A 121,896-nucleotide genomic window follows, 5' to 3' on the forward strand; every position below is an offset into this window, starting at 1 on the left:
TTAGGGACCTATCACTTTGTGTAACAAACTCCAAAATTTAAAGATTTTGACACAATGGGATTTTATTTCTCACTCATGGATAGTCCATATAGGGTGTTCTTGGCTATCAGGTGACTTCATTCTGTGGCAATTCAGGGACCTCAGCCTCTTGAAATCTTAAGACTCCACCATACCCTATAGGTTCAGACAGAAAAAGGGTAGAGGGAGCATGAAGAAGGTACCTCTCATCTCCACAGGTAGGCCTAGAAGTGCCCACATCACATAAGCTCACCCTCCATTGGTGAGGACCACTCCCAAGGCCCCAGTTCAGTGCAAGGGGACCTGGGAAATGGCCAGCCACTTCCCAGTGATGACTCAACGCTGTGGAACAGGTGCACCCATCTTGGTGGACAGCTAGCTGGCCCTGCCTCACGTCATGTAAGATACTGTTGGCTCCTATCTCAGATGTCTGCTTTCACCCTCTGTACGTCCCCTTCACAGCACCTTGTCATCCCAACTAACCACACCTCTGATGTAGCCAAGAGGGAGCAGAGTAGGGACCCTTTTGTCTACAATGGGTTGTCGAGCCAGCACGTCCACCTAATTCCTTCTGCCCTTTGCCATTAAACAAATGGCAAAACCAAGAAAGGAGGAAGGATCTACTCAGATCACCCACCAAGTCAGGAGCAGTACAGGACTCTGAGCTGCCTGCCCTTGGCTGCCAGCAGTGGGGCCCATCCACCCACCTTCCATGGAAGCAGCCCAGGGAATTAGTGCTGATGCCAACGCCCCACTCTAGAGTTCCTGACACCTCTTCTTGGATCTAGGCCCTTTCAAAAGGAGCATTTCAAAGAAGAGCCATCAACACTTACAGAGGGTGGGTCTTAATCCATAGAGGATCATTAGCTTCACCCAAGTGATGGGATGTCCATCAGCACCTCCCATTCTTCCACCAATTACCTATCTGCTAATTATCTGGGATTAAGAATTGACATGGAGCGACATGGTCATTAACCACATATTTGCACAGCTTATTCATGTTAGTAGGGCTGCTCAGTCTCACCCCAGTCTAATTGGACACGCCCACAATGCTGCACAACACATTTACATCTGCTTGGCTGTCAGCAGCCAATAAAGGACTGCAGGATGTGTTTACTTCCAAAAGGACTTGGCTCTTGGCAAAAGCTTTTTTGCTGGCGCGCTGGGTGTCTTGACTTTCTGGCAGTACGGACTGTGGCTTAACTCAGAACACACATTCAATCATTTGTCAGACATTCGTTAACGCAAACATTGTGGCAGGCAAGGCACTGGCTCTGGGAAATTTTACAAAGGTGAAGGAGACGCTGTTCTTACCACCTCGGAAGTTTGCCATCAGTCAAGGAAATACATGCAAACAGAGAGAGATAAGGCCCTGAGAGAGGGAAAAGCAGCATGCCATGAGACTGCAACCCCAGGAGAGATGTGTTTGGTATGAGAAATCAGGGGAGGCTTCACAGAGGAGGTGGCATTTTCGGCATTGAGAGAGACAGAGTGAGGAACCCCAGGCTAAAGGAACTGCAAAAGCAGGGGCACAGAGACGTGCGAGGAGAATGGGGAGTGACCTAGTGTGGGTGAAACACATGCCAGAGGCAGGAAGGAGACTGCCTGGTAGACGGGGTCATAACACGGAGAGCACTGAATGTTCTGTTAGAGTTTCCTCTGTTATAAGGAACATGGAAGGAATTTTTGTGTGTGTAGGTGTGGAGGGTGTCAGGAAATGTTTTATTGAAATAGAGCATACACACAGAAATGTGCAAACATTTTCACAAACTGACCACACTTATGTAAACAGCACCCTGCTAAAGAAACAAAGCATTATTAAAACTCCAGAGATTCCCCCTTGGGCCCATTTAAGGAACGACCCAATCCCAAGAGAAAGAACTACCCTGACCTCAGCACCATAAATTAGTTTTTCCTATTTTCTTGCATTTGGCTTCTTTCACTCAGCACAGTGTTTTCAAGACTCATCCATGTTACTACCCATAAAAGTAGTTTGTTCTTTATCATTGCTAATAGCTCATTGTATGAAGGTATCATGGTTATGAATGAGCATTGTGTAATTTCCTGTTTGAGGCTATAAACCTTCTTGTGTGTGACTTTTGGTATTTTTATGTATGTCGTTCTGTTTTGATACATATCTAGGAGTGGAACTGCTAGGTCGTAGGCTATGCATATAACAACTTGAACAGACAATGCTAGTTTTCTAAAGTTGTTTTGGCCATTGTTGTGTGCCAGCAGGAATGCATGGGAGTTCTGGTTGCTTCCTACCTTCGCCAACCCTTACTACTGTCAGTCTTTTTATGCTCTATGCTTGTCTATTTGGAGAGGAGGGACACAATCCCTCATGGATTGAAGGATGGTCACTCTGACAGCAGCATAGAGAGTGTTCTGCTTAGAAAAGAGGGAGCTGGCACAGAGGCACCAGTCACAAGGCCATGCAGCAAAGCCTGGGAGAAGGATAATGAAATCAATGGCAATAGAACTAGAATTCAGAAGGCTGATAAAAAGACGTGCTGTTAGGTGAAGCATGTAAAAGGTGGATGCGAGAAAAAGTGGGCTGGAGGGGGACATGGGGGAAGGTTCCTGCATGGGGTGGCTAGTGGGTGAGGGGTGTCAGATTTGGAGGCAGGAGAAAACATCTTCCTTTGGGATACATGGAGTTTGAGATGGAGGATGAAGAGATGGAGACGTCCAATAAACTGTGGTTACATGGGTCTGTGACTGAGGGGTGAGGTCGAGGCTGGAGACACGGAGTTAGGATTTGTCATCACAGAGGCAAGGGTTGAAGCTAGGGGTGTGGTTGAGATTTCCGGGGGGGGGGGGGAGTTGTACGAAATGAAAGAGAGGAGAGCTGAAGACCAGCCGCCCACCTTGAGGGGATGAGCGGAGGAAGAGCAGCAACAGACAACATCGCTTCCCTCTGAATGCTGGCAGGGGCTGTGAAGCGTGAGTCAGGCCCTTGGAGCCCCAGCAGCAGCCTGGAGTCCATCTCACCAGCTACAGTTTTCTCCTGAATGAACTTACATCATTAACCTCAAAGCTTCATTGCGAAACCTGAATCAGGTTGCGTACCTCTGGCGGCGTCCTAGGGACAATGAGCACCAGAGATTCATAGCATCCTGGAGCTGGGAGTCCTCCTCCCCACTTCCACATCTCTGCCAGCCTGGTATCCAACACCCCAGGCAGGGATCTCAAACTTCCCACGGCAGCCCATCCCACTGCTGAGCAAGTGAGGATACAAGAAAAGCTTCTTCACAGAGGCGGTCTCATGATGTTGGAAGGAAGAGAAAAACTCCAATGGTAATGACCTTGGGTAGAGTGAGATGCAAGGACCCTGCCTTCCGGGAAATCTGTTTCTACTAATGCAGCCATGAGCGTCTTCCTGTTGGGGTGATGGTGCTTGACTCCCCACAGGAAGCCGAAGTGATTTCACTACCGCTCGCACACTGGCTGGGGATGTGCTCATCCGCTGCAGGCATCCTCTGGCTTCATCAAGCAATGAGTACTGCGCTGGAATGAGGCCAGGCTCCCAGGACTGAAGCAGTGCATGCTACAGCACAGACCCACCAGGCTGGACATGTGGAAAGAACGAGTGGCGGCTGGCCGAGGGCGAGCCCAGTGCAAGCAAGGTGGGCACAATGCCATTCAGAGCAACAACTTTTTTCTAAATATTTACCTGCACTCACCCTGTGCAGGTCTCTGGAGAAGATGACAGATATGATTAAGGAATAGCTCCCCTGCTTGGGGAGATCAGTGAAAGAAATGGGCATGCAAGAAGGGAAGGTGGCCAAAACTTTTATTCTTTTGGTTTTGGTTTTGTTTTCAGAAATTTCCCGGAGTTCCCGTCGTGGCGCAGTGGTTAACGGATCCGACTAGGAACCATGAGGATGCAGGTTCGATCCCTGGCCTTGCTCAGTGGGTTAACGATCCGGCGTTGCCGTGAGCTGTGGTGTAGGTTGCAGACGCAGCTCGGATCCCGCGTTGCTGTGGCTCTGGTGTAGGCCAGAGGATACAGCTCCGATTTGACCCCTAGCCTGGGAACCTCCATGTGCCTCGGGAGCTGCCCAAGAAATAGCAAAAAGACAAAAAAGAAAAAAAAAAACCAAACAAATAAATACATCAATTAATTAATTTTTAAAAAACTGTTAACAAAATTAATTTAAAAAAAAAAAGAAATTTCGGAAACACCCACCTAAGCAGCCTCTGAATGCTCTTAAGTATGGAGACTTGGTTTCTGAAAAAACATCAGAGGAAAACTATCCTTGAGCCTCAATAGAAAGGGTATTAATGGCCAATATTAACAACTGACATAGCACGAAACTCCAAAGTATTAATCCTTGGATACACGTTCACCAACTAAGAAGACATACATCACTTTCTCTGGATTACAAGCTATCCATTAGACCTCAGACTGAAGGCAGGAATTTTCCAAAAGCTGGAAGACTTTGTTTTGCTTTTTGCTTTTTAGGGCCGCACCCACAGCATATGGAGGTTCCCAGGCTAGGGGTCGATCTGGAGCTACAGCCGCTGGCCTACACCACAGCCATAGCAACATCAGATCAGAGCTGCATCTGCAACCTAAACCACAGCTCATGGCAACGCTGGATCCTTAACCCATTGAGCAAGGCCTTGGATTGAACCTGTAACCTCACGGTTCCTAGTCAGATTCATTTCTGCTGTGCCATGATGGGAACTCCTCCAAAAGCTGGAAGACTTTGAAAGTGGATAGCTTGTCCAAGATGACAGGACAAGATTTCTGGTTCTACAGAATCCTTTTCCATTCTCTTTGCTTTAACACTCAGGTTGCCTATTATTGTACAAACACCCTCTGTTTTCTCAATATGATTCCCATTATCTCCATCCAGTTACTTTTGATCCCCTATAGTCATCAGAATCACATGATCCACAGGTATGGAATCCCACCAAGCATAGCATATGACCAGTAAATGAGGTACGGGAATGAGCCCATGGTCCTGAGATGTACTACTTGATATCAGATATTGCAGCTGAAGGTGGCTGGCTTCCTAGAATGCTGAAATGTCCTTCTAAAGCTGAGGCACCATGTGAGGCAACACCCTGAAGAACAGAATGTCATTTTTCAGGATGCAGGGCATTTATTAAATCAGAGGTCCTATAGGTATGTATGCCCCAGCAAGGACAGACGGCCCGGAGGAACCAAGAAGTGGAAGCAGCAGTGGCCCCACTAACCATCAGTCCCAATGACCTACTGCAAGGCTCAGTGATTCCCATCCATGAACCACAGGGCTCTGCAGGGTCACACTTGCTCAATCCCTTATGGATCTACCAGCATAGAAATATACATTATGGTTCATCAGTTAGACTTCTGGACTGGAACTTACTTGTTTTATTAGAAAACTTGGTTGATTTTTTCATCTTCTTGATTGTGGTGGTTTCACTGGTACATGTATATGTCAAAACATCAAATTGTACATTTTAAACAACTGTACCACAATAAAGCTGGAAAAAAAGATGTGAATAGTTGTACGAAATGCATGATCTCAAAAGAAAAAATTACTACAAGTTCAAGAGAGATTTTGGTAAAAATATACAAAGTAGATGAGATAAATCAAGAAATCCTCACAGAAGATGTAACCATAGGCATGACTCAAAATTAATATAATACATTTTTATATATAACTCCAACTGCTCTCTTTTAAAGTTGGAATAGCTTAAAGAGAAGGCCTCTCCTCCATTCAAATCATAAAGGGTTTGAGTGTGCAGGATGGGGCTGTAGAAGAGAGGAATCAATCTTTGTAATTAGGGAGGAGCATCTGATGTTGGGAAATGGGGAGGCACCTGGGAGAGAGGAGCATGGCCCAGCAGGGTGGCACACTGCATGGGTAGAGGAAGGACAATTGAAAGTCCTTAGGGGCACAGCAACACAAAAGGGACTTTGGGAGAAAAGGAATTAATCAGAGAGAATTTTTAAGGTGTTTACCATCTGTTTGGCTGTTGTATCAGAGGCTGGGAAAAAATCCAATCATGGACTATGCATTGGATTAAGAGTTCAGGAGTTCCCTTTTGTGGCTCAGTGGAAACGAATCTGACCGGTATCCGTGAGGACGCAGGCTCGATCCCTGGCCTTGCTCAGTGGGTTAAGGATGCAGCATTGCCATGAGCTGTGGTGTGAGTCGCAGACATGGCTCGGATCTGGCATTGCTGTGGCTGTGGTGTAGGCTGGAGGCTCCAGCTCTGATTCAACCCCTCGCCTGGGAACCTCCATATGCTGTGAGTGTGGCCCTAAAAAGACCAAAAAAAAAAAAAAAAGAGTTCAGAAAACCTGAAGAGTAGAATCCTCAACACTGGTTCATCAGTCACCCTCCATCCAAGTGTCTTGAACAAGCCTATTCTCTGTATTAGTGCTGATGTGGATACTAATGACGAGCTTCTGAAGCTTCTAATCTGATGATGGAGCCCCAATGCTGTCCTCATGGAGCAGAACCTTACCTTCTGGAGCAAATCCTGAGATTCTGTCCCCTTCCTCAGGAGAGGTCTACCAAGTGAAGAAAATCAACTGGGGACCCCACACAAAAGACCCTTCCCTGAGGTTTTTGAGAAAATAAAAGATATTTTATCCACTGTATAAAGGAATACAAGTAATGCAGAGCTCTGCTGACACAATGTAGAAAGATTTATCCATGAATAATGATCTAAAGAGGGGAGAATAGGAATTGAGTTCACGCCTCTCATTTCCTTCTTGTGTTTCAGCATCAATGCAGAGGGAGGAAGAGGAGCAAAGAGGGAGCATTTGGTAGGTAACATTCTCTTCTTTCCATGAGATCTCGGTCCACATCTGTAGTCCCTAAGGATGTCAGCTGCTAGGGCTTATCCCTCTTAGAGAACAAAGCTCTCAGTGGGGAGAGTCATAGAAAGGCGTCAGAACCAAGAACACTTGTCCAGTTCCCTGCTAGGTCCACCCCTAGGAATGAAAGAATGGTAAAGCTGGCCGGTGGGTCTTGCCCACCAGGTGGCAGTGTGGGGCACAGTGAAACAGATCTGGAGGCAGAACTTTTGGATCCCTATTTGGGACAAATTGTTTAACTTACCTAAGGCTCAGATCCCTCCATGGGACACATCTGACCTTCATCCTTCACAGCGTGGTTATGAGGATCAGATGGGATAAAGCACAAAACACTACTCCACACTTGAGCCTGTCTGTTGTTGTCAATAACTGACCTTGTGTACGAATGCCTAGATCTTTCGGAGTTGAGTCTCCTCCAGAGGACAGCTTTGCTCAGCCTCCTAAAAGATCCCTTTGCTCCTCCCTTCACCACATGTGACCGAGTCTCCCAGTTTCCCAGCCTGGAGAGCTTACCGGAAAAGAACCCACGTGACATGGGATCTGCTTGCTCTTTGGAAAAGCAGGTATTGAGGAATCTCTTCTTCTTTCCTGTTCCCCCTCTTCCTTGAATGGCCTTTGTGACTTCAGGGCCTCAGTGCAGCTGAAGTTGACATGGCAGGGTAATCCTATAGAGAAGGGAATGTGAAAGGGACCTCCTCCTTGAGGAATAAAAGAAGCACTTTGAAGTCAGTAACACGGGGAATGTGACTCCTGCCAGGTCTGCTGGGCAGGCCCTTTCTGCTCCTGGCTGCAGCCTGTCCGTCCAGTCTTCTGCAGTCATCTGGGTAAGCTTTTTTTTTTTTTTTGTCTTTTTGCCTTTTCTTGGGCCACTCCTGCAGCATATGGAGGTTCCCAGGCTAGGGACTGAATCAGAGCTGTAGCCGCTGGCCTACACCACAGCCACAGCAATGTGGGATCTGAGCTGCATCTGTGACCTACAGCACAGCTCACAGCAACACCGGATCCTTAACCCATTGAGCAAGGCCAGGGACCGAACCTGCAACCTCATGGTTTCCAGTTGGAACCCACTGAGCCACAACGGGAACTCCTGTGTAAGCTTCTTGATGCGAGCAGACGTGGGCGAGACCCCTGCTGGGAGGTCATGATAGAGGAACTGCAGAAACTGATCTTCCAATGTCTGAGGTGAAGGAAGCTGCTTCGGCCTCCATGTCCCTTTGCCTTCCACAGTTCCTCTGCCTGAGCCCTCCCCTCCCTCAGAGGCCTGGCTCTGGGGGTCTCTTCAAGCAGGTGTGCTGAGGTGATAGTTCTCTTCCTCAGCCCTGTTCTGCAGGAGCTCCTGGAGATGCAAGTCACAAGGAGAGTGCATTTCCGAATCATTCGAGAGGAAAGGAGGGACACTCACCAAGCAAGTGAGGTGGACAATCAGTGAAACTTCCTGGGACTGTTCAGAGTCACAGGACAGCACAGGCTCCTAAACCTGCTGGAGCATCACAGACAAACCAGAGCAGCTGCAGAGTCCTTGGCAGTTCCCAGTTTCAATTTCTTTAATAGATATAAAGCCTCCTCAAGTTCTTTATTTCTTCTTTAGTGAGTTTGGATAATTTGTTTATTCATATTTTCTATTCGTTTCATCTAAGTTGCAAAAATTTATTGGCACAAGGTTGTTCATAATATTCCTTTTAAATATCAGTATAATCTATAAAGGTGTCACCTCTCATTCCTGATACTGTTGGCTGGTGGTTTCTTTTTTTCTACTCAGCCTTGCCAGAAGTTTATCAAGTTGATCTGAAATAAACAGCTTTTGGTTTTATTCTATTTTTTATGTTCCACTGATTTCCGCTTTGAATTTAATTGGCTCTTTTTTGCTGCAATTTATTGGAATTTTAGCACACAGCAGAAATAAATGCATGGGTTCGCTTCATGTTTATCCAGAAATCAGAGATGTGATTTGAGGGAGAGAGGTGGTGAACTCTGTTTTAGTTCCACTTTCTGACTCTTCTATTTGAATTGATGGAACAGCTATTTGTAGATTCTCCTAGGCTGGAAACCTTGGAGTTATTAGTGTTTAAGAATGTTGGTTCTGCAGTTTGACAGATTTATATCCTAAGTCTTCCCTCTTCTTAATCATGAAACCCCAAAGAGCAACTTAATGTCCCTAAATCTCAGCCTGCTCATCTGTACAAAGGAAGTAATGATATTATCTTTTCTCATAATGAGATAATCCACGTGGAAACTCCACTCCATGCCTAACCTGAAGAGCTTGATAAATGTTAGCTATTATTTATTTATTACTTTTTCATTTCATCACAAAAATCCATCCTGTCCTAAAGAACCCTTTATCATTTAAGGATTTTGTCATATTACCCCCTCCTGTTAAATAAACTTCAGTCTTTCCAGCTCCTCTCAAGAGTGTGGTAGCTGGAGTTCCTGCCATGGCTCAGTGGTTAACGAACCCCACTAGTATCCATAAGGACACAGGTTCAATTCCTGGCCTTGCTCAGTGGGTTAAGGATTTGGCATTGCTGTGAGCTGTGACCACGGCTCAGATCCTGCATTGCTGTGGCTGTGGCGTAGGCTGGCGGCTACAGCTGCGATTGGACCCCTGGCCTGGAAACCTCCATATGCCACAGGTGCGGCCCTAAAAAGACAAAAAAAAAAAAAAGAGTGTGGTAGCTAAATGTATATAAGATAGCTTTTGTTTTAGAGGAAATCATCCCAAAATTATTCACTTCAAATAAAGAACTTTTTTTTTTTCCTCCTCACGATTCTTTGTGTTGGCTGGGTCATCCAGGCCAATTCATATAGAGCTGGATGATGCAGAATGGTTTCACTGGTGACTGGCTCAAAGTCAGCTAAGACTCAGCCACGTATCTCTAATTGTCTAGCAGGCTAACCTAGGCTACTTTTTGTGGGAAAAGGATTCCCAAGAGGAAGCAAGCTCTGATCACCAAGCTTCTCCCACCTTAGGACCCAGCAGGTATTTTGCGCATGGCTACACTAAGAATCTTTTTATGTCACTTGTTTCCCCCTTGCCTTGTCGTTTCCAAGCACTTCTTATTTATGCTGTCCTCCCATGTGAATGTAACCTTTTATCTTGGCAAAGAACTAAGGAAGAAAAATCTCCCTCTCCGGATATGAGGGGATCCCTGCCTTGAAGTCCCTGAGGTCCCTGGATAACCTGCCTAGCCCCTCTGGGACTCGGTCCTGCCTCGGCTCTGCCAGTTCTCTCATACTTCTACTCGTCCCCATTCCAGGTAGAGCCTGAGCCTCCACATCTGTTGCAACCCTACTCCACATCAACACAGGCCCAGCTCTGCCACCTGCCACCAGGGCAGCCCACCTTTCCTCCTAGTCTGCCCTACCTCCACCTAAGCACAGCCCCCTGATCTGTGGGAACAGCTGATCCCCAGCTCTGAGCCTCTCTGCTCCTGCTGACTGAGCTCAGAACTCCCATTCTGACAGCAGGTATGGGCCAGACCTGGGGACCCAGGGAGAGCAATCCCCACCAGTCCCCTGCCCTGTGAGCTCACTAAATCCAAGGAGACGGAGAACCAGTGGGTGGAGCTGATGAGTGACTAGATCCTGCAAGTAGCGACCCATCCCTTCGTTCAGAATGGACGAACTGCACAGGTTGGGCAAGTACTGGGCTAAGGCGCTCTCAGCAGCTCAGCCCTCTGCCAGCAGCGCCATTCGCATGGGTGCCTGTCTTCTGCCTGGAGGCTTAACTCCTTATCCAAACCCTGTCTTTTGAAGGACAGAAAACGTCAGTGCATCCTCGAGGATGAGCTGCCCAGGCCCAGCCAGTTGACCTGCCCCAAAATGGCTTAGCTCCACAGCTGATGTGTGACCTGGGTGGCTTCTGATTTTGTGATCCACACGTGAGGCTCCAGGAAAAAGTAAAAACATCTCTAACTATACCCATAAGATTTTTTTGGGGGGGTGGGGTGGGAAAGAAGGACAAAGATACACAGTTTTGTATTTAGATACATAAATCTAACTTAAGTTAGGCTAGTGCACTCTCCTTAGGTTCCACATACAAATGTAATGTGTGCTCCTGACTAGAAATACTCCCTCACCTGCCAGGCCATCACACTGCTAGCATACTTGTATTTATCCTTCTAGATGTTTTCTACACGATTTGTATAACTTTATTTTACACAGATGAATAAAACATTATAATACATACTTTACTATTTAGTTTATATTGACAAGTTTTTACACATGGCTACATGACATCTTTTTAAAATGTAGAGTTTATGACTTAGAAGCATGTGATCATCCCGAAACCTATTTTATAAATAACCTTTCTGGAACTTAAAACATCTTTTCAGAGAAATAATGTTCTAAATCAGGGTCCATAAACAGCTTTTTCTTTTTTTTTTTTTTTTTTTTGGCTACACCTGCGGCATGCAGAAGTTCACCAGCCAGGGATCGAACCCATGCCACAGCAGTAACAACACCGGTTCCCTGGTTCCCTAATCCGCTGAGCCACCAGGGAATGCCCATAAATGTCTATAAATGGCCAGATAGTAAATATTTTCAGCTTTGCAGGCCATAGTCTCTGTCAGCAGTTCTGCTTTGGGGGTTTTGCTTTGTTTATAATCTTTTAAAAATGTCAAGACCAACCTTAGCTCTTAGGTTGTATAAAAACAGGCTGTGGGCCAAACTTGGCCTTCAGACTATAGTCTGCTAAGCCCTGTTCTAAATAGCGGTTAGGCTCCCAGTTTAGCTCCCAGAAGCAAAATCCACCCATAATGTTGCTAAGACACCAAATGAGTCAATAAATTTTAAGCAGCTTTGTAAACCATAATATCTATACCACTATGAAGAATTATTAGACTTTGGTGTTTAGCACGTGGACAATTTTTTAAAATAAAATTTATTAACACTGAATAAAAGTTTTATAGATCTTAAATTGAATGAAGAGTTAGTAAAGAATCTGAATAGAATTCTCCAGGGGATTTTTTTTTTTTTTTTTAAGGGCAACACCTACCGCACATGGAAGTTCTCAGGCTAGAGTCTGAATTGGAGTCGTAGCCACCTGCCTACTCCACAGCCACAGCAATGCCAGATCTGAACTGCCTCCGTGATCTGGATGTAGCTCGAAGTAATACCAGATCCTTAACCCACTGAGTGGGCCAGGAATTGAACTCTCATCCTCATGGATACTAGTTGGCCACAACCCTAACTCCAACCCTACCTTTTTTTGTAAAAGCGCAACATAAATATACAATGACTCAAATTTGATTGGTTTGTGCAGTATGGATTCACAGGGCAAGTGGCCCCCTCTGTCAGAACACAGAGTGTATCCCTAAGTTGTTGCCCTACTGTGAGCAATGAAAAGGCTTTTTCTTGTGTTTGATCACAGTCATGTTCCTGGACCTAAACCTTCAGTCCTCTGTGAGGTGCATCTCCTGGAACACACAAAGGCAGAGAAGGGGCAGACAGCAGAATACTGAGGATGCTGGGGAGTCATGCAGTGGCTACCTAGATGAGGAACCTTATTGTCAATAATGACCAAAAATCCCTATTATATTTCACTGAGCTTTAATCCTTAATCCTTATAGCTTGCCTCTTCTCTGTCACAGAGGTAGAACTTCCGTTAAAAATTTCACACCATGATTACAATTCTACTTTTTTTTTTCTTTTTTTTTTTTTTTTTGCTTTCTGTCTCTTTAGGGCCAAACTCACGGCATATGGAGGTTCCCAGGCTAGAGGTCCAATTGGAGCTGTAGCTGCCAGACTATGCCAGGACCAAAGCAACGCGGGATCTGAGCTGTGACTACAACCTACACCACAGCTCACGGCAACATCGGATCCTTAAGCTACTGAAAAAGGCCAGCGATCAAACCTGCATCCTCACGGATGCCACTCAGGTTTGTTAACCGTCATGACAGGAACTCCCAATTCTACTTTCTTATAAAAGAAAGGGAGACTACTGTGAAATACCTGGGCTGAAATCAGGAAAGAAGGTGGGAGAGAAAGGGTGCTAAAAAGGATCATGCATAAGAAAGGGATTGAGCAAGGACCTGCAATGAAGGTGGCTCCTGGTATGTGTGCAACCTCAGGAGGAAAAGCCAGGTAGGCAGGTGGCATCGTGTCACTGGGTCCTTAAGGTGGGAGAGGGAGCACTTGGTGATAATTCCCTTAGCAAAATATCCTGTAACTTGCTAAAACAAGTCCTTTAAAAAAAAATTTCTGTCATGATAATAATAATAAAACAAGGCCATGCATACATGAGATTTTAGGGACCCTGGATTCTCCTGAGTCTGCATGTCTAGCCAGGTAAGCCAGAGCACAGTGGCAGAGAAATGGTGTTGATGCTGACAGGCATAATTTTAAAATGACCTACATTTACAGACCATGGAAGAGTTTAAAAATACTTCCCAGTGGCTCAGCTAGTTAAGGATCCAGCATTGTCACTGCTGTGGCTCTGGATACTTCTGTGGTGCAGGTTTGATCCCTGGCCTGGGAACTTCCACATGCCATAGGTGTGGCCAAAAAGAAGAGGAAAAAGAAAATACTTCCCAAGTAGCATCCTGGTAACAGTTCTGTGAGGTCAGGGAAGTAGAGACAGAAGCAGTGACTCCCTCAGGGTCACACAGCTAGCACAGTGCAGAGCAGAGAGCGGCACGTTTTCTGAGGCCAGCCTCAGTGCTCTCCACACCTCCCACACTGCTTCTGAGGAGGTTCCAGGCAGAACCAGCGGGAATGGGCAGTTCTGCCCTGATTCCTCTCCCTGCTCTCCATTTAGTGACTGGGTTCCCATGAACATCGCTCTAAGTGAAGCAGCCGGAGCTTCTGAAGCATATGGAGCTGCCCACCCTCAAACAAAGCAGCTTGGTTTGCTCAGCATCTGCACCTGCAGATGGGGGAGGCAAGCTGGGGAGGGAACCAACTCTGAAGCCAGGCCGCAAGCACTGAAACCCTCGCTGCTTGGCTGACCAGCTGTGTGAGCTTGAGCATGTGACTTAACCTCTGATCAATGCAGAGAAAGCATTAGCCCAGTGCCAAGGACAAGCTGAAAGTTCAGGGACTACTACACATTTTCATTATTACTGAGTCCTCATCTGCCTCCTTTGGGACCATATCATAAAAATCTAACCAACAAAGTTGACAAACACGACTCATGGATTTCGTTAATGAGTCTACCTGCTTGTGCACAGCCTCCACGTGCTGGAATAACTCACCCATTACGCCAAGTTACAATTTAAAAACTGAATAAATGGCACCCATCCTTCTAATCTCTTCCTGTATGTGACTGACAAGTATCAGCATTTCCTGCGGAAGTTACTGTTCTGGAAAGCTGGGGCAGGTGGGCTGAAAGCCAAAATTACCTAAACAGCTTGAACTCCTGGAGTTTATCGCCAAGCTGGTGAAAGCTATCAAGGGCTCCCCCTATAGGCACCAAAAAGCAAAAGCTAAACTCTAAGATGGATGTCATTTGCATCTCTCTTGGGTTTCCAAGATGAACGAGAATAGATTTACTTTAAATGATTTCTCTTTCTGAGGGATGGAAGTTTTGTGACCCAGAGATCCAAATTTCCTCACAAGAGGACACTGAAAATACTTGTCCAGAGACAAAAGCTCAGACAAGGACTCAAGGATTGGGGGTAGGATGAGGCTCAAGAACATATTATATGAGAAAACATGGGCACCTGATCAGCTTTACCTGTGGCTGCACTAGAGGGTGGAATTATCAGTGAACAGATATGATCTCACATAAAGGAAAAGCACTTTAATAATGAGCTCCCTGGGCAGGGGTGAAGGGTCGTCGCTGCTGGGTTTAAGGAGGCGGAGAAGGCCAAACACTGGGAACATGGAAGAGACTAGTGAGCTGACAGAGAACTAAGCTGAATTATATTTGGGATTTTAGTTCTAAAACCCTGAGAATGTATATTAAAACCCCAAACCATGGAACAGTCCCCTTGCTAGAAGGCTGGTTGGTACTGTCCTCAGAGTTATTTTTTCCATATTAAATATCAAAATTTGTACTTCAAGACCTGAGTCAAGGTAAACTTAGGAGAAAAGAACTCAAAATTGGAGCAAAGGGTAGACTGTACCAATGTCAACTTCCTAGTTTTAACACGATACCATAGTTATGTAAGATATTATTACGGGAATGAGCTAGGTAAAGGATACACGGGCCCTCAGCACTATTTTTGCAGCTTCCTGTGAATCTATAATTATCTCAAAATAAAAAGCTTTTAAAAATCAAATTAAAGATACTTCCCCAAGAGGTTCGAACTAACTGCAAAGACAACCCAGTTTGTTTCAGCCATGCAGTGTCATCAGCCACTAAAGACTGTGCAAGTATCCACAGGCAGCTGGGTTCATTTCAAAACCATGATCAATCAGCTATTAAGATTTACAGCTGTGATTAGGAAAGCCTCTGTCATGTTGACAGGTGTCTGATTTGGTTACGCTGATCATAAATCTCCAGCTGTCTGCACTCACATTGTTAAAATCACCTATAGGCAATACATTCTTGCAGCTGCTTCCCATGTGGTACTCACAGGAACCATGTACAGACTTAATTACTCCACTTATCTAACTGTAATACAACAATGTGCTTGTGTCTTCTTTCTCCACAACTAGGACTTGCAACAAGAAGTGCATCCTTTTCATCTCATTCTATCACCAAAATCTAACTCTCAATCATGAAATAAACTAGTAATTAAGTTACTTTCTTGGATTTCTCAAAGTGACTTTCTTTCCTGATACAAAGACATCCAAAGAAATCTTTGAGTCTCTGTTTTGGAATCAAGATTAAATATATACACATACATGTCTGTATGTGTGTGAGTCTGAAACACTGGGGTTTGATCTTGAAAGATCTTTATAATAGCTTGGTTTTGATTTGTTAGTTTCTTAAGATATTATAACTCAGTCTGATTTAGAATATAGAGGTCAGGCTTTTTCAAACAAAAGAAACGATATGAATTGTTGAACACATCCACACACCACCCCCCCAGCTTCTGCCCAGTTTTATCAAGTGCTAAGAACAATTGGCTTCTTTCAGAAAACAAGGAGACAGCATTACCTTTGGATTCTTCAATATTAATAGATCAAAAGCAATCAGTCATACGGTGATTTCTCCAAATTTTTTCTTAGTTTTTATTAAAATACGTTTTTCAAATAAATATTCTGAACAACCCAAATCAATCAAAGCAATGGGATCACAAAGTGCTGCTTCTTTCTACAAGGAAGATAAATCACTGGAGTTCCCACTGTGGTGCAACGGGATCAGCGGCCTCTTGGGAGTTGTGGGATGCAGGTTCGATCCCCAGCCTGGCACAGTAGGTTAAGGATCTGGTGTTGCCACAGCTGCGGTTTGGGTCAAGACTGTGGCTCAGATCTGATCCCTGGCCCAGGAATTCCATATGCCGTGGGGTGGCCAAAAAACAAAACCAAACCAAACAAAAAAGAAGGTACATCATTAACTTGTACAGAAAATCCAACAGCCACACTCGAAGTCAATTTAGCTGTTTTTCTGGTTTGTTTTTGTTTTTGTTTGCTTTTTAGGACCACACCCAGGCAAGGGGTCGAATTGGAGCTATAGCTGCCAGCCTATGCCACAGCCACAGCCACACAGGATCCAAGCCACGTCTGCAACCTACACCACAGCTCATGGCAATGCTGGATCCTCAACCCACTGAGCGAGGCCAGGGATCAAACCCCAACCTCATGGTTCCTAGTCAGATTCGTTTCCGCTGCACCACGATGGGAACTTCAATTCAGCCATTTTAAAGACGTGACGGAGGCTACTCACGATCCCAGAGACACCAAGGACTCTGCAGCGTCACTCATCTGAACAGGTTCAGAAGCTGGCTTGATCTTTAGTACCTCTGCAAAACCATCACCAAACCAGCAGGTGACGTGTGCTATGTCTACTGTGAAGTAGAAAAGGCGATCCTGGCAGAGCTTCCGCCGATACACAGACCGAGGGTCGGCTGAAAGCACTGCCTCAATGGCACGCTTCACTTCTTCTGCTGATTGAAAATATTTAAATGAAGCCTGGCCAACACCTGCAATGAGAAGAACACAACTTAATGCTCAAAATCATGCAGGTCAAATTTCAGTACAGTGAATTTCAACGTGGGGATGGGCTGGTTCCTTGAATATCGCTTGGAAATCTACTCAGTCGTTAACAAAGAATGCCACCTGCAGGTGGTACTGACATTAGATTAAACTTATGCACTGCCCCCCCCATTCTCATCTGATGAGCAAAAAAAAAAAAAAACCAAACCAAAACAAAACATGGTGATATCTGTCCTTAGTCCCCTAACTAGGAAAGCTGAGCTTTCACTTTCTGGTAACCTAAATGTCCCTTTCCCATGCTCAACATAGACTTTAATTCCTTGTCATTTTCTTCTCAGAATGGGGACATAATCAGGGAAAGGCATGACAGTCCCAGCATTATCAGAAGCCACATGTACAAGAGTGCAGGCAAAGGCAGAGGAGGGTGCCTGTCACACACCCACAGCTAAAGGTAACGCTACCTTCCACAAGAGGCATGAGAGCCCTTGTGAAAACAGTGAAGCAGATACACTGAGAAAGTTCAACGCCACCACTAGGGAAGAGGGCACCCTACTCCACCTGGTGCAGAGTTCAGTAAACAGATATTTATCCTGTCAAGTGGGAAAACTACCTATGTTTATATCATTGTGGACGTATTTTAATTTTTAAAAATAGAGTATGTACAAACACTTAAATAGAAGACTGTGACCCAATTTTTAATAACTACCATATAACATACATCCAAATGAAGGCCAGGCCCTTCCAGGAAGGCATGTGCTTAAAACAGTGTTGTCCCTGTTCAAAGTATCATCTGCAGGAGTTCTCGCTGTGGTTCAGTGGGTTAAGAACCCAACTAGTATCCATGAGGATGCAGGTTTGACCCCTGCCCTCGCTCAGTGGGTTAAGGATCCGGCGTTGCCATAGGCTGCAGATACGGCTCAAAACTGGCGAAACTGGGGCTGTGGCGTATGGCAGCGGCTAAAGCTCCGATTCAGCTCCTAGCCTGGGAACCTCCATGTGCTGCAGATGAGGCCCTAAAATAAATAAATACATAAATAAATAAATAAATAAATAAAATCAAAATACTATCTGCAGTGGTAGTGGATCTTTGTCCTTCTGGAAAGTAAACGCAATTTTTAGAAAACAGCCAAAAATCACTCTGGGCTATATCCAATAAATAAGTTGATAAGCACAGCCATAAAATACAATTTTTGGTCAAAAACCAAGGACCAGCTATAAACTGCTAAGATTCCTTTAGCGCACGGTCCATAAAATGACTCTAAGGCCTCTCGGAAAAGAAGAGCGCCAAAATATCACGCAGTTCAGGAACAGTGTGTCTGGTAGAAGCCCCAGGTCTTTGCTTGGCTGTGCATTTGGCGTAGGTGCCCTTCTCTCACTTCCCTGCCTCCTTATGCTTCCAAGCTCAGCCCAAATACAAGCCTTTTCCTCCAAGAAGCCTTCCCAGATTTCCTCCCCACTCCCCAAGTTAGAATTCTCTCTCCTTCGTGTGCCCGCAGCTCTCTATTCCAGTTCCATGCCCCCCAACTCCAAACATCTTTTCATCTTTTCTAGACTCTGAACTTTCTAAAGCCATTTCTTATTTCTATACTGGCTCAAAATTGTTATTATAAACCAATCATTATATTTCATAATTTCTTTGTAATCTTTTTTAATCCATAAGGCATATTTGTAGCTTCTCAATGAACTGTAGTTTGAAAAACATAAAACTTTCCAAGTAGGAAACATTCTATGATAACCAAAAGACAAGGGATAAATATTAAGTATTTTCTAGGCAGCACTGCTTCGTTCTACCACAAAAACCATTTTTAAAACTGACCTTCCCTCTACCCCCACCAAGAACTATACAGTGATAAAAAAAATTTTCATAAACAAAACCCTTTTTTTTTTTTTTTGGTCTTTTGTCTTTCTTTTGTTGTTGTTGTTATTTCTTGGGCCGCTCCCGCGGCATATGGAGGTTCCCAGGCTAGGGGTTGAATCGGAGCTGTAGCCACCGGCCTACGCCAGAGCCACAGCAATGCGGGATCCAAGCCGCATCTGCAACCTACACCACAGCTCATGGCAACGCCGGACCGTTAACCCACTGAGCAAGGGCAGGGACCGAACCCGCAACCTCATGGTTCCTAGTCGGATTCATTAACCACTGCACCACGACAGGAACTCCCCCTTTTTTTTTTTTTTTTTTTTTTTATGGCCGCACTCGTGGCATATGGAAGTTCCCAGCCAGGAACTGAATCTGAGCTGCAGCTACAACCTGAGCCACTGCAGTCAGATTCTTTTTTTTTTTTTTCTTTTTAGGGCTATACCTGCGACATATGGAGGTTCCCAGGCTAGAGGCTGAATTAGAGCTGCAGCTGCAGGCCACAGCTACAGCCACAGCCACGCAGGATCCAAGCCACCTCTGCCACCTACACCATAGTTCATGGCAACACTGGACCCTTAACCCACTGAGTGAGGACATGGATCAAACCTGTACCCTCATGGATACTAGTCAGGTTCATTACCACTGAGCCACACGGGAACTCTAGCACTCAGATTCTTAACCCATTGTGCTATGGTGGGAACTTCACACAACTTTTCAAATAAAAAGATTGACGTAAAAATCAAACGTCCTGTTTAAACATAAAGCCTTAGGAAAGGATGAGCAGCACGACCATGCAGTAGCAGGTGAAGTCTGACATCTAACCAACTAACTAGCTACTTCTTTTTTTGGCTGCACCTTCAGCATGCAGAAGTTCCCAGGCCAGGGAATGAGCCCAGGCCATACCAATAACACTGCTGAGCCCCTAACTGCTGGGTCACCAGGGAACTCTATAATTGGCTACTTCTTACTGGAATCACTACCCCCTTCTTAATGGGCCCTTCCTTCATTCTAGAGGGCTGCTTGGAATCTGCCATGGGCGGGGGGACAGATAAGGATCTTGGTTAAGAACTATGTGTTAATTAGGCTCCACCTAAAAGCCCTGTGGCCTCTCTTCTGCAGTGATTTTAGTGCATGCCTCTAGTGCTATGACTTTATGGGGACAATTTCTGTGCTAAGACACTCTTTCCTTCTTTCTTACTCCTGGACTCTGTGCCCGAGGTTGAGCTATCAGTCATCTGGCTGTTAGAATAAGATAAGACATTTCTCTAGTCATATAGTAAGAAATGAAAAAACTCAATCTATGTACATACAGAGCAAGCACAATTTAGCTTCTGAATGCTGTTTGAGAATTCCAAGAACTACTACAACAGGTAACAAGGAGGCCCACTCCTGGGCAGCAGCCGTTCTCAGCAAACACTTGATTGAGTGCCTGGGACTCATCGAACAAACTGAAAGTCATCAGATGAGGGGGTTGCCCAAATATGATTTTATACACATACATTTCTTTACAAGTCATAATGACAAATACTCTATATAACTGCTCTCAGCAGAAATGCCAGGTTTGCCTAAATCTCCTAGTAAAAGCTCATCTCTCATTTGGAAACAAGAAACAGAAAAGTACCTGAATCACCTGAGCTAAGGTGCTCAAGGTCCATCTCCGCGTGAGGAGTAAATCGGACTTCCAAGGTGGCCACGGGGGCCTCTCTCACCCAGGCAGGGACCACACTGCGGTGGGCTGCATCAGCCACCCTGGAGGGGCAGGAAGGAGCCTCGGGGGGCAGCTTTGCACTGTGTCCTGGTGGGACCACTGCTTCCTTCCCTCTCCTCAACCTGCTGTCTGCTTGTTCCTCTAAAAAGCTCTTCTCCAAGTGCCATGGACCTCTCTGCCCTTCTGCCACACTTGGACTCGAGCCACTTCCTGATTCTTCACCCACATCTGCTGCTCTCTCCCTGGGCTTAGGTGAGTTTCGCTGGATTTCTGCTGTGTCGTCATCGTGTTTTGTGTCATTTTCTCCTAAAGTTCTGTCTTCGGGGCATTGAGGTTTCTCCTTGGTGCAGGTGTAGGGCTGTGGTTCCTCGTATCCTGAGAGCTGCTGCCAGTCACAGCTGTCAATCGTGCCATCAGATTGGGACATGGGTTTTGGTTTACACTGGTTTTTCTGTAAATGAAAGTCTCCTAAAGGCTCAATCAAATCTTGTGGTGAGTCATAATCAGCTATGTAGGGCTTTATGTCTAGAACAGGTGTGCCATGAATCATGTCGATTCCAGAAAGGTATATGGCTCCACCTGCAATGTGAAAAACATCTTTTTAGAAATATTAAAAATGAAGAACAGTGCAAACATTTGAAGAATCAACATCGTCTGCTTAAGCTTTACCAAGCTTACTCATAATTCTCTTGCACACCAGGCTTTCTTACACCTGTTGCCGACATGCACTTCCTTTCTACCTAGAAAGCCATTGTCTTCTTTACCTGTCAAACTGTAACGCGCTCTTCAAGGCTCTCACAGAACACCTCTTTTACAGAGCCTTCCTGGATCTTCCACACTTAAGCATTCTTTCCTCTGGGTTCCACAGAGGAAGCTGTGCCCAGACCTCTCCTGGAGCCCCCATGGTCTGGTAATGGCCTGCTTAGAGTCTCTCCTCCCAGACAGCGAGTAGGCCCTTGAGCATGAGGTGGGGCCAATTGACCTTTGCATCAGTTGGGGGTTCTAGGCACATCTGAGTCCTCAGTATTTCTCCATGGGACTAATGATGGTTTCCACTGTGGCAAACTGAGTGTAAGGTGGTCCCATGATGCTCACTCCTGGTGCCCTTTTCTTAAGTATGACTTGAATCACTCCAGTGACTATATTATGTCATCCAAGACCCCTGTGTTTGCCAGCAGACTCTCCCTATGGGCCTGAAAAAGCAAGCAACCATGCAGGAAAAGCACCTGTGGCAAGGCATGACAGGTGGTCTCTAGGCACTGTGGGATGTCTCCAGGAGATGGGGGCAGCCAACAACCAGCAATAGGCTGGGACCCTCTGACCAGAAGGAAGTGAATTCTGCCTATGACCAGAGTGGGCTTGGAAGTGGATTCTTCCACAGTCAAACCTCCAAAAGAAAACTCATCTTAGTTTACACCTTAACTGCAGCTTGCTGAGGTGGGGGATCCGGCTGAGTTGTGCCCAGACTCCTGACCCACAGAAATATCATGATGTTTTAAACACACAGTAAATGCGTGCTGCTTAAATGGGTAAGTGCATGGTGATTTGTTACATAAAAGTAGAAATCTAATATTCCATCAAGACTCAAGTAATTAAGCCAAATGTAAATCACAATAACCAAATACTAAATACAGCTGCTGTCCAGCTTCTTCTACTGGTACCCAGTCTACTAACTTGATCCTTGGGAAACTGGCCAAATAAGAATCAGAAAACTGCATGTGATCACATTTGATCCTATCTCCATTTAAAAAAAAAAAAAGACAAAGGACTCTGATTTCTAAAATGTGCTTACTCTTGGAGTTCCTGTCTTGGCGCAGAGGAAACAAAACCGACTAGGAACCATGAGGTTGCAGCTTTGATCCCTGGCCTCGCTCAGTGGGTTAAGGATCCGGCGTTGCCGTGAGCTATGGTTTGTAGGCCGGCAGCTGCTTCCTGGGAACTTCCATATGCCGCAGGTGCGGCCTTAAAAAAAACAAAAAATAAAAAACGAAAAATAAAATGCTTACTGTGAATGAACCTGGAACTTTGGAAAGAAGACTTTGGGCTTTCTAAGTGATAGATTATGCCTAACAATGTCTACAGAAGAAAGAAAGGCACTGGGGCATAGATGAGAGTTCATGGGATTTGAAATCAGACAACCCCTGGCTGATGCTACTGGGTAAATTATCCAACACCAAAGAGCCTCAGTGCCCTCATCCATAGCATGGAGACTGCCACCCTATCAATCCCATGAGCCACTGTCATTATAAAGTGCAAAGCAGCACACAAACACTAGTCACTAGTCGTGACCAGGATGCTTATTTATGTCTATAGTGTTACTGTGTCTGCCTTTCATCTTTCTGATCTGATTCTCCCCATGGGAATCCTCCGTAGGGCAGGGATTTTTATCTAATTTGTTTGCCACTATGTCCCCAGAACCTAGAACAATGCCTAGAACATACTCAGTGCTCAGAAAATATGTGTGGGTTGCACACACAATCATAAAACGTTCCAGTACTGTTACCCACATTGGTTAACCATTACAGATTGATAAAACTCAAGTTGGGTTGGCTACAGGTTATTTTCTGGAAAACCCACCCAAGGCATGGTTGACTACAGTCCATCAGGGGAGATCATGCTCCGGAAAAGAACAAGCAAAGTAACAACACCCAACTTTTTAGCACCCCCATAACCTGAAAAGTACTCTGAGAGCCTATGTCTCTAAGATCCTCATAAAACATTCCGCAAAATTCCAGAGAAGGCAGATCCTTCCCCTTTGCCCACTTTGCAAACAAGCAAGCTGAAGCCTGGAATGGCTGCCTGACTCCCCATCTACCTGCCATTTCATCTTCTGCCTAACAAATGTGCTCATCAGGTCAGAGGGATTTAAGAACAGGATGCCTTCAAAAATGTACGGCTCATTAATGAGGTTATATACGAACACGTATTTAAAAGCAATGTGGTACTCTATCCAGGTTCTTCCACAATCTGATAGACGTTTGACCTACGGTGCATTCATCCCAGATCCTGTGCCACATGTCACAGTGGTTGGCAGCACTGCAGCCACGATGCATGTTCATTTCCTCAGGGCTGCAAGGAAGAAATGACACATCGCCTTACGTGCTAATCACATATGCATGTGCGACCAGTTACTGTGTGCTCAATTTTGAAATTGTCTAATTATTTTTGGATCAGTTTGCATTTATCATATTCCCAGTTAGAAAAATCTCGGTTACTAATTTAATGATTATGAAATCTTGAGTTATTTTTAAATAATTCAATAACTTTTGATAAATGCAATGACAAAGTCTGAGAAGCTTAGGCGAGCTTATTGAAAATGTTTCAAAGCTGACATACTTTTTTTTTTTTTTTGGCTTTTTAGGGCCACACCCGTGGCATATGGAGGCCACACCCAGGCTAGGGGTCAAATTGGAGCTACAGCTGCTGGCCTACACCACAGCCACAGCAACACCAGATCCAAGCCTCGTCTGTGACTTACACCACAGCTCACCACAACACTGGATCCTTAACCCACTGAGCAAGGCCAGGGATCAAATCCAAAACCTCATGGCTCCTAGTCGGATTCATTTCCACTGCCCCACAATGGGAACTCCCTGACATACTTTTAATCATTTCATTTTCTGCAACAGGTGTCTGATGGTTCTCAGGGGCCTGATTTCTCAGGTTGGTACTTGTCTGAATAACGACTAGTGCTGACCGTTGATTTTCTAAGACTTCTCTTGGTTATTTTGTATAAGGCTTCTTTCGGTTAAGGAAAAAAAGGTAAAAGTAGAAATTACCTTCCACCTTTTCCAGTTTGGCCAGAGTCAGTCCTATTGCATTGGGACGATGGGGACTCCTTGTGGAGAAGACACCAGTCTTTGCACCATTCAGCCTAGGAGGCTGCACTTTGGCCTTACAGCTCAAATGACCGTTTTTGTGAAAAACAAACAAAATCCTATTGAAAACAAACCAAACCCGTGGGTAAGAAAAAAAATTCAAGTTAATACAAGTTACAATGAGTTGATTGAGAAAAAAAACTTTCATCACTACAAACTAAAACAGAAACAACACTTTCCATAGCATTAAAAGGTAATCAGTGGGGGTGGGGAGGGGGAGGGAAGAATAATACCCTTCCCGTTTCCTGAAGGAAGGCAGTCTTGGCTCTATATCCACTGCCCTGACACAATGACTGGCACACGGCAGGAACTTCCTAGACAGTACACAAGTACCTAAATGAACAATATTTACTAAGTAAGTGCCTGTTATGTGCCAGGCAGTATGCTGCACATATTACAGTCATTTCATTTAATCCTCTTAGTAACCCTAAGAACAACAATGTATCTTCCACTTTAAGGTATGGGGAAATTGAGGCTCAGAAATGTTAAATAACTTTGCTAGGCCTTCCTACCCAAGATTCAAAGGCAAGAATCCCTGAAGAAAATCAACAAGAGATTTGAATTCATTAAAGCATTAAAATTATGTACTATAAAATGTCATCTCAAGAAAAAATGTTTGCTATGTATAAAACAGACAAGGGATTAATATCTGTGGCAGATAAACTGTTCCAATAAATCACAAAGTAAAGGACAACTCAATATGGGAAATGAAGCCAAGAAAATGAATAGGTAAGTCACAAAAGAATTAGAAAAGCTAACAACCATTTGAAAAGATGCTGAGCTTCACTGATAATTAAAAAATTAAACTGAAAAACAAAAATCTGTTTTTCCTTGCCAGGCAAAAATTTAAAAAAAAAAATTGCTAACACATGGATGGATCTAGAAATTACCATAAGTGAAGTTAGCCAGACAGTGAGACACCAACATCAAATGCTATCACTTACATGTGGAATCTAAAAAAAGGACACAATGAACTTTGCAGAACAGATAATGACTCACAGACTTTGAAAAACTCATGGTTTCCAAATGAGACAGCCTGGGGGGTGAAGGGATGTACTTGGGGTTTGGGATGGAAATGCTATAAAATTGGGTTGCGATGATCGCTGAACAATTATAAATGCAATTGAGTAATAAAAATGCTATAAAAACAATAATTCTGATAAAAAATTAGTTAACACACAGTGATAGAAAGAGTGAAGGGTAAAGTTCATTTTCATAGACCTCTGTGGTATAAATTGGTTATGTTCTTTATTCTTTTTTTTTTTTTTTTGGCATGTGCATGTGGAAGTTTCCAGGCCAGGGACAAAACCTGTGCCATAGCAGTGACCTGAGTCAAGGGGTGACAATGCCAGATTCTTAACCTGCTGAGTCACCAGGGAAGTCTGGTTAAGCTTTTAGAGCGCAATTTGGCAGGAGCTCTCCAAAACTACAAATACGCTCACCCTCTAACCCCATACATCCATTTCTGAGATGCTATTCATAAAAATATACAGAAGTGCCCAAGAATATGTGTCTAAAGGGATTTGTTACAGCATTATTGTAACGGCAAAATAACTCTCCATTAATAAAGAGTGGTCACATCATGGTATGTCTATACTTTGTAAAAACAGGCAGCCACTAAAGCAAAAAAAGGAAGGTAAATCTACGTGTACTGTTTTGATATATACTAAGTGAACAAAACATATTCCATTTTTTAAACATCCACTCTACATGTGTATATTTATGTTTCCATGTGTATTACAAAAAGAAAAAGAAAAAGGCTGGCAGGATACACACTAAGCTGTTAATGGTGATAATCTCTTAGAAGTGTTGGAAAGTGGGGACAAGAGAGGAAAAAAGCTGGAGGCATAAGGAAAATCTTTATACACTTCTGTCCATTTTTTATACCAGTAGTGTTTTTAACGTAAGCAATTCAACCAAGATCATACAAACTATGTCAGAACATCCATTTTTCTTTCTACTCTATGAAAATTCCCAAATTAACATGAAAAATAAACTACTTAAGAATAAACATTTAATTTTAGATCTTCGTCAGTATAATTAGACCAACGCTGATGCTGGGGTGAGGAAGAATGAACAGAGACAGAATTCCAAGTGACAGCAAGTAACCCTAGTATAACCCAGGCCCTACTAGAGGTAACACTCTATTTAAAGTATCCAGGTTTCTAAGGCATCTCTTTCTTTTAGGAACAGTAGAGCTAATATGTCATGGGTCTAGAGCAGGGTCCACAAACTTTTTCTGTAAAGGACCAGATAGTAAATATTTCAGGGTTTGCAGGTCAACCAGTCTCTGCTACAAATACTCCACTCTGCTGCTAAGGCACAAAAACAGCCACACACAACACCTAAATGAATACATGTGGTTGTGTTCCCATAAACTTATTTACAAAAGCAGAAGATGGTATGGGTTTGGTCCACAGGTCACAGCCTGCTGACTCCTGGTCTAAAGGAGAGAATAATGACCCATGGACAGAATCAAGATTTATAGATTTCAGCTCAATAGAAGTCATTCATCACAATTAGAACCAACTGCAAATGGAATGTGCCCTCAGTGGACTCCAAGCTTCCTTGAGGGCATCCAAGTTATGCAGACAATCACAGGCATGAGTAATTATAGGAATCCCATATAATAGACAAGGGTGATCTGGATGGCAACTCCAAGGTTGCTTCCAACCAAGTACTTTACTGAGGGGCAAATTCTGGTCCAAAGTATCTTTTTTTTTTTTTTCTTTTCCTTTTTTGGCCGCCCCAAGACATATGGAGTTCCCGGCCCAGGGACCTCATCTGAGCCACAGTTGCAACCTAAGCCACAATTGCAGAAACACCAGATCCTTAACCCACTGTGCCACGCCAGGGATCAAACCTGGGTCCCAGCGCTCCCAAGATACCACTGATCCCACTGTGCCACAGCAGGAACTCCCAAAGTATCATTTATAACTATAAAACAACTTACCAAACGTGAGAAAATTGTTCTAAGCCCATCAAGGAATGTTCAGGATTATTAAAGATACTTTTTCTAATCCTCAAACAGGCCCGTGAGTGGCTACAAATGGTTGGCTGCCTTGGAGTACCATTCTTGGCTAAGAAACAGGATTCCAAGTATCCAATTGGCTCTGTTAAAAGGTTCCCTACAGAAGAAAATTAGATAAGAAATCATTAATCACCTTGCTGTACAGTGGGAAAAAAAATAAATTAAAAAAATTATTAATCAAAAGGTCAAGCAAAGACATAGGAAAACATGCTTTTTTTAAACATACTGATTTCATAGTTTCAAAATCTACTAGATGTTATCCAACTATAAAACATGATTCTTTTTTTTTTCCTTTTTGCCTTTTCTAGGGCTGCACCCACGGCATGTGGAGGTTCCCAGGCTAGGGGTCCAATCGGAGATACAGCTGCCAGCCTACGCCACAGCCACAGCAACACGTGATCTGAGCTGCATCTTCGACCTACACCACAGCTCATGGCACTGCTGGATCCTTAACCCAATGAGCGAGGGCAGGGATCAAACCTGAGACCTCATGGTTCCTAGATGGATTTGTTAACCACCGAGCCACGACAGGCACTCCCTAAAACATGATTCCTACAGTATTGGTAAATATATATAAATATCCTCATCATTACATACACATTGTTATATCCCTTTTGATAATAAGAGCATGGATCTAAGAAAGAAAGAATGAAAGAGGCACTTTTAGAAGATCTATTATGACAACTCAAATTCTATGTTATATGACCTTGGTCAGGCAAAGAGGGTATTTCAAACAGAGGTTATAATGTGCACAAAGTTAAATGAGAAATTTTATAGCATAAGCAGGGGACAAGCCATTTTGATTGGTTGGAGTGTGAAATACAAGGCAAAGAATAATGAAAGATAACGAGACAGAGGCTATATATAAGATGCTTTCACTTGAAAACAAAAGGACCCATGAAATGAACTAGTTTAATTAAGCAATATGGGATCACAGTACTAAAAAATCTAAAGGTAGGTTATATTTCAGGCTAGGCTTGCTCCAGTAGCTCTCTGCCCCACTAGACTGTAAGTGCCATATAGGCAGGAGTTTTTCTGTCTTATTTACTACTGTTCTCATTGTCTAACATTTGCTTGCAAAAGAATAGGTACTTTAAAAATTCACACTGCATGGGAAAAGAATTATGTAAACTGATTAAAATGGAAAGTGAAAAAGAAAAATGTGTATAACATAATACTATGGAGTTCCCATTGTGGCTCAGCAGTAACAAACCTGACCAGGATCCAAGAGAATGTGGGTCAATCCCTAGCCTCACTCAGTGGGTTAAAGGATCCTGCATTGCTGTGGCTGTGGTGTAGCCCCGCAGCTGAGGCTCCAGGTGCAGCCCTCAAAAAGACAAAAAACAAAACAAAATACTATTAATGAAAATTTTATATATTTACCTAACTGAACATGTACATATATGTATCTAGAAAGCTATTTGGAAGGGTATTCACCAAAATGTTAAGAGCAGTTAGAAGCGGTGAAGAGGAGTTCCTGTTGTGGTACAGTGGGTTAAGAACCCAGCGTTGCTGCAGCTGTGGTATAGGTCACAGCGGCAGCTTGGGTTCAATCCTTGGCCCCAGAATTTCCATATGCTTTGAGTGTGGAAAAAAAAAGTTGTGGAGATATTGTTGCATTATTTTTACATTTAATTTTATTAATTTTATAATATGTGAAAATTCTGCAATAATCACAAATCAATAAAAATGCTTTTAAAGCAGTAACTCCCTTCAGAAGAAGAAAAAACTGGCCAGTTAGCATCAATACAGGTTTAAAGTAGAAAGTATCTACAACTATTTTGAATTTATATATTTTTTTCACATTTCATGAAGGCTGCATTACCTTCTTTTAAGAGATGATTTAAAGACATGATGGAACCTGATCTTATTTCCAGCTTCCATTGACCAGCCTACCAGCACAGGTGGTAAGACCACGCCTGCAGCTATCCTTCACAGCAGCTTTCATTACTCTTCGCTTATAAAAACTAAATTATGTGATACATGTAAAATATCATACACAATATATATAATAAAGCATATTAAAATGAAATTCTATGTACAACTATACGTGTAATAAATTCACTAATAAAAAAAGAAAAAAATTAAATAAAATTAAATTCTATGTACCACCACGCAGCCCAAGAACTAGTGTTTTGCCAACAACTTGCTTTTTTTTCTGTCTCTCTCCCTACCTTACCCCCTGAATAACCAAGAGCCTGAATGTGCTCTTTATTCTTCACTTCTTTTCTTAAATATGATTTTATCACATGCATATGCATGCTTAAGCTATGTTTCATCTTTGAGCTCTATAAAAACTGGCATCCCATGATGCACAGCAGGTCAAGGATCCAAAGTTGCTCCAGCTGTGACTCAGGTCGAAAGTGCAATGTGGGTTCAATTCCTGGTCTGAAAACTTCCACATGCTGAGAGTTTGGCCAAAAAAAAAAAACTATTATCAAAATATATGTTACCTTCTGAGACTTGCTTTCTCTCTCCTAATACTACGATTCTAAGATCCATCCATACAGTGTATGTTTTTGACAACATTAAGGTTTTTTCCACGTTTACAGGCACTTTTTTTTTTTTGGTCTTTTTGCCTTTTCTAGGGCCACTCCTGTGGCATATGGAGGTTCCCAGGCCAGGGGTCTAATTGGAGCTGCAGCCACCGGCCCATGCCAGAGCCACAGCAACTCGGGATCCGAGCCACATCTCGACCTACACCACAGCTCACAGCAACCCCGAATCCTTAATCCACTGAGCAAGGCCAGGGATTGAACCCGCAACCCCATGGTTCCTAGTCGGATTTGTTAACCACTGAGCCATGATGGGCACTATTTTTAAATCTTTGATTATGATATGTGGAATCAACATAATAAACTTCTTAAAGATGAAGAAACTGAAGTCAAACAATTCTCTGGTGTTCATAAAAATATCATGAAAGGAGTTTCAGCAGTGGCTCAGCAGGTTAAGAACCTGACACTGTCTCCAGGAGGATGCAGGTTCAATCCCTGGCCTTGCTCAGTGGGTTAAGGGTCCAGCATTGCCACAAGCTGTAGTACAGGTCACAGACACTGCTCGGATCTAGTATTGCAGTGATTGTGGCATAGGCTGGCAGCTGCAGCTCTGATTCACTCCCACCCTGGGAACTTCCATATGCCACAAGTGCAGTCATAGAAAAAATTAAAAATAATCTCTTGGGAGTTCCCGTCATGGCGCAGTGGTTAACGAACCCGACTAGGAACCGTGAGGTTGCGGGTTCGATCCCTGCCCTTGCTCAGTGGGTTAACGATCCGGCATTGCCGTGAGCTGTGGTGTAGGTTGCAGACACGGCTCAGATCCAGCGTTGCTGTGGCTCTGGCGTAGGCTGGTGGCTACAGCTCCCATTCGACCCCTGGCCTGAGAACCTCCATATGCCGCGAGAGCGGCCCAAGAAAATGGCAAAAAGACAAAAAAATAAAAATAAAAATAATCTCTTAACAATTATAAAATAAGCTCTTAAAATGAAGAAAAATGGCCAAAACGGGCTCCTACCCTAATCAAGCATGTCCTGTGTCATTTAAGAAACATTTTCCAAGTGTCTACAATTGCCAGGCATTGTGCTAAATTTGTGGAAAAAATAAAAACAAGAACTCTCATCACAGTGGAGTTAAGGAGAGGAGTTCCCATTGTGGCACAGCGGAAACTAATCTGACTAGGAACCATGAGGTTGTGGGCTCGATCCCTGGCCTCACTCAGTGGGTTAAGGATCCAGTGTTGCCGTGAGCTATGGTGTAGGTCACAGATGGGGCTCTGATTTGGTGTTGCTGTGGCTCTGGTGTAGGCTGGCAGCTGTACTTTCAATTAGACCCCTAGCCTGGGAACCTCCACGTGCTGCAGATATGGCCCTAAAAAGCAAAAACCAAAAAAAAAAAAAAAAAAGGTTGGGAGTTCCCGTCGTGGCGCAGTGGTTAACGAATCCGACTAGGAACCATGAGGTTGCGGGTTTGGTCCCTGCCCTTGCTCAGTGGGTTAACGATCCGGCCCCCGAGTTGCCGTGAGCTGTGGTGTAGGTTGCAGACGCGGCTCGGATCCCAAGTTGCTGTGGCTCTGGCATAGGCTGGTGGCTACAGCTCCAATTCAACCCCTAGCCTGGGAACCTCCATATGCCGCGGGAGCGGCCCAAGAAATAGCAACAACAACAAAAGAAAGACAAAAGACAAAAAAAAAAAAGGCTGGTTGGGAGAATCTCACAATATGCTTCCGAATCATGGGAAATGTCATACCTGCAGTAATGATCAAAGACTTCTGCCCCTGACTCTTTGATTGGGGCCTACAAGTTTATAACTAACTTGAGCTATTACTTCACTGAATCAATCTATACCTGTTTTTCACAGGTTGTACCTATGCTATGACAATATAAATTGCAACCAGTTGGATTTCTTCCAACCCTCCTTGTGCATCTCTATAAGAACATAAGCAAGATAATCCTGGGTAAGCAATGAACTGAAAGCGTACACAGGAGCTACATTGTAAGGAGCCCCTCAAAGATGTCACTCAAATGTTTGCAACCATTCTCAATGTATCCAATAACCTAGTGGGAACTCACCATATTCTAATTTGTTTGAACCCTTTAAATGCTCTACTTGAGGTGGAGGCCTGAGAATGTCCACCCAAGGGAAACCTGATCTCCTTCCTCTTGCTTTATATATCAAAAAGCAAACAAATAAGAAAATATTAAGCAACTACCATTTGGTAAGCACTGTGCTAAGTGCCTGAGTACAGGCATAAACTAGAACCACTTCTTACCCTCGAGGTGTCCAGTGTATTGACAAAGTGGACAAGTAAATCAACAATTAAATCAAACTACCTTATATACATGCAGAATGGGAATATGCACAAGTATGCCAGAGTAATACTGGCATGAAAACCACAGGGAAAGAGGGCGAAGAGATTCCCAGAGGGCTATAGATGGTGTGAAAAGAGAAAAAGGACAGAAACAAAATAACATCACACTAGCTGTGTGACCTCTGAATCCAGCTTTCTTGGCTATAAAGCAAGGATAATAATACCTACCTTGGAAAGTTATAAGATTACTAAAATATGCAAAGTGCCAAGTACAACAGAAGGTGCTCAAGGAGCTCCCTTTCGGTTCAGCAGGTTAAGAATCTGGTGCTGGAGTTGCCATTGTGGCGCAGCTGAAATGAATCCGACTACGAACCGAGGTTGCAGGTTCAATCCCTGGCCTTGCTCAGTGGGTTAACCTGTTGCCATGAGCTGTGGTGTAGTTCGCAGACTTGGCTCCAATCTGGCACTGAACCCGCATCCTCATGGATCCTAGTCGGGTTCATTAACCATTGAGCCACAAAGGGAACTCCCACAGTTGCAACTTTAACAACTGCACCACATAGGAACTTCCCATCCAACACTTCTGACTTACAGCTTCCCATCCCATGCACTATAGACCTCTGAGGTCTTTCTTGCCTGTCAAAATGTTACACCTATAGAGAGCTCCCTTCGTGGTTCAGCGGTTAATGAACTCGACTAGGATCCATGAGGATGCAGGTTTGATCCCTGTCCTCGCTCAGTGGGTTAAGCATCCAGTGTTGCTGTGAGCTGTGGTGTGTATCACCGATGAAGCTCGGATCTGACATGGCTGTGGCTGTGGCGTAGGCCAGCAGCTGCAGCTCCGATTAGACTCCTAGCCTGGGAAACTCCATGTGCTGCAGGTGCAGCCCTAAAAAGAAAAAAAAAATTTTATATGTATATATGAGTTTCCATTGTGGCACAGCAGAAACGAGTCCAACTAGTATCCACAAGGATGTGGGATGATCCCTGACCTTGCTCTGTGGGTCAGGGATTCGGCCTTGCCATGGGCTATGGTGTAGGTCACAGACAAGGCTCAGATCTTGCGTTGTTATGGCTGTCTAGGGCAGCAGTTACAACTCCAGTTTGACCCCTAGCCTGGGAACTTCCATATGCCATGGGTGTGGCCTTAAAAAAAAAATTACGGAGTTCCCGTTGTGGCGCAGTGGTTAACGAATCCGACTAGGAACCATGAGGTTGCGGGTTCGGTCCCTGCCCTTGCTCAGTGGGTCAACGATCCGGCGTTGCCGTGAGCTGTGGTGTAGGTCACAGACGCAGATCGGATCCTGCGTTGCTGTGGCTCTGGCATAGGCTGGTGGCTACAGCTCCGATTAGACCCCCTAGCCTGGGAACCTCCATATGCCGTGGGAGCGGCCCAAGAAATAGCAACAACAACAACAACAACAACAAAAAAGACAAAAAAAAAAGAAAGAAAATTACACCTGCAATCTGGCAGTATGTAATAATTTTCCTTTTTTTTTTTCTTTTTTGGGCTGCACCCGAGGCATATGGAAGTCCCCAGGCTAGGGGTAGAATTGGAGCTGCAGCTCCTGGCTTATGCCACAGCCACACCAATGCAGGATTCAAGCCACATGTGCAACCTACATCAAAGCTCAAGGCAACACCAGATCCTTAACCCAATGAGAGAGGCCAAGGATCAAATCCACATCCTCATGGATATTAGTCAGGTTCGTTAGCACTGAGCCACAACAGGAACGCAAACAATTTTTTTTTTTAATGGGCACAACTTTTGACCAGGTAACAACACTTTTAGGAAATTCAAGTTAAACATTTTGAACATACACAAAGATTTTAGTCTTGAAACCAAGCAGGGGCTCCTGGGCACAAAAGCCTTTATGTGCCCTCCAGTTCTTATTTTCAGGAAATGGGCCTCATTCAGCCTCCATGGCCTTCCCCAAGTTCCAAGGGGTAGGTTCTGACAGTTGCTGATCAGGGAAGGGAGGGGATGCAAAAAAAAGAGAACAGGAGTTCCCATCGAGAGGCAGTGGAAACAAATCAGACTAGGAACCATGAGGTTTTGGGTTTAATCCCTGGCCTCACTCAGTGGGATAAGGATCCAGTGTTGCGGTGAGTTGTGGTGTAGGTCGCAGACATGGCTTGGATCTGGCGTGAGCCAGCAGTTACAGCTCTGATTGGACCCCTTGCCTGGGAACCTCCATATGCCGCAGGTGCGGCTCTAAAAAGACAAAGAGACAAAAAGAAGAAGGGAGTTCCCCTCGTGGCGCGCAGTGGTTAACGAATCCGACTAGGAACCATGAGATGGGTTCGATCCCTGCCCTTGCTCAGTGGGTTAACGATCTGGCGTTGCCGTGAGCTGAGGTGTAGGTCACAGACGCGGATCGGATCCTGCGTTGCTGTGGCTCTGGCATAGGCTGATGGCTACAGCTCCGATTAGACCCCCTAGCCTGGGAACCTCCATATGCCGTGGGAGCGGCCCAAGAAATAGCAAAAAGACAAAAAAAAAAAAAGGAAGAAGAAGAAAAGAGAACAGTCAAGTAACAATAATAGTACAGCCTTGGGGCAGGATCCAGGTTCCTCTTCAAGGGATACACATGATGAGCCAAGAATCTTATATACCTAAAATAAATATACATTCACACACTCTTTTTTTTTGTTTTTTTTTTTTAGGTCTGCACCTACAGTACATAGACGTTCCAGGCTAGGGGTCGAATCTGAGCTGCAGCTGCTGGCCTGAGCCAGAGCCACAGCAACACCAGATACAAACCTTGTCTGTGACCTTCATCACAGCTCACGACAACACCAGATCCTTAACCCACTGAGCAGGGCCAAGAATCAAACCCATGTCCTCATGGATGCTAGTTGGGTTCATTACTGCTAAGCCACAACAAGAACTCCAAAAAGTTCTATTTTTCATGCTTCTTTTCTAAATGAATACTTTAAAAGTGAACAGTTTGGAGCCCTTCTTTGCACTTTTCCCTTGTTTGACTGTACCCTAAACACAAACACCTGTAAGCTAAAGATCAGGCACTGTGAACACAATTGCCTGTGGGTTAAAGATTAGAAGCACAAGATGTTTTTCAGCAATTTTCCTAGTTTGTCCTAATCTGTGATCAATCTGTCCTTTTGGTAAGTACTGTTATTCGAGGAAAAGGCAAGATTCCATAAATCAGAAGACCACCAGGATCATGATGAGCTCTCCTGACACCAGCTTTGATGACTAAAATTTCCTGAAAGAAAAACACGTTTGCCCCAATCTTGACTCTTACATGAAACCCTGTTTTTCTCCTTTTAGATTATAAAACTCCCTGCAATTCTTCCCCAAAGGAGTAGAGTCTTTAAGACATTAGCCTGCTGTGGCCTCCTTTGCCTGGCAAAGCAATAAAAGCTATATATTTTTTTTCTCCTTCACCCAAAACTGTCTCTGGGGTTCCATTTGGTAGCAGTTGGACAGAGACCCAGTTTTTGGCAACAGTCTCAAGAACTTTCACTTTTCTAAGTGAAATAAAAACAGTAATAACCTAAACACTCAACAAAAGGGAACTGGATAAATAAGAGCACACCTATAAAACAAAACAGTGTGCAACCTCTTAAAATTAACATTAATTGCCATGGAAAGTTTTTACAAACCTTAAGCTTTTGAAGTTATAAAACAGTGGGATTACATATCAACACATATTTCTAGTATATATGCACTGAAAAAATTACGGAAGGTATAAACCAAGATATTAACAGAGGTTTTCTCTGCTTGATGGCCAACTACTTTAACCTTTTTTCCATTTGCTTCCTCTAATTTCCAAAGTTAAGACAGTCTGCTGCATAAGTAAGAGTGAAAATACAGAGAAACAAGCCCATGACCATCTTTCCAGGCTCAGCTTAAAACTATTTCCTACAGCACCGGATGCTTCTCTCTGGTGGCATTAACTCCTAGTCGGCACAGCACCTGCTGTAAACATCCTATCTCTCCTTTATGAGTGAGAACTCTCCAAAGGACAGGCCACTACACTGCTTGCGGCTGTTCTGCCAAGGTCAGCGGACCTCAGCCACCACGAACAGGGCAGGAGAGATGACGTCATCCTGCTCCACCTCCGATACATCACGTGGTCGTCTAAGCACGTGACCCGTGCCTTCGCAATAAACAGGAAAAGGACCCAGTCCGTTCACGGTCTCGCTTTCCTTGTCCTCTCTACAGTTAAATCGGCTGCCTGCACTTATGGTTGTTCTGAGAGAGGAACCGCCGGCCTCTTAAAAGTTACCTGTCTCCAGAGTTGGCTTCACGCACCCGCACGGTGTAGCTTTAGGGCGAGGCCCAGGGTCCTCCAAGCCGCGCATGACTACTGGCTGCACAGGTGCCCACCCAACGCGTTAAGCCTTCCGCTTCCGGTCTCCGTGCCTGGCGCCTGCGCAACAGCCGCTCGGGCTGGTGGCGCAAAGATCCAGCACGCGCCAGGGGTGTGGGGTGCCGCCGGGCGCGCAGCGGGCGGCGGCAGAGGCGGAACTGAGGTTGAGGTTGTTTACCTGAGGTTTCGTTCCGTTCCTGAACCCGCGTCTATGCGGTCTCGCCTGGGTCCACAGCAGTTTCCCGCCCTCTCAGGGCAGCTGGCGACTCCGAAGTTACTGCCCGTTTCAAGGGGGACTCGTTGTTGAAGATTTATGCGTAAAGATATCTCTCTCGAAATAAGCAACCTGCGTATCTAACGCATGACGATAATTTTTAAAGACAAAGGATATGTATGGGTAGTATATCACATAGCAAGATGATCGGATGTTAGAAAATGTTAATACTTGGATGATGGGAATACACAAATGGTCATTTATACTTATCTGTATGCTCCCATTTTTCCGTAATAAGAAGGATGTTTTGTCAGAAAGGAGCCCCAGGTAAATCTTATTTCAAATCTAATGGATGGGTAGACCCACACCAGATTAGGTAGGGGTTGAGAGGTGGAGACTTGTTTCCTGTGCGTCATACTTCATGGGAACTGAAGCGAGAATGAAATTTGAATCAACATGCCATATACATTGAGGAGATTGTGTCATCGTTTCTGGAGAGCTCTAAAAAACTGAGGGCCAGCAAGAATCAGTTTTCATTCCATTGGATGGCCAGTTATCCTTGCACCGCTAGCCTGCCCTTTTACCCATTGACTTGTAACGTCTTCTCTCACCTGTATATTTTATCAAGTTTCTCTGTATACATAATTCTGCTTCTGAGCTTTTTATCCTGTTGTTGCATGAGGGTGGGGGTGCGGAGGGTGGAGCATGTGCCTGCAAAATAAATTATTCAAATAAAACTGCACAGATGTGGAAGCTTTATAACCATGAAAAGCTGTTCCTCAACTGGTTCATTTGTCGTGGACTAAATAGATCACTAGCAGAAAAGGAACATTGGAAGGAGCCAAAGATTTAAAGATCGTGGGGTTTAAAACAAAAACTAAAAATTGAGAAAATTCGTATACCTACATATCTTCTGATAGGTCTTTTCCACGTGAAAATTTAAAAAAGGAGTTCTCTTGTGGCAAAGCAGGTTAAGGATCTGGCATTGTCACTGCAGCGGTTTGAGTCGCTCTTGTGGCGGGAGTTCGATCCCTGGCCCAGCAACTTCTTCATGCCACCAGCGCAGCCAGAAAAAGAAAAAATTAGACAAGAATGCTATTGTTTTCAGGAGGAAAGAGTTCTGGGCAGCTGAAGAAACAAGAACAAGTTGCAGAAGGGCTGAGCTATATACCCGCTGTAAAACTGGGGCCGTAACAGCAGCAGTTGGCCACTAGATGGGGGTGTTGCTAAAAGTGATAGTCGGTTAATTTGTGGCCAGGCTGTTGCAGAAATGAGGGGTATATGTGCTCCTGGCCTTAGAAATCATATATCGTGATAATCACACCAAAAATACATTACCAAGTGTGACAAGTTCTGAAATGCAAAACAGACTTGGAGACACTGGTGAGGTATATTAATCCCTGTTTTAGAAGTAAAATTTCTCTATGGGAGACAGGAACTTGAATATATAGCACTTTTATTACATGAAGTTTTCATTAGCCTGCCTAGAGTTACATATGATTATTTGTATTTATGAGACAACCCTTTCTCTGGAGGTAGGACCTAGGAATCTGCCTTTAAAAAATCTAAATGATTCAAAGCAGGTGGTCATCTGCCTACACTGTGAGAAGAACTTCTCAGTGTAATGAATCAATGAATCGTCTTTCATTTGGGTGAAGGATCTTTTTTTTCCTTCCGCTTTTTGGGGCTGCACCCGCAGCATATGGAAGTTCCCAGACTAGGGGTCAAATCGGAGCTACAGCTACCGGCCTATCCACAACCACAGCAACTTGGGATCTGAGCCTCATCTTCAAACTACATCACAGCTCACAGCAATACCGGATCCTTAACCCACTGAGCGAGTCCAGGGATGGAACCTGCATCCTCATGGATATTAGTCGGATTCATTTCCACTGCACCACAACAGGAACTCCCAGTGAAGGATCCTTTTGAAAACCAAAGCTTTGGAGCCTCACACACATCATACTTGATATAATATTCATGGATTTTAAAGACCAACCATTGCACCTACCATGAGCACAGTGTAGTACAAAGTAGGGTTAGATGGATTCTTGCAAAATTTTAATTCTCTGACCTCAAGGTTCTAAGCAAAGAAGAAAATTAGAACATTTTTAGATACACACTGGTGTTTCAGAATAGTGAGAAAGTATAGGTTGTATGTATATAGGGAGTGGGATAAAAGGGCAAGTAGAATCCTAAAAGAAAAATATCCCTCTTTCTCCAATGTACTATATTCCTCATTCCATATATTTTATCTCTTTCACCCTTGTGCCTTTGCATGTTGTACATATGCAAATCTCTTAAGACTCATCTTAAGGAAACACCTTTAGGACTTGAAATTTCAGTTTACCCTTTTTTTCTCTAATCTTGACCCACTCTGGCAGGTGAAGTTGAAACAAGATTTCCAAAGATTGAAAACCATCACAAAGAGTACTGAGAAAGCTAGATGTGGCTTTGGGTGAGCACCCAGCCTCTCTGAAGTAATTCCCTCATCTATAAAATGGGAATGATAATCAATGCCCAACCTGTTTTTATGCAGGTCAAATAAAAAAGTGTATGGGAAAGCACGAGTTCTAGGAGTTCCCTTGGCATGGCAAAAAAAAAAAAAGGGAGAGAGAATACAAGTTCTGAAGTGCCATCCAGATGTAAGGTTCTATCACGTTGTATGCCATCGTCAGCAGAATATGTTACTTGAATAATATAATGGGATATGAGTAACCATTGTTCAATTAATACATCCTGAGGCGGGGAAATGCAATGTTTGTAAGAGAAGGTGTGGCAAATAGGAGGGAAATAGCGTTGTAACCTCCCTCTATGTTAGTGGTCCTCAAACCTAGCTACCTATCACAATCACCTGAAGAGGTGTTTTTGTTTTTGTTTTTGCCACAGGGCATGAGACAGTTCCTGGGCCAGGACTTGAACCTGTGCCACAGCAGTGACCTGAGCCTCTGCAGTGACAATGCAGGATCCTTAATCCACTGTGCCACAGGGAATGCCAATACAATAATAATTTTTAGCTTGCTAGCCTTGCTATTCCACATGGACCCTGCATTAACCGTAGATTGCATACAGTTCTCTTCATCATGTCTTGAATTCATCCTTCTCTGTGTCACATGCAATTATCCTCACCTGCTATACAAATCCCCTTCATCTTTCAAGGCTCCACTCATGTATAATTTTTTTCGGGTCACTCCAGCAAAAAAAGTGACCATTCCCTCTGTTCTATCCTCTACTCAAATGGCACTACCATTTACTATTTTCTTTTGTAACTATTTTCATCTGGTTTAATTCCCCCATGAGACTAAATTAAACCCCTAGCAGGCAAGGACTATGGTTTATAGGTCTTCTCATCCTCATCAGGCTAACCATGATGCTGTCCACACAATTAAACTTGTGATAATGATTTAATGTACATTTTGCCCAATTACAATATTTAAAGTAAAAATAGAAAATCAAAATTCAAATACACAAATAAACAACATTCATCACTCCAAAATATCTTTGAAGGAGTCCCAGAATGACAAGACTTGTTAAAATAACTTAAAAAGCCAACTGAAGCCTGAATAAAATTTTGATGTGTAAATACATGCATGACTGGGTCACTTTGTTGTACAGCACAAACTGGCACAACACCGTAAATCAACTATAGTTTAACAAAAAATTTGTAAAAAGGAAAATAATTTGTATGCTACTGCTACATTAATAACTAAACAAAGTTTACAAGAAAACTACATACTTCCCCAAATTTTAATTGTTCAGACTTAATAATTTTCCTGCTCTTAAGAATTAATCAAAGAGGCGTTCCCCTTGTGCCTCAGTGGGTTAAGAACCTGACGAGTATCCATGAGGATGCGAATTCAATCCCTGGCCTTGCTCAGTGGGTTAAGGATCTGATGTTGCCATAAGCTGCAGTGTAGGTCACAAATGTGGCTTGGATCTGGTGTTGCTATGGCTGTGGCTGTGGCCGGCACCTGCAGCTCTAATTTGATCCCTAGCCTGGGAACTTCCATATGCCTCAGGTATGGCCCTAAAAAAATAAAATTAAAGACTTAATCAAAGAAATGCTTGTTCCTAGGGGGAAAAATTAATTGTTGAGCCCTCCATTTTCCCTTTTTTGTCTGTTCCCACCACTGTCCTCTTACCAATATACATATACATTCACATACACACAGGCACATACACACTAGCAGGAAATTGTCTATGTGATAAAGCTTGAAAAAACACATCAGCTCCCTAATTTCAAATATGGTCTATATATGGGAAAAAACACTTAAATGACTATTGTAGATATTTCTACCATACTTTGATGAAATCACACAAATAATGTATTAAGATGTGTATTTTGTTGGCCAACTATGATGGTTGAACATTGTTAAAACAAAACATAACTATAGATGTCATTTTCTGTCATCTCTTGAGGAACATTTGGAATTCCTGGTACCTCTGGTTCTTCTGCTTTGGGCTTTTCCTTCATTTCTGCAAAATAAAATAAGATAAATGGTATGGGGGCAATTGGTTATCCATTTGGAGAAAAAAAAAACTCTATCTCACATCTTGCACAAAAACAAATTTCAGCTGAATTAAAGATTTAAATATTAAAATGCTATAAATGTTGTAGAAACAATAGACTATTGCTATAATTAAGATTATAAAGCCCTTTCTAAGCAGAACATAGACCAGAAACAATAAGGGAAAAGAAGGACAGGTCAATCATTAAGAACTAAAATCATGATAGGTTTGAATAACTAAAAACTAAAATTAAAATTCTGTCATATAGATGATCAAATTACTATAAACAAAGTTAAACCACAAACAACAACTAGAAAAATATTTACAATTTATATGTAGGGTAGAGATTTAATAACTACTATTTAAGGAGATTTTTAATCAATCAAAAGATAGATAACCCAAATATAAAACAGAACAAGGATTCAAACAGGAAATTCTCAAAAGAAAAAAAATCCAATTCATAATCATCGTAAAAAGATGTCTATGGAGTTCCCTTGTGGCACAGTGGGCTAAGGATCCAGTATTGTCACTGTAGTGGCTTGGGTTCAATCCCTGGCCCAGGAACTTCCACATGCCCAGAGCATGGCCAAAAAAAACCAAAAAACAAAAAGATGCCTAGTAGCATTAGTCATCCCACCACCCAAAAAAGTGGCAATTAAAACAATTAGTTTTTTTAACCTAGCAGATGGGCAAAGGTTTTTGTTTTTGTTTTTGTTCTTGTTTTGGCAACATCCATGGCTTGCAGCAGTTCCTGGGCCAGGGATCAAACCCAAGGCACAGCAGCACAGCAGTGACAATGCTGGATCCTCTGCACCACCAAGTAACTAAAACATAACCATGTACAGTGTTGGCAAGGGCGTGGGAAACAGGCACTTACATAAATTCTTGGTTTTTGTGAATTGCTACAACATTTTTGGAGGCTAGTCTGACAGAATTCATCCAGACTTTAAATGCTGGTACCCTTCGGCCCAGCAATTCAGCTTCCAGGATTTATCGGAAGGAAATAATCAAACTAACTTAAGCCTCCAGCCTTAGTTTCCTTATCTATAAAATAGGGATAATATTCTTCATCCAATAGAGTTTTTAACATTGAATAAAGCAATTCACACAAAAAGTTTCATACGGTGTCTGGCAGATATAAAGCGCCAAATGTTAGTTAAATAAATGTTACTTCCAATGATGTTCATGGAACATGGTTATAATGGTAAAACTGGGCAGTTACCTAAGTGTTCATCATTATAGGGATTGACTGAATTAATTACTGTACTTAAAATACTGTACAATTGTTACAAAAGATGTCATTAAGATGGCCACAATATATATTGTATGTGAAAAAAAGTAGGCTATAGAATAGAATGTATTCTACCATCTCAATTATTAAAACAAAACAAAAACTTTACACTGAGGATCAGAGATAGGAGATGGTATTATAGAAGACTTTATATCACTTACATAATGATTTAATTTATTATAATGAACATTTATAATTTATTAGTATGATAATTATCTAATCTGGAAAAAAGTAGATATTTCCATTTGTTTGGTAAGACAAAGCCAAAAACAAAATAAGCATTATTTAATTGCCTATTTGATCTTGCTGCCGTTTACAAGGGAACTCTTAGAACCGGGTGCTGGGCGGTGGTGGGATGCGCCTGGGATTTGGGACGGAAATGCTATAAAAGTGGGTTGTGATGATTGTTGTACAACTATAAATGTAATAAAACTCATTGAGTAATTTTTTTAAAAAGAACCAGGCACTGTGTTGATTACAGCTGCTTATCCAGTAGAAGACCCTTGTAAGCACAAGCACTGCTTCCTACATCTGCTTCTACTGTCATTTATTTTTTAAAGGTTATTTCCTCAAAATCTGTGTTACTTGGAACCCAACTAATCCCAGGGTTTTGTTGGACTCATATTTAAGGAAAAGAGAAAATAGGCTACCAAAGGGGTTTCTTTAGAAAACAGTTCCCTGGGGATAGCTATGGTCTGCAGACTCAGCCCAGTTCTTCTGAGGACAGTAGTGTGAAAAGAGAACCAAGCTCTCAGTTATGTCCCTGAGACAAGTCAAACTGGAGAAAGGTCACATTATTTTCCAAATGCTATGCTGAGGAGAAATCTTTCAGGAACAAATATTGAAATAGAAATGATTTTTGGTAAACCTGGTAAGTTCTACAAGAATGAGTTCCATAGGAGTTCCAGTAGTGGCACAGTGGTTAACGAACCCTGATAGTATCCATGAGGATGTGGGTTCGATCCCTGGCCTCGCTCAGTGGGTTAAGGATCCAACATTGCAGTGAGCTGTGGTGTAAGTTGCAGACGAGACTCAAATCCAGCGTTGCTACGGCTGTGGCGTAGGCCGGCAGCTACAGCTCTGATTCCACCCCTAGCCTGGGAACCTCCATATGCCCCTGGTGCAGCCCTAAAAAGACAAAAGACAAAAAAAAAAAAAGAGTTCCATAGTAACAGGATCATATTTTATGTATCTCCCTCAGTATGTATTGTATCTCCCTCAGTACCTTTACCATGAATCTACTTGCCTTTAGTTTGCCAGGAAAATTATAATTTTTGAGAGAAAAATTTTATTCATCAAGCTTTCTTGTTAATCTAAATTCAACTGTCCTGTAAAATATTTTGTACGCAATTCATTCCCTATGGAGTTCATTTCTCTTGATCGGCTAAAGCTTTCCAAAATGGATAGTATGTGTGAGTAACCTATATACACACATTATTTTCTTTTAATTATATGGAAATGTACCAAACAGATATTGGTTGAATGAAAACTATTTTTCACTTGAAACTATCCAAAGACATTAATAGACATTATTATCCCTTGAGATAACGGGAAAATGCAAGATTGTCAAAGAAGGCTCTAAGTCACCACTTTGAGGGAGATGCACCTATTTGGATTATGAACAGGGAACACCAATAAGTGGCAGTGTCACTGACTTGACCCCAGTAAACAACCCCTACCTCGAGGAAAAGTATAAACATCCTTAGCATCTTCCTGGTGTGCTTTAGGATCCTGGTCTTGGGGTCCATCTGTTCCTTGGTATGATTCTGGAAAGCATTCTTTAGGCACGTCCTTATCTTTATATGTCTTAATGGAGAGGTCTTCAGGCCCAGGTGTTTCTTGGTGTATTTCAGATGCACAGTCCTCAGGCCCAGGTGTTTCTTGGTATATTTCAGGTGAATATTCTTCAGGCCCAGGTGTTTCTTGACATATTTCAGGTGGATGTTCTTTAGATTCAGGTTTTTCTTGATATATTTCAGGTGGATATTCTTTCGACTTGGCTGTTTCTTGGTATATTTCAGGAGGATATTCTTCAGGAGCAGGTGTTTCTTGGATTGTTTTATGAGAGGGGGCTTTATACACAGCAATTTCTTGGCATGTTTTATGAGAAACCTGTTCAGGTTCAACTGTTTCGTGGAATGTTTTTGTAGCAAGCTCTTTAGGCACAGCTCTTTCTTGTGTTTTAGGAACGAAGCTCTCGGTCTCAGCTATTCCTTGACCTGGTGCAGAGTTGTGTTCCTCAGGTTCAGCTCTTTTTTGGTGTGTTTCAAGAGCGTAGCCTTTAGGCACTTCTGGTTGGGGGTATACTTCAAGGGAGCATCCTTCCAGGACAGCTATGTCTTCACATGTTTTAGGAGAAAGGGCTTTGGCTGCAGCAGTTTCTTGACACATTTTAGGAGAGATGTCTTCAGGTTCAGCCACGTCACAGCACATTATGGAAGGATGGTCTTGAAATACAGCTATTTCTTTGCACACTTTAGGAGAGAGATCTTCAGATTCAGCCATCTCTTGGCATATTTCAGAAGGGTGGTTTTGTACCGCTATTTCTTGGTACTCAGAAGAATCTTTCTGATGGATAATGCTTTCTTGACCTATTTCCGAAGAGTGTTTCTCAGGCACAACTCTTTGTGGGGAGGCTGCCAGAAAGAAAGCTTCGGTCACGCTCCTGGGTAGTTTGGTTTCTTTCTCTGTAGGTGGCTGAACTTTCTCCATCATTTCATTTTCTAATTGTGACAGAGGCTCCACCTTCATTTCTGTATTTTCTTGTTTCTTTCTACCCCTTTTACTTCTCTTTCCTGTTTTCTGCTGTTTGTGTTTTTTCTCTCTATGGAGAAATTGGAATTAGTGTCAGCACCAGGGCTCCAAAATTCAAATAAATTCTTGGAAATCATAGTCCCAGGACTCCCACTGCCTTGTTGCACAATCGAGAACAAGTCACTTAATCTCCCTGGGCCTCAGTCTCCTTGTTTGGGAAATGAAGGAGCCGTACTAGATGTTCTTAATTGTCAGGAGAGGAAATGACAGTCAGGACTTTTGGTCTTTTTTATTTTTTTTTAGGGCCACACCCTTGGCTTATGGAGGTTCCCAGGCTAGGGGTCAAATCAGAGCTGTAGCTGCCGGCCTACACCACAGCTCACACAATGCCAGATCCCCAACCCCCTGAACTAGGCCAGGGATCAAACCTGAATTCTCATGGATACTAGTTAGATTCACTTACACTGAGCCACGACGGGAACTCCAAGACTTTTGGTCTTTGATATCTTACTTAACAGGAACCTTCATGATAAGCATAGTGTGTGTGGGGGGGGTGTATTTGACAGCATATACTTAAAGTTTGGTTATGGAAAATGCATCATTGATATTGTAAATGAATAGACTGGAACTCTGGTTTATATATTAGTCTCTTTGGGTTTAGTCTGTGTGAATTCATTTCTCTTCACCCTGGGTAAACCAATATGATTGTGTTTCTAGAGCTACAGTCCTGCTCCTCAACTGTACAGCCTGAAGGTGACTGATGTATATGGCTTGCTGATCTAACACAGTCTTGTGTAAAATAAAGCTAAGTAGCTACACTGCATGCCCAATGAGACGTACTGTAAGCCGGGTCCAAAGCTGCAAAAGTATTTTCTTGAGGTAAAGCAGCTTGTGGAAAAGAAGGCATGAGTCATCATATTATACCTATTCTGAACTAAAAGTTAAAGATCTAGAAGATGAAAGGATATGCATGGGAATTGCAGCCAAAGACAAACTGTTAGGTACTGCAAATATAACCAAATACAGATGGCTAATACAGATGGACTTAGGGAGGAGAAAAAGGTACTAAAAATAAGTATTTCATCATTATTTTAAACCTATTGAAATTCTGTTCCATGCTACCCACCCTGTGAGCCTTCTCTAACAGACCACAGGGCTGATATACTCTTCCTGCTTACAAGCCCTATAGGGTTTATTATAAGGATTACGCTTAAGGCAAAGAACATAGGCTGCCTCATCCTGTAGTTATTTCTGGAGAAACCCTGCTTCTTTCAGTAAACTAGACATTCTTTGGAGATAAAACCAGCATGTTGTGGGGTGTTTTTTTGTTTTGTTTTGTTTTTGTCTTTTTAGGGCTGTACCCGCAGCATACCAAAGTTCCCAGGCTAGGGGTCTAATCAGAGCTAGAGCTGCTGGCTTACAGCACGGCCACAGCAACACTGGGTCTGAGCCGCATCTACAACCTACACCATAGCTCACAACAATGATGAGTCCTTAACCCACTGAGGGAGGCCAGGGATTGAACCCACATCCTCATGGATACTAGGTGGGTTCATTACTGCTGAACCGTGCCAAGAACGCCAAAAACCTGTGTTTTTTACACCTCTGCAGTGCCCACAGTTCCTTGCACACTTGAAAAATGTATACCTTATTCTACTTTTAGGTGTTTGAAAATTTCCATAATAAATTTTTTAAAAGATTGTCTTATCAAAACTAGTTTGTAGTCAATATTAAAAGGTACATATTATAATAGAACAGTTAAAATAAATATCGAAAGATACAGATGGTAAATATGATGATATGGTACCTCAGCATTTTGAAGTTTAATGCCAAGTAACCAAGGTAATGAAATAAATTATAAAGCCCTTCTTGTCAGACTTTTACAAGATGATGTATATGAATTCTTCAGGAAACATTTATTATTATCCTAGAAATTAAATCCTAAATAATTTGTAATATAGATCTCTATATGAGGGAATCCGAGTAATATAATGTTCCATGCTCCTCCTGGTAGTTTTTCAAAAGATACAAATATAGCTGTGTGGTCCAAAATTTAATCCACACTCTATCACTTATTAGCTATGTGATCATATGATCATGGACAAGTTACCTAAACTCTCTATGTCTTGCTTTCTTCACAGGTAAAATGGAGTTAATAGTATCTGCCCAGCTTCGTGGTTGTTGTAAGGAAGCTATGTAATAACTTGCATGAATGAATTATCCAAATGGAAATTAATACGTAGAAATTAGTATTAGAAATTATTAAAAGGAAATACACACACACACACACACACACACATACACACACACACACGGTACTTTCTATGTGCCAGGCAGTGTTTTAAGTAATTTACTTATTCTGTTCTCTTATGTAATCTTCACATCAACTTATGAGGTAGATAATATTATCATATCCATTTTTCAGATGACAAAACTGAGGCACAGAGAGGTTAGGTAGCTTGTCTGAGGTGAAATGTCTAGAAAGCTAGGGAGCCAGTCTTCAGATCTAGTCATCTGGCTTTAGCAGCTGGGCTCTTAACCATTAAACTCTGCTGCTTCTCTCTGGAACTACTAAGGTTTCACTGTGTGGTACGTTGCAGTGAGAACAGCCCTCAGTCGTATAGAGATGTGACACAAGAATAAGGCCAGCCAGCTACCAAAAGGCTCACAAAGCTTTCATCTGTTTCAGGGACTTTTTCAGCCTTTCTTCCCCACCCCCACCCACCTCAACAAGCACAGTAAGCCAATTCTCTGAGCTTGTTGAGTCCAGCTCCATTTATCAGTGCAGGGTGCATCAGTCAGCTCAAAGAGATTGATGTGTAAATCTAAAGACCAATTTTTTTCTTTTCTTTTTAGGGCCGCACCTGCGGCATATGGAAGTTCCCAGGCTAGGAGTTGAATCAGAGCTGCAGCTTCTGGCCACAGCCACAGCAACACCAGATCTGAACTGGATCCACAATCACAGTTTGTGACAGCACCGGGTCCTTAACCCGCTGATCGAGGCCAGGGATTGAACCTGCATCCTCAGAGAGACAGTGTCAGGTTCTTAACCTACTGAAGCACAACAGAAACTCCTAAAGACCTTTTTTTTTTTTTTTTTCTCTTTAGGGTCACACTGCAGCGTATGAAAGTTCACAGGCTATCGGTCCAATTGGAGCTACAGCTGCCAGCCTACACCACAGCCACAACACAGGATCCGAGCCACATCTGTGACCTACGCCACAGCTCACAGCAATGCTGGATCCTTAACCCACTGAGTGAGGTCAGGGATCAAACTCTCATCCTCATGGATGCTAGTCGGGTTCATTACTGCTGAGCCACGACAGGAACTCCCTAAAGACCAAATTTTAAATGAAGAGTGAGACATGCAAAGTCACAATGCTTGAGCTAACAAACAAATGTACTCTCTCTGCAGCAAGTACTTGGAAAGCCAGCTAATGATCAGAGGGTTGTTTACTGAGTATGGAATTAGGGGAGCTAATTGGGTATTCTTCAACAGAGCCACCTGCCAGAGGATCTGAGTACAGTAGTTTCTGCTATAACATATATGCATTCCTGAAAAAGCCTCACTTTCTACAAAATCATGTACTAAATGTGACAGCGCTTATGGGAAAAAAATAGGACAAATGACTCAAATCCTAGGCAACTTTTTTTTCTATGCAACTTGTTAACACTAACATAAACAATAATTGGTACAGAGGAGGAATAACTTGGATAGTCCAGATAGGCAGCTTACTATGGCTGGAGGCTGCCTCTGGGATGGTAAAAATGCACAAAAGCAACAATGTAAATGCTGTTAAACATTTTCAATGCGTAGGACAGCCTCCTACACAAAGAACTCTCCCACCCAGAGCATCAGAAACCCTGGCTTAGATGGGTGCTGTACTTAGCTATCTCCAATCAGTCAGTACCTCTGTTTTCATAGTAATATTCTAAATGGATGCACTTAGATGCTGCCTAATTTATGATCATGTTCTTACACTACCTGCCTGAGATTACATGCAGCTGACTGGATATTTAGGAACTCCCAACGTCTTCCATCACTCCTTTCTAGACAGTGCTTTGGTTCACTCCATGGAGAGTGAACTACACTCATTCAAGAAGAATTTTGCTAATAGAAGAAAGCTTGGAGAACAAGCTCGAGGGTCTTCTCAGTGGTGTTTCTCCCTCCCAATACATTCTATATATAGTTGTATTACCAGACTGGTTGAATACCAGACGTCTCTGCAATATACATAATTTGATCACCTGGAGCTCTAATTGAAAAAGACCAGGGAGGAATTCCAGTCATGGCTCAGTGGAAACAAATCTGACTAGCGTCCATGAGGATGCAGGTTCAATCCCTGGCCTCACTCAGTGGGTTAAGGATCCGGCGTTGCTGTGAGCTGTGGTGTAGGCCACAGACGGGGCAGCTGCAGCTCTGATTCGATCCCTAAGCTGGGAATCTCCATGTGCCATGGGTGTGGCCCTAAAAAGACCATAAATAAATAAAAAGACCAGAGATAAGATTCCGTTCCCATCACTGTACTAGATGTGTGACTTTAGGCAAGACATTTAACCTTCAGAGACTTGGTTTCCTTATGGGTTTTTGGTTTTTTTGTTGTTGTTGTTGTTGTTGTTTTTTGTACAGTAAGGTAACAGCTCCTGATTTATGAGAGTGTTAGTGAGATAGAAGTGTGTAAAAGGGCTCATCACTACTTGACACAGAGCATATGCTACATAAATATCTATTCCTTTCCCCTTGCAGCGATACCATACCCAAATTGCCATTGTAAAGTTTGCTTTTCCTGTGCTTCAGCTTTTCTTTTTCTGAGTTGTTCTCTGTTTCGTAAACTCCACGTTCCAATGACTTCTGTAGAATAAAAGTAAAAGTTATAGGAGATAGTGATGAACTGTGGCATTAACAATAAAAGAGTCCTATAGCAAAGTGGCAGAATCCCTATACTGGTGGTGTAAGTTTTTCTTCCAGCCTTTTGAGGGAAAGGACTGTATCTTATTTATCCTTGTGCCTCTGAAGAATGCCTGGGATCGAATATCCAGTCAGTACTTTTTACTTTTTCTTTTCTTTCTTTATTTTTTTTTGGGCCACACTTGTGGCATATGGAAGTTCCTAGACTAGGGGGTCAAATTGGAGCTGCAGCTGCTGGCCTACACCATAGCCACAGACACACCAGATCTGAGCCACATCTGTGACCTACACTGTAGCTTGTGGCAACACGGATCCTTAACCCACTGAGCAAGGCCAGGGATGGAACCCGCATCCTCATGGATACTAGTTAGGTTCTTTTCCACTGAGCCATAATGGAAACTCCCAAAAGAAACCTCAACCAGTACACTTTTTTTAAAAAAATGAAAAGGTTAGGAATTCCCGTTGTGGCTCAGTGGTTAACAAATCCGACTAGGAACCATGAGGTTGCAGGTTCGATCCCTGGCCTTGCTCAGTGGGTTAAGGACCCGGCGTTGCCGTGAGCTGTGGTGTAGGTCACAGACGTGGCTCGGATCCCGTGTTGCTGTGGCTCTGGGGTAGGCTGGTGGCTACAGCTCCAATTAGACAATGTGGTATATAAATATAATGGAATAACCTCCATATGCTGTGGGAGTGGCCCCAGAAAAAGGCAAAAAAAATACAAAATTAAAAACAAAATGGTTAGTATTTGTACATGAGTATGTTTTACCAATCTATTAATTTCTTATAAATAGTGTACATATTGTGCAAATATAAAAGAAAAAATCAGCCATGTTCTGCCATCCTTAACATTATAACCTGCTTTCATTTTATTCCTCATATTCATCTAGTCCCTATATTAAACAAGGCTGTGCTGATAGCATACTACAGCTTTATCATCCATTGACCTAGTACATCAGAAATATTTTCTATCATCTAGTCCTCATAATTATAACTTTAGTGACTACATGATACTTAAGTTGATGTATTCTCATTTACCCAGTCACTCCATTCATACTGAACGTTTAGGTTGCTGCCAGTAATTTTTTTTTTTTTTTTGCCATTGTAGATCAAACTGTAATAAGTATTCCATGCACACAGCTTTTGTTCTTTTGGAGTTTTCCCTTAGGATGATGTTTCTCCAAGCTTTGGAATATTAAAAGTTATTATCAAAAAAGGTTCTGTTGCAAAAGATCTAAATAGACATTTCTCCATAGAAGAACTAAACAGACATTCCCCATAGAAGCATCTTTTCATCACATTGCTAATTATTAGAGAAGAACAAATCAAAAATACAATGAGGTATCATCTCACAGTGGTCAGAATGGCCGTCGTCAAAAAGTTACAAATAATAGGAGTTCCCATTGTGGCACAGTGATTAATGAATCCAACTAGGAACCATGAAGTTGTGGGTTCGATCCCTGGCCTTGCTCAGTGGGTCGAGGATCCAGCGTTGCCGTGAGCTGTGGTGTAGGTTGCAGACGCGGCTCGGATCCCGCGTTGCTGTGGCTCTGGCGTAGGCTAGTGGCTACGGCTCTGATTACCCCTAGTCTGGGAATCTCCATATGCTACAGGAGCAGCCCTAGAAAAGACAAAAAAAAAAAAGTTACAAATAAATAATGCTGGAGAGGATGTGGGAAAAAAAGGGACTCTCCTACACACTGTAAATTGGTGTAGCCACTGTGAAAAACAGTGTGGAGCTGCCTTAAAAACTAAAAACAGAGCTATCATATGATCCTGCAATCCTACTCCTGGGCATATATCTGGAGAAAACCATAATTCAAAAAAGTACAGGGAGTTTCTCGGGGCTTCCTGAGATGCTGTCTCCAAGGCTTAAGTCGTAATTTCACCCCAAATAAAACTGAACTCTCAAATTAAAAAAAAAAAGATACATGCACTTCTATGTTCACTGAAGCACTATTTACAATAGCCAAAACACAGTAGCAAACTAAATGTCCATCAACAGAGGACTGGATAAAGACAATGTGGTATGTAAATATAATGGAATATTACTCAGCCATAAAAAAGAATTAAATAATCCCATTTGTCGCAACATGGACAGACTTAGAGATTATCATATAAGTGAAGCAAAAGAAAAAAATCATATGATGTCATTATATATGTGAAATATAAAAGAAGTGATATAAATGAACTTATTTACAAAACAGAAATAGACCCACAGACATAGAAAACAAAATTTCTGGTTACCAAAGAGGAAAGGGGTGAGGGATAAATTAGGAGTATGGAATTAACATATACACACTGCTACATAAAAAATAGATAACCAACAAGGGCCTACTGTATAGCACAAAGAAGTATACTCAATATTTTGTAATAGCCTATAAGGGGAAAGAATCAGAAAAAATATATATATGTGTGTGTGTGTGTGTGTGTATGTATATTCTTTTGCTGTACACCTGAAACTAATACAACATTGTAAATCGATTTATACTTCAATTTTAAAAAATAAAATTAAGGGAGTTCCCTGGTGGTGCAGCAAATTAAGGATTCCACATTTTTACTGCTGTGGCTTAGGTTGCTGCTGTGGTTCAGGTTTGATCCCTAGTACCTGGAACTTCCACATGCCACAGGGATGGCCAAAAAGAAAAAAAAATAAAATAAAAATTTAAAAAAAGAAAGGTTCTGTCGCCACCCAAGTTGGATCTTTGACATAAAACTTCTTAGAGCCTATGGAATTACTGCACATTTGTATTAGGGCTCCCCAGACAGAACATGCCCTTGGACTATGGATGGCACCTTTTATTTTTTGGACAGAGGTCCTTAACGGTGGACTTGGATGGGTGAAAATTGTACCTTTTTTTTGGCTTTTTTTTTTTTTTTTTGGCTTTTTAGGGCTGCACCCATGGCATGTGGAAATTCTCAGGCCAGGGATCAAATCGTAGCCACAGCTGCCAGCCTAAGCCACAGCCACTGCAACATGGGATCCAAGCCACATCTGCAATCTACACCACAGCTCACAGCAATATTAAGCCCACTCAGCAGGGCCAGGGATCGAACTGGCATCCTCATGGATAGTAGTCAGGTTCATAACCGCTGAGCCACAATGGGAACTCCACCATTTCTTTTGATTATGAATGTAGGTAACAAACCACAGTAGTTTTAGCAGTGTGTCACAAAAAGAAATTACAGATTTTTTTCACACCACATTACAGTTATTGCAGATACCTTAAAATATCATTCAAGATGATATATTTGATTTGCTACAGCAGTTTTTAGATCCACCAATGGATCTTGTTATTTAATGAATCTATAAATAAGCACATATATTTACTGTATCACAGGTTTTTTTTGTTTGTATATTGTTTGTATAGGGCCACACCAGCAGCATATGGAAATTCCCAGGCTAGGAGTTGAATCAGAGCTGCAGCTGCCAGCCTATGCCACAACCACAGCCACAGCAACAGCAGATCCAAGCTGAATCTGCGACCTATACTGCAGCTTGTGGCAATGCTTAATCCTTAATCCAGTGAGTGAGACCAGGGACTGAGTTCGCATCCTCATGGATACTAGTCAGGTTCTTAACTTGCTGAGCCACAAGGGGAAGTCCTATATCACAGCTTTTAATTTTGGTAACTATCTTAATAAGCACAAATGCTTTGTACTTATGTATTTAATTTTATGTTTTTAAAATACTTAGTCTATGAAGGGATCTAGAGGTTCATCAGAAAGCCAAAGAGATTCATGGCATAAAAAAGCTTTAAATCACTGTCTCAAGGCCTAGGATTCTGCAAAAGCAGCAGAAATGCTGCTACAGGAAAGATGCAAAGCCTAAGATTAGTGCGTCAAAAGATTAAACACTACCATAGTCTTGGATATCTATTTTCAAATCTCTTTCCAAAAGTTACATCATATTTATGCTGCCAAAGAAGTACATGCATGTCCTTGTTTTACCATCCAGTATTGAGTAATTTCATTATCTTTCGTTTATGTATATCATTAATAATTTTTATTTCCTTATGTTTCTCTGCTTTGCACTAGAATCAGCACTAGAAGTCACCTCAAAAAGTTATATAACGGGAGTTCCCATCGTGGCGCAGTGGTTAACGAATCCGACTAGGAACCATGAGGTTGCGGGTTCGGTCCCTGCCCTTGCTCAGTGGGTTGACGATCCGGCGTTGCCGTGAGCTGTGGTGTAGGTTGCAGACGCGGCTCGGATCCCGCGTTGCTGTGGCTCTGGCGTAGGCCGGTGGCTACAGCTCCGATTGGACCCCTAGCCTGGGAACCTCCATACGCTGCAGGAGCGGCCCAAGAAATAGCAACAACAACAACAACAACAAAAAGACAAAAAAAAAAGTTATATAGCCCCAGTTCTTCCCATATAATATATGAATGTACCTAATTATGCCTCTTTTTTGCTAGATCCATAAAAAGAGGAAAATAATCATAGCCCCAATCCTTCCCAACAGCCACTCCCTCTTAAAGTCTCTTTTATTACCTGGAGCATGGTTTTCTTCTTGATGAGAATCAGGTGTCTGATGGTGCATCAAGTGAGACTGGTTTTTTCCTAGATCCATCTTGCTGTAACACCTTCCTGCTATTTGGTCTGACTTCCACAAGAAGCCTTTTTTAAAATATCAAAAGTAACTCACAGTTAAAAACACACACACAAATTCACTTGTCACTTGACTTCCCGCCTAAAAGCTTTATCTAGCTGGACCACAGCTGCTGGCTACTTCTATTTTCTTTATCATACTGCACAGGTCAGAGCAGGGGGCACAGCTGGTGCTGTGTCCCATCCTTCAGCGTGGTGGCTAGTTATACAGGGAGTCCCATGGCCACAGGCTGGTATGTCACAGACGCTGGTACATCAGTTATTTGACTCTGTCTGTTAAGAAGTGCCCGAGTCTGATGTTTCTTTTCAAATACAGAGGTGGCAGAATAAAGGAAGAATACCAAATGTAGCACCTGACCAGCTCAATGTCCTTGAATAAGTCACTTCCTTTTTTTTTGTGACTCTCTTTCCTCATTTGTAAAGTGGGTGGTTAATTCCTGACCTGCCCACTTCACAAAGTTCTTGTGAATGTGACAATTACAAAGATGTGAAATTAAGCTTGTTTTCCTGCATGTGGTATTTTTTTCACCTTAGTCTTATGCAAAGTAATGGAAAGTCTTGCTGTGAGACTTAGATAATAAAGAACTAAATTAGGAATTCAAAGCAAATTTGAACCCTTTTCTGCTCACCTGATCATTCACAAGTAACTCAGGATAACTAATGGAATCCGTTATGACTTACCCAAGGAAGGTCAAAAAGCATTTCTTAATGAAAATATCAGCACGTTATGTCACAAAAATCAAACTGAAATCAAAGAAATCTCCTATCTCCAATCTGTCACCCCATTTGTGAAGGTGAGGAGGCACTGGGGACTAGGATTGTTCACTTTAGGAAGGAACGCTGATCACCTCCTGATACGGCCAACCAGTCTGTGAGATGCAGGCTTAACAATGTGTTTGGAGTCAAATATTAAATTGAAGAGGGTTTGAATTCCAGTGTTGCCACATTCTCTAATTCAGTCACCTTAGGCAAGCTGGATAGTCTTGGATCACGAGGTAATTGGGATGACTGAATCAAATAATGCATGCAAAGCATTTTATATGTGCTTAGCATATTCAACCTGCTTAATAAGTGTTAGCTGCTATCAGTTATAATAAAAAGAGTGACAAGATTTTCTTAAGTCACAGTTTAAATGCACTAAAGAAACACAGAGGAGTTCCTGCTGTGGCTCAGCAGGTTAAGAACCCAACAGCAGGATGTGGGTTCAATCCCTGGGCTCAATCAGTGGGGTAAGGATCTGGTGTTGCCCCAAAGCTGTGATGTAAGCCAACAGCTACAGCTCTGACTTGACCCCTAACCCAGGAACTTCCATGTGCTGCAGGTATGGCCATAAAAAGAAAAGAAAAAAGAAACTCAGAGAAAATCTGAAGGGAATCCTTTATAAAGAGAAATCTTTATAATGTGAATAGATGCCTCCTACTTCCGTAGATTCTTATGGCATTAGCATTGGAAGGGACTCCTAACCCATCCAGTCCCTCCCCGTATTTTAATACAGAGAAACTGAGAACCAAGGAGGGGAGGGATTTACCTGCCCCAAATCTTCTTACTTATTCCTGCAGCTCATCTTACTGATGGATCATCATCTTTTTTTTTTTTTTTTTAATTTTATGGCCACACCATGGCATATGGAAGTTCCTGGGCCAGGGATTGAATCCGAGCCACAGTTGCGACTTATACCAAAGCTGTGGCAATGCTGGATCCTTTAACCACTGCACCAGGGAGGTGATGAACACTGTGCCTCCAGAGCAACTAGAGCTGCTGCAGTCAGATTCTTTTTTTTTTTAGGGCAACACCCTCGGCATACGGAGGTTCCCAGACTAGGGGTTGAATCAGAGCTGTAGTCACAGCAACGTTGGATCTGAGCTGTGTCTTCAACCTCCGCCACAGCTCACAGCAATGCTGGACCCTCAACCCACTGAGCGAGGCCAGGGACTGAACCCACGTCCACAGATGGACCTTGGGTATGAATCAGGTTTGTTACCGCTGAGCCACGATGGGAACTCCTGCAGTCAGATTCTTAACCCACTGCACCAATGCAGGAATTCCCAAGATGGGACATCTTTTTATGCTTGATTTTACCTGGTTATGAAAATGAATGTGAATGTATAAGAGAGGCAAGCTTTTCAAACACATTGAAAATTATTGAGACACATAATAAACACATCACCAAAAGCTTAATGTGGTATTTAATTACTGGATCCTAAGCTCTAAGTTTTAAGTTTCTTGGTCTCCCAGTCTCTCTCATAAGTAAACACTATCTAAAAATTCAGTTAGGAGTTCCCCTCGTGTCGCAGCAGAAACGAATCCGACTAAGAACCATGAGGTTGAGGGTTCGATCCCTGGTCTCGCTCAGTGGATTAAGGATCTGGCATTGCCATGAGCTGTAGTGTAGCTCACAGACGCAGCTCAGATCTGGCATTGCTATGGCTGTGGTGTAGGGTAGCAGCTGCAGCTCCGATTAGACCCTTAGCCTGGGAACCTCCATATGCCACAGGTGTGCCCCCCCCAAAAAAAACATAAATAAATAAATAAAAATTCAGATAACCTCAGGGAGTCCCTATTCAAAGAAGTCCTATAAGGGATGAAAGGTGTAATTTGTAATTTATCTCATGATAACTTTTGGATTTTCAGAATAAGTTTTTTTTAAAAAAATCAAATATAAATTATAGCTGCTTTGAAAATTATAAAGTAAGATTGGGAAAAAAAGATAATTATAAAACAGGAGTGTTTTATCATCTAAACCAGTATTTTAAATACTAGTTCCTTGTGTTTGTACAGTTTGAAAATAAACTTTGGTTACCAAAGGGGACAGGTGGAGGGTAGGGATGGACTTGGGATTTGGGATTGGCATGTTCACACTGTGGTCTATGGAATGACTGGCCAGCAGGGACCTACTGTACAGCACAGGAAACTCTACCCAATATCCTATGATAACCTATATGGGCAAAGAATCTGAAAGAGAATGGATGTGTGTACATGTATAACTGAATTAATTTGAATTACGTTGTTGTACAGCAGAAATTATCACAAGCTTGTGCATCAACTACTTCAGTAGAATTTTAAAAAGAAATTAAAAAATAAAATTTTAAGGAGTTCCCATTGCAGCCCAGCAGAAACGAATCCAACTAGTATCCATGAGGATGCAGGTTCGATCCCTGGCCTCACTTAGTGGGTTAAGGATCCAGAGTTGCCACAAGCTGTGGCACTATAGGTCACAGATGCGGCTCAGATCTGGTGTTGCTGTGACATAGGCCAGCAGCTGCAGCTCCAATTTGACCCCTAGCCCTAGAACATCCATATGGTGCAGGTGAGGCTCTAAAAAATAAAAAAATAAAATAGAACTTTAAAAATGGAAAACAGGGAGTTCCCGTCATGGCTCAGTGGTTAACGAATCCGACTAGGAGCCACGGGGTTTCGATTTCGATCCCTGGCCTTGCTCAGTGGGTTAAGGATCTGGTGTTGCCGTGAGCCGTGGTGTAGGTTGCAGACTCGGCTCAGATCCCGTGTTGCTGTGACTGTGGTGCAGGCTGGCGGCTACAGCTTTGACTGGACCCCTAGCCTGGGAACCTCCATGTGCTGGAACAGCCCAAGAAATGGCACAAAAAAAAAAAAAAATGGAACACAGGAAAAAAAAACAAACAAGAGGAATAAATATATAAAATTACTTTTTTTTTTTTGTCTTTTTGCCTTTCCTAGGGCCGCTCCCACGGCATATGGAGATTCCCAGGCTAGGGGTCTAATCCAAGCTGTAGCCACTGGCCCACACCACAGCTCACAGCAACGCCAGATCCTTAACTCACTGAGCGAGGCCAGGGATCAAACCCGCAATCTCATGGTTCCTAGTCGGATTCATTAACCACTGAGCCACAACAGGAACTCCTAAAATTACACTTTTTATCTGCAAAAAAAAAATACTATTCCCTTTGAGATGTTTTCATTCTTCCTGATTAGGTTGTTTCTTATGATAATTAAGATAACTTTTTGGCATACTTCTGGGGTACCCTACAGAAGATGCAAAACTACTCCTTAAACACAATTACCCGTAAAGCTTTTAACACCCAGTTCAACAATTCAGCAAGCCTTACTGAATGCCTGCTCTGTGCCATGTACTGAGTGAGGCTGTCAAACTACAAAGGTGAACAGATGTTACCCCTGAGTTCTGTGTACTATAGGCTCATAGGGATATGTATGCATATTTTTATTGGAGGGAAATAATATTTAGATCCTTTACACCCTGTCGCATCCTTCCTAAGTCGATTCCACCTCTGCGTCATGTTCTGATATCTAAGAGCAGAATGTGGAGGGACGACACAAGGGTGGGATCTCAAGTTAACAGTAATTAGGGAGCAATATTGGGTGGAGGGGGCCTGTGGAGGGAGTTTGGAGCAAAATAGATTGGAAGCCAGGCAAGGTGTCTCTGGTGTGATAAGCAAGCCACAGCAGGAACTTGTCTGGGACAAAAATAGCCACACAGTAAGTTCACAAGCCATAGTTCATTGTCCTTTCCCTCGGAAGTCAAGTCTAGAGTCATTACCAGAATGTGACGTGTTAGGCATTAAAGGTTGGATATTTTTAACAAAAGATGCCTTGTTCTAGAGTTCTTTATATATACATGAAACCTCTCTCTCAAACCCTTGGAGGGTGGTTACCACTCCCGATTCACATTTCTATCCCCACAGTATAATCTAGTAGGAGGCTCAGCCCAGAGTAGTCCCCATAAACACCCTCACTCCCATTTGCAGGGCCAGCCTCATGGGCGTGCGGCCTGTGAAAATATGTTACACACACAGAGCTGCTGATGCTGCTGTGACTTAATAATGGCAATACCAGCAAGAGCTCTGCTCCAGAGCTCTTTCTACTGTCATTCCCTAGCACTGACCTATGTGCCAGAGATACAGCAGTTAAAAGATAAAAAGTCTCTGCCCTTACAAAGCCTACATTCTATAAACAATAAGCATATAAATAAAAGATGGATCAGATAGTCTGATGAAAGCTTTGAAGGAAAGTGAGCAGGGAATGATAGGATAAGGAATGAGGAGGGAAAAGTTGATGGCGATTCCTATATTAAACAGAGTGAGAGTGGAGAAGACCTGAAGGAGGTGAGGGGCCAGCCCAGGGCCACCTGGAAGGGCATTCTAGGCAGACAGGCACTGACAAATGGCCTGAAGTGAGGGGGTGTGGGGGCATGGGTTATTGCTATTGTTGGGATTTCTACTCTGAATGAGATGGATAGTCTTGGGATGGGTTTGAACAGAGGGGTGATGCCATCTGACTTACATTTCTAAAGGATTATTCTGTCAGTTCCCTGGGGGCCTAGAAGTTAATGACTGGGTATTGTTACTACTGTGGCTTGGGTTTGATCCTTTGCCGGAAAACTGCATGCCGCAGGCAAGGCAAAAAAAAAAAAAAAAAGATTAATCTGTCTCTTCTGTAAAGAACGGACCATGAGGGAATTCCTGCTGTGGCTCAGGGGGTTAGGAACCCAACTTAGTCTCTGTGAGAATATGGATTTGATCCCTGGCCTCACTCAGTGAGTTAAGGATCCAGTGTCGCTGAAAGCTGCAGCAAAGATCAGACATACGGCTCAGATCTGATATTGCTGTGGCTGTGGTGTTGGCTGGCAGCTGCTAATTGGATCTGATTAGACCCCTAGCCTGGGAACCTCCATACGCCACGGGAGCAGCCCAAGAAATGGCAAAAAGACAAAAAAAAAAAAAAGAGTCAAAGACTATGACAAGGGTTTTGGTCTGAGAGGCAGAAAGGACGGAGTTACCATTAATGGACGAGGAAGACTGGGAGGAGCAGGCTTGCAGGAGATGGACAGGAGTTTAGTTCGAGGCATTCTAATACATTAGGGAGAAAAGGGCAAAGCAGCAGCCAGTGAGGCAGAGAATAACCAGAAAAGTTATAGCGTTTTGGAAGCCGAGTAGAAAAAAGGGTTTCAAGGAAGAGAGTGATCAACTGCGTCAAATTTTGCCAATAGGTTCGGTAGAGGAAAGATTGAGAATTGTCCTAACAATGTATTTCCTAACAATTTACTTAATTATGGACTGGAGCCCAGAAAGTTTAGGTGGCTTGGCCAAGTGCACTCAGGCAGGACCAGCTGCAGAATTTTCAGGGCCCAGTCCAAAATGAAAATGCAGAGTTCTTCCTTCAAAAACTATTAATAATTTCAAGACGGCTAGAGCAGACTAGCCAACACTGGACCTACCTTCACAAGTGTTTCCCTAAATCTTCGCAGCAAACTTATAAAACAGTTTTCAGATCAAGACACTGGTGCTCAGAGTATAGAATGATTTTACTAGGGTCCTAGAGCTAGACTAGTCATTTGAGCCTGAAACCTGAGCCTGCAGCCTCCAAGTCTGGCCTTCTTCCTACAAGACTAAACTAGATATTGAAGGAGAGAAGTGCTTTCTTGCCTCCTGACCCATCTGGAGCAGGTTTAAGGATTTTGTTCTGAGGGGTTTTTTGGGGGTTTTTTTTTTGTTTGTTTTTTTGAGGGTTTTTTTTTGTTTTTTTTTTGTTTGTTTGTTTGTTTGTTTGTTTTAGGTTTAAGTATTGATGTCTTGTTCATGCATTTCAGAGCCCTGGTTGAACTGGGCAGATGTGAGAGGGAAGGAAGCACATTGCTAAGAACTTCTGCCCTGGGGCTCTTTATGGCCAGGGTGAAAAGGGAGCACTGGATACTATTTAGTTAGAAACATAATCTGACAAAAGTGCCCCGAAGCTAATGTAGTTTTAAGCTATATGGAGAGAATTATAGAAACGAGGGCAATCAGAGTCCTGCTACACTTTGGATTTTCATCCCATATATGGAATGTTATACTGTGAAGACCGCGTGGGTGAGAACTAAAAATGTGTGTGAAATAGAGCAAGGGATTTGGGGCTCTACCATTTCCTGGGTATGCAGTTTGGGGGGAAATTGCTTGATTCTTTCTGATACTCAGTTTCTTCTCTTGTAAAACAGAGAAAAAGTAATACCTCATTGGGATTCTGTGAGAATAAAAGGGCTCATGAGAGCTTTTTATAAAATGGAAAGCACTGTGCAGAACCACATGCCATAAACTTGGGCAGTGTTAATAGTATTATTAGAGTGTTCTAAGGATGCACCTGGGCATTTTCCTTGAGTGAATTTGTGTGGAAACATCAAGAGAGGGAAGATATCATACATTCATTTTCCTTAGTGTTCTTTCCTTGCTAAAATACTTTTTCAAATTTCAATACTTAAATTCTTTTCTTTGTTTTATATATTTTTTAATTTATTTATTTATTTTCCCACTGTACAGCTTGGGGGCCAAGATATACTTACATGTATACATTTTTTTCCACCCTTTGTTCTGTTACAATATAAGTATCTAGACATGGTTCTCAATGCTCCTCAGCAGGATCTCATTGTAAATCCATTCCAAGTTGTAGCCAATAACCCCAAGCTTCCGATCCCTCCCACTCCCTCCCTCTCCCCCCAGCGGCCACAAGTCCTCCCTCTCCAGGTCCATGATTTTCTTTTCTGTGGAAATGTTCATTCTTTTCAAACACCAGGCCAACCTTTGTTTTCCTTAATGGAGAAGGAAAGTTTCTGGTTTCCCTCTCTCTCACAGTCTGTTGATGCATGATAAATACATCTGTCTCTGCTAAAATAGATGATACTGTGCACCTACAGATAGCACAGTCTGTGAGTTTAGAATGGCTGAAACCTGACTTTTGATCTAGGTTGCTCCAAAGTCCCTCCCTCCACCAACACTGCTTTCCATTTCTTAAAGTGTAGTCAATAAGCATCTCTGGATAAATATTGGTGCGTGGTCATTTATCTGGGAAAGGACAAGTGTGCTCCCACCTTGAGCCTCCATCACATCCCTGTCCTCACTCTGCTGAATTTCCGGAGCTAACAGTGTACCCTCAAGTCTCTTGCCTCCTTCTCCTCACGTCACTTCTTCCCTTCGCATTTGCAATCTCTTCCACACATGGTTCTCTCCTACGTCATCAATGATTTCCAAATGGCCAGATTATGTGTTCCCTTCTCAGTTCTCTCTCTCTCTCTGACCTCACTGTGGCTCACAATTCCTCTGAGCACTTGCATTGCTCTGTTCTTGGCTTCTGTGGCCATATGTTAACCCCTCTCTCCTCCCTCATCCTCCTCCACACACTTCTCTTTCACTCCTCTAGCTGTGGGAGGTACTTTCCAGAGATGACTCTGAGCCTTTTCTCTCTCACTCTTCTTAGACAGTCAATCCAACTGTATACCGTTAGCTATCACCTCTATATAGATATCTTCTAAACAATGACCTGAGTTCTCAGATCACATTTTCAAGTGTCTCTTGAGTATCATTCCTAACCTGAATGTCCCACTGTACCTTCTACTTAACATAGCAAAAAGAAAGCAGGAGTTCCCAGGTGGCACAGCAGGTTAAAGATGTGGCACAGGTTCGACTCCTGGCCCAGGAACTTCCACATGCCAGGAGCGCAGCACCCCCCCCAAAAAAAAAACAAATGTATCTTTTCCCCTAAAACCAATCTCCCTTGTGCTTTATTTCTACCATTCTTAACTATTCTACTATGGAAGAAAAGCACTGTGGTCCTGGCCAACCAGTTGTAAACCTTCACAATTGTCTCTAAGACACTGCCTCCTCACTTTGGTTCTCGCGTCCAGTGGGACACAGTTCTATGAGTTCATTCTTCCCAGTGTCCCACATGCTCATTCCCTCTCTTCTTTCCCATATCCATACAAGAAGAGGACTAGTTCTTATTGTAAGTACTGGTGAAGATTTCTAAGTGGTTTATTTGCTTCCATGTCCCCCCAACTTCCCCAGAATGTCCTGCACAAACAACCAGAACATTCCCATATAACTGGCTCTGAACTGGTCACTACTCTGTTTAGACTCCTGTAAAGTCCCAGTATTGCTTGTCAAATAAAGACCAGATTTCTCAACCTAGCATTGAAAGCCAACTTCCCAATCTTCTCTCCCATGACTTTCCTGAAAATCCCCAGGGTTCCAACTGAATAGTGTCACTTGCCCTCCCTGTTTGGTCTTGATTCTTTCTAACGCCCACAGTACCTTGATTCACACGTCCTGGCTGCTGAGTGCTCTTCCCTTGCATTTGCCCACCCAGACGGTGAGTGCCTTCATCACAAAGCCTTTGATGACACTGACGATGATGATGACGATGATAATGTCAGCCACTCTACAGACACATACTAGGTACCTGACATGTCACAAACATTATCTCCTTTAGTTCTTCTAACTAATATCATCCCCACTTCACTGATAAGGAAATCAGGGTTTAACGAAGTTAGGTTACATCCCAAGGTCACATAAGCTCAGGAATGCTATAGTTAGGGCTCAAAACCAAAGCAGTCTGACTATAAAGTTCACAAATTAATCATTCTTTTCTACTACCTTTTTTTACATAGAGATAATCTCTCCTTTCTGAGCTGTAATGACACTTGATCTGGGCCTCTCGTATAGTAAACACCACATATTTTGTATTTTACTGTGTACATGTACATAGCTTTCCCATAATAGTCACTCAGCAAACATCTCTTGAACACGTATTTCTTGCCAGCCCCTTGACTAAGAATTGGAGATGTAAAGAAGAATCAAACAGGAGTCCTTTCCTCCAAGGAACTCAGTCTAATTGAGGGTGAGAGATAATTCAAGTAAACCTGAATTTAGAATATAATGCAATGGATAATTTTTAATGTCAGTATTTCCAAATGTTCTGAGAGTAGAGGTGGAGTGCTTAATTCTGCTGCCATAGAAGAGGAAAGATAAAGATATTACATTAGGTATTCTTTGGCTGTAATCCTCTTTATTCATAACTGCCTTGGGATGATTCTGCATTGGCCAACAAGTAGAGTTGGGAAAATGACGAGGCTGTATATGTGCATAAGAGTGTCATGTGTTTTTTCACTTTACAATAGTGTTAAGCTTTTCCACTTTTATTAATTTCACAGAAATAATAATAATAGCCAATATTTACTGAATATCTGCTTACCGTACTCCCGACACTCTTCTAAGCACTTTATGGAATTCATTTAGTCTTTATAAGATCTTTTAAGGGAAGTACTACTGACACCCTCTTTTGTAGATGAAGAAACTGAAGCACGGACATTGAACCTGTGCCCTAAGTCACACACCTAGTAAGTGGCAAAGCTAGGTGGTTTGGATCTAGAAGGCCATATGCTTAACCACTTGCTCTCTTGTCTCTCAATTTTACTTCTTTCATATTTAATAAGGCAACAACATATTTTCTTTTTATTTCTTCTTTCCTTCCTTCCTTTCTTTCTGTCTTTCTTTTTTTTAGGGCCACACCGGTGGCATATGAAGGTTCCCAGGCTAGGGGTCTAATCGGAGCTACAGCTGCTGCCCTATGCCACAGCCACAGCAATGCCAGATCCAAGCCACGTCTGCAATCAACACCACAGCTCACCGCAATGCCAGATTCTTAACCCACTGATCGAGGCCAGGGATCAAACCCAAAACCTCATGGTTCCTAATCAGATTCCTTTCCACTGCACCACGATGGGAACTCCCCTTTCTGTAGTTCTTTAATTTTATTTTTTTATGGCCATACCCGAGATATATGGAAGTTCCCCAGGTTAGGGGTCAAACTGGGGCTGCCACTGCAGGCCTGTGCAAGAGCCACAGCAACAATGGATCCAAGCTGCACCTGTGACCTATGCTGCAGTTTCCAGCAACGCCAGATCCTTAACCCACTGAGAGGCCAAGGATCGCACCTGCATACTCACGGACACTGTGTCAGGTTTTTAACCTGCTGAGCCACAGCAGGAACTACTCCTCTATTTTCTTTTTCAATCCTTTCTTTCTTTCTTCCCCTTTTCCTTCTCCCTCATGCTCGCCTTCTTTCTGCAATGTGCTGACTATCTACTCTGTGCCCCAAAGTATGTAGGGTGCTGGGGATACAAAGGCAAGTATGAAAAACAGCATGCATAGAAAATTAAGGGAACACAGAAAGGGGACCTCTAACCAAGATGGGAGACAAGGTCAAAGAAGTCTTCCTGGAGTTCCCATTGAGGCTCAGCAGAAACAAATTTGACTAGTATCCATGAGGATGCAGGTTCAATCCCTGGCCTTGCTCAGTGGTTAAGAGTCCAGTGTCCTGGAGTTCCCGTTGTGGCTCAGTGATTAGCGAATCCAACTAGGAACCATGAGGTTGCGGGTTAGGTCCCTGCCCTTGCTCAGTGGGTTAAGGATCTGGCGTTGCTGTGAGCTGTGGTGTAGGTTGCAGACTTGGCTCAGATCCCGAGTCGCTGTGGCTGTGGCTGTGGCATAGGCTGGTGACTACAGCTCCAATTCAACCCCTAGCCTGGGAACCTCCATATGCTGCAGGAGCAGCCCAAGAAAAGGCAAAAAGACAAAAAAAAAAAAAGAATCCAGTGTCCCCATGAGCTGTGGTGTAGGTTCCAGACCCACCTCGGATCCCATGTTGTTGTGGCTGTGGCGTAGGCGGAAGACTACAGCTCCGATTCCACCCCTAGCCTGGGAACCTGCATATATGCCACGAGAGTGGCCCTAAAAAGACAAAAAAAAAAAAAAAAGGCAGTCTTTCTGGTGATCTTGGGCTTAGTTTTGAGGGTGAATAGGAATTCACTCCTATGACACAACCAGACTCAGAGGAACAAACACAGGCTGCAGAATCAGATCTAAGTTCATTCAAATGAGGTTCTGTGTGGCTGAGATCTTCCAGGCTCAATTCCCTCGTATTTGGAATGGGTATTACAACATCTACCTTTCATGACTACTGAGAATTAGGAATTATGACTTTTGGAAAGCATCTGGCAACATTAGACCTTAATGGTTTGGTTGCCATTATGGTTGTTCATAATCTCAACAACCATAAGTGAAATAGAACCACTAAATAATAAAGGTAACCAAGGCATGAAACTTATTTTATAGATATGGAAATGGAGATCCAGAGAGGATCCAATGTCACACAGGAATGGTGGCAAGTGGAACTGGAATCCAGATCGTCTGAGGGTTCTACCATTTTCCCTTCATCTGCCTGCTATTTCAAATTCTCCTGTCTACAAGTCAATCTACCTCATCCCCTGGCTTAATGAAAATTTCCCATTATTGCATTTCATTCCCATGATTTTTGCCATATTCTTGTAATAACATTTTCTGTCTATTGTTTAATGTTTTTCCTCAAACTTATTTTTACTAAACATATTTACAATGGAAATTTTATATCACCATTATAAATGAAAAGCCAACAATGTCACCTGTGAAATCACAAGTTTGTGGTATTACAAATACAATTCTTCTAAGGCACATTAAAATAAATACTGAACTATTAAGATAAAAGATGTTTTGTCTGAAATTATCTGCATTGCCCCAGGTGGAATAAATGCATATTACCTATTGGGAAATGCTGGCTTTTGGATTAATCCAGTGAACTCTTTTCATTTTGCAGAACTTTTAGATCATGTCCGAATTGTCCTAAAACCAAACTTCCATTTGCAGTGACTGATTTATAATTCAAAAGGGTCAGGGCAAAAGACCCAAATCATTCCCTTGCCTGCCGCCGACCCACTGTTACTCATATCGGCTACTCTCCACAGGGTCTCTAGTTGAGCACTAGCCCCTCCTATGTTTGCTCTTTCCTCACCCCTTGGAGTTTTAACTACTCTGAATATTCCTAGAATATGTGCTAGAATCTAACATGATGCTTTGGTCTTATTTGTTTGGAAACCTCACTCCTTGCTTCTAGCAGATTCTATCCCCTGGACTTGACGTTTAGAGTTAGAATAACATAGATGAATCCCTGCCTGAGAGGAAACACTGCTGGTGAACTGTGACCTTCCAAATAGTTCAGCCCCAGTGCTTGCCAGGGGCCTGGCACAAGGTATACATTCAAGTCAACAGTTGTCACCTGAACCAGTTAAGGCAGAGGTGACTCTGGCTAGAACTTCTGCCACCAGGTGGCCATAAATGGCAATTGCACCATTCTCACTTAACTAGGTCTTGAGCTTTGGCTCTAGGATGCTTCCTGGGAGGCAGCCTGCCTCGCTCCCTAATTCTCTGACACTTTCTGTTTCCCTTCCTGCAAGTCCTCCTCTGGGTGAGTTAGCATCAGGGATGTCTGCATATCAAACATTCAGCTACTTGATATTCTGTCACAATCTGTTCAACAAGTGTTGGGCTTTTTGTGTTTGGGTGGGTGTGTGTGTGTGTGTGTGTGTGGCAGTGGCTAGTGACACTTTGGTTTTATTTTTAGCCAGGTTGGAGAGGGAGGAGAAGGAGTTACTTCAGCAGGCAGAAAATGCATTGCCAGGTCTTTCCTCCCTGGCATTCTCCTAAGCGGCTGTGAGCACCTTTAACAGATGGAGCTCAGGATGTGATCAGATCTGATTTTATCAGCATATATTCTGGGTAAGTTCACTGTGAGGATGAAGACTTCCTTTGTGCTTCTTTATGTTCTGTATTGCCACCCTTTATTGTTAGTACTCTCATCTCATTTTAAGGAAGCTAGCCTTGCTCAGCCATGATAGACACCCGTGGGGGAATCATGTAGCAAAGCCTGATGTTCCAGTGGAAGAAAAGAAGGTGAAAGTCTGGCCTAGCTCTTTGTAATGCGCCTTCTCCTCTCCATCAGCTGTCAGCTGTAAGCACATCTTACTTGTTTTTTTTTTTTTTTTTGGCTGCACCCATGGCACACAGAAGTCCCCAGGCCAGGGAATGAACCCGAGCCATAGCAGTAACCATAGCAGTGGCAATGGTAGATCTTTAACCCACTGATCCACCAGGGAACTCCAAGCACATCCTATTCTTAAGTGCCAGAACGGCCTTGGTAATCAAGAGGGAAATAACAAACCCAGACAGAAGAGCCATCTTCAGAGATTGCCAGCAACCCCAGAATTACCCATAATTCTTCTATCTGATGGGCTTGGTCTTTTTGATGAAAATCAAATAGGATATTACACATTATAACCATAGCTTTTACTATTAAAATTGGATATACTATACTTCACTTTTTGGGAAACACTAAGAGGAGTGTTATCACCCTGAAGCATGTGTGGTACAGCAGATAAAGACTGGACTCTTGGATCAGAAGATAAGTAGGGTATCTATTTCCACAGAGCTGCTATTAACTTCTGTTTTTGCCCAGTGCAGATGAGTGTACAACAATTTGTTCTCATGTAAGGAGACTAGACAGAATTACCCAGCAGAATTTAAACAACTTGGTCCATCCAACCAAGACATACTTTCTAGAAAATTCTATACCTCCTCTGACCTATGGAAAACTCCATTTCTATATCCTGCCACCAAATAGCACCCACATGGTTTCAGTCATCTCTCCAAGAAGGAATGAGGAGAAGAACCCTCACTAATCCAGTCAATTTAATTCCCCTTTAATGGGAATGAAATAAAGATCTCAATAATACATGATTCTGCTTTCTAGTCTTATATAGAAATTACGCCTTTAGCTCTAAATCCTAGATAGCTCTGACTAAGGGGGTGAAAAACTGATCAAGTAATAGAGTTGCTGTGCAGTAGGGAGCAGAAGTGGAAAGAATAGATTGGTGATCAGGTGGTACAATAAGTAATGGGCTTGAGACTTTTTAGTAGGTCTGGCAGGGATGCTTGACTGGGCAGGAGAGCTATTTGTTTTGGAAATTACTTGCAAACTGCTAACTGTACCTTATGGAGTTATGAGAACCGGGGACACAGTAACGCTACATTTCACAGAATTTCATAGCTGGAAGAAATCTTTAATGTCATCTAGTCAAATCTCCCAAGAGATTTCTGAAAGCCCTGTATGGACTCAATTTACTAGAAATAGAATATACTTCTGATTTCAAAAATTTTGTTAAAGAAAACCCCACAGAGATTTTTTTTTAAAGTAACCATTATCATTCTGATTATTACTTCACAACCTTGGGAAAGTTACTTCATTTATGTAAGCCTTTGCTCAAAACATGACCTTGGGCAAGTCACTTCACTTCTCTGGATATAAGTGTCCTTATCTACAAACACCAACCCCTGCTCTGTGTTGCCTGCCCCTCGGGTGGATAACGGGCTCAAGAAGATGACAGTAGTGGAAGTGTCCTGGTAACTGTAAGGAATGGTGTAGTTTTTAAAACATAAGGAGTGTTGCTACCAGCTCCTACATTCCCTTGCCAGCGACCCCTCATGCCAAGTAAGACGGCAATGTTTCTATTAAGGTTTCTCCCCATTGCCTGTAGTTCTCCCCCATAGAGTTACCCACAGATGGGTCCCTACAAGAACATTCTCCAAGGGCTCCTGTGTCTTCTCACGAAAGACAAGGAATGGGCCTGTGCCCGTCGCAGTGTCTGCGAGGGAACGAGCTACACACACACAGGGAGGCTTTCAGTGGGAACAGCTGCAGTCTCTTGCTTGTCCCACATCCTCAACTACCAGCGCCACTTGTCCATGGGCCTCTAGCAGCTATCAGCGTGGTGAACCTAAGGAGCACAGCAGCAGAAAACCACACAGAGGAAGGACCCTCATAGTCTTAGGTTTCAGCCACAGCAGAACCTCATAATGGCACAGATTGTTGTTCATTCTAACGGGCATTTACGAAGTGTCTGTTATGAGTCAGGTCCTGCCCTTGCCACCGAGGGTAAGAGATGAGTCAGATGTGCTGTCTGCTCTCGAGACCTCACAGTTTAGTGAGAGAAACAGACTCATGAGTGTCATATACTGGATGTGTTATGACCAAAGGCCACACAGTGTTTGGGCACAGCTGATGGATGGCTTAAGTCTGTCTGGGGGCTCAGGGTGGGCTTCTCAGAGGAGATGAGATTTCAGTGTTACCTTAACAGGGGTTTAGAAATTCCCTGAGGTGGAAAATGGTGGTGGGGGAGCTTGGAGTATACAAATGAGCATATAAAGGCACAGAGAGGAGTTCCCGTCATGGCTCAGTGGTTAACGAATCCAACTAGGAACCATGAGGTTGCAGGTTCGATCCCTGGCCCTGCTCAGTAGGTTAAGGATCTGGTGTTGCCGTGAGCTGTGGTGTAGGTTGCAGACGCGGCTCAGATCCCATGTTGCTGTAGCTCTGGTGTAGGCCGGTGGCTACAGCTCCGATTCGACCCCTAGCCTGGGCACCTCCATATGCCGAAGATGCAGCCCTAGAAAAGGCAAAAAGACAAAAATAAATAAATAAAGGCACAGAGATGTGACGGGGCACCTTGGATCTGGGCACAGTAACAGGGGGCCTGACCTGTGTGCTACACATCAGGGAATGGAAAGACCTGAAACCAGAGAGGTAGCTGGGGGCCAAGGAGCAGGCCTTTATGATGTCAAGGGGGAGCCACTGAGGGGCTCAGGGAGGAGAATGTCATGGTCAGGTAATGTTCTTAGACAATTTAGGTGACAGTATGGGGGCTGGGTGAGAAAGGAGAGAGAAGATAAATTCACCAAGGCATTAAAGGAAAGGACAGATTCTAGAGAGATTTAAAAGGTAGAAGTGAAAGGTCCTTATGAGAAATTGTAAGAGCTCCGGCACAGGAAATTAAAAGAGAAAGAAGGCAGACTGAAAATCTAGTGAGGGCCCCAGGTAAAATGACAAGATATCTTGCATCAAGCAAATCACACCTTGGCTTCTATTTGTCAACTGCCTGGCCAAGATGGCCTTTGTAATGTTTGGGGACAGGAGGTCAAAATCTTTTAAGACAAATAATTTTTTCCAGCTAACAGATTTGGCTGGCTAGGCCAGTGTGCCCCTCCTGCCCCAAGTGTCTTAGCCCCAAAGCTAACTGTTTTGTCGAGGTAGATGCCTCCCCCAGATAGAGAAAGGTCACATGTTGGTAAAGGATTGACAAACAGCTGCGACAAGATCTATCTAGATTCATGCGTTACCACGAAGAAATGCCTATCTCGGAACGCTCAGCTGCCTGTAGCATATGATCACAGACCACACATGTGGCAAATTCCCAGAAGAATTGATATTTGAGCTGGGTCTTGAAGGAAAGCAAAGGAAAAACAAGTACACTAAAATGATAACCTTCCTGGTTTGGCCCTTTTTAGAAGTACACCTAGAATGTTCTAGAGCAGAACTGTCTAGTGGAACTTTCTGCAATGATGAAAATGTTTTTCAGTTCGATCCAATACGGTAGCCATTAGTCACGTGGCTACTGAACACTCTAAATGTGGCGAATGTGACTGAGGAACTGATTTTTTAATTTAATTTTTATGAATTTGAAGGTAAATAGCCACCTGTAAGCTAGTGGCTACCATGTTGGACAGCACAGCTCTGAAGCCCACTTAGCAAACTTAGATTCTGTTTCTTGGGCTCTTTTTTTTTTTTTTTTTTTTTCTGGCCATGCCTGCAGCATATGGACGTTCCCAGGCTAGGGGTCAAATTGCAGCTGCAGCTGCTGGCCTATGCCAGAGCACACGGCAACGCCGGATTCTCTCGAGCTCTTTGTTTCACTCCATACCTGTTTCTGTTCTCTTCATCCTAGTCCCTCCAGTTTGTTGTACTAATTGTCTTCTAGCTTCTAACATTGGTCCTATTTACTGGCTGTTGACTTCCTCTTTCATCCCAGCAGAAGCCTGGACTATCTTCTGTCTGGCTCTTACCTTTATACCTCCCCAGCCTGTGCTACCGTGTGGACCTAGAGAAAGTAGCTTCGGAGCACCTGTCCTGTCATGTTGGGCCCTTCACCAGGCCTTATCCACTCCCTCCCTTCTTTTTCACTCTTTCGTTTCCAGCTCACTTTAACCAGTCAGTTAGCAACCTAGAACATTCAAAGGTGGAACAGTTGGGATGGACGGTGTGTACTGGATGGGGAAGGAGGGCTATAGCCAGTTGAATGAATACTTTGATTTGAGGTCTCTGGAAGTAGGTGAAGGGCTCCATCCTGAGGGCTTTTCTGTCAGACTTTTTTTTTTTGTCTTTTTAGGGTTGCACCCCCAGTATATGGAAGTTCCCAGGCTAGGGTTCAAATCAGAGCTATAGCTGCCAGCCTACGCCACAGCCACAGCCACACCAGATCCGAGGCTCGTCTGCCACCTACGCCACAGCTCACGGCAATGCCGGATCCTTAACCCACTGAGCGAGGCCAGGGATCAAAACCATGTCCTCATGGCTACCAGTTGGATCTGTTATACAGATTTATATACAGAGAGCAATATTGATAGATGGACTACATTTGTGGATGGAAAGGATAGATTCAGGATGCCAAAAAAAAGGCTCTTGCTCGTCTAAAGCATGGGGCCAAATTTAACAGGATGGAATGTAATGATGACAAATCTCAGATCCTGTTTTGAGGTCTCAATGTTAATTTCCTAAGTACCAGTATATGGCTTAGAAGATTTGGGGGGTTTAGATAATTAAGAATCAGTGATGAATAACAAGAAAGGCAGTATACTCTTGGACAGCAGTAATGGAATTGTATCCAACAAGGGAGAGCACATCCAAAAGAGACCTGCTCATTCCCACCCTGACCAGACCACACCTGGATCACGTTTCAGGTGCTAAGCAACTCACCATTTTTTTTTTTTTTAAAGGGGGAACATTGACAAGCTGAGTGACCACAGTGGTAAACGGACAGGTAACCCATCATGAAAGGACCTGGGACAATTGAGCCTTACAAGAGCAGCCCATGGGGACAAGGTCACTGTCCTTAATGTCTGAAGGCTCAACACAGAGCAGACATGCTCAACGTGGCTCCAGAGGGCAAAGCAAAAACGAACAAGTGAAAACTCAAGCAGATTTCTGCTCAGTTATGAAGAAAATATTTCCAGTGGTCAGAACTATGATGTGGGACAGTTTAATGTGTAGAGGCAGAGTTTGGTAGAGATCCTGGAGAAATGATGTTAAACACGTCCCAAAGCCAGTTTGTTCAAATACCGATTGTCTCTGCAGTGATGGATAGCTAATGCAAAATGCAGAGTCCCTATACATGCTGACCCCGCCTAGCTTCCAGGTTCTATATTAGGTGTCACTCCTCTCATTCTAGCTCAGCATTCTTGTCAAATAACCTTGGCTCCTGGTATGCGGGAAACAGGTTTTGAGCACAGAACCTCCAGCACCAAGCAGAATGGCAACATAATTTTAGCTCCTGAGCAAAATGGGTCTCACAATAGCGCCGGTACAGTGCGCACATTACCATCTGAATATGCTGTATAACAAGCGTGCTAATTATTCTGAGAAGAACACTTGAAGGATAACATAAGCTGTGATCATTAGAGGAGAAAGGGGCTGGTAATTTATGACATGGCTGTTGCTTGATATTCAAAAGTACCTGATGGCTCTCATCACAGGTAAAAGGTAATTACTGTGATTATACAATATCATGACAGTGACAGGAAGCGATCAGAATTTTATTGGAAATCAGTCTGTGTTATAGTGGGGTTTTTTTTTTTGCCACATTCAAATATATTACTAATAAAAATGTAGAGTTCCTGTTGTGGCTCAGTGATAACAAACCCGACTAGTATCCATGAGGATGTGGGTTCAATCCCTGGCCTCGCTCAGTGAGTTAAGGATCCAGTGTTGCCATGAGCTGTGGTGTAGGGAGGTCACAGACTTGGCTCGGATCTGGCGTGGCTGTGGCTGTGGCTGTGGCTGTGGCCAGCAGCTGCAGCTCTAATTCAACCCCTAGCCTGGGAACTTCCATATGCCATAGGTGTGGTCCTAAAAAAAAAGTGTCCTCATTTGGTTGGTTGGTTCCTTTCACAGTTTGGCTATGAATACACTGCTGTGTTACTAAGCTCAGCTTTGCAGGAAACAGCTGAGTTTTCACAGGAGATGAGAAGCTGAGGTGAGGAGGCCTCAGGTTGGACGTGGGAACACGACAGTCACCTACCTTGCACTGGAAGAAAAGCTGTAATGGGGAGCTGGCTGGGATGGCCTAGGCCGGCAGCTCTCCAAGGCTGATCTGCAGACCTCTGAGGGATCCTGATATTCTTTCAGGGGGCCCAGAAGATCAAAATTATTTTCATAATAACATTAAGATGCTTTTGGCTTTTTCACAGGACTGAAAGCCTTCATGTCATATGACTCACCTTATATAAAATGTCCAAAACAGGCAACTCTATAGAGACAGGAAGCAAAAAAGGTATTTGCGAGGGACGAGGGGAGGTCAGAAGGGGTTGTGACTACTTAATGAGTATGGAGTTTCTTCAGGGTGATGGAAATGATCCTGAACTAGGTAGAGGTGGTGGCTGCACAATTAAATGCCACTGAATTGTGTACTTTAAAATTGTTAAAATTATGAACTTTATGTTATATAAATTTTACCACCATAAAAAAACTAAGACAAAAAAAAGTAAAAGTTGGAGTTCCCGTCATGGCCCAGTGGTTAACGAACCCGACAAGGAACCATGAGGTTTCGGGTTCGATCCCTGGCCTCGCTCAGTGGGTTAAAGGTCCGGCATTGCTGTGAGCTGTGGTGTAGGTTGCTGACGCGGCTGGATCCCACGTTGCTGTGGCTCTGGTGTAGGCCAGCAGCTGTAGCTCCAATTAGACTCCCAGCCTAGGAACCTCCACATGCCACAGGTGCGGCCCTAAAAAGACAAAAAGACAAAAAAAAAAAAAGTAAAAGTAGCACATTATATACCACATGAGAGGTTCTTCCTATCAGAATATTAAAGGTGCTTGAGGGGTTTCTAATCCTAGAAGTTCTCCTCTTTGCCAGGTCTTGCATTTCTACAACTCTGAAAGTATGAAATACTTCCTTTATTCTAACATGCTGGGCCCTTTAAAACCACTTCTTTGGATTTGCCTTACACCAGTCTCTACATGAAATATCCTGTCAAGCTGGAAAGCTACTACTTGTTTTTTGGAGTCCATCTAAAATGGCATTCTGTCGATGAAATCTTCCTGGGCCTCCACCCCTAACCCCAACCCAGGAAAATTTTGTCCCTTTCCCTAGTCCAGGTTCTTACAGTGCTTTGATCATATTCCTTATACGGTTTTCTTGATATAAGACCTTGTCACATTGTATCAGTTACAATATATCACTGTTTGTCTCTCCTAAAGGGAGTATTTTCTTCTTACCCCTAAAGGTCAGTAGACACACACACACACATACACACACACACCCCTCGAAATGTGCTAATTAATAACTTTACGTTAAGTACTTTTTAAAAGGCTTCACAAACATTGAATCATTTCATCCTTATTACCTTATATATATTTTATAGACGGTTAAACTGAGGAAAGGAAAACTTTAGCGCATGCAGAGATGTTAGAGGGCTCAGCTAGAGATGTTAAAACAGCAAAACCATGTGACGGCATCTGGCATCAAACTTGGAACATGGCTGGTGCTCAGTAAATGCCTGCTTCGTGTGACCAAAAAAAAAAAAAAATGGCTAATAATATTAGGTCAATGAAAGAGATCCATTCTTATGACCTGTTAAATGCTTCCATATCTTTTTCTGACCTCACAGAGTGTTAGAGCGGGGAGAGACCTTGGTGATCTCGTCATGCAAGGTGGAGATGGGGCAGGGGCGCTCCAAAGTGATCCTGAAGAAGATATATGGTCCTGGAGCTTAAGAGGAGAGATCCGGACTAGGGAAAGTCATCTCCCAGAAGTGAGAGAGTGCATCAGATCATACAGAGACAAAGGGTCGCTGAGGATGTTTATTAGTCAGCAGCTGGGAAACCCTCTATCCAGAAGAAAGGCCAGAGGAAGGCAAGAGACCTAGGACATGGGAGAGTCCCAGAGCAATGCACGATGCACCAGGGCATGCATTATCCACAGGAGATACACAGAGCATCAGCTCAAAGAGCACCTCAAGGATTCTCACAAAAACCAGCTGCAGTGTCTTGCCCCATCCCACCCTGACGCAGCTCCCCAGAGGCAACTACTGCCAATACTTTTAGCTATTTCTTCTGATGTTTTCCTTCATATTTATGAATACATGCTTCTACATCTTGGTTTTTCCACTTTAGACATTATCTGTTGACTTTCTTCCTTTTTTTTCTTTCTTTCTTTTTTTTTTTTTTTTTTTTTTTGGCTGCACCGGAAGCATGAGGAAGTTCCTGGGCCAGGGATCCAACATATGCCACAGCAGCAACCAGAGCCACAGCAGTGACAATGCCAGATCCTTAACCCACTTGAGCCACTCGGCTTCCTATTACTAGAAGATTAGGCTTTAGCTCACCACCACCCCTCTAAAAGCCAAGGGGCACTAACAACTGGAAACCAAGTGACCCATCTCACAGGGAGGCAGCTGCTATTCAGCAGGTTATTGCCAAGAAAAGCAGCTCCACGTTCACAGAATGTGTCAAAGTACGTTCGCGTGTAAGTAATTAAAACACAACTGGAAAATGACTTAAGAACAAAGCTCACACTAACATTCCAGAGTAATTCAAGCTTCAGGGTGGGTTTGATTCAGCAAAACACCAGTGTCATCAAAGCTGACCTTGATGTGAGGTGGCTGCGGAGAAGTCCCAGAGCTCCTCACCCATGTTGAGACAGATAAAGGTCACTTCTAGAAGCCTCTTTCTCAGGAGTCCCTAACAAATATCTGTTAGTCTGGATTGGGTCTTACGCCTGCAGTAGAAACTATGGGGCTCTCCCTAGATCCCCTCTTCAAGGGGAACACATCCACTCCTCAGCTGCTGGGAATATTCTTGCTCTCAACCTCAAGGCCACTCCCCCCAGTGTTTTACACACGCACACACTTTATCCCCCCTACCCCACCCCCAGAGTACAGCCTGAGGTCCGTGACTGGCTGATGCGGGCATGTAAACGTCTGGACCCCTTCAACTGGGGACAGCTGTGAAGGGCCAGCCCATTCTGGAGTTCCTGGTGGGGGCAGCTAAGGCTTTGGTTGTAACGTGGCACCTATTTTGCTAGTCAGCTTCTTTCCACGCTGACCCTGCCTTCTTCACACCCCCATAGGTGTATGTCCTGAGAACACTCTCAGTACACCTACTGCATGCAACTCTCCATCTCAGATTCTGTCTCCAAGGAACTCAATCTTAAGATGGGTGCTTGTTTCTGAATCAGTATAGGTGACAAAAGATAAGACTATGATGGCAAATTAGGACTAGTTTGCAAGCCCTGTTCTAGAACAAGGGCTGGCGTCAGCCTCTTCCAACACATAGAGGCTCAGCCAGGGAGGATAGGGAATGGAACAAAATTTTGAATTGTTAATTTTAAAAAAGGGGGGAAGAATCATATTAGGGAGGCAGCTGTAAAGATCTTTTGATCTTTCCAGAGAAGCTAGAAACAGTTTATGTAATAAAAGGAAAAAACTCACAATGTTTTAATGTCAAAAACTAATTGAGATTTTTAAAACACTATAAAAGAGTTCCCTGGTGACTCAGCAGGTTAAGGATCTGGCATTATCACTGCTGTGGCTCTGGTTACTGCTGTGGCAGGGGGTCAGTCCCTGGCCTGGGAACTTCTGCATGCCTTGGGCATGGGCAAAGTAAATGAAAAAAACAAAACAAAACAAAAAAACACTATTAAGAGCCAACGAGACTGGTCTGACTCGGATCTCATGTTGCTGTGGCTGTGGCATAGGCCAGCAGCTGCAGCTCCGATTCGACCCTTAGCCTGGGAACTTCCATGTGCCACAGGTGTGGCCTTAAAAAGAAAAAAAAAAAAAATAGAAGGACCCAAAGAAAAGGAACCCAGCTGAATTAAACGGTAACATCGGGACCAGAATCCAGATCTCTATTCCCAGGGTAGAGTTCTTGCTGCAACCAAGTAGCCCTTTTTTTTTTTTTTTTTTTTTTGTCACTATCATCCAGTTATCCCAGAATGATAGAACTTTTGGGCTAATCAGCCTCAAGATTCTCACAGACAGGAGGTTGCCAGGCTCTGTCCTTTTCAGCAGTCTAGAGTGTCTAACCATTTATAGAGATCAGTTATTTGATTCTGTTTAGGAGTTTCTTTTTAAAAAGAAATTGAGCTCACATGGTTCAAAAAAAAAAAAGACATGCACTAAAAATTTCGCTCCCACTTCTTCCCCCATTGCTCTTACCCCTGCCTACAGGGAATTTCTCTTGTTAGTTTCTTGTGAACCATTACAAGAAATTTGAAGTCACTCTCCTGATTCTCAGAATGATCTGCTAGGGCGGGAATATTTATTCACCCTCACTTCACCTAAATCAAGAGTCAGGAGTTCCCATCGTGGCGCAGTGGTTAACGAATCCGACTAGGAACCATGAGGTTGCAGGTTCGATCCCTGCCCTTGCTCAGTGGGTTAACGATCCAGCATGGCCGTGAGCTGTGGTGTAGGTTGCAGACGCGGCTCGGATCCCAAGTTGCTGTGGCTGGTGGCTACAGCTCTGATTCGACCCCTAGCCTGGGAACCTCCATATGCCGCGAGAGTGGCCCAAGAAATGGCAAAAAGACAAAAAAAAAAAAAAAAGAGTCGGGGAGCCAAAGTAGATGAAAGAATGAAAGAAAAACTAAGTCTCGACTAAGCACTTTTTTTGTTGTGTTTTGTTTTGTTTTTATGGCCACACCTGTGGCATATGGAAGTTCCTGGGCTAGGGGTCAAGTCAGGCTAGGGGTCAAACCGGAGCTACAGCTGCCAGCCTATGCCACAGCCACAGCCACACCAGATCTGAGCTGCATCTGTGACCCACGCCCACAGCTTGTGGCAACGCTGGATCCTTAACCCACTGAGCAAGGCCAGGGGTCGAACCTGCATCCTCATGGAAACTAGTCAGATTCTTAACCAACTGAGCCACAAGAGGAACTTCCCGACTAATGATCTTTCCACAATGTCAAATAAATAGCCCTGCAGTGTGTGGTAAGAGCTTAGCTTCCAGGCCCAGGATGAAAGGTATGATGAGCCCAGAAGGCAGCTGGGCCACTCAGCCAGGGGCTCCTTAAACCTCCTAACAGGACGGAGCCTGCCCAGGGAGGGACCACACCAGGCTGAAGAGGGACCCAACAGGCAGTGTCCACTTTGAAATAGGACTTGTTTCCTCTTGTTCCTTCATCCCATACTTCCAATCTGTCACAAAGCCTAGTCAAGTTTTCCTGTGAAATATTTATCCTGTCTGTCCCTCCCTTTCTCTTTTCATAGCAAAAAAAAACTTGGTTCAGACTTTAGTTACCTCACACATGGGTTACTGTCACAGGCTTTTTTTTTTTTTTTTTTTTTGCTTTTTAGGGCTGCACCCATGGCCTATGGAGGCTCCCAGGCTAGGGGTTAAATTGGAGCTACAGCTGCTGGTCTACACCACAGCTCACGGCAATGCCAGATCCTTAACACACTGAGCGAGGCCAGGGATCCAACCCGCATCCTCATGGATCCTGGTTGGGTTTGTTAACCACTGAGCCACGAAGGGAATTCCCTGTCACAGGTTTTTAATTGGTCTCCTGGTGCACAAAGACCTTTAACCTAAATTAGCATTACCACATCCAATTTCCATTTACAACATGTGCGTAAATCATGGGGATCCTTTAAATAGCCTCGTTTTCAATCTTTCAACTCCATTCAGTGGGAACAACCCCCTCAAGGTGTTACTAAAAAGGGTCATGCAAAGAACACATACTCCAGCTAAGGAACAAGGCTGGTCAGCAGAAGGAAGAACTTGTTCAGAAAATGGATAAATAAATTATGATGTATTCATATACTGGAATATTATTCATCCATTAAAAAAACGAGCTACTGATGTACAATAACCTAGATGAACCTCAAACATATCATGTCGAGGGAAAGAAGTCAGACACACAGCAGTACAAGTAGTATGACTTCATTCACATGAAGTCCAAGAATGGGCAAAATCACCCCTTGGGGATGTAATTCAGAACAAGGCTTGCCTCTGATGGGGCACTGTCGGGGATACAGGGGGATGTGACGGCAGTGCTTTCTACACTGATTGGGGCGTTGTTACACAGGTATACGCCTTTGTCAAAGCTCACCAACTATCTGCTTAATATCTGTGCATTTCACTGTAATTATTCCTCAATTTAAAACAGAGAGAGAAGTAAAAAGAAAAAAAAAAAGAGAGAGAGAGAGAGGAGGAAAAGAGGGAGAGGGAGGCTGACCTGCTCAGGCTGTTGCAGAAAGAAGAATCCGATGTCCAGTGAAAAATAGTGGCTTCCCAGTAGTGCCTTGCCCTCTCTCAACATCTCTCTAAAACACATTTGAAAAAAATAGGAAATTAGGAATCTGCCAACTTCTGTACAAAATCTGACAGAACTGTAATGCCAGAGTCTCGGCAACATCTCTGCTCTTATAGAGGGCACGGTGCAGCTGAATGGAGAAAATCTGACTGACCCACTTTTGAGCTCCTATCATGCCCACTTCCATTCCCTGAGCAGATTGCCTCAGAAAAGGTAGCAGGGCCCTCGGCCCTCCCACACCATCTGTCCTCTGTGCTCAGAGGACGTCCAGCCCTTTCGGAACAGATCTCAGGAAGGCAGAGCTCCTTCTCCCAGTGTCCTCACCCAATGTCGGGAGCCACCTCTGTCAGCTTGCAAGCTTTTTAATTTAAATTTCACTGGTTTCAGAGTAACACAAGGACAGAGTTTTCAATGAAAACTAGGACTACTACAGAGCCTGTTCCCCAAATAAGGTTCTCCTGCCTGGCCCCGCCTACTTCACTCCTCCTCCTCCCAGTCACCAACTGTGATTCTTTTAACTGTGATCTCTGGTGTTGGCCTCCTTTTACATAAATAATGTGGTTATATTTTATGTTTCTTGAACACTATTAACTTCCTCCTGTGAAAAGTAAGGATTTAGCTCTCTCAGACCCTCACTCCTGCACAGCTTTGATTTCTCCCCCCTTCTTTCAGTGTTGGTTGTCCATGTTAATGTGACTACATAATGTTCCATAAACATACTGGAACTATATTTCTTGTACAACTTTAAATTTTTCCTGGAGTTAAGAATGACCCCCCCCCTTTTTTTTTTTACTGTTTTCATTTCTTTCTCTTGGCTGACAGCACTGTGGGCCCTTGAACAACATAGGGGTTAGCGTTGCTGATCCTCCCCGCAGTTGAAAATCCATGTATAACTTTGCAGTCAGTGCTCCACAGCCAATGTACATCCACAGACTCAATGGACCTTGTATCCTATAGGATTGTAGTTTGTACTTACTGAAAAGCAAAAAAAAAAAAAAAACCTACGGGAGTGCCCATCGTGGCACAGTGGTTAATGAATCCGATTAGGAACCATGAGGTTGCGGGTTCGATCCCTGGCCTTGCTCAGTGGCTTAAGGATCCAGCTTGCCGTGAGCTGTGGTGTGGGTCACAGACTCGGCTCGGATCCTGCGGTGCTGTGGCTCTGGCGTGGCTGGTGGCTAAAGCTCTGATTAGACCCCTAGCCTGGGAACCTCCACATGCCACGGGAGCGGCCCTAGAAAAGGCAAAGACAAAAAAAAGAAAATCCACGTGTAAGTGGTCTCACACAGTTTGAACCTGCATTGTCAAGGGTTGACTGTATGCTCTTTGGGGGAAGAATGAAAAGAAATAGGATGGGAGCTATGTGGGGGGTAGCACAGGACCCATGGTGGCCCTGTGCATTCTAAAAGGTAGGTTCTCCACTTCTGCATGGTTAATGGAGATGCACTCTCACCTGGGCCTGGTGTCCCCGAGTCCAGCACTGCTCTTAGCCCATTTCTCCAGAGAATAAACTTCTGGTCTTCTGCCACTTGTCCGCTGGCTTTCCATTTGCTAAATTGTCCCGGGGGGTACTGGTAAAGGTACAGAGAGACAAATAAGTGAACAGTGAAGGAGGTCCAGAAATAGATTTAAGAATCTGTAAGAATTTAGTATGTGATAAGGTTCACATTTCATGTTCATTGGGGGAAAGAATGTCATTTATTATATGGTATTGGGACAAGTAGCTCACCATTAAAAATGAAATTAGAGCTTAACTTCAAGCCATATATTAAAATATTAGTCTACATAGATTACTTATTTCACATTTACATGAAACCAGAATTATCAGATGAAAATATAGTTGAGGAGTTTCCTTTGTGGCCCAGAGGAAACAGGTTTGATTCCCGGCTTTGCTCAGTAGGTTAAGGGTCCAGCATTGCTGGGAGCTGTGGTGTAGGTCACAGATGTGGCTCGGATCCTGCATTGCTGTAGCATAGGCCAGCAGGTGTAGCTCTGATTTGACCCCTAGCCTGACAAATTCCATACGCTACAGGTGCTTCCCTAAAAAGCAAAAAAAAAAAAAAAAAAAGGAAAGAAAAAAAGAAAATATAGGTGAATACTAATATAATTTTGGGGTGGGGAAGGACTTCCTAAGCATAAGAACAATAACCATAAAGATTAGGGTTATTCTAAATAAAAATTTAGAATTTTTCCTCACCACCTTCCCCAGTGTGTGTGTCTATGTGTGTATACCTAAATAAAAATTTAAAAGCAAACAAATGGGGAAAAATAGTTTGAACACATATTTCAGATGAAGGGTTAGTATTCTTAATATATCCAAAGCACTTATTAATAAATAATTTAAAAATACCAACAGGACATGAACAAAGTACTAATAAAGAAATACAAATAGCTTATAAATACCTGAAAAATACGCAGCCCCATTAGTTATATAAACAAGTACAAATTAAGTAAGAATGGGATATCACTGTCAACTTACCTAATTGATAAAACATTTTTTACAGTTTTGTTGAGATATAATTCAGATGCCATAAAGTTCACATCTAAAGTGTACAATTCAGTAGTTTTTAGTATATTCAGAGAGTTGTGCAAGCATCATCACTATCAAATTCCAGAACATTCCTGTTATCCCAAAAAGAAACCCCTTATTCATTAGCAGTCACTTCCTATTACTCCCGTGGCAACCACTAATTTCACTTTCTATCTCTATGGTTTTGCCCATTTTAGACATTTCATATAAATGGAATCATACACTATGTGGCCTTTTGTGTCTGGCTTATTTCAGTTAACGTATTTTAAATTTTATCCATATTGTAGCATTTATCAGTACTTCATTCCTTTTCATGGCCAAATAGTATTTCATTGTATGTATGTATTAGTTGTACCTATTTGCTGCCATAATAGAGGGCCACACTAGAGGTTAAGGATTTGGTGGTGTCACTGCTATGGCGTTGTTTCGATTCCTGGCCAGGGAATTTCTGCATGCTGCAGGCACAGCCTAAATAAATAAATAAATTGCCACAAATTTAGTAGCTTAGAACAACACAAATTTATTACCTTACAGTTCTTTCGGTTAGAAATCCCAAACAGGTATCACTGGGCTAAAATTAGGCTAAATTGACAGAGCTGCATTCCTTTTTGGAGGCTCCAAAGAATCCATCTTCTTCCTTTTTCCAGCTTGTAGAGGCCATTCATATTCCTCGGTTTATGGCGCCCTTCCTCCATGTTCAAAGGTAGGTCAGGCTCTTCTCAAGTCACATGACTTTGACTCTCTCTTTTGTAGTCAAATCTCCCTCCTTCTTTCTCTATGCCTCCCTTAGCATTAACTCCATTTTGAGTTAATTTTTGCATATGGTGTAGGGCAGAGGTTCAACTTCATTCTTTTGCTGTGCATATCACGACACTTTTTTTTTTTTTGTCTTTTCCAGGGCCGCACCCTGGGCATATGGAGGTTCTCAGGCTAGGGGTCTAATTGGAGCTGTAGCCACCAGCCTTCGCCACAGTCACAGCAATGCGGAATCCAAGCTGAGTCTGCGACCTACACCACAGCTCACGGCAACACCGGATCCTTAACCCGCTGAGTGGGGCCTGGGATCAAACCCGCAACCTCATGGTTCCTAGTCGGATTCATTAACCACTGCACCACAACAGGAACTCACAGCAGCACATCTTTTTTTAAAAGACTGTTCTTTCACATAGGATTGTCTTGGCACCCTTTGGTATTCAACCCTGTCATTAGTTGAAACTGATTGGCTGGAGCTCCTGCTGTGCCTCAGTGGGTTAAGAACCTGACAGTTGTCCATGAGGATGCAGGTTTGATCCCTAGCCCCACTCAGTGGGTTAAGGACCTGGCACTGCTGCAAGCTGCAATAGCTGGAAGATGTGGCCTGAATCTGGTGTTGCTATGGTTGTGGTGTAGTCTGGCATGTGCTGCTGTAGCTCCCATTCCACCCCTACCTTGGAAACTTCCACATGCTAAGGGTGAAGAAAGAAAGCAAGAAAGCAAGAAAGGAAGGAAGGAAGGAAGGAAAGGAGGAAGAAGGAAGAGAAAGGAAGAAAGAGGAAGTAAAGGAGAGAAAGGAAGGAAGGAAGACAGGAAGAAAGACGGAAAGAAAGAAAAGTGATTGGCAAATATTTAAAAGATAATACCTATTTTAGGCAAGAACGAAGGGGAGTCTTACACACTGTTAATGGGAGTATATAAGAACAGCCTCTGAAGGGTGATTTGCTATGTATATCTGATTTGAAAAATATATATTCTGATTCAGGAATTGTGCTTCTAGGAATTTATTTCAAGGAGATAACTGTGCAAAGATATTACTTATAAGTGTGAACAACTGGAAATAACCTAAATGTCTATCAGCAGAAGACTAAATGAATAAATTGCGCTAAACTTGTATAATGAAATACGATGCAGACATTAAAAATGATGAAATGATTTATTGATTTGGAGCAATTCCTGTGGCCTACTGCCAAGTGAAAAATAAAAGCATGTTACAAAGCATTCTTTATAGTAGTATCCCATTTATACAATATTATGTATTTTACACATGTATCTATATTTATAGAAATAGCTCAGAAAATACAAAAATATTAATAGTGGTCACTGCTAGGTAATGGGATTTTGGTTGGCTTGTATTTTCTTCTTTATACTTTGGTGCATTGCATAAATTTGCTACATGAATATGTATCGTCTTTATATTCAGAAAAAGAAAAGCTATTTTCATTTTGTAAAAGAATGTCCTCAAGAAATATATTTTGTAGAAAACTATTCAATGGCATGAAAGTATGTTCATAACACATTAACTGAAAAAAGCAGATTATGGTATCATTCCACTTCCTAAAAATTTAATGTAATATGAACAGGATTTCCTAGGTGCTATGATACTTTTTTCACCCCTTACTATTTCTGAAATAAAAACGTCTCTTATAATCAATATTAATATTTAATGTAGCAGTTCCCCCCTCCCTGCCTCCCTGAAAAGCTCTTATTAATGAGATGATGCTTCTGGCAATCTGAGACTTGAGAAAGTACCATATGTGTGTAGAGAAAAGACAGGAGGAATAAACACCAAAACATGAATAGTGCTTAACCCTGAATTGAGATTTTTCTTTTCCTCTCTTTCTTCCCTTCTTTCCTTCTTTTCCTTTTTTCATTCTTTCTTTTTTTTTCTCTTTCAGTATACTTTCCAAGTTTTCTGTAGTACATGCATAGATAAACATAAAAAGAAATCAAGGAGTTCCTGTCACGGCACAGTGGAAACGAATCCGACTAGGAACCACAAGGTTGCAGGTTTGATCCCTGGCCTCGCTCAGTGGGTTAAGGATCCAGCCTTGCCGTGAGCTGTGGTATAGGTCACAGACACAGCTCCGATCTGGTGTTGCTGTGGCTGTGGCGTAGGCCAGAAGCAATAGCTCCGATGAGACCCCTAGCCTGGGAACCTCCATATGCCGCAGGTGCAGCCCTAAAAGGACAAAAGACAAAAAAAAAAAAAAAAAAGGAACAGATGGGAGAGTTCAGTCAGCAGGAGCAGGGCTCTTGGATTGATCTTAGTTCTTGTGTGGACAAGGAAATCCCTGTGAGGTATGAGAGAGTCCAGACGGTAGGGAGGCTGGGTAGTCATGGAGGAAAGAGATGCCCAACATTGTGCGGCCACACGGGTATTTTCCAGGAGCACGTTTCAAGTTACTCAAGAGAGACTAAGGCCTGCATGAAAGAGAAAATGAGTCCACTCCCTTTGAGAGTCAAAACAGGTTGATTTGAGATGAGCCCTTCTCTCAGCCAAAGGGGCAGGGTAACTATGGGAGATGAAGGGCACAGAGCAGATAGAGCCGCAGCAGAACTTCAACAGTCCCCGGGCAGGCCAGCAAGCCCTGGGCCTCTGCTGAGGAAAAAGGAGGGACTCTGGCCTGCAGCGACTAACCAGGGCACAGAGGAGAGTGCCAGGCCCCGTGCCAGGTAGGAGCTTCACCCACATGATCATGTCTAATCCTCACAACAGTCCCAAGATGAGCAGCCTGAGGCTCCTAGAGGTTATGTGGTTTGTCCTAAAGCACAGAGCCTGTAAGTGATGGGGTGGATACCCACCTTATTAGAGTCCTTCTCTAAAAAAGGGAAAAGAAAATTTTTTAAAGGGAAAAACGCTGAACAAAGTATAACACATTTATTATGAGTATTAATTCATTTTTCATAGTGGTACGAGGAAAAATGTTACAAACAAAAGGCTTCAATCTGACCCCAACATTTTTTTAATGTATACTATAGGAAAAAAAAAGCTGTAAGGATATATATCTTAATGGTGGACATGACTCAATAGTAGGAATTTAATTTCAAGTTTATTTTCTGTGTTTTTTTTTTTTTAACTTCTCCATCCCTCTCCTGAGCCTGTAAATCTTCTTAAAGCAGAGAAAACAAAAAGTTTTTTCAGAAGCAATTGTGAGGACTAGTGGATCAAAGTAATGAGAATGAATTACAGTGAGACCTTAATGACAGAGAAATCCAGGTTCTTACTAGCTATGTGAGTTCCACTTGGCTTTGCTAAGCCTGTTTCCTAAACAATAAAAGGGGATTATAGTCTTGTCCCAGTGAACTGTTGCCAGGATTAACTGCAATGCAATGTACAAGAAAGTCCCCAAGCAAAGTACATGGCATAAGGATAGTGCTTAATAAACATTAAATCTGGTTCGTAGACACAAACTATCACATTTAGAATGGATAAGCAGGGAGTTCCCATGGCTCAGCGGAAACAAATCTGACTGACTAGCATCCATGAGGACTCAGGTTCAACCCCTGGCCTCGATTAGTGGGTTAAGGATACGGCGGTGAGCTGTGGTGTAGGTTGCAGACGTGGCTGCCACCTGGCGTCGCTGTGTCTGTGGTGTAGGCCGGGGGCTACAGTTCCAATTCAACCCTTAGCCTGGGAACCTCCATATGCTGTGGGTGTGGCCCTAAGAAGACAAAAAAATTAAAAACTAAAATAGAATGGATATGCAATGAGGTACTATGTATAGCACAGGGAATTATATCCAATCTCTTGGGATAGAACACGATGGAAGATAGTATGAGAAAAAGAATGTATATATAGGAGTTCCCGTCGTGGCGCAGTGGTTAACGAATCCGACCAGGAACCATGAGGTTGCAGGTTCGATCCCTGGCCTTGCTCAGTGGGTTAAGGATCTGGCATTGCTGTGAGCCACAGTGTGGGCCGCAGACGCGGGATTGTGGCTCTGGCGTAGCCCAGTGGCTACAGCTCCGATTAGACCCCTAGCCTGGGAACCTCCATATGCCACAGGAGCTGCTCAAGAAATGGCAAAAAAACAAACAAAAAAAAGAATAATACATATATGTATGTATGTATATGACAGTCACTTTGCTGTATAGCAGAAACTGGCACATTGTAAATCACTATACTTTAATTTTTTTAATATATGAAAAATAAATAAATAGATAATATTAAACCAGACTCTTGGTAGTCACAACTCTCCCCTGCCCCCCCAGGAAGGCCTAGCACCTACAGCTGTTTCAGAGAGCGGAACGGAATCTAACTCTCTTGGCAGGGGTCCCCTTACTGGACTTGCAGCTGCCTGCACATCTGACACTCTCCCCTTCTCTGTTTTTACCAGCTGAAGACTAACAGGATCTCAAACCTTAACCCATTTTCACTTATTTCCTCTCTCCCTTTGACTCAACAATCTCAGCTGCCTAAATAGTATTTTTGAGCAGACATGACGTTATTTCAACAGAACACACATTTGCAGGGCACCTATGTTCTAAAGATGGCCCCAGGCTCCTGCTCTTCATTCATAGCATCCAGAAATATTTGTATGAGCTCACAGTCTAGTTGAGAATTTAGATCCTTCAACAACTCCCACGTGTTGCCTAACTGCTAAAACAGGCACACACACCATGCTGTGGCAACTCAGAGGGCATATTTATCCGTGTATGCACATGTGCAGGGGAAAGGAAGGAAGGAACTGAAGTATCCAGTATTTAAAGAGTAATGATTTCTTCACCCGTACTATATATCAGCTTCATATACTGTCTTTCCTAAAGAGAAAAGGTGCCCATTCTGCCAGTCTGTTTTCAAAGCCAGTTAAGCCAATGCCTGAGTAGGCAGGGGGTGGGGGTGGGGTTGTTTTCCTCTCATCCTCAGATTTGTTAAAGTCTATTCACAGACACAAAGTTTGTGGAAGGCTCTGGTCATCTGATGACGTTGATGAGGCAGTGGGGTAGAGAGCAGGTCCAAGGAGTTATAAACTAGCTCAGGGTGTTCTCCTCAGACATTCTGGAGCTTATACATTCTGATTAATGGGGTGCCAAAACTAGACATTGTTTGATATCTGTATTACTTATTATGGAAACATTCACATCAATGGAAGTGAGAGAGATTCACTCATAGTTCAGACTCCCTCACAAGCTAAGATGTTTTCACTTTTCCTTATTCCTTTCCTGCCCTTCTTCAGATCCATAAATCCATGGTCATGATACTAATTGTGGCTTAGATACAGTAAAGTACTCTGCTTCTTCCTCACACCCAGATGCATACATGGAATGATGTTAAATACAGCAATATTCAAAACCAGGGCAGTGTGACAACAGCCCCTTCAGGCCTGTGGACTGACAGTCCAGTGGAAGATGTTGGCAGGGCAGAGAGACACACCCTGTTCTGCCTGTGTTATTTATGCCTCTGGCAGTGAAGCCCCTGACAAAGAAGCATGTCACTGGAACACATGCTCTTTGTTCACAGAGGTGCATGCCAGCACCGGCTGTGTCAGAAGGGACAGTACCGGGTCTGTAATCTCTCCTCTGGCTCTTTTGCTTTCTTTTTATTTGCTGCACTTTGTGGTTATGTTTATTAATTACTTTGTAGCCTAATCTAATAAAACACACATTTATCTTGTGAGTCTTCATCTCCTTGAGTTGGTCATTAAGAGAGGAAAGGATCCCAAGATTTGTTCCCTTTCTCCCTCAGGACTGATATCACCTCCCCCATCAGCCACCAGGTTACCACTCTCTGTAGCACAGAGCTTCGGTGTCCCAGTCTCCCTCAGCATCTCTCCTACAGGGTTCTGTCTGGCATTGAAGTCTCTCTACAGTTGTTCCCAACCTACTGTTCCAAAGACCTCCATGTTGCTTTGAATGCTATGACTTAATTCAAGACACACAGTGTAGCAGAAAAGATGGCAGGCCTTAGAATCAGACCCATCTGGGTTTAAACCCTAGCTCCACCTATTGTTGGCTGCATGGCTTCAGTTCCTCATTTGTGCAATGACTGAAAGAATGTATTAAGCCCTAAAAGTGGATGCACAGAAATTGCTTGTTAGCTCATGGAACTAAGTTTAGTTTTTCGTAAAAGCCTTCATCTCATAGTCCTGTGGTTCTCATAACCTTAGTTACAGACCTCGTGTGACATCCTGAACAGCACTGCCCTCACCATTTCCCCATCACAAAAACGTCTGCTAAGACTAACATTTAAAATACAAGGGAACTACATACTAGAAAGTTTTTGCCTTTTTCCATAACCCTCCTGAAATTTTTCTGCTTTGACATTTTCCTGCATCTGATATTTTAAAAATCGATATAGTTTTGTTTGCCACTAAATGAACTTAGGTGAAAGAGAGGAGTCTTAACTTTAAGAAAAACTTATGGTAATGCCATAGAATTGTTTTTCTCTATTCCTAAATTGTTCTCAATCTTGGAGCTTCTTCTCTATACTAGAATTAAGATGGTATCTGATTTGACACGTGATGTATGTACTTATTTTAAGATGAATGTAACTTCATATTACTTCCCAGAGGTCTGCAAAACCGACTTAGTGCTCTAACCCTGTCTCTCAGGGAGCTTTTTGAGGCAGCCCATGACAAAAGCTACCTGCCAAGCTTCCCCGAATTGGAGACCAACAAGAATCCACACACCTCAGAGGGGTGCCCTTAAAAATAAAGGAGATAAAAGTCTTGAGGAACCTCGGTAAACTCCGAGGCTCCATTAGAAATGCTAATTACTGCCTCCACTAGCCTATACTTAATGTTAGAAAACCCAGGGAGATTCTCCCGAACTCTGGAACGCTCGCATCTCTGCGGTTTGAGCAAGCGGCCGGGGCTACCCCGTCCCCATCGGTCTCAATGGCCGACTCCGCCAAGTGCCACGCGCTACAGCGCGGGCCGGCAGCGATTCTGCCCCCCGACGGGGGTCCTCACAGCACTTCCAGCCCCACTAGGCCAAGAAAACACAGGTCTCGTGCTGTTGGCCCCATGCTGTGGTTGGGGGGGGGGAGCGGGAGGTGACCCCGAAAGCCCCGGTCCCGCGCTCTCAAGTCTGCCGCCTTCGCCGGTGTCGGGTTGGCCTGGCCGAGGCTCGGCGCGAGGGCTTGGCCTTAGAGAGCCCCCAAGACCGACCGCAAAGTCTCCCCGCAGCCCGCTCGGCAAACTTCCAAGCGCGGGCTGGAGACCTGTCTCCAGGCGCGTCGAGGAAAGACCCAAGGTCTCAGCTGGGGGACGGGCGGGGAAGCCCCCGAGGTGGGTCTTACATCAGCCACCCCACGTGCGACCGGAGGGCGGGAAGAAGCCACTCCTGTCCCCCGGGCTGCGCCTTTTCCCCCCCAGCCTCCGCCCCTCCCGCCGCGCATCTCCCCGCCCCGTCCTTGGTGCACCGCGGCCGCCGAGCCGAGCGGCGCCGCGCGGGGCCGAGTCGAGCCGAGCAGCCACCCGCGCCGCGTCGCCGGTTTAAGCGCAGTGCGGAGCCGCGGCCGGGGGCGGCGGTAGTGAGACCAGCGCTGCGCTCCAGCCCCCTTTTCCCTCCATGGTTTCTCTCCGCTCCCGTGAGTAACTTGGCTCCGGGGGCTCCGCTCTCCTGCCCGCACGCCGCCAGCCGCCCCGGACCGCGCCGCCGGCCTCTGCCTCGAGCAGACCCCTTCCGACGGCCCTCACTGCGCAGGCTGGGAGCCTCTCCCCCCTCCGCCCCCGCTGCGGAAAGTTAAGTTTGAAGAGGGGGGAAGAGGGAAACATGGACATGAAGAAGAGAATCCACCTGGAGCTGAGGAACCGGACCCCGGCAGCTGTAAGCAGAATCCCCTTCGGGCTCCCTCTCCCCCCCGATGACTTGCATGTAATGGTGGCCACCTGCGGGGTCCCAGCCGCGGGCTCGCCGACCCCGGCGCGGGCAAGAGCGCAGCTCGCGGGCTCGGACGGGAAAGGCGGGCGGGCGGGCAGGCGGGCGGGCGCGGAGGGGGGAGCGAGCGCGCGGGATTAACTCTTTGGCGCCCGCGGGCTCCTGCGGCCGTCCGGGGAAGGCGGTGGGGTGGGGGAAAGCAAACTTTGAGCTCTTCGCCCGCCGGGGTCCTTTCCCGAAGGAGCGCGTGTGCGTGTGGCCGGCGGCAAGAGAGGGAGGAGGGGGTTGTGTAACGCTGGGAGCCATGTTTGCAGCCTCCCGGGATGCGCGGCCGGGCGGAGGCCGGGCCTACGGAGGAGCCGCGCTGCCAGTCCGGACTGGGCCCGCTGCGGGCCAGGGCGGCCTCCGCGTGCCCCCGGCCGGCCCGGGAGGGGGCTCGAGCGGAGCAGGAGGCTCCTCCAGCCAGGTCTCGCGGTTGGCGCCGGTCAGGCCAGGACGGGAGCGGAAGGACGAACAGGGGGTTCTTTGCCTCCAAGGGGGACAGGAAGCCCCCTCAGGCGCCGGGGGGCTTGGGCAGGCGCGGCCTGGCGCGCGCGAGCGGGGGAGGGGCGAGCCCGGGTGGCGGAGGTGGCGCAAGCGACGCCCCTCCCGAGGCCAAGTTTGAAAAAAGGAGTCGGTTCCCGCCATTTTTCAAGCCTAAAAATAAAACTTTGTCTACCTATCTCTCTCGCCCCTTTCGACCCCCAGGCCTTCCCCAGTCCCGGTCTCCAAATGCAGGCCGCGCTCGGCCCGAGCTAGCAGTTGTGGCGTAGGCGGCTTCTCCCTCCCCCCCGCGCCGCGGCGGCGGAGCCCGGGGGCCCCTGCCCGGGAGGTTGGCCCCTCGGTGTGGGCGGGCGGCGGCTCCTCGCGTCAGCCCAGGCGCGCCACAGGCCGACGCAGCGCCATGTTGGCGGGCACCCGTCTCCTTCCGCCGCGTGAGTCGGCCTGCGGGCTCTGTCCGTCCGGCCCTGCCTGCCCGCACCGGCGGTGGCTCTGAGCCGCCGCTCCCTTGGCCGAGCCTGCGGTTTGTTTGGCGCGGGCCTCGCCAGGGCTCGGCTCGCACTGGCGGGAGCCGAGCGCTCCGGCCGTCGCCGACTCATCTTTCGGGCGCGCTGCCGCCCCCTCCCCCCTTCTTAAAAGGGCAACGGCAGGAGGCCGCCTCCGCCCCTAGTCGCGGGTACAGACGGGCCTCGGCTGTGCTTGCTTGCCGGGAGGGTGCTGCCCCGCACGTGCTTCAGAGCCGCAGATCCAGGCCGGTGCTCGCCTGCCGCGGCTCCGTGAGTCGCTGGCGGGCCTTGAAGAGTCGCGTCTTTATTCTCTACCCCGCCCTCCCCGCGAAGTAGAGCGGCTTCCCGCGGCAGGGCGCGGGGCCATGTTTCCCGGCGCCAGCGCTGGGAGGCCGCGCCTCTGCCAGAACCCCTCCGCGGGTGAGTGGCGTCCCCAGGCAGAGGGGAGGCCCGGGGGAAGCCCTCACCACCCCCTCCCGCCCCTGCGCCCCACACTGGAGACGGGCGCGTTTCGGGCAGTCAGGTAGCGTTGGGTAACAAGTTGCCAACTTGTGGGAATTCGTCAAGCAGGCTTTCCCTGCTGTGCCAGGGGTTTTAAATCTCTGAGGTCCCCACAAATGAGGTGCGGCCCTACTGCATCTGGTGTTCCCACCCCTCCCTGGAAGACCTCTGGTGGTGGGCGTCTCGACTCTGTCCCCTGAGTTTTAAGGTTGAGATTTGACCGCGGTCGTCCCTTCCGTCCATCAGTCAGACATTTTGTGTCGGCCACGTGCTAGTACATTGAACCTTTAAGCCTCTTCACACTGAAACTTGCAACCTAATTTTGAGGAGAGTAATTAAGACATTTGAATTATTACTGCTCAGGTCCAAATCAGGTGAACGTGAGTAATTAAATTTACCCGAGTTTCCAAAAAGAAAAATACGTATATGGTTCTTTAAAGTGCCTTAAGATCTGGGATTTGGATTTTAGCAAGGTGTGTAGAGCAGTATTAAAATGCTCGGCTGAGGGCTCTGTGGCTCCCTCTGAGAAGAAATACAACTGATCTGGTGGTGTATATGGAATTTTTTCACACATGAAATAACTAATACTGATTTTTAAAATGCATATTTAAGTATTTAAGTGCGTTGGGCCTTTTTTTTTTTTTTCCCCATGAAATCAACTTAAGCCTTACCCTTTTGCCAAAACAGTTTTTAGTCATGTGGCTTTTTAAATTAAAAGGTCATTTTGCCAGTTGCACTATTCACATTTCAAGTACTCAAAAGTCCCAAATGATTAGGGGCTGCTGTATTGGACAGTACTGCTCTACAGTAATTCACTGGTTTTATTAAATAAATATTTGCCAACAGCATGCCAGGGCCTGGAAAAACAGTGTGAGGCAGAGCGCAGCCCCTTCCATTCTGAAGCCTCAGTAACCGGTGGTGCCTGTTGCCTAGGTGCAAGTTAGGGGCCTTGGGAGAGTGTCATAAGAGCCAGCCAAGATTGTGGGGGCAAAGGGTCCCCTAGGGACTGTAACAGGGAAACTGAAACCAGTAAGAGAGGTTCTTAGGAGAGGAAAGCCTTGACCTTCAACTGATGGGGGGGGGTGCTGTAGGTTTAAAGGAAAATTTTTTTTTTTTTGTCTTTTTGCTATTTCTTGGGCCGCTCCCGCGGCATATGGAGGTTCCCAGGCTAGGGGTCCAATCGGAGCTGTAGCCACCGGCCTACGCCAGAGCCACAGCAACGCGGGATCCGAGCCGCGTCTGCAACCCACACCACAGCTCACGGCAACGCCGGATCCTTAACCCACTGAGCAAGGGCAGGGACCGAACCCGCAACCTCATGGTTCCTAGTCGGATTCGTTAACCACTGCGCCACCACGGGAACTCCGGTTTAAAGGAAATTTTAAAAGAAGAGTTTAAAATTTTTAGCACAAAAGCATCATCTTTAAGGTAAGTGAGAGGTTCTAAGATGATTCTAAGTCAGCAAGTCTTATGGGTTTGTTGTGGGGTGAGACTGGGGAAAGGGGAAGAACCCTCTCTCCATTGACTGTATTGGTATAACACAACGCTCTTAAATGCACAATAGCGTATTCCAGATGTCATCAGGTGGAATAGAAGACTACTTGAGAGTAAGTGGAGGCTTGATCATAAATGTTTTAAGACCAGATAGGCTTTTGAGTATGGCTTTTTTGTTTTTTTTTTTGTTTTTTTTGGGGGGGGTTGAAGAAGACCCTGATGACAGTTTACCTTGTAAGTCCAAAACACCTCTTTATATCAGAAGTGTCTTTTCATAGTGGAAAAAGTGGCTTAAGATGGCATTTTAACATATCTTTGAAAAGAATAATGATCAGTAAAAATATAGGCAAGGAGAGGAAAATTTTTATACAAAATATTAGTGTTAATTTCACTGAGAGCAAATTGTATAGTGCCAGAAAGTACCATTGATATTGATTCACATATTGGTGGTGGTATCAGATGTGAAGAGACATGCAATATCAAGACGTAAACCAAATTTAGATATATTCCATAATTGGAAAAAACACCTGTTCATTATGTGAGGCCCTCATCTTTCTATTTTTCCAAAACATGGCACTGTTATTAACTATGGATCTGGGAACATCTGTCCTTCAGTCTTATGTTCAAAAGAGAAAGCCATGCAGTTCCTGTGGCTTGTAATCTATGCCCCTGTGAAACCCTGTATGCTTGACTGAGACATTTCATATCCCACAAATAATAGTTTTTCTCCTAGGCCCAATTTACTGGAGAATTAAGGGTTTTCTTACATTACAGGTTTTCATTATGTATTTTTAAATCCCCACTCCCCCACTTTTGGCATTTATTGTTGTGTCTGTTGTGATTTTGAGCTCAATGGGATATTCTAATTGGTTGTAATAGCCGCTAATTGGGGTTATTTCCTTATGTAAGTAGTGCCTCTTCATTGAGGAAAAATTAGATGCAGATAAGCAAAACAATAGTAGATATAAATAAGAAAAATTTAAAGAACCTGAAAATCTCACACACACCTATACTACCATGTAGATATTCTGGTGTAGAGTCCACGAGAATGTTTAATTTTTTCCGAACTCAAATTATACTGTTAATGCATATACTATCTCGTTGCTAATATAGTAGTAAACATCTTTATCTTCTATGGCACAATTTATTATTTTACAGTCTCATTGTTAATGTCTATACAGATCATTTAACCATTCACATTAAGTGACCAGAAGGATTTTTGCTTTTTTAAATAGTACTGAAATGAACATTTTGTAATGTGAATCTCTGCCAAATTGCTTTTTAGAATATTTCTCTACCTATCAGTAGGATATGGATGTTTCCTTCCTTCATGACACCCAAACATTTGAGAACTACTAATTGTAAATTCTGTTGTCTTTTGAAAACGTACTTTTAAAATAATAGTAGGGTGGAAGATTTTAAGATTGGTTAACTCATGAGGCTGGAAATTGTCAAAGGTGGCAGGAGTTACTTTCCACATTTTTGTTTTTTTTTGTTTTGTTTTTTGTTTTGTCTTTTTGTCTTTCTAGGGCCACACCCGAGGCATATGGAGGTTCCCAGGCTAGGGGTCCAATCGGAGCTGTAGCCGCTGGCCTGCGCCACAGCCATAGGCATAGCCATGCCAGATCTGAGTCACATCTGTGACCTACACCACAGCTCACGGTAACGCTGGATCCTTAAGCCACTGAGCAAGGCCAGGGATCGAACCCGCAACCTCATGGTTCCTATTCGGATTCATTTCTGCTGCACCATGACAGGAGCTCCACTTTCCACATTATTGGATTATTTCACTTACTGCAATAATCATGTATTTTCTAACTAAAAGAATTGATAATGACCTTTACGCCTCCATATCTTTTTTTCCCTCTTATAACAAATTATAACTGATAAATGGGGAAGGTCACTCAAGCAGGTAGGGAAAATTGATTTTTTTTTCCCCCCAGACTAACTAGGGGAATAGGAAATGAGAGCACATTGGAGAGGATGAAAAGAAAATGTCTTGATCTCCTGCGGCTACTAGCTCCAATCCCCGTAACTTGGCTATAGTAGATTTCAAATTTTTCACTGACTAGTTGTGAGCGCATCAGCTTTGCTGATGGCTATAGAAAACAAAAAAATTGGATAGGAAATGTTTTGGAATTTTGTTTTTAGTTCTTAAATGTTTACTTAAATTCATATTTGACAAAAAGCTAGTTTAGTTGGGAAAATGGGGGATCAAGAAGAGTAAATTTGGCCCCCAGTATTAGTCTATCCAGTTACTACTTTGGATCAAATAGCTCCCTAAGTTGAATGCACAAATAGAGAAGTACCTGCCCAACCTTCCAGTATTAGATGGTAGCCTTGAGAGGATTTGGGACATGAGGAAGAAAGAGTAGGGTGTTTTTCCTTGATTAGAACCTTTTGTTTATTTGGGGTCTAATTAGGAGGCCATGACACTATCTCTGCCCCGCATGCTCCAAGCACCTCCCTTGTTAAGGCAGTCTAGATTCCTTCACACTGCAGGAAGCAAATTGGGGAGAGGGAAGGTTTAATTATTTCATGCTGCTGTCATGGTGCCTAAACACAGACACCTTTTCACCAGGGTCCTATTTAGATTTTGGTCTTTTTAGGGCTTGGATCCCAAGTGGCTGTGGCTGTGGCATAGGCTGGAGGCTGCAGCTCCGATTCGACCCTTGGCCTGGGAACCTCCATATGGCGTGGGAGTGGTCCTAGAAAAGGCAAAAAAAACAAAAGTAAATAAATAAATAAAATTAATCTTGCAGTTCCTATTGTGGCACGGTGCAGTTGAATCTGACTAGAAACTGTGAGGTTGCGGGTTCGATGCCTGGCCTAGCTCGGTGGGATAAGGATTGGGCGTTGCCCCGAGCTGTGGTGTAGGTCAGCCAGCAGCTGTGGCTCTGATTTACCCCTGTCCTGGGAACCTCCATATGCCGCAGGTATGGCCCTAAAAAAGAAAAAATAAATAAATAAAATGAGTCTCACATAAAAAGACAGCATGACATTATTTATGAGAAACGTGTTCAACAGAGAAGATTATAACCTCTGGTACATCCATATGCTTAGAATTTCTTTAGCCGTTAAGAAATATTTAGAGTTGTTAAAAGCATATTAAGTAATATTGTTTTATCTTGCTAAGACTAAAAAAAAATACCAAAATAGTAAGTGACAAACAGTAAATGCTTTGCATTAATTGAGTATATTTAGGATCAGACGGTAGATTCTCTTCATATCCAAGTTTCCCCTGGTTCATCATCTGCTCAGTCCCCTGCAGTCCTGATTGATGCAAACCTCTATGCCATTTTTTTCTTCATTTGACAGTTGTGAAGGCTTGCACCCATGGAAGGAACAAACCCAAGTCACAGCAGTGACCATGCTGAGTCCTTCCTTAACCCTTAGGCCACCAGGCAACTCCTGAAGGCTTTTTCTCATATTGAAATATGGTGGTAACTAAAACAGATATGACCTTACCATGAAGCAGTGACTCCCCCACCCCTACACGTGTGACACATGGAAGTCCCCAGTCCAGGGATCCAATCTGAGCTATACCTGGGAAACACCAGGTTTTTAACCCACTGCACCTGGCTTAGGATCAAACCCGCACTGTCCTGAGGCAATACTGGATACTAAACCGGCGGCACCACAGCAGGAACTCCCTAGCAGTGACCTTTTTAAAAATAGATTAATATTCTTATTATTGAAATGTTTAAATAAGGTTATGGAGGAGTTCCCTTATGGTGCAGGAGGTTAAGGATCCATTGCCACTGCAGTGGCTTGGGTCTCTGCTGTGGCGTGGCCACACACACACAAAGGTTGTGGAAGTCTCCCAGCCAGTCAACTTTCCCTGAGAAGAATTCTTGAGAAGACTATAAGAAAGCAAGTGTGGGAGTTCCCGTCGTGGCGCAGTGGTTAACGAATCCGACTAGGAACCATGAGGTTGCGGGTTCGGTCCCTGCCCTTGCTCAGTGGGTTGACGATCCGGCATTGCCGTGAGCTGTGGTGTAGGTTGCAGACTCGGCTCGGATCCCGCGTTGCTGTTGCTGTGGCTCTGGCGTAGGCCGGTGGCTACAGCTCCGATTCAACCCCTAGCCTGGGAACCTCCATATGCCGCAGGAGCGGCCCAAGAAGTAGCAACAACAACAACAACCAAAAAAGACAAAAGACAAAAAAAAAAGTGTGTGAAATGTTACATAAGGGATAACACATTGTATATTCTCTACCATTTTTGTCCCACAGCATATTCTGGAAATTAGTCCCTCCTTGATGGATAATTAAATTGCCTTCTAATTTCCTCAATTCTTTTTTTTCCAGTTACTTCTTATGTTTTATTCATAAGCCTTTCGGAGTGTTGAAACTAATGGGTCACCTTTGGGTACTACAAACCCAATTCTAATTGGTACTAAGACCACTTCTTCTTAAGTCTCCTTTGCAGGATCCCCCAGGGTTCCATCCTTGTTTCTCTTCCTAGGAATTCCATCCTTCTATTTTTTATTGCTTCTGCCCTGACTTCCAAATACAGAACTTAAACCGAGAACTCCCCTGAACTCCAGACCTGCATGTCTAGCTGACTGGGGATACTTTCATCTGGATATCCCATGGAAACAAATTTGGTATCTTTTGTAGTAGTCATTACATATCTGCCTCTCTCTCAAAAAGAAGCCATTCCTTCCTATTTCCATCTAGCTACATAGTCCCCATTTCTCAAACGAACCTCAGTTCTTTATCATCTTTTGTACCCCACAGTTAAACTTGCAGATTTTGACCACTTTAACTTCTTTTTTCCCCTCCCGGTTTCTGTTATTTGGTTCAGCAAACTTAATTCTCTCATATTTGAATGTTTTATGGTAGTCTTTTTTGGGCTGTGCCACGGCATGTGGAAGTTCCCAGTCCACAGATTGAACCCACACCTGAGCCACTACAGTGACATTGCTGAATCCTTAACCCACTTCGCCGCAAGGGAACTCCAGCTTTATGGTAGTCTTTGATGACCTTAGTTAAAGCAGAATTTTGTCAGTTGAGAACAATGTCCAAGAGTTGATTTCACAGTGGACTCGAGGTATAATGTTTAAACTCCTCTGTGGCTTTTGACATATTGGTGTCATCTTGTATAACATTTTTGAATTCTCTGTCAGATAATAGTTGTAGAAAATCTCCCAAATGAAATGGAAATGTTTAGCTGTATTGCAATACTACTTAGGTGAGTGGTGATTACAGTGGCCTTTTTTTTTTTTAAATGGTTGGTTGGTTTTAGGGTTTTTTTGTTTTTTGTTTTCTTTTGAGGGCCACACCCCCAATGAAATATGTTAGTTCACAGGCTAGGGGTCTAATCAGAGCTGCAGCTGCTGGCCCATGCCACAGCACCTAGGGATCTGAGCCACATCTTTGACCTACACCACAGCTTACAGCAACGCCAGATCCTTTAACCCACTGAGCGGGTCCAGGGATCAAAACCTGAGTCTTCCTGGATACTGGTCAGGTTTGTGACCCACTGAGCCACAATGGGAACTCCTGTTGGAAAGCTTGCCTGGAGGTTACTTCCTCTTTTATTTTTTTGGCCACCCTGCAGCACATGGAGTTCCCAGGCCAGGGATCAAATCCTAGCCACAGTTGCAACTTTAACCCTCTGTGCCTGGCCAGGGATCAAACCTCCTTCCCAAGAGGCTGTTGAGTCCTTTTGAGCCACAGCAGGAATTCCAGTTTGTTTGTTTTTCTTTCTTTTTTTTCCCCTTAGGGCTGCACCGTGGCATATGGAGGTTCCCAGGTACTAGGGGTCAACTTGGACCTGCAGCTGCCATCCTGTGCCACAACCACAGCAACTCTGGATCTGAGCCTCATCTGTGATCTACACCACAGGTCACAGCATGTTTGTTTGTTTTTTAATACAAAAGAAATACAAAGAGTTCCCATTGTGGCTCAGCTACCTAAAAACCCAATTGGTATCCACGAGGATGCAGGTTTGATCCTTGGCCTACCTCAGTGGCTTAAGGATCTGTCATTGTCACAAGCTGTGGCATAGATCATACAGATGATGCAGCTTGGATCTGGCGTGGCTGTGGTGTGGACTGACAGCTGTAGCTCCCACTCAACCTGTATCCTGTGAACTTCATATGCCACAAGTGCAGCCCAAAAAAGGAAAAAAAAAAAAAAAAAAGAGGAATACATGCTTAGTGCAGATAGGAATAAATTGCAACGATCCTTGTCATTCTCCTGCACCCTTGCCCAGAGGTTACTTTCTCAGCATTTACTGTGTCCCAAGCCTACTTTCTACAGAAGTTCCACTTCACAGATGAGGAAACTGAGGCACAGAGAAGTTAAATAACTTGCCCAAGGTCACACAGGTTGTAAGTGACAAAGCAGATAGAATGGAACCTGTATGCATCCTGAAAGCAGGACGCAGACAGGGGAGTGAGAAGTGGTGAAGAAGCAAGTGAGAAGTTGTGGTGTTATCGGTGAATCTCTAAATCTGTTTGCTTCTCTAACTGGGGGGAGGGTATGGTGGTACAAAGAATAATGAATAAATTCTCCATAGATGATAGCAATTACTAGAGCAGTATCCTTGGACTTTGTATGAGAGGATGAAGATGTTACTACCTCCTATTTTCATTTTAAAACTGTCAGCAAGCATCTCCTTCCCTTATACATGCTTGATTAATGCTATTAAATGTGTTAGATTCACTGCAAGAATGCCTTTGGCAGTTAAAACTAATTTGCATCAGTGTAAATTTATCAAAATGTGTTTAAAACTTGCAAGCTTCAGAGTCAGCCACAGAGCAAGAACAGCAGTAGAGACTATCCTGGTAGATAGTCACACAGTAGACTGTTTATTAGATAATCAGTATTCACAATTCTGATATACTTTTGGATGGATTTGAATTCTGAATATTAAGATCTCCAAAGAAGGAGATTTTATGGCCTAAAAAGAACCTAATATCTAACAGTTTGCCCCCCCTAGAAATAGCTTTCTCACATGTAACACAGAATGGTCTTTGAATTAAGACCTCCTGTGTCTTGATCTTTTCCTAATATCAAGATAATCTAAGTAAAAGTTAATAAAACCGCAAGTGGAAATGTGTAGCTGAGAAACCTGTAGCCAAAATCTCTTAGTGATCTTGATGGGAAAAGTAAAGCTTTCCTCTTTGTGACAGTCTCCTGCGCCTTGAGCTAGGCTTGGCCTAAAAGGGTTGCTGGGGAGAGTGGTTTGGGAAGGGATAATCTTCACTCTGCATTTGTAGTTAAAGCTACTCCTTGGGGAAGAGATTTAGGAAAAAGAATAAGGGGGGTGTCATTTCTTCACTTACATCCTAAGGACTATAGTTTCTGTTTCTGGAAAGTAAAGAATTTAAATCTTTGTTGTACATGGTGTGACATCCCACCCTTGATATCTATCAGTATATTGTTACTAAAGGCTTAATCGTTTTTCCTTTATTTATAGCTGAGACAGGTCTAAGTAGAGTCTGCCCCTATATGGTTGGAGTTTTTGCTTTGTTCTTTGTTTTCTATATGGTTTTGAAAGCTTGTCTCCCCCTCTGTCACCCACAGGTTCGAGAACTTGTGCTGGATAATTGCAAATCAAGTGATGGGAAAATTGAGGGCTTAACAGCTGAATTTGTGAACTTAGAGTTCCTCAGTTTAATAAATGTAGGGTTGATTTCAGTCTCAAATCTCCCCAAACTACCTAAATTGAAAAAGGTAAGTGCTTTTTCTTTAACAGTAAAAGAGAGAACCATTCTGGGGAAGGGGAAAATATATGATTCTATCTGTAAGGAAGCATTTAGTGTAGCAGAAAGCGCATGGCCTTTGGAACTGGGCAGATCAGGGATTGAATTCCAGCTCTATCATTTCCCTGATGAGTGATCTTCTGCATGTTACTTAATCTCTCCAAGGCTCAATTTCCTCACCTGTAAACTGGTGATACCACCTGACCTTCCAGAATGGCTGTGGTGTTTGAAAGTAGTGCATGTTGAATGCTCAATAAATAAATAGTGGTTATGAAGAATAATTATCTTTTTAATGATTTACTTGTTAATTGTTAAGAATTTATTGTTGTAATGTCAGCTACTTTTGTTCTTAATATGCTCTGGCTTAGGAATCACAGGTGCCTCCCACTCTTCATGTTTTTTGTTAAGGCCAAGTTTAAGTAAAGACTTTTCAAATTTGTACTCCATGGTATTTCAAACTCAGTATATAATTGTTATTTTTGCTTTTTAGGGCCACACCCACGGCACATGGAGGTTACCAGGCTAGGGGTCAAATCAGAGCTGTAGCCACAAGCCTATACCATAGCCAGGACAATGCCAGATCCTTAACCCACAGAGCGAGGCCAGGGATCGAACCTGTGTCCTCATGGATGCTAGTCAGATTCGTTTCTGCTGAGCCACAGTGGGAACTCCCCATTATGTAATTTTTAATGACTGGGAAGTTTAAAATGTGACTTACTCCAAGAGTTCATTTTAACAACATTGCTGTATTTCCCTGTCCTACTTGATAGCTCATTGTTAGTGCTTTATTGGTCTAATTATAATCAATCATTGTCACCTTCAACCTCCCCCTCACCCAAAAAACATGTTTTTTTCATGTCCTTGCACATTTACCTGTCACAGAGCCCCCAGTATGTCAGAAGTGGAAGAAACTTAGATCTTGTGGCCTCGGCCTTTGTTTTAGAGGCACAGTAGTAGATCCAGAAAGGTATGGTAATTTGCCTAAAGCCACTTACGAAAGTGGTTAATAGTAGAGCCAGAATTAGAGCTCATATCTTCTATTTGCTAACCCAGTACCTTTTCCATTGGCAGTGTTGCAGAATTCTCCACTGTTTACCTCATCTCTGTATCAGGGAGTTTGAGTTGAACCTTTAATCTAAAAAAGATACGCATAGAAATCTGAAGTCAAATTTAGGCCAAAGACAAGTAAGCTGTTCCTATAGCCTGCCTGCTTGAATCCCGAGAGGGACTTTTTTTTTGGTTAAGTATATGAATTAAAAATCAGGAGTGGGAGTTACCATCATGATGAAGCGGAAACAAATCCGACTAGGAACCATGAGGTTGCGGGTTCCATCCCTGGCCTCTGTCAGTGGATTAAGGATCTGGCGTTGCCGTGAGCTGTGGTGTATGTTGCAGATGAACCTCCATATGCCGTGGGTGTGGCCCTAAAAAGCAAAAAGAAAAAAGAAACAGGTTCTGGGAGAAATTTTGGTGTGTAAATGTCACAAGTTTCCTAAATTTAAACATTGATTTCATTTCAAAATAAATATGCCACTAAATGCTTTGGCAGACTGCTTTGCTGTCCCTACTTCTTAAGATATTTGTGTTGAAAGGATATGAATATTATACGTATCGATATTCTAACAACCAAGAGAAATGGTCTCTATTTTGAATTTCTAAAACCTATGTAAAGATAATAACACTTGTGTCTTGTTGGTATAGAGATGTATTTTAAAATCTAGACCACAATTAGATCTTTTATTGGACTATCTCATTGGAAGGAAAAAAGTTTTGAACTACTGCATTTTTTCTCTTCTGAAATACTTAAAAACAACCAAGCAGCAGACTTACTTTTTTTGTTGTTGTTGGTTTTTTGTTTGCTTTTTTTAGGGCTACACCTGCACCATATAGAAGTTCCCAGGCTAGGGACTGAATCAGAGCTGCAGCTGCCGACCTACGTACACCACAGCAACACCTGATCTGAGTCACATCTGTGACCTGCGCTGTAGCTCTTGGCAATGCCAGATCCTTAACCCAGTGAGTGAGGCCAGAGATTGAACCCACATCCTCATGGATACTAGTTGGGTTCTTAACCTGCCGAGCCACAACAGGAACTCCCAGATTTACTGTTTTTTAAACTCATTCTTTCAACAAATATTTTAATTTTTAGAAGTTCCTCTGCATCATGTAGTTCATTTCATTGCATGCCCAACTAAATCATGTAAGTTTTCATGCCATTTATCACTGTAACAGCCATGTAATCTTGGGCACTTACATAATCTCAATAGTTCATTTTCCTTTTCTGTAAATAGGGGTGATAATTCTACTTGCTCCGTAGGATTTACTGTGAGATCAGATGAGTTCATGTATTTCTAGTGCTTTGAATAGTGCCTTAAGCACTTGAGTACTTAGCACTTAAGTACTGTGTAAAGGTTAGATACAGTTAACTGTTGTTGGCACTTAAAATTGAAACTAGCTATATGGCCTTAGTTTTCGGATCTGCAAAATGAAGAGTTTGAATTAGATGCTCTTAACCATCTTATTTTTCCACGCTTCAGTTTCTTTTACTCTTAAGATTCAAATATTCCTTGGTGAAGGTTCATTCCTTCATTGACAAACCAGTTGCCATGCTGCTTGATCGGCAGCTAAGAAATTAGAGTAGGTTCTTAAAAAGGCTTCTTGCCAAGTTTGTGCAAAAAGTATCCTCTGAGGAGTTGGTTTTGTCAGCTTTGAACCTATTGCCCCACTCCCTTTTCTGAGGTCATGGAGCTTCTTTAAAGTCTTGTACCATTCCCATAGCTTTCAGGGCAGCATTTCTGGTAGCTTCCAGATGTAGAACCCCATGGCAAGTCAGCACTGTACAGAACCAGATTAGGTTTCAAGTGGGCATTGTGAGCTTTGCTTGGCACACAGAACAAGCTGCTTAGAATGCACAGACCATTTACCCTTCTTGGCAGGTATCGAATATTACAACTTCTCAATTCTAATTTGCTTTGACCCACTTTTTAGGTTAGAAAATGTATTCACTGATATTAGGGACCAGCAAAGTGTTCTAATTAGCAGCTGGTTAAGAAAACACAACTCTTTTCATTCAAATTGTCTCTCTTTCCCCAAAGTGTTCTGGGGATCTGTAAACTTATTTGGGTTTAATGAAACAAAATGAGCGTATGTGCCCTAATAAAAAATAGAGATCATTTGATCTTGGTTGGTGTTTAAGAACTATATTGGTTACTTCTAACACCTTAATGATATGTGTTTCTTTTTGTGTTTGTGTGCCGTGTGCATTTTTCCCTTTAACAGCTTGAGCTCAGTGACAATAGAATCTATGGAGGTCTGGATATGTTAGCAGAAAAACTTCCAAATCTCACACATCTAAACTTAAGTGGAAATAAACTGAAAGATATCAGCACCCTGGAACCTTTGGTAAGTAGTTGAGAATTTGGAAAACAGGACTTACTGGTCATTTTCATTTTCATATTTCTTTATGGTGAGGGAAATAATTGAAAGTTATAATGGAGAAAGTGGTGATTTTTTTTATAGTAAACTTTTTATAGAAAGAGTCCAGTTTTAAAGATCAGAGCTTCACTAGTTGTGTGTTCCTGTGGCATTACTCTCCCTTTCTGATTATTATGGTGGCTTCCTTCAAAACGCTTTTCTTTTGTCCTTTTTAAATGTCATATTGACTATAGCCTTAAACATCCATCTTCAAATTTTTTCCCCAGACTGGCCAGGCTGTTCTGTACTTTTGTACTTTTCCAGAAAGGCTGTTTATGTTGGGTGGCATATCTGACTGTAGAAGGTACCATCCAAGGGCAGCTCCAGTGAGTTTTAGGTCTTTTAATTCATGATCTTGTGCTCTAGCTGGATCACTGTTCCCTAAAGTTTTGCATGGGAACCCCTAAATTCTCCTCTTAGTCCTGGAATAAGCTGTGGAAGGTTAAGTTTAAGTGCCACTTGGGTTACAGACTTGCTGTGTGACCTTGGGCAAATTGCTTCTTCTCTCTGGGCCTCAGTTTCCTCGCTTATGAAGCAGAAAGGATAATCCCTGCCTTACTTACCTCTTAGGAATTCTGAGAGTAAAAATAGGTATTTACTTACCTTGCTTTGTAAGTTGGGAAGCTAAGCTAATTGGGGGTTTAGTCCATGTGGAAGTTACAAGTGGCCAGAAAAGAGCTGCAGAACAAGGGTTCATGCAGAGTAGGGGGCTTTGGCTGCCACCTGAAAATTCTGTGATTTCAAGATTGTTAAATGACTTTCCCCCCTAAATATGACATTCTTGTCTATTTTAATAAGGCTAATGAAACTCAGATTTGTTTTATAACCACCCAAAGAAGTTTTGTGGCTTCTTTCTGGGTTTTTGTTTGTTTTTCTGTTGTACATAAAGTCAGTATTTCCATTTGATTTAACTTGCAGACATTGGAAGAGAGGCTACACAGTGGATAAGAGCTGTCTTTCAGGATCCAGCAGAGTAGAACCCAAGAGTATGAGACATCCTTCTGCTATCTCTATCTTTTCTGATGTCACAATATATTTAAATATTTGGATTTCATATCACTTACACAGAATGCTTTATTGATATTTCGAGGGAAGATAATGTAGGGTCAGATAATTGAGACTCCTCCAATATAGATTTAATCCCCATTTACTAAGTCCCTTTACATTTCATTAAGTGGATCACATTGAGCTCATTTCTCATTAAGTGTTGGGAACAGCCTGTTGATCACCTTTGCTCTGTGAATTTTGCCCCTTTTTTCCTGTTAAACTCAGATACTTGAGGGCACCCTATTTTTCTTAAATTAGTTTTCCTCCAAATCAATCCCCATTTCCAATGTTTAAGCAAACGTTTATTGTGTTTTGCTTTATTCATGGACATTAACATCTGCCCGTTGTATCCTCATATGATGCAGAGAAGAGAAACTGTCCTCCTCTTAGAAAGAAGGAAACCAAGTTTAAGCCGCAGGATAAATGGCAAGTAGGGATTCAAATCCAAGTCCATCATTCTTTGCACTGCCCTTGGGACCTGTTCTTTTCTTTTAATTTACACGTTTTTTTTCCTACCCAAATTGACCTAAGCTGGGAGTTAGAACAGGAGCACTAAATTAAGTGCTTAGGCTCTCCCAGTCAGATGGGCTGCATAAAGCCTTTGTTTGTGTTAATGACGAGCCTATCAATTTAGGGTCATAGAAAACTTAGGAATCCCTTTTCTCTAGAACAGAGTACCAGGCAGTACGTTTCCATGCTAGGTCACTGGCCATTGCCTAATCTCATGGCAACCTTAGTCATCTTTGATTTTTTTCTTGGAGGCTTTTGTCAATGTCCTAACATTCAGAGGCAGAGCAGAAGCAAATGTTGTGTGGGAGTTGTTTGCATGGGTGTTTCTGACCTGGGCAGTGATGTGGTTAGGGCCCTTTGGTGGATATGAAAGTCTGAATCCCCTTGGACAGTGAAATATGAGAAATAATCATTTAAATATTTACCATTTGCAGAGGATCTGCTTTGTACGATATACCAAAGTGGATGCTTTATGTGTGTTATCTTATTAATAATCCTCAACATTTCTTCAGAGTGGAGAGACATAGCATGGCCCACATTTTACACATGAGGAAGCTGAGGCTTAGGAGAGGTTGAATCCCTTGTCCAGAGTCACACACCTGGCAGGCCAGTGACAGAGCCACAGTGCCACACACCCAGGGCTATCTGGGAAAGCCTGAGTGCCTGCCATTCTTCTGAACTTGCTGTTCAGATTCCTGGATGTACTAGGTGGGTCTCCTGAAGTTACAACTTAAGGATAAATAAAACTGTAGGAGAAAGTGTGGGGGCGGGGGAAATGTTGGGTCCATTTTGACTTCTGAAAGTATTCTTCAGTTGTGAAAAACACCATCCTCATCCTCATCAACCACATACATTTTGAACACCGTCTACTTTGAGCCCAGTTCTTACAGTCAATGCAATGATTGTGAATGCCTCTGCTTACTACAGGGACATTAATCGAGAGACAAAGAAGGCATCAATTCAAACTTCCTTGGACACCTTTTTTAAGAGACCTGGGCCATCCAAACCATCCCCCAAAGCCCTTCTAAATTCTAAGAAGGCAAGCAAAATTATTGTTAATAAAATGTTTAATGTTTATTATGGATAGCCTATTAGTTTTAGGCCAAATTTCTGAGATGGTAGAGTTGTGAATTTTTTTTCTTTCTTTCTTTTTTTAAAGCCGTATTTACACATTACATTGGGATCCTGAATATCTGTGTGTAGTGTATTTTGGACCTTTAAAGCACAGTTTTACTGCTCTAAACAATTTTAGAGTTCTACCATTATTAGGAGTTTTGTTGATGTTTATTTGGTTTCACTTTGTTTTCTAGCATATTGTTTGGCATGTCTGAATTATTCATATGGGTCCTTTCTAAAGAAGTGGCCAAAAATGTCACGGATTCAGAGTTTCAGAAACAGGAGGCCCTGTGTTAGGCTGGTCAGTAGGGTTAGAAAATGTGCTTGGGGCACTGTTGAGCATTAAGATCAGGGGTTGTATGCATTTTTTTGTACATCCATTCCTAGGGAATAATATTGAACAGTAAATGGCTGCTTCCTTTGAGTGAAGAATTTATACTGAGCCTCTGTGGGGAAAGCTGCCTAAATTTACTTGTGGTTCTATATTAGCTGTTACAGAGTCAACCCTTTTGTGAAAAGAGTTCCGCAGTTGTCTGGGGTGCTATTTCAACATTTTTTCCCCCTCTTTGGCAAGAACGCATTCCTGGGCTTCTGGAGTTCAGGGACTGTCTAGTAGGAACCCAATCTGAAAGCTGCATGGCATAAAAGCGTTTCTCCCTGTGAGCCCTAGGGCTGGGGACAACTATCTTAAAGAAAGACCTCAGGGGACTGATATACATAAGCACATTATTGGATCAGCGACCTCTTGGATCAGTGTACATGGCTGTTTTGAGGAGTACATTTGCCTGTTGCTCTTAACTCTGTTCTGTGTACCCTGCCTGGGTCTGTGCTCCCAAGGGCTGTTCAGTGAGAATAAAATAAATGTGGGCACCTCTTTGATGAAGAAAATGAAGGTTTGTGAGTGCAGGAGTCAGCAACCCTTTTCTCTCAAGGACCAGATAGTAGACCACCTAGGTTTTGTAGGCCTTAGTCTTTGTTACAGCCACTCCACTTTGCCGTTATAGCTCAAGAGAAGCCACACAAAGTACATAAATAAGTGAGTGTGGCTGTGTTCCAGTGAAAGTTAGTTTACAGACACAAGAGGTGGGCAGGATGGGCCAGCACAGTTTGCCAAGCCCTGCTTTAAAGCAGAGATTTTGACATCATTTTGTAACTCCCAAGAATTATACAGACACCGTAAATCCTGAAGACAAGGTTTTGTTTCATCTGTATCTCTTCCCAGGCCCTTGTGAATATTGAAATAGATTTCCAATGAAGTATCAAAATCCTTAAACGTCAGCATTTATTTTCTGCAACTTACTTCATGAAGAGATCCTCTTAATATTTTTTTAGAGAATGGTAAATCTTTTGATTCAAAACCTTTAAAAGTTAAATTTGTGGGAGTTCCTGTTGTGGTTCAGCAGGTTCGGAACCCAGCACAGTGTCTGTGAGGATGTCAGTTTGGTCCCTGGGCTCATTCAGTGGATTAAGGATCCAGCAGTGCTGCAGGCTGTGGTGTAGTCACAGATGCAGCTCAAATTCAGTGTTGCTGTTGCTGTGGTGTAGACCACAGCTGCTGCTCCTATTCAGCTTCTCACCCGGGAACTTCCATATGCTGCAGGAGCAGCTTTAAAAAGAAAAAATAAATAACGTAGGAAGCCATATATCCATATGCCCCCAGGCCCCCCTCTTTTGCTTTTTAGGGCCACACCTATAACATATGGAAGTTCCCAGGCTAGGAATAGAATTGTAGCTGCAGCTGCTGGTCTCTGCCACAGCAGTTTGGGGATCTGAGCTGCGTCTGTGACCTACACCTCACGTCATGGCAATGCTAGATCCTTAACCCACTGAATGAGGCCAGGGATCGAACCAGCATCGCATCCTCATGGATACTAGCAGGGTTCCTAACTCGTTGGGCCACAATGGGAACTCCCCACAGGCCCCCGTTTTAAAAGGCATCAGACTACATAGTACTTCACATTTTGAGTTTTCTTTTTACAGGTGTGCCCCCTTTTTTGCTCTCTGTGAGGGTCTCTTGGCATTTTGTTACTATCTCCTTACTTACCTATAGTACTACCTATGTCCTCCCAATCTTGTAATTTATCCTTAATCAAAACTTAACAGACCTGGCACTGAAATACTGGTACACTGATAATAATAATGAAGATCTGAGTCGGATGTTTTCCTGTCCACTTCACCTGCTCAGAAAACTTGGGGGGCCGAGTTTTTAGATCTTAACTGGTTTAGTTAGATGAAACTGAAGTTCTAAACAAATGAGGTGTTGCAACAAAACTTGAAGGTATGGTAAAATCAGAAAAATTTTTAAAGTTCTGATAATAGAACTTTTCCCCAAAAATCAAGAAAGAAGAGTGTAATGTTCAGTCTTTTCCCCAAAAATCAAGAAAGAAGAGTGTAATGTTTCTCTACTTGCTGAGTTTCAACTCTGAGTCCCCTTTCTCTTTCCCCCAGCCTACATTGACTCCTGCCTTTCTGAAAAATAGCTGCATCCCCACACTTTGTGCTTTACTAGATTCCTTTGGAGTATTTACATTTATGTCTCCAAGTAGAAATCTCAAGAATTTCAAGATATCGATTGAATTAACTGATTTGATTTAATTTTCCCCCTCCTATACTACCACCTTAGAGCACTGACTGCTTGATAATCAAGCGGGTTCTTACTGGTCATTTGATTACTCATACATTAAAACTAGTTATTTATAACTAAATAAATTTAACCAGATATATTAAACTCTGATTTGTCTCACACTTTAAAAAGATCTAGTTTTAATGTTTCAAAGGCATATTTCTTAAGACTACTCATGCTGCCAAAAGAAAATTCTCTAGAGGGTAGCGGTAGAAGGTAAAAAGTAGTTAAAAATCTAGTGACCTAATAGAAAGGTTGCAAAGGACTTGAAATGTTTTCCTATGTAAGGCTGAGTAGGTAGCAGCTAATTGAATATAGAGCCTAGAGTTTTACCTCTTTAGAAGGTGGGTTTTGTTGCTTGTTCCTTTGGTTTAGGAGGTACATTTTTTGATCCTTTTCTTCAGAAAAAGTTGGAGTGTCTGAAAAGCCTGGATCTCTTTAACTGTGAGGTTACTAACCTGAATGACTATCGAGAGAGTGTCTTCAAGCTCCTGCCCCAGCTGAGCTACCTGGATGGCTATGACAGAGACGATGGTGAAGCCCCTGACTCAGATGCCGAGGTGGATGGTGTGGATGAAGAAGAGGATGATGAAGGTGAGTGCGCACAAAACATCCAGTGAACCTATTTTCTGCCTCTCAGAGGTCCTGATGAGGCTGCTGAATGCTCTTGCTATTGAAAAAAATAATTTATGTCCATGCGTCTAGGCATTCTCTTAAATTTGGAGCACTTGGGACGTTGAAATCTTCAAATGCTTCAAAATAGGAAATGCTTTGTTAGCCAGTTGGTCTTGAATTTGGAGCCTAGACATCACACTGTGCTCCAACCCACTGAAGTACTTGTGGTTTATGGTTTACTAAAAGGACAGTGGCCTCGGGCCTCTTGCCATTTCTCTCCCCCTTTCTTGGCTACAGTCTACTTATCCTTCCGCATTCAGCTTGGTCAACACTTCTGGGAAGCGTTTGATGAAGCTGGTGAGCTCGGTTAGGTTCTTGTGTGTGCCACAGCATCCCCTATGTACCTCTCAGCACTTGTCACTGCTGTTTTTGTCCCTTTCTACAATTATTTTATGCCTTTATTCACAGGGCCTAGCACTTAATGCAGACACTTGGTACATACATGTTTTTTATATCCAAATATAAATGTCTTTCCTGCGTGTGATATATGACTAGAATTTTAAGAGGTAATGATTTTAGAGGAGTATACGTTAGATTCTGTTTTTCATTAATAAAAGAAGTAATCTCTGGCCATAACATGGAATTAGAATATAGATTTTATTTTTGACATTTTTTTCCATCCAGTTATCTTCAGGAATCTTTGTATATTTTCTACTTAAACTATTCCTCCTGATTAGCTTGTACTTTCCTCGCACGGTGACTTGTTCACTCTGAGTCACTCAGGAGAAAAGGTTTTTCACCTCTTAGTGGCTTAGAGGAAGCAAAGCGGTAAGTTTTCATATCAGTCAGCATGAAGGAAGCCTAATGTAGAATTCATGATATTAGAATTTGCAGTATTACTGTATTTGAAGCATTCTTTTCAATATCTCTTTAAAGATAGAAGTTTAGAAGACAGAAATGGTCAAGAAAGTAGAGAGCATCATCAGGCACCTTGGGTGTAATTAGTGGGGTAGTACTCTGGAAGCATGTGGTTTTCTTCTCAGCAGATTTGAGACAAGGCAAAAAGAGATGGACACGTGTAATAGGATGTCTCATCTTATTCCAAGTGTTTTCCTCACTTATTCCCTTCACTGCTAGTTCTCAGTTCCTAAAAACCAGTTTAGTCTACTTAACTTCACCTTAAATGGGTTGAACAGCCACCTGTGTGCAGGGGCCCGTAAAGGAAATTCCTTGGAGAGTGGAAGGCAGTTCTTGAGAGTGGGATCAGTCAGGCAACAGATATTTGAGAATTTCCTGTATGCCAGGCTCTGTGGAAAATAGTGTTAAAAGAAAAAGATAAACACGGTCCTGTCCACTAGGAGTTTACTGTCTACTAAGAAGAGAAATGTTAAGTAATCACAAGTGAGCAAAGCGTGTAGTCATGGAGAAACACTAGGTGTTCATGTGAGAGCGGATGAGCTGAGGTTAGGGGGTCTGGCAAGGCTGAGGAAGCCTGAGGAAGGGATGTTTAACTGAGACTCAAAGGTTTAGTCAGTGTTAGCCACGCAGAAAAGACAGGGAAAAGTTTGCAGGGTCCGGAGGCAGGAGCGGGCACAGCGAGCTGCAGGACCAAGGGAGGTAAGAGCCAGTGACTAGAGGCCTGTACCAAATTGAGTGGAGGTACAGCTCACAGGTGCTTTTCAGCCTGCCTGGCTGCCACCACTGTCCCCACTGTCCCCAGCCCCATCTCCATCATGAGGTTATTATAGGTATTTCCCAACATCCTGATTCGCACACCTGTTAGCGGTGGTACCCTTATTGCAGAGAAGGAGGCTGGTGGGGTTTTTTGGGGTTTTTTTGTTTTGTCTTTTTGTAACCTTTTGCTGTGAATAATTTCAGACATTGACAAAGGCAGAAATAACAGTAAAATTAACTTTCATGTTCCTAGTACTACGTTTTGGTGATGATTAGTTCAAGGCTGATCTTATTTTTGTACATACACACTCTTACCCACTTCCCCCCTTCCTTATTGTGAAGCAAGTCCTAGACATTGTATCATATCATCAGTAAGTATTGTAGCATACACCTAGCTCTGGATTTTATGGGATTCAGGTCAAAGGGTCTGAGCTGCAGCAGCTTGGGAGAAAGGAGGTGACTGGTTCATGTTTTCCCTGACGTTGGAGTGGCCAAGCCTTTGTCCTGTAGACCCACCCAAAGTTCCCCGCCACCTTAGCAGGTGTGCCTTCTGAGACACACAGGGTAGTTAACATTCTTTTGGGGCTCTTTTCAGAAGGAGAAGATGAAGACAAGGAGGAGGAAGAGGATGGCGAGGAAGAAGAGTTTGATGATGAAGAGGATGAAGATGAAGATGAAGATGTAGAAGGGGAGGAGGATGAAGATGAAGTCAGTGGGGAGGTCAGTGCACCTCCTGCTTCTCTGCTTCCTATTTGTAGTTACAAGTGTGGATTTTTTTAAAAAGAAAGAAGAGCCTTCTGAAGAAATTAGTGTACTTGTAAATAGACTAACAGTCTGATTTATTTAGCCCCCTTCCCTTTTTAGTAAATACTAAATGGAATACTTAGTGCTAACTAGACAGTGCTTGGCTCTGCAGCGTTAAGTTTTGACTCTTTAACTTTGGGAGGCAGCAGTGAGTTGAGTATTCATTCAGTAGAGTGAGAAAACTGAAAACGTCGAGAATGGATGGTATGTCCTTTATTGTATTGAAGGGAAGAGTGTGTTTACTAATTCTGAACTTTTTGTGTATCCAGCTTAATACGGTAAATACATTATATGCCTGTTGTTAAAGAGTTGAGGATGCAAAGTTGAATAAAAATGTGGTCCTGTTTTAAATGAGCAGGTAGTCTGGTTTATGGGACATCCAGCAATACCACATCTCTGAGAAGCTGAATGCCATAGGGTAGGAGAAAAGAGTGACTTAACTTTGACCCTAAAGGGGATTTGTGAAAACAGACCAAGAAAGTTAGTCATCATGGAAGTTTCCGTTGTGACTAGCATCCATGAGGATGCTGGTTGAATACCTGGTCTCGCTCAGTGGGTTGCCATGAGCTGCGGTGTAGGTCAAAGATGTGGCTCAGATTTGGTGTTGCTGTGGCTGGTGTACGCCGGCAGCTATAGCTCCGATTCAACCCCTAGCCTGAGAACAATTCTTTTGTAGTACAGATATAAGGATGAGCCTTTGTATGATCTCATAGGTGTCTAATAAGATTAAGTCTCTGAAAGAAGCTTATTATAAGAAAGGTAATATAGAAATCTGTCCATATCTGTTTTGAAATTGAAGATTTCAAATTTCTGGGAGTTCCTATCATGGTTCAGTGGTTAAAGAATCTGACTAGGAACCATGAGGTTTCAGGTTTGATCCCTGGCCTCGCTCAGTGGGTTAAGGATATGGCATTGCAGTGAGCTGGTGGTGTAGGTCACAGACAAGGCTCGGAGCCCGAGTTGCTATGGCTCTGGCGTAGGCTGAGAGCTACAGCTCCTATTGGACCCCTAGCCTGGGAACCTCCTTATGCCACAGGTACGGCCCTAGAAAAGACAAAAAGGCGCAAAAAAAAAAAAAATTCAAATTTCTGGAATTATTTATTATAAGTTTGTGTACTAATTTAAAAATGTCTGTCAAATAAAACGCTACTTCTGAAAAGCAATTTTTAAAGAAAATATTAAATTAAGCTCATTAATTGAGGGAAAACCAGCAATTCTCATTAATATTAAAGTAGGTGAAGATAACATTACAGTTTTGTCCTTGAATGGACTGTTAAATTTATTTTATTTATTTATTTTCTTTTTGGCTGCCCCTTAGCATATGGAGCTCCCCAGCCAGGGGTCAGATCCCAGCCACAGCTGCGAACACAGCCCCAGCTGTAGCAATGCCAGAGCCTTAACCCACTGTATGGGGCCGGGGATCAAACCCTTGTCCCAGTGCTCCCAAGATGCTGCCGATCCCGTTGCCCCACAGCGGAAGCTCCGACTGTTAAGTTTATTGACAGTTTTTTTTTTTTTCCCATACTTCTTAATTAGAATTAATCTAATGATGGTGGTATGCTATTTACCATTGTTTAGGAAGAAGAATTTGGACACGATGGAGAAGTCGATGAAGATGAAGACGATGAGGATGAAGATGAGGATGAGGATGAAGGTGGGTTACTATGTGCGCTTTGGGGGAATGGCTCTTATTTTTTGGCTTTTTAGGGCCACACCCGAGGCACATGGAGATTCCCAGGATAGGGGTCTAATCAGAGCTACAGCTGCCAGCTTACAGCACAGCCACAGCAATGCCGGATCCGAGCCGTGTCTACAACCTACACCACAGCTCATGGCAACGCTGGATCCTTAACCCACTGAACAAGGCCAAGGATCAAACCCACAACCTCATGGTTCCTAGTCGGATTCATTTCAGCTGCGCCATGATGGGAACTTCCGGGGAATGTCTCAATTTATATTTTGAAGCCACTGAGAAGAAAATAAAATGCCTTTGGCCCTGGTGATCTTCAGAGCTGCTTTTACAGTCCCATCAGTGCATCTACTGGTTCAACCCACCTGCTCTTTAGACCCCATTATTTACGTTACTGTCAGGCATGAGATTGCTGTGGAGTTTTTCCATTACAAAAGTCTTAATTGGATTATGGTTTTTACAGGACATAAATAGCACCTCTCCAATTTTATTAGTGTTACTCCTTTCCCTTCTACAACCAAAACCAGTGAGACATCTAGTTATTTGTTAGAAAATAACTAACTCTTGTGTTAAGTTTCAGAGTAGCAGACTGTTGGCTGTGTTTTCCAACAGTTCATACTTTCTCAGCATCTCAGCTCTGCAGGTTGCAGGACTAAATTTACTTTCGTTACAGCAATGATTAGGACCTAGTCTCTGCTTCAGGGAGCTTTTTGGAACATTAAATTGAATGAAGATCTAGTTAATTTCATTGAAGTGGCCATGAATTTTTGCTAGTTGACAAAACAATGATGTGTTGGCCTCTATGTCTCAAATACCTAAGGAGTGTAAGAAATCTTTCTTCACCCACACCCATGGGATATGGAAGTTCCCAGGCCTGCTCAAGGTCACTTGTTAGTAATAGTAAGCCTGGCTCAGAAACAGCCTAGCTAACTTCCAGAGTCCTTGCTAAATGTTTTAATAACTGCTAATGTCTAATTGTTGGGACCTACCACTGTAAGAAAAATAAGTACTTGGTAGACAGCAATTTAAAATGGAGAAAAACTGAGTTAACCTTGCAGTGGTTTGAGATGCTGCTCTGCATTTATCTCCCAGTCAGTAAAAAGTTTGTTGTTGTTACCTCCATTAGCAAAATTAGGCACAGGCAATGCCTTTCCAATTGTCTCAAAGTGAATTTTTGTTACTGTACAGAGGAGGAAGAAAACGAGAAAGGTGAAAAGAGGAAGAGAGAAACAGATGATGAAGGAGAAGATGATTAAGATCCCAAATAACCAACAAAAAAAAAGAACTGTTCAGTATTGGTTGGACTGCTCGTATGGATTTGGTAGCTGTTTAAAAAAAAAAAAAAGTAGCTGTGATACAAACCCCAGGACACCCACCCACCCAAAGAGCCAAAGAATAGTTCCTGTGACATTCCGCCTTCCTCCATTTTAGTCCCTCTTGGAAATCCACCACCAAGCTTGGGGACTTACCCCAACAGAATTGTAAGCGATGTTATTAGGTTCTCAGTGTAAGACTCTTGCTGTAGCGTGGATAGCTGTGATTGGTGAGTCAACCACCTGTGGCTACCAGTTACACCAAGATTGTAACAGCATTTTTACTTTCTGTACAACAAAGAAGCTTTGTAAATAAAATCTTAACATTTTGGGTCTGTTTTTTTTTTTTTTTGGGTTTTTTTTTTCATGCCTTTCGTTTCTTCTTAATGAAAATTTTTTACATTAGGACATTTTATGTGACAACTGCCAAAAAAGTATTTTTAAGAATTTAAGTGAAATAAACACGTTCCTCTTTGGTAAAGCCCAGTTGTATGCTTACATTTGTAAATTAAGACTTCGATTGTAAGCCTGTGTTAAAACACACTAAGGAACTGGTTTCTTTGGTGTTTTTATCTTAGTGGTTGTTGAGGGGAAATACTCAAGTGTGTAGTATCTTTGAGCATTTAAGTCTAATCCTCATTCTTGATGACTCTGGGGATTAATGAGGTGGACTTTCCTCTGGAGCCCCTGAAAGCCAGTAAAAATATTAGATTCAAATAATGGATGAATTAAGGAAAGGAGAGTTGTATAAAGGAAAAGGCCTTTCCCGGAGACCCGGGAGATTTGAATTCCAGTTCTGGCTCTCCCACTGATTTCCTGTGTGACCTTGTGTTAACCTCTGAATTACCTCCCAGTCTAAAATTAAGGGGGTGTGACCAAACGGCTTCTGAAGTCTTTTGCAGCACTGATGGTCTATGACCCTTAGTGACAGGAAGGTCTGAAGAAAAAAGGGCTTTGCACCAAGGCTGAAACAGAGGGTTTGATTGACAGGTGAACAGAGTCTGGTTTGTTATCAAGGCAGGCGTACTAAGGAGAAATGACATGTGAAAAGCTTTGCTGGGGAGCGCGTAGGCCCTGCCTGAGGTCAGCTCAAGCTTTTGCAGAAGATGGAAATTTGCTCTATTCTTACAGATCTTAAAGGGATTTGGGTGAGGAATAGGATATTCTGCAGTCTGGGTCTGCAGTGACTCAACAGTTCAGTATATGTGTGACTGTGTTGTCAGTTTTTGTAGGGGAAGGTTTGAGGACTGTTCTGTTAACTCAGTAGCTATAAGCTACTGGAATGAGAGGGTTTTTAGACATGTAAAAGCAGTATTAAAGATTTGAATTTGTAATCTGAATTTACATCTAGAAAAAGTTACCTAGTGTCAATGGATCCCTCAGGTCATGTACTTTTTTTTTTTTTTCCTCTTACACTTTTTTTAGCCACGCATATGGAAGTTCCCAGGCTAGGGGTAGAATCAGCGGTACAGCTGCTGGCCTACACCACATCCACAGCAACGCTGGATCCGAACCTCATCTGTGACCACAGTTCATGGCAGGGCCAGATCCTCAACCCATTAAGCAAGGCCAGGGATTGAACCCGCATCCTCATTGCTACCAGTGGGGTTTGTTACCACTGAGCCACAGTGCAGTGGGAACTCCCACATCATATACTTTCAAACTGAAGTCTCCTCTAGGTTTTAGAGCAGAGTTTATTTTTGTAAAGGAAATTTACGAAAGTTGAATTTTGAGTTCTGGTTTAACAAATTATTTTCCCCAGCCACCAGGCCTTTAGTCAATGCCATTTGGCAAAACTTTAATAAATTATGAAACAGTTTTTGTAACCTAAGTGTCTTTAGGTTTTGTGTATACTGTCAAATATAGTAACTTTGGATTTTTTTTTTCTGCTTTTTCCAAGTTTACAGAACTTTTCAGTATCTACCAAGCAGCTAGGATATGCCAGGCACCTTGGCTGGGCAAGAGGGAGGGGGTTGGGATAGAGACAAGGCAGCCCTTGATTACTCATGGGAACTAGTAGGGAAGAGAGGCACACGGGAATGATACTTACCAAGACCTAGAACAAGTGATCCGGTAAGTTTAGGGTAATTCAGAGGCAAGAAGGGTAGCTCTCAACTGGGAGGATTAGGGAAATTTCCTGGAAGGAGCTGCACATGGGAATATGAGTAGGATTTTGAAATAGTAATGGAAAAATGTGGAGAGCACAATGGACAGAGGTGGGGAGTCTAGAAGTCTGTGACATTCAGGCCTCTGGAGGGCCTTAAGGCTAAGCCACTTTTGACTAAAGGCTATTTTTTGTCTTTTTTTTTTTTTTTGCCATTTCTTGGGCCGCTCCCGCGGCATATGGAGGTTCCCAGGCTAGGGGTCCAATCGGAGCTGTAGCCACCGGCCTACGCCAGAGCCACAGCAACGCGGGATCCGAGCCGCGTCTGCAACCTACACCACAGCTCACGGCAACGCCGGATCGTTAACCCACTGAGCAAGGGCAGGGACCGAACCCGCAACCTCATGGTTCCTAGTCGGATTCATTAACCACTGCGCCACGATGGGAACTCCCTAAAGGCTATTTTTAAATTCTTGAGAAGCAAGCTTTTTGGTGATGAATCCAGAGCAGATTATATTTCTGGGGTTATCTCCCATCTGAAGGAGACTTTCCTTGAATGGGTTTGCTCCCAGCCTTTTCAGTGTATAAGTAAAAAGTGAGTGTGGAAGCTATGATGGGTTGGATGACAGGGGCCTACTTGTTCTGCAGGGTCAGAAGAGGGGTCTCTTCCACACACCTGCCCTCCAGCCAGAGCAGTGGCTCTGTTCCTTTGATATGTTGGAATGTCATGACTGTATTTGAAGCATTTGTCTTTTCAAACTAAAAATGTTACAACTGTTGCTCATTGCAGGTAGGGAGAAATGGAGGCATAGGAAAGAGTCCAAGACTAGCCCAAGGTTTCCTGGTGAAGCAGTGAAAGGAGATCACCCTGTTTTCAGCTTTGTTCTTACTCTTAGTTCACTCCTTCTGCTGTAGGAATCCAGGTCCTGAAGAGTGACATTTTTTTTTTTTTTTTTTGGCTGCACCTGCACATACAGAAGTTCTGTACCACAGCAGAAACTCAAGCCGCTGCAGTAACAATGCTGGATCCTTTACCTGCTGAGCCACAAGAGAACTCCCTGACTGACATAACTGATGGAAATGCAGACCAGCTTGTGTAAGATGCTAGCCCCCTACTCTGCATCACCACTACTAGGGCTCCTAGGTAGTACACATGTGAACAGCGTTAAGCAGAGTCCGTGGTTTCCGTTTCTGGCATTCCTATTAAGGCTACACACCCTACCATCAGAGAAAGATGAGACAGAACTGCAGAGGTGGTTCTGTCCCTAGGTTATGACCTTCCTTTTCTCCAGCCCTGGCAAGTTATGCTGACATCAATTTTAATGAGACTGATGAACCACTGTGTTGACAGTTTGAAAAGGGAGTCAAGTTACCAGCTGACTTAAGCTTCAGCTGCCAAATAGTTGCGCTGCAGGAAAACCAAGTTTGAAGCAAGTATAGAAATTCTTCCTAGAGCCAATTAGGTCAGCTTCGTAATCTCTGACCAAGTATTTTATAACTTGTCCCAGACATGTCAGGAGGGCATAAAGAGAAAGGAGAATGACATTTAGAGTTACTCTGCTTAAGGGGACCTGACCCAGGCTGGTGTGTGTGTGTGTGTTCAGTACAACACCGCCCCATCCCAGCCCTAGGGAAGAGGAATGGAGGTGTGGGGAGGGAGGCCTCAAAGATCTATTCGAGTCTCAGCCTGGCCACTAGCTGGTATTTGACTCTCCTGAGTCACTTCCCTTCTGTGAACAACTGAAAATACAGGGCCCAAGCTTAAGTCCAAACAGGGTATACTCCAAGTTCTAACCATTAATAGACATGGCTGTAGTTAGTGCTCATGCTGTGACTCCCACTTATCCCACCCTCCTGAGGAGCAGGTAAGTGTTCAATCTGGTGGAACATGTCAGAACTGTGCCTTAGGCTGGTGGGATAGAAAGGCAAAGACCTGTAGCAAGAAATCAGTGAGGAGGCTGTTAGATTTCTCTGGACAAAGCTGGATGAGGGCTGCACGCCTAAGACTCACGGTGAATGAGATGTTTTCCAAAAACTGCAATAGGAATTCTAGTAAGGCTGTTTGACTAGTCAGTCTGGGAAGCAGCATTACACTCACTTTAGCATGAGCCAGCTTATATTTGTCACTAGGGGGCACTAATGCTCTGTGGGGAAGGGAGCTAAACTATTCCTCATTTTACAGGTGTGGAAATGGAAGGATTTAGAGGTGAAGTGTCTCTGAAATCACATAGCCAGTAAA

The 121,896-nt window shown here is 43.3% G+C and overlaps 3 protein-coding genes and 1 long non-coding RNA gene across 7 annotated transcripts; 2 read left to right on the forward strand and 2 right to left on the reverse strand.

Annotated features, from left to right (window-relative positions):
* Positions 1-15,926: 15,926 nt before the first annotated feature.
* On the reverse strand, positions 15,927-36,807 carry TRMO (tRNA methyltransferase O). 4 transcript variants are annotated; one of them, XM_047768004.1, is made up of 5 exons: positions 36,420-36,565; positions 27,283-27,457; positions 24,231-24,388; positions 20,365-21,030; positions 15,927-16,869 (listed from the first exon to the last, which is right to left on the reverse strand). In XM_047768004.1, exons 1-5 carry the CDS (start codon positions 36,493-36,495, stop codon positions 16,610-16,612), a joined length of 1,335 nt encoding a protein of 444 aa, XP_047623960.1. In that variant the 5' UTR covers positions 36,496-36,565; the 3' UTR covers positions 15,927-16,609. The 4 variants fall into 4 exon arrangements, with proteins under 4 accessions (XP_047623960.1, XP_047623961.1, XP_047623963.1 ...); XM_047768005.1 differs by having other exon boundaries at positions 16,500-16,869; positions 20,374-21,030; XM_047768006.1 differs by lacking the exon at positions 36,420-36,565 and adding an exon at positions 36,682-36,807 and having other exon boundaries at positions 16,501-16,869.
* Positions 36,808-41,041: 4,234 nt separating this feature from the next.
* On the reverse strand, positions 41,042-82,701 carry HEMGN (hemogen). The gene is made up of 6 exons (XM_047768008.1): positions 82,278-82,701; positions 80,747-80,834; positions 54,673-54,798; positions 50,030-50,123; positions 44,197-45,341; positions 41,042-41,193 (listed from the first exon to the last, which is right to left on the reverse strand). Exons 3-6 carry the CDS (start codon positions 54,749-54,751, stop codon positions 41,090-41,092), a joined length of 1,422 nt encoding a protein of 473 aa, XP_047623964.1. The 5' UTR covers positions 54,752-54,798; positions 80,747-80,834; positions 82,278-82,701; the 3' UTR covers positions 41,042-41,089.
* Positions 82,702-91,470: 8,769 nt separating this feature from the next.
* Positions 91,471-117,884, forward strand: ANP32B (acidic nuclear phosphoprotein 32 family member B). Its single transcript, XM_047768009.1, has 7 exons — positions 91,471-91,880; positions 102,509-102,658; positions 105,967-106,089; positions 111,862-112,051; positions 114,342-114,466; positions 116,129-116,204; positions 117,429-117,884. Exons 1-7 carry the CDS (start codon positions 91,827-91,829, stop codon positions 117,494-117,496), a joined length of 786 nt encoding a protein of 261 aa, XP_047623965.1. The 5' UTR covers positions 91,471-91,826; the 3' UTR covers positions 117,497-117,884.
* Positions 106,116-108,757, forward strand: LOC125120166 (uncharacterized). Its single transcript, XR_007133266.1, has 2 exons — positions 106,116-107,147; positions 108,646-108,757. It is a non-coding gene; the product is annotated as an uncharacterized LOC125120166 (long non-coding RNA).
* Positions 117,885-121,896: the final 4,012 nt, after the last annotated feature.

The sequence above is a fragment of the Phacochoerus africanus genome, chromosome 2, assembly GCF_016906955.1.
Source record: "Phacochoerus africanus isolate WHEZ1 chromosome 2, ROS_Pafr_v1, whole genome shotgun sequence".
Lineage (NCBI taxonomy): Eukaryota > Metazoa > Chordata > Mammalia > Artiodactyla > Suidae > Phacochoerus > Phacochoerus africanus.

Excerpts from the sequence above, each read along its gene's own strand:
- TRMO (XM_047768004.1), bottom strand. The coding sequence starts at position 36,495 with ATGCGCGGCTTGGAGGACCCTGGGCCTCGCCCTAAAGCTACACCGTGC. Across the intron at positions 24,389-27,282 it reads GAACAATTTTCTCACGTTTG|GATTTTGTTTGTTTTTCACA; the intron begins GTAAGTTGTTTT and ends TGTTTTCAATAG. Across the intron at positions 16,870-20,364 it reads CCTTAGCTCAGGTGATTCAG|GTGTTGGCCAGGCTTCATTT; the intron begins GTACTTTTCTGT and ends TTCTCATTGCAG.
- HEMGN (XM_047768008.1), bottom strand. The coding sequence starts at position 54,751 with ATGGATCTAGGAAAAAACCAGTCTCACTTGATGCACCATCAGACACCT. Across the intron at positions 45,342-50,029 it reads ACTTTACAATGGCAATTTGG|AGAGAAAAAACACAAACAGC; the intron begins GTATGGTATCGC and ends ATTTCTCCATAG. Across the intron at positions 41,194-44,196 it reads TGTTTATACTTTTCCTCGAG|AAATGAAGGAAAAGCCCAAA; the intron begins GTAGGGGTTGTT and ends TTTATTTTGCAG.
- ANP32B (XM_047768009.1), top strand. The coding sequence starts at position 91,827 with ATGGACATGAAGAAGAGAATCCACCTGGAGCTGAGGAACCGGACCCCG. Across the intron at positions 102,659-105,966 it reads AACTACCTAAATTGAAAAAG|CTTGAGCTCAGTGACAATAG; the intron begins GTAAGTGCTTTT and ends TCCCTTTAACAG. Across the intron at positions 116,205-117,428 it reads AGATGAGGATGAGGATGAAG|AGGAGGAAGAAAACGAGAAA; the intron begins GTGGGTTACTAT and ends GTTACTGTACAG.